The following is a 144179-nucleotide window of genomic DNA, read 5'->3' as shown; positions in this document are numbered from 1 at the left end:
ACACACACACAGACACACAGACAGACACACATACAGACCCACACGGCCACGTATAGGGAGCCTGTGCTTCACACAGCTCCAAAAAATCACACCCGTGTGAAGTGGAGCTGTGTGTGTGTGTGTGTGTGTGTGTGTGTGTGTGTGTGTGTGTGTGTGTGTGTGTGTGTGTGTGTGGATCATGTGTACCGATTTTTGTGACATTTGAAGAAAATATGTAGGAAAAGGAGCAAAAAGTGTGTTTTGGAGAAAATGCAAGATGGCGGAAAATCTATCATGGCGCAAATGGGCGTGGCCTATATGGGGAGATGCGTCATGACCCAAGGAATCCAGGGAAAAAATATTTTTAATTTTCCGACCTACGGTTCAAGAGTTACAGGCCAAAACGTAAAGTGGGGTGTTATAGCGCCACCATGAGGCCAAATGACACAATTATTTTTTATTTAATCCTTGAAATCATTATGAACCTCCTCTCCAAGTCTTGAAACTGTAGCCCCTGTGGTTTGCGAGAGACAAATAATTGAATGTGAGTTTTTGCGATTCCCATTCTAAGTCAATGGGGAAAATTAATTCACTAATAAATTAATATCAATTAAACTATAGAACCTTTCTCTTAGAAAAGTAATAGCCCACGATTCCCGAGTAAGCCGGTCGATTTGACATATGGCGCGAGTGTTTGGTGGCAAAACTGTGGGACTAGTGGCGTGCCGAAGTTTTTGGAAGTTCAGGCTACATACACACAGACACACACACACACAGACAGACAGACAGACCCACACAGCCACGTATAGGGAGCCTGTGCTTTACACAGCTCCAAAAATCACACCCGTGTGAAGTGGAGCTGTGTGTGTGTGTGTGTGTGTGTGTGTGTGTGTGTGTGTGTGTGTGTGTGTGTGTGTGTGTGTGTGTGTGTGTGTGTGTGTGTGTGTGTAGATCATGTGTACCGATTTTTGTGACATTTGAAGAAAATATGTAGGAAAAGGAGCAAAAAGTGTGTTTTGGAGAAAATTCAAGATGGCGGAAATGGGCGTGGCCTATATGGGGAGATGCGTCATGACCCAAGGAATCCAGGGAAAAAATATTTTTAATTTTCCGACCTACGGTTCAAGAGTTACAGGCCAAAACGTAAAGTGGGGTGTTATGGCGCCACCATGAGGCCAAATGACACAATTATTTTTTATTTAATCCTTGAAATCATTATGAACCTCCTCTCCAAGTCTTGAAACTCTAGCCCCTATGGTTTGCGAGAGACAAATAATTGAATGTGAGTTTTTGCGATTCCCATTATAAGTCAATGGGGAAAATTAATTCACTAATAAATTAATATCAATTAAACTATAGAACCTTTCTCTTAGAAAAGTAATAGCCCACGATTCCCGAGTAAGCCGGTCGATTTGACATATGGCGCGAGTGTGTGGTGGCAAAACTGTGGGACTAGTGGCGTGCCGAAGTTTAGGAAGTTCAGGCTACATACACACACACACACAGACACACAGACAGACACACATACAGACCCACACGGCCACGTATAGGGAGCCTGTGCTTCACACAGCTCCAAAAAATCACACCCGTGTGAAGTGGAGCTGTGTGTGTGTGTGTGTGTGTGTGTGTGTGTGTGTGTGTGTGTGTGTGTGTGTGTGTGTGTGTGGATCATGTGTACCGATTTTTGTGACATTTGAAGAAAATATGTAGGAAAAGGAGCAAAAAGTGTGTTTTGGAGAAAATGCAAGATGGCGGAAAATCTATCATGGCGCAAATGGGCGTGGCCTATATGGGGAGATGCGTCATGACCCAAGGAATCCAGGGAAAAAATATTTTTAATTTTCCGACCTACGGTTCAAGAGTTACAGGCCAAAACGTAAAGTGGGGTGTTATAGCGCCACCATGAGGCCAAATGACACAATTATTTTTTATTTAATCCTTGAAATCATTATGAACCTCCTCTCCAAGTCTTGAAACTGTAGCCCCTGTGGTTTGCGAGAGACAAATAATTGAATGTGAGTTTTTGCGATTCCCATTCTAAGTCAATGGGGAAAATTAATTCACTAATAAATTAATATCAATTAAACTATAGAACCTTTCTCTTAGAAAAGTAATAGCCCACGATTCCCGAGTAAGCCGGTCGATTTGACATATGGCGCGAGTGTTTGGTGGCAAAACTGTGGGACTAGTGGCGTGCCGAAGTTTAGGAAGTTCAGGCTACATACACACAGACACACACACACACAGACAGACAGACAGACCCACACAGCCACGTATAGGGAGCCTGTGCTTCACACAGCTCCAAAAATCACACCCGTGTGAAGTGGAGCTGTGTGTGTGTGTGTGTGTGTGTGTGTGTGTGTGTGTGTGTGTGTGTGTGTGTGTGTGTGTGTGTGTGTGTGTGTGTGTAGATCATGTGTACCGATTTTTGTGACATTTGAAGAAAATATGTAGGAAAAGGAGCAAAAAGTGTGTTTTGGAGAAAATTCAAGATGGCGGAAAATCTATCATGGCGCAAATGGGCGTGGCCTATATGGGGAGATGCGTCATGACCCAAGGAATCCAGGGAAAAAATATTTTTAATTTTCCGACCTACGGTTCAAGAGTTACAGGCCAAAACGTAAAGTGGGGTGTTATGGCGCCACCATGCGGCCAAATGACACAATTATTTTTTATTTAATCCTTGAAAGCATTATGAACCTCCTCTCCAAGTCTTGAAACTCTAGCCCCTATGGTTTGCGAGAGACAAATAATTGAATGTGAGTTTTTGCAATTCCCATTATAAGTCAATGGGGAAAATTAATTCACTAATAAATTAATATCAATTAAACTATAGAACCTTTCTCTTAGAAAAGTAATAGCCCACGATTCCTGAGTAAGCCGGTCGATTTGACATATGGCGCGAGTGTGTGGTGGCAAAACTGTGGGACTAGTGGCGTGCCGAAGTTTAGGAAGTTCAGGCTACATACACACAGACAGACACACACACACACACACACACACACAGACAGACCCACACGGCCACGTATAGGGAGCCTGTGTTTCACACAGCTCCAAAAAAAGAAGATCAGACCAAGTACAGAGTAAAAGGTCGACGATTTAAGTGGTTAAACATCTGAAAAAAAATCACACCCGTGTGAAGTGGAGCTGTGTGTGTGTGTGTGTGTGTGTGTGTGTGTGTGTGTGTGTGTGTGTGTGTGTGTGTGTGTGTGTGTGTAGATCATGTGTACCGATTTTTGTGACATTTGAAGAAAATATGTAGGAAAAGGAGCAAAAAGTGTGTTTTGGAGAAAATTCAAGATGGCGGAAAATCTATCCTGGCGCAAATGGGCGTGGCATATATGGGGAGATGCGTCTTGACCCAAGGAATCCAGGGAAAAAAGAATTTTAATTTTCCGATCTACGGTTCAAGAGTTACGGGGCAAAACGTAAAGTGGGCCGTTATAGCGCCACCATGAGGCCGAGTGATGTAATTATTTTTCGATTCATTCTTAAAATCATTATGAATCTCCTCTCCGAGGTTTGAAACTGTAGCTCCTATGGTTTACGAGAGAAAAATACTTGAAAGTGATTTCTTGCATTGTCCCATTATAAGTCAATGGGGACAATTAAGCGTCGTTTTTTGCCGATTACGTCGGCATGGTAAGGCGGATCGGAACGAAAGGTAATAGAACACCATTCCCGGCCGAGCCGCACATTTTGATGTATATATTGCGCGAGTGGCGTAAATGGTGCGGCACTAGTTACGCGCCGAAGTCAGGCTACATACACACAGACAGACAGACAGACAGACAGACACACACACACACAGACCCACACAGCCACGTATAGGGAGCTGCACACAGCTCCAAAAAAACACATTAACATGAATCCAACATATAGCCTACTGATGACAGTGCTGTCAAACAAGTCGATAAAAATCTGCAACACGATTTTATACAATATGTAATGGAGGTCCCTGCTTCATCTCTCTCTCAGCTAAGGGGTCCTTGACCTGGAAACGTTGAAGACCCCTGCTGTAACTCCTAGTTCTTGAATAGGCCATTTGTGTTTGTTGGACCACCCCGTCTGCCCGCCCAGCCGGAGGCACCGTGGAGAAATCGAACCGCAGTCTCCATAATGGGCAGGAACTTTAACCCTGTACACCCCGATGCCAACATTGATCCAACTTTACTAAAAGAATGAATGCAAATATTACATTCGACCAACTCCCGTGTTACCATGCAGTCTCTGCATATTTGCAATGGAAAATTTCAAAATAGCAAATAGGTAGTGGAATTGACAACCTGCAGAAGTGTGTCTACTTTTGATGCAGCGCAATATTTTTCTTTTTGGGCAGTTCGTAATGTTTTTGAGTAACCACATCGTGCTGATGATTAATTACACTGGTCAAAAGCATTAATTACATTGGTCAAGAAGCGTTGATTACATTGGTGGAAGCGATGTGAAAAAACACTAACGCTATCCTTTAAATGTCACAGGGAGAATCAATCAGGGAATTGGAGGGAGGCAACACCCCCATCCCTTCTGGTCACCACATGATACAGTGCCCAATATACGTTATATAATATGTGAGGGATAGTTTCCTAAGGCTATACTCTTCATGATACTTTAATCTTCCAAACCCTACTTTGACTTCAGGAGAGAAATATTGTTCCTTAGAAATGACATGACTGAACATCAGTTCAGCTTGCTCTTCTCTGACACATTTTCTCATTTCACTTCAACCAGTCAGAGCGATTGGCGGATTTGATCTGTAAATCTATGAATAATCCATGGGAAAGATTTGAGTCTCATGGGGTGAAATCTGATACATCCGGTAATCCTAATCATACAAAACTACACAAAGCTTCTTTTTGTTATACCATGCTAAGTTTTGTGTAATTCCCTGTGGCCTTTGGGTGGATTCTGGTTTATATCATTGAAGAGATCTTACAACCCACTTTTCATGCTGCTCAATCTTTCTTTTGGTATTTCTTGCAACTAATATGCATTGAATACTTACTGTGTGGACACATAGTAGCCTATTTATACTTGGACAATGTTATTTATGTCATTGCGAGATATATAACCTTAACTCAGCTCAACACACCCACTGTACAGTAACCGGTACATTCTAACACGTTTTATATCTTATTCATGTATTATTCATTAGTACTAATGGGGGTCAGTGGAGAGAAGTGATTTCCCCTCGGGGATCACTACGAATACCTTTTTTAACCCATTCAGAACCGGGTACACTATATTGTGTATTATTATTTTATGCTTTAACTATTGAAAAATAGCAGATCTACAAGCTCACAGCGCGGCACCGAGTGCCGCGCTGCGAGCTTGTAGATCTGCTATTTTTGAAAAATCATGAAAATTTGAATTTTGACCCGATTCTATAAGTGTCTAAGTGTCTATAAGTGATTTTTTGAAAAACCCTATGTTTCTATGTCAGCAATCTGGCCAGCCATCGTCAAAGAAAAGGTCCTTTTCACTTAACTGGAGCTCAGTTAGTCTGTTCTTGAGAGACTACTATTTCAGTGGTTCTCAAACCATGTGAAGGACCCCCAAAATGATATTTTTTGGCCACAGACCCCCATCTCAAAATATTTAGTTCCAGGGACCACCCAGAAGCAAAATCTGAGTTACAAACATTCGCTTTGAAAATACATATATTCAAAGATTTGCACACATTTTCACGACTTTTTCAAAAATAGCAGATCTACAAGCTCGCAGCGCGGCACTCGGTGCCGCGCTGTGAGCTTGTATATCTGCTATTTTTCACTGGTTAAAGCATTCAATAATTCTAGGCCTAAATGGGTTTTAATGTAACTGACTGGTTATGAAAGCATAGCCCTGGTCCAGAGCGTTGGCGAGTTTTCACTAATGCAAGAAAAGAAAAAAAGAAAAAGATTAGAGAGAACTTGCTAACTCTGCAGGGCTAATCAAAGACTTCCAGCAGGAGTGTCGCACCAAATTCTGGGCCCTGGGTACAATGATTCACTGCGGGCCCCCCATGAATGTTCTTCATAGGGGAAACTGGGAATGCATTATTTTGTGCTTTAACTATTGAAAAATTGTAGATCTGCTAATTTTCAATAGCTAAAGTATAAAATCATTAAGGCCCCATCACCTTGGGCCCTGGTAACTCAGTCCCACTTTCCCCCCCTTAAGTTGTGACGCCCCTGGCTTCCAGACACAGCCTGAACTCCTGTCTCCTCTGGCTTTTAAACAACATTAAAAGATACACTGCTCTCCTACACACCTCACATCACAACTACTGTAGACGCCACATTGTTCCCCGTAAAACTTTAATGACTGTCTGTGAATAACTTATCCTCTGAATTACAGAGCGAAAGAGAGAAAGACCTGCTTCTTTGTGATGCATCTCACTGTAACAGTGTGGAATTGTAAAATAATTAGGGGGGGAAAAAACTGTGTTGAAACAGGTCATGTTTACTTGACAGCATGGTTGACTCCAATTTACAAATGTGTTAATGTAATTACACAGAGAATTACACATGCAACTAGAAGGAGAAATGCTCTTCCGAGCGCAGGTCTCCACCAGGCCAGGCGTCCTGGTGACGCTATAATAGGCCAATGTAAAAAGTGTGGCATGTGTTCTTCGCCAATCTTAGACCTTTCATGGTTACTTGCATGATTTGAGGCATTGTGTTCCAAAAATGTGTTTTTCTAAAGTCTACCTGGCCAATGTGAAAAGAGTAGCATTTGTTCCTCGACCTAGTGGGAATATGTGTGACAAATTTCACTGTAATCGCAAGCTGTGTTGATGATTTGAGGCATTTTGTTCAAAAACAGAGCAATGCTGCAAACTTATGAAGCCAATATTAGCCAATTAGAATGGAATATGAAATATGAGATGGATCGGTCTTGATCACGACTATAGAGATACTGTGTACTGATTTGCGTGATTGTTGGAGAAAATCTGATGGATTAATAGCAAAGAATGTGTTTTACATAAGTTGTCCTCCGGGTGATGCTATAAAAGGCAAATGTGAAAAATGCAGGGCAAAGGTTTATCCTTAGCTGCATACAAAGTTTTCCACTTATCAGTGGAGTTAAAGGTAAAAACCAAAATTGGCCTGTTATAGCGCCACCATGAGGCTGATTTGAGAAATTTGAAGTGGCATTTCTTCCTCTGCCCATTGGGATCGTGCGTGCCCAATTTCACCAAGATTGCACGCTGTGTTCATGATTTGAGTCATTTTGTTCAAAACGGAGCAATCTTGCAATCTTTGGGAGCCAATTGTAGCCAATTGGGATGGAATATGGAAAATCGGACAGATCCATGTTGATCACATGGCTGTAGAGATACTGTCTACCAATTTGCATGATTTGTGGACAAAATCTCTAGGGAGTAGTGTACAGAAATGTGTTTTGCAAACATCGGCCTCATGGTGGCGCTAGAACAAGGCCATGTGAAAAATGTGGGGCAGAGGTTCTGAATTGGCAGGAGTGTGTGTGCTCAGTTTGGCAGCGACCGGGCCAACGGCGCCGGAGATTAGCTGGTAACAGACGGATGGACGCACGGACGGACAGGGGCGAAAACATACTCTCCCCCATGCCTTCGGCTGGTGGAGACAATAATACTACATAATGCTTATGATAGAATCAAGAGGGATTTATTACAGACAGATACACACAATGGTGGTGAGACATGTTCCCCAGAGACTGACAACACAACACAACAGAACTAGAAGCAGCAAGTGCTCTTCCGAGCACAGGTCTCCGCCAGGTAAGGTATGTTATTGTGGCCTCCTGGTGGTGCTTTAATAGTCCAATGTGAAAAGGGTGCCATGTCTTCTTCGGACTTTCACAGCAATCTGTCGACGCATTCATGATTTGAGGCATTTTGTTGTGCGTTGCAAAAGTCAACCTGCTGGCCTGGCGCTATAGCAGGCCAATGTGAAAAACAGAGCAATCCTGCAAACTTTGGAAGCCAATGTTAGCCAATTAGGATGGAATATGAAATATCGACAGATCTATCTTGATCACATGACTATAGAGATACTGTGTACCGATTTGTGTGATTTTTGGATAAAATCTGAAGGAGAAATAATATCCAAAAGTGTGTTTAACATAAGTCGGCCTCCTGGTGGCGCTATAAAAGTCAGATGTGAAAAGTGCAGGGCAATGGTTTTTCCTTGGCTTCTATGGAGTGCGCATACAACATTTTACACTGATCGTTGGAGTTATAGGTAAAAATACAAATCGGCCTGTTATAGCGCCACCATGAGGCTGATTTGAAAAATCTTCCGTAGCCTTGTGGGAATTTGTGTGCAACATTTCACGGTAATCGCACTCTGTGTTCATGATTTGAGGCATTTTGTTCAAAAGGGAGCAATCTTGCAAACTTTGGAAGACAATCTTAGCCAATCAAGATGGAATCCAAAAATGTGTTATGCACAAACCCGCCTCCTGGTGACGCTGTAACATGCCCATGTGAAAAATTGGGGGCAGAGGTTCTGCTCTGGCAACCAGGGAGAAGGACACACAGACACACAGACGGACAGACGGACAGGGGTGAAAACATGCCTTTCGGCCTGGAGGAACTTGAAAAGTGTGTAGTACCACCATAAGGCTGATTTCTACCTCGGCCTAGTATTTGCCTCCAAAGTTGTGTTCCGCCGTGGTCTGCAGACTCGCCTCTTCAGACTCCACCATAGCCCATAGCACTTACTGTAGCACTTGCCTCTCTCTCGGTCGTCCTCAGACGAGCTTCCATCGGAGTCTCCAGTCGTTCCGGTTCTCCATACACCCGGCCAGCTCCGAAGACCTTTCAGCCTACCCTCAATGATTGCTCTGGATTAAATGCCTAAAGTGTAAATTGTGAATTGTGCCACAAGATTTGTGGCATTTTTTGCAAAACAGGTCACTCCCGCCAATTGGAATGGAATCAGAAGATTCGGACAGATATATTTTGATCTACAAGTCTACAGAGATGAGTTGAGTTTGCAGACCAAATCTATAAGAGTAGTCACAAAAGTGTTTTTCCCAAAAAGCAAAATGGTGAAAAATATTGTCAGACAGAAATGGGCGTTGGGAGTTGCATGTTACGTGGTTCAGGAGTTATAGGCCAAACCCGGGAAGCAGCCTTGTAGCACCACCTTAAAGCTGAACGTGAACGGTCCTCATAAAGCGTTACTACAGGGGGTCCTCCAAATCTTTGAGTGATAGAACATTTTCTCCTTTTTTATATCAACCACTTGAACCCTAGCGTAGTAGCATCCATATTTTGAGAACTTTAGCCAAAATTGCTGGATTAACGTTTTCCACATGCCACAGGGCTGAAGGGCATGTAGGCCTTAATCAAAGGATTACATGGCAGTTTATGTCTTTGGGAGGCCAGAAAAGGTCATTATGCAAAATATAAACAAGGATGACCTATTGCAGTTCATGCTGAAACTAGAAAAAGTGCTCCTTGGAGCACAGGTCTCAGACAGGTCAGATATTAGTTATTCTGGGCCAATGTTCGGAATTCAGTCATTATAGAAGTGAGTGGAATCTGTTAGAAGTTTAGAGATCGATGTTGATTACGTTTGCACAGACACAATATGTTACAGTGCTTGTCAGGGTGGGGGGTCCTCAGTTCAAATTTGAGGGGGTATGATTCTGCTTTGACCTTTATCATGAAAAGGTTGTAAAAATATTTATTTTCCCTCCGGAGAACTACATTGAAGATTAATTGACTGTAAAATCCTAATCATCTCGTCTGTTTGTTAATGTGTTGTTTAGTAGCTGCAAGAAAAGGTTGAGTTTGCTGAACAAAAAGGCTTCTCAAATCTCTCTTGATTACCACGTACGTAGCCTAATTCAAAACACAGCTTTCACATAATCAGGACTGTTGTAATTATCACTCCTCAAATCAAGAGCTCTGTCTGAGCTGAACTTAATGAAAATCTGATTTGTGGTAGGTTATAAGGCCTGGTCCTCTATGTACTGAGTAATTATTCTTGTCAGTAAACAGCTAATCATTAAAACAGATTTAATCCATTCAACATTTGAAGAGGGATGCTGGTACTGTTGAAAATGCAGTGTTCATTATTGGCACAAGATTACTGACAAGTAGGTGAGGTAAATAATTGATGTCAAATCTTTCTTCACTAACTGTAGGATTCGTTTTTTATGCAAAACCCTAATAAATGATGCCTGTGAACTGTAACACACTTTCAAATGATACACACTGCCATCTGCAGTCTAAAACGACCTCCTACATATCTACAGTAGTACAGTATATTTTGCAGAACGATTTTAGCCGTATTCATTAATTAGACATAATGTTTTCATACAGGATCAGATTTAATTACTCTTTATCTCTGAGGCCAGCCAGGTAGAGGAACACTGTAATCTTCCAATAGAATGTGTCTCTTTCAGAACGAAATATGATAATGTAACACCGTAAGGTATTAGCCTCACTCTATCAGTCATTTTCACACTATTAGATTCCCATTGCTATTGTTTGCCTGAAAAAGCATTCCCGTTGTGCCAATGACCAATCTTTGGCATCCTTGCGTGACTATAAGATTACTTCTCTAATCCACAGCAAATGTTCATATAATTGGCTTGCATCAGTACGTATCAAATAAAAATGGAAAAAGAAATGTTGAATGCTGATTTGTAATCTCCCTGATTTTACAGTAGGCCTACTTAATTCAGGGGTTTTCAACAGCGGGTCCGGGACCCCTAGGGGGTCCTCAGAGTTACTGCAGGGGGTCCTCCAAATCTTTGTGTGATAGATACCCTTTTTAATTATATTAACCACTTGAACCCTAGTGTCCAAATTCTGATAACTTTAGCCAAAAGCAGATCTACAAGCTCACAAGGCCTCACGCTGCAAGGCGTTGTGAGCTAGTAGATCTACTATTTTTGGCAAAGAGGTTTGGTGTAGAGGGGAAAAAGAGCACACTAAGTACAGAGTGAAAGTTCAGGTTTATTAAGTATTGACAGTTGACACAAATTGACATGAATCCAAAATACACTGATGATGCTGTCAAGAGATGAAAAATATGGAATCTATGTAAAGGTTGTGGGGATCCCTGCTTCATCTCTCTCTCAAATAAGGGGTCCTTGGCCTGGAAACGTTGAAGACCCCTGACTTAATTATTGAAATAACATCTTATTGTCAAGTAATATAGTAGCCTACATTTCTCTTTGCATACACAAGGGGTTGCTGTTACCATTCAGGACATTTCAATACAACTCCAACACAACAGTCAGAGTCAGAGTCAGGTTCTTCACTCCGGAGTACTGTTAATGTTCAATGTTCTCCTGACTGTTAATGTTCAATGTGACAAATGACCATTTACAGCTGGGGTCTTCAACGTTTTCAGGCCAAGGACCCCTTAGTTGAGAGAGAGAGACGAAGCAGGGACCCCCACAACCTTTTCATAGATTCCATATAGTTTCATCGGTTTGACAGCACAATCATCAGTGTATTTTGGATTCATGTCAATTTATATTTTTCAGATATTTAACCACTTGAGCCGTCATTACCTAATAAACTTGACCTTTTACTCTGTACTTAGTCTGTTCTTTTTTCCCCTCTACACCAAAGGTCTTTGCCCGAAAATAGCCGATCTACAAGCTCACAATGTAGATCTCACAACCTTGTAGATCTACTAATTTTTGGCTACAGTTCTCAGAATATGGACACTATAGGGTTCAAGTTGTTAATATAAAAAGGATTGGAAGATTTGGAGGACCCCCTAGGGGTCCCGGACCCCCTGTTGAAGACCCCTGATTTACAATAAGTGAAGTGTGAAAAATTACTATTAAATTGCCATGGAATTATAGAGTTACACTGAATCTCCCTTGCTTCAAGCTTAGTGTACAGTATACTGTATGTTCTTTATTTTCTTTTTGTCATCTGTGGAGTGTCTATTACTTTCAACCATATCTTCACCCACTGGAAGGTGATAACTGCTTATCGCTTATTTACACCAAGATATGTGCCAAAATTGTGCCTTTAAATCATGTTAATTAACAACTGACATCAGAAATGTTGCAATTAATTATTGAAAAAATGAACTGATTAAAGAAAAAATGTTTTAGGAACTATTCTTAACTAATCAAAACCCACAGATGACTAATCGTATGAATGAATGACAAATTAAGAGAGTTTTGATTAGAGTTTCCTCGGTACTTAGTTTTTTGATTACTGTAAATATGGCCTCTTAGGACTTTATCATTGCAGTGAGAAGAATACTAGTTAGGAAGGGGAGCATGTTTTTTTACAGGTCTTTCAGTTCGAGTGTATCAAAAAAGAAACTGGGTTAAGCACCGTTGGTCCGACCAGTATAACATTCACCAGGTTAGCATTCACCAACGTCGGCAGGTTAGCATTTCACCAGGTTAGCATTCATCAGCGTCGGCAGGTTAGCATTTCACCAGGTTAGCATTCACAAGCGTTAGATTTACTGAGGTTAGGGTTAAGGTGTATCTAGGTGTATCTCCATCCCCCCCGACTTTCGGCACCTCTGCGCAGCCAATCACAAGCTTACGCTGCCTTGACCCAGTTGCTTTTTTGATAAACTCGGACTGAAAGACCTGCAAAAAACATTCTCCGAATTAGGAAGGGCTATATACCTTGATTTGATGGAGTTTTAAGGAAACATGAAGTTGTTCCTTGGCTGTGTGGGGTCCCTCAAGGCCGTGGGGTGAAGCCAACAACTTGTATCACACGTTATTTAATGGTCTGCCAGGACAGAGATTATATTTTCGCTCCTGTCAATCTGTCCGTCCGTCTAGTCGTCCGTCTGTCAGTATACGTACGTCAATGTGTAATGTGTAATCATTGGGCCGATCGGTGTGAAACCTTGCTTGCACACTCCCAATAGGCCAAGGAAGAACCTCTGCCCCACATTTTTCAAATTGGCGTCATGGTGGCGCTATAACAGGCCGCTTCATGTTTTCCTATAAGTCTTGAACCGTAGGTCCTACAATGAAGCACGACGCAACTCATATGGCCTGCTGTAGGCCATGCCATTTCGGCCAGACAATATTTTGATAATTTTGCGTTTTCTTCAAAACACACTTTTTGCTACTGCTCCTATACTTCTGATTTACTAGATTTTTTGATTTTGTTCCAAACTCCCACAAATAGATTCCGTTCCAGTTGGCTACTATTGTCTTTCAAAGTTTGCGTTAGGTGCCCGTTTCGCACAAATACCACAAATCATGAACAATTGCAGAGAAACATTGCACGCACACTCCCAGTAGGCCAAAGGAAGAACCCCAATGTAACCATTTTCAAATTGGCCTAATGGTGGCACTGTTACAACCTGATTCACATTTTGGCCTATGCTGTAACTCTTGTCTTTTTCCCTGGGTTTCTTGGATCATGATGCAACTCTATATACTGTAGGCCACACCTGTTTGTGACAGACTAGATTTTCCATCATTTCTTCAAAACACACTTTTTGCCAATTACAAACTTTGCTCAGAACTCTCACAAATCGACATATCTGTCCAATTTTTCATATTCCATTCCAATTAGCTATAACTGCCTTCACAATTTTGCGGGCCCTGGGCATGCAACCCAGCCTTGCGGATCTGCACTCAGAAGGGAGGAGAGCTTTTTTTTTGTTTAATTAACGAGAAGAGTTCATTTAAGTATATTGGGCCTCAGCTTTAGCTTCTCCTTCCAAATAAAATAAAATAGAATAACAAACGAAGACATGGCTTGAAAAAAGTTATACTTTTTGGTCAGTTCATCTGTTGCACAAGAGGTTTGATTGTTGCGAGTTGTGTGAGAGGCTTGATTACCCTGTATACCAGAGGCCAAAGCTGGTTGAATTGAAATTACATGATGCTATCTTTCTAGGTTGTCTCAATTCATCTAACCTTTGACAAAACATGTTGTCCTATACATGCCTAAAAGTAGGTACCAGGTAATAAGGCAAATGAGACAACCTCACACTCCACCAAAAATAACCATCTTAAAACTAACCTTATAATGATACACTTGTGAATTAGTCTATATCATGTTTTTTTAAACTAGCTCAAGTGATGTGATGGACCCATTACACTCCATGTAATAGTCCAAAACAACCATTGTCAATCATTTGACCATAGCAGACTTGATAACTCCAAGAGTTAGACTATACATTTTCAAGAAGGTTCAGATGAATATGAATAGGTTTACTGGTAACTACTGTAGATGTGTATTAGGGGTTCTACACAGGGGAAAAGAAACCACTATACTGTGTAGTATTTTTAAATGTGACGTTTAATTTCTCAAACTAATTTAATCAGTCCAATTAGACCAATTAGAGTCAACATTTTGGACAAAGAAAAACTGAATGTAGACCTACTCAAGTTTCAGAGGGTAACACCAAGTCTGTTTCTACACACCGCATCCTGTATGGAAAGAAACTTATGGAGATAAAGAAGCAACGGGAGTATTGTATACAAATAAATATAATAATAATAATAATAATTTAAAGAAATGTATGTATATTTTTCTTCTTCTGAAACCCACAAAGCCAAACACAGCTTCATTCTCTGAATGGTAGAAATGCACAGGATTATAGCCATACAAGTAAAATAACATAAGCTATACAAATTGGATTCGCTCCCAAACATGGACAAGTGCCAGAGAAGATCAAGCATGAACGGTACAGTATGTCTCCGTTATGAATAATAGTCTTTTTCACCCTTTATGTGCACTGCAGCATCTGAGGTTTAACATTAACAACAACTGACATTACAATCATCCATTACGGACTGTTAAACGTGCAACACTTAGTGCATCAGCTAAAACTGATGGAAAGTGTGTGTGTGTGTGTGTGTGTGTGTGTGTGTGTGTGTGTGTGTGTGTGTGTGTGTGTGTGTGTGTGTGTGTGCGCGCGCGTGTGTGCGTGTGTGCGTGTGTGTGTGTGTGTGTGTGTGTGTGTGTGTGTGTGTGTGTGTGTGTGTGTGTGTGTGTGTAAGAGAGAGAGAGAGAGAGAGAGAGAGAGAGAGAGAGAGAGAGAGAGTGGTGAGGCAGAAGGGGAACCAGACAGGATGAGAGAGAGAGAGAGTATGAGAGAGAGACAGACAGAGGGAGAGCATGAAGAGTGGGGCGGTCTATTCGCGCTCAAACGGATTATTGCGCATGCAGCAGGCTGAACTATCAGTGGCTCCAAGTAAGAAGCAAGTGTGCAGCGTGGCATCGCTTTAGAGATCAAGAGCCTTTATGAACTCCAAGCTGTATTTCATAAACTTGAAACATTGTCTTTTTGGCTAATTGAGGGATAGTGATGCTTACTGTTATGGGAAAAAAGGATGTTTAACCTGCAATTCACTCTCCTGGAAGGAGTTTAATGTTCTTCATATCTATTTCAGTGAACTGATGGTGACGATGGGTAAGCCAATATATGCTATCTAATAGATTAATCAGCAATTTATGTTATGCCAAGGTTACATGCTCTTATTAATTGTATGAGTCTATTGTATTTGTATTTATTTATTTACCTTTTTCACCCAGACCTAAGTCTAGAGGACTATTAAGAATATTAACCTACAGCTTATTTCAAGTTATGATTGCTAACTGCTAAACGAGGGATCACAAAGTGTGAATGGACGTCTTTCAAATGGTTTTGACAAATTATTGCACCAAGAACTTCACTCTCCATGATCAATTCTTACGTGCATTCTTCATGCACTGGGACTAGGAGCTGGTTCTCAAACATAAAATTGAAGAGAATCCCATCACTGAAAAACCAAAAAAGAATATATACCAAATTCACTATAACAAGGGTCTTCAACAGGGAGTCCGGGACGCCTAGGGGGTCCTCCAAATCTTTGTGTGATAGAAACTTTTTTCTCCTTTTTTTATAGTAACCACTTTGAACCCTACTGTCTTTATTCTGAGAACTTTAGCCAAAAATAGCAGATCTACAAGCTCACAACGCCTCACAGCGTGAGGCGTTGTGAACTTGTGAGCTTGTAGATCGGTTATTTTTGGCAAAGAGGTTTGTTGTAGATGGGAAAAAAGAGCACACTAAGTACAGAGTGAAAGGTCAAGTTTATTAAGTATTTACGGTTCAAGTGGTTACATATCTGATAACACAACTTGACATGAATCCAAAATACACTGATGATTGTGCTGTCAAACAATGAAACTATATGGAATCTGGGGGTCCCTGCTTCATCTCTCTCTCTCAGATAAGGGGTCCTTGGCCTGAAAACGTTGAAGACCCCTGGACTACAGTGAAACACTGTATACCTTTTTCTTTTCTTCTTTAAGGCTCTGCCTTTTCACTGCCTCTCTCTCTCTCACTCTGCCCCACAGGTTCTCTGATCTGGGACTGGAGGTTATCGTGTCTTCTCCTGCAGACATGTGCTCTGCTGCTGCTCAGCAGGGGGGAGAGGATGTGCCCTGCAAGTTGCCGCTGTGAAAGCAAGATTGTTTATTGCGAGTCGGGCATCTTCCAAGGCATACCGGAAAACATCTCCACTGGCTGTCAGGGTCTGTCGCTGCGCTACAACAACCTGCTGGTCTTGCTGCCGTACCAGTTCGCCCACCTCAACCAGCTCATTTGGCTCTACCTGGATCACAACTCCGTCACTATCATTGACGCATTAGCGTTCCATGGTGTGCGAAGGCTCAAGGAGCTCATCCTGAGCTCTAACAAGATCACACATCTGCACAATAACACTTTCAGTGCCATTCCCAACCTCCGCAATCTTGACCTGTCATATAATCAGCTACAGCTCTTGCATCCGGGTCATTTCTATGGCCTGCGCAAGCTCCAAAACCTCCACCTTCGCTCGAATGGTCTCAAGCAGATCCTTGTCCGTACGTTTCTGGAGTGTCGCAGCCTGGAGTTCTTAGACTTGGGCTATAACCGTTTGAAGAGTCTCACCCGCACCACCTTCTTGGGGCTGTACAAGTTGAAAGAGCTGCATCTGGAGCACAATCAATTTTCCAGGATTAATTTCTTTCTTTTTCCACGCCTTACCAGCCTTCAGGCCCTTTACTTGCAGTGGAACCGCATACGAGCCATCAATCAGGGCCTGCCTTGGACCTGGCAGAAGCTACAGAAATTAGATCTTTCAGGGAATGAAATCCAGATCTTGGATCCTGCCATTTTCCAGTGTATGCCAAGCTTACAAATACTCAATCTTGAATCTAACAAGCTCAGCAATGTGCCTATGGAAGCTGTCACGGCATGGACCTCATTGACAACTATCAGCTTGGCAGGTAATGCCTGGGATTGCAGCCCTGGCATATGTCCACTCATGGCCTGGCTGAAAACCTTCAAAGACTCTAAGGACATCAGCATGATATGTAGCAGCCCCAAGTCGGTTCAGGGAGACAGGGTGTTGGATGTGGTGAGGAACTACTCAACATGCGTGGAAGTATCCAGTGGGATACCAAACATTACGCTGACTACGCAGACGTCAGCGCCAGTGGCAAATATTACAGCTACCCCACCTCCCCCAGACGCTGTAAGCCAAGGCTCTCCTGCTGAGACACCAACGCATAGATTCACCCCTCCACCGTCACTCTCTCCAAGCGTAACGGGCAAGAAGGCAATCAGGTCCACAGTCGTGATCCCTACAGTGCCCTATATCTTTCCAGAAACACCAACGCCATTTATCCCAGAGATCTTTGAGCACATGGCCTTCCATAAAATCATTGCAGGCTGCGTAGCCCTGTTTCTGTCACTCTCATTGATCCTGCTTGTTATTTATGCTTCGTGGAGGCGCTACCCCAATGCCATGAGGCAGCTGCAACAGCACTCGGTCAACCATAAGCGCAGGAAAAAGACCCGGAAGGAACTTGATCTCAACTCTCAGTTGCAAGAGTACTACCTGAGTTACCATTCAAACTCTGACACTTTGGATTCTCTAGTGACTGAGGCAAGGCCATGCACGTGTACTATATCAGGATCCATAGAGTGTGAGGTCTGAGCTGTCAACTCCATCTTAAAAGACAAAAAGTGCAATTGCAAGCCAGAGGTAAATGTTCTTTCATTTCAATGTTTTTGTAAACAGTAATTCATGTATCTGACTACGAAATGAGTGTGATGTTAATTATTCCCCTGCAATTTGACATTTTACATTAGTTTGGCTATATAATAGGCCTACAGCATGAACTAACCAGTAAGACGCCAAGCGACCTCACCCTAAAGGGCCATGTCTTGGCCATCTGGCCAGTGATGTATATCGTACCAGTTACCCATATATGGAGACCACTTGTACCCAAATATGGAGATCCATGTACTGTATATGGAGATATGCTGTGAGAGCCCAAACATGCTTATACTCAATTATTCGTTATGGGAACGTCCTATGACGTCTATGACATCTGACATCATACTTTACATTCAATCCCTATTATACCCATACATGGAGATCCCTGTCTGTAGAACCAGCCACACATGTATGGGCTGTCTTGGCCATATATGGATTCTGTTAATGTGGTATGTGGCCGATGTGACCTCCATATATGGGCATTCCCATATGAAGTCTTGTTAGATATGGGCTTAATATTGATGATGACATCTCCATATATGGGCATAAAAGGGATTCTGTTAGTGTGGTTCCCCTGACATCAAAGTGATGTCGGAGTGTGATGTCAGAGTGGCAAACCCATAGACCGTAAAGAAGCGCACACGGACAGACGTCCGGATGGAGACATGATGTGCCGTTTCTCATACTAAACTGCATTGTCCAGAACCGCCTATCCGAACGATATTCCCCTATAGAGGGTATGTGTGTGACATCATCATCATACCTGGAGGTTATGCAGGAATGTCTACTGAGTGGAAAGAAATTACTTTCATACATCCAAACAGAAAGTCCTATCTGATTGCATTAAATGACGTTAAACAAAGTTAAACTCACTTAGCCACCCACTTTGCCACTCACTTTATGCATGCACATACCCTCTACAGTATAGGCTATAGGCATATATGGATATCTGGTTGTCCAGAAGTGCCAATCTGATCGCTATGGGACTGAACAACTTAAAACTCAGCATTCCTATCAACAAGGACCCGAGGGTGTGATGAGCTGAGTGGGAAGTCGGTTGAAACAGCGGATCCCAAAACATAAAACATAAAATACCCATAATTCATGGAGTATGCTGATGTCGCCAACATGACATCATAGACTGGCCTAGACTCCAAATATGGGCCTGCCTGACATAGAACTCCATATTTAGGCATAAAGGGGACACAGACAGACAGATACAAATCTCCATGTGAGCATAAAAGGGACACAGACTGACAGATGGGTACAACGGGTACTCTGACCACGGGTACAATGAGTATTGCATAGTTGGGTGAGGCATGCATTTACTTGCATAGAGTAGGCCGGTGACCAGTCTAGAGTGAGTTGAAGAGAAACAATCATGTTTTTACAAATCTCTGTTTTATGCAGACAGGAGAGAGAGCAAATTATATACAAAAAAAGTACAACAAAGAGGTCTGCAATTTTCTGACAACATGAATAACAAACAGACAAACAAGAACAAAAAGAGCAACAAAGGGCTTTTAATACCTTTAAGTTGTCATATCATGTCATATTGTGTAGCTGCCTTAACATTTCAGAGTTGATGTGTTTACAGTGGAAGTGGGTGGAAATCAATGGCAGATGGGTTTCGTGGGTTCTGCTTCAGATATCTCATTTGTACCTATCCTTTATGTCCACAAATACGTTTTCATTATCATTTTGCTGATGCATAAAAACAAACACACACACACACACACACACAGACACACACACACACACACACACACACACACACACACACACACACACACACACACACACACACACACACACACACTGGCAACTGGCAACTGGCAGCAACAGGAGAATGAACACAAAAGCCCCGAGGTACTTCCACGGTTTATTTTCCTCAAATGAGACACTCTTCACTTTTCAATCTGCTACAATCCATTTTGGGGTCCATTCAGAGCTGCATCTCAGTTCCATTTATGAGCTATAAAGAGATATTATGTTGTGTGTGAATCTAATCTCAGGAATGACATTTTGATTCTATTGAATACCTCTATTAAGGTCAAATGTGTCCAATTAATGGATCATTTTTGAAATTATAATTCTGTTTCATTATTCCTATATGAATATTGATTGTACAGACATAAAATCATTGATTATGGCAGTGTAGCCTACATGTAAATGAGTAATAATTTAAAGCAATTAGTGACATTGGGTATTTCCACAGGGGGTGCAGGGGCATTTTATATTTGGAAAATGGTCAAGAGAAATAGGATATAGATGATTTGAACATGCATCATTATCAGCCAGGCAGGAATTTACCCATCGACTTCTTGCTTACACCTATAATACTGGCTAGCCACAGGTTTTGTTGCAATTGTAGAAATATTAGGCCTGAAACATCTAACGTTCAAACATTCTCAAAATGATTATTATTTAAAGAAATGTACAGTAGGTGTCCAGTCCACAATGTTATGTGCTCACTCTTCCGCCTGTCCCCCCTAGCCTATCCCCCTTCCCTAAAGTAAGTATCACAAGGTTAGAACTATCATAAGGTTACTAAAGCAATAACAAAGGGAGGCGGATAAAACACTGGGTCGGGACCCATTTGTGGGTCGAAGAATTTATTTTATGGGTCCCTTGATTTTTTATTTTGTTTCCTACATAATTATTATTATTTAAAAACATTTCCAAAAAAGCAAAAATTTCATGAATAAATAAAAGAAAAACATTTAAGAAATTCCAAAAATTAGAACACAAATGTCTAAGAAGTAGTGAAAATAGCAGATCTCCAAGCTCACAACTGGACCACTGGTTCCAAACACTGGGTCGGGACCCATTTGTGGGTCGCAGAACTTATTTTATGGGTCCCTTGATATTTTTTTCCTACATAATTACTATTATTTCAAAGCATTTCCAAAAATGTAATGAATAAATAAAAGAAAAATGTCTAAGAAATTCCATAAATTAGAAAACAAAAACGTAATGTCTAAGAAGTAGTGAAATAGCAGATCTCCAAGCTCACAACGCGAAGCAAGCAATGCTTTGTGAGCTTGTAGATTTGCTGTTTTCGCTAGTTTTGGTCCCGGGCAAACCTCTAATTTCTCTTTTGGGTCTTGAGCTAAAAAATGTTTGGGAACCACTGGACTAGACTACTAGGGGGAAAAAACGTCTGAATTTCCTATATACTTTAGGCAGCATTCAATAATTTCCATTCCAGCAGAAGGGTAAGGCCTCTATACATGTTCCTTCCAATGTCGGGAAAAAAACATCAATTTGAGACAGGCTTGGGAGTTCTGAGAAAAAGTTCTGAGACCGCTGATCAGAAGTTCTGAATGATGTCTAGTTATATTACCTGCCTTTCCGAACAAAATGCTCAGACATCGAAAGGAGCATGAGTTAAGGAGTTTTGAAAACATTTTAGTTGGCTTTGATCATCAGGATAAAATCCTGCAGTGCCATCAACAAACAGATGGCATTGGAAAGGAAAGGAAATGCTATTAAGATTAAGTATGGATGGGACGATGTCACGATTATTGTGGAAAAGATTATTGCGATTAACGATGTTATCGCGATTATCAAAATATGCTTAAAACTCTTGTTAACCACTTGAACCACTGGCATCCCTATTCTGGGGGGAACGTGAAATAAGAGTGTACTGTACAAAATGCGCTCTTTACAGGTCTGTCTTCTCAAGTATAGAGGGTTTGAAGCGGTATTGAAGCTCAACAAAAGCTAATTGATTCTAATGTATGAGATGTATGTCAGAGGACAATTTAATGATAAATTAAAATCTCTGAGATAGGCTACGATTATTGTTAGTGTTTTTTAATCACAATAAGCGATCATAACGATTATCCTCCCATCCCTATTGGGACCCCTAACATAAAGGACAATACATGCTATCAAGAAGTTCTGAATGATGCAAATGTCAGAAGGAGCATGTATTATTGTGCTTAAAACTAAGCCACAACCATGCCCAAATTTAACCATACATCTAACCCCTCTTGTGCCCCAATGGCCCCACCCAAGGTCTGCCTTTGACAACTAGTCCTATAATAGATGAGTTAGGATGATTAAACAAATGTGAGGTGTTGTGTTTTTGTTGATGTTATATGCCTGTATTCTACCAAAACTGAGGAAAACAACATGTTCACATTATGTTTGTTTATTGTGTTTCTCAAACTCAATGTCTGGTCCGAGTGATGCAGCCTACTGAGTAGTGTTCGTGTCTACTGAAATGGACGTACATAACAGCAGGTGTCTGGTTTGGGACACAAATTGCCAACATATTTATTTGCCGGCCCCACTACAAAAACGAAGCCATGCTGTATGTTGGACTCTGAATCAGCACAAAATATGTTAAGAATCTGCTCTATACAATGTGTGTATAATGCTTAGGGGTGTAACGATATAGTAACTGAATTGAAAAATCGGTTTTAATTTGCCATGATCTAATATATCGTTATGGAAAAGCAAAATATCGTACCGTTTGGCTTTGTATTGTATCGTATCGTTTTATAATCCAAATAATCGGTATTGAATCATTTTGCAATGCAAATTACGTTTCCATTTGCTACTCTTGGTCTATCGTTACAGTAAATGTGTGTAATCTCTCTGTTCATGTTCAAGGTGCGGGTTTGTCCATATGTGTTGAAATATAATGTCCATGTATTTGCTAGAGAATCACAGTGTTTACTTAGAATATTTATATCCATAATAATACATTTTCCATTAAAAAACCTGCACTATTGACACGTTTCACACAGATTTAATTTCTTTGCTAAATAGTTACTATGGCGATTTTAAATCTTTGAATCGAAACGTATCATATCGCCATGAATGAACCAATATCGTCCATGTATCGTAACGTCAACCATGTATCGTGATACGTATCGTATCGCTATGAAATGTATCGTTACACCACTAATACTGCTGCTATGGGACTATAATTGTAGGCCTACTCTTGAAAGGCAAGAAAGAAAATTCTACAGGTTGAGATACCCGTGTAAAGGGTTCAAGGTTCTTGCTATTAGGGAAATATCACCTACACTGTTCTCACTTCACCTCCCCCTCCCTCCACTCAGTTTGCTCACAGGGAGGCAAGAAAATTAAAATAATCCATGGGGGGTGTGCAAACTGTGCATGTGTTATACACCAGACAGAACAAGGGAGCTCACTGCCAGCAGAGATGCATCTACCTTTTATTATCCAACTGATCCAAAAAGCAAGGATTTATTAATCTGATGCTTGAGAAAAATAATCAACACAATCCTTCCACCCCCTTAGAGCAGTGGTCCGAGGACCACCAGTGGTCCTTGGGGGGTTCCAGATGGTCCCCAGCTAAATTATGGAGAGTTGGTAACCAAATTGACCCTCCCATACTGTAGATCTTTAACTGTGTAAAATGAAACCAAATGGACCCGTTTTAATTTTACACTCTCAAGAGTTGTACTTAATTAACAATTAGAGAATGAGGAAGAATTGATATGTTGATCAACGTTTGCCTGTTATCTCTATGGTACCACATCAATACAGCATGAAATTGTAGACAAAATCTTATCTTACGATAACAAAATATATCATTCTAAGTTTTGGGTGTGAGAGGCTAAATCACATCAAATGGTGGTCCTTGGCTCAAATGCAGAATAACCCATAAGACCTGGAATTATTTTATAGCTATTGAAAATTAGCAGATATACAAGCTCACAGCGAGCTTGTAGATCTGCTATTTTTGATTTGTACAAATCTTTGCGGATACTGTATGTATTTTTAAAGCGGACATAACTCAAATTTTGTTTCTGGGGGTCCCTGGAACTAAATATTTTGAGATGTCAGAAACCTGTTTAGGATACATTTATAGAATCGGGTCAACATATTCAAAGACTTTGTCATGATTTTTCAAAAATAGCAGATATACAAGCTCGCTGCGCAGCACTTCTCAGTGACGCATATCTGCTATTTTGTCGTTAAAGCATAAAATAATGGTTAAAGTGGTTAAAATCTAGAGCAGGGGTCAGCAACCTTTTTTAAATGAAGTACCATGTTTTTATTTTCTAGAGCGTCAAGTTAACATGAATTTTAATTACAAATATTTTGACATATTTTGATTGGCAGGACATTGTTATTACGATCATTAGACCCAGAGCAAGAATCCCCGACTCCCTCCCCAGTCAAAGTTCAGAGTTTTAATGAATGTGGAATTTTGTGCAAGATGTAATTTGCCATAAATCAGCTAACTTCATTTAATTGACCACGTTTAAAAAAAAAATTGTTTTTAAAATAAAATAAAATCCTCTCTCTCACACTTCTGCCAGTGTGCCGGCCGGTGATCACCCTCCCCTGTGCCAATGTTGGCACCCGTGCCTATAAGGTTGCCTACCCCTGATCTAGAGTTACACAATTGCCTTCCAGGCCTAAATGGGGTAAATAATGGACCTTGATATGAAAAGGGTTGCTTTAGAGGGCTCATCAGTAGATCAAAACTGTCAGACTGCTGAAATACCATACTGGTCAATAAGGACTTGTGCATCTTGTGCTAACTAATTTATATGCATAAAATAACAGACATGGCTGCAGTTTGTTGTGAAGTATAGATGTATGCGCTGCATATTTCACTTTCTAAACATGAGTCATGATTATTTTCGCCTTCAGGCTGATGTAGGAGTTCGCTGCCAGAAGGATTTATACCCATGTATTCTGTTTCCAGTATTCGCGTTCATGATGAATTTCTCTGAAAGACCAATGGAATCATCTGTGGGTCTATATAGCAAAGCAAATATGACTATGACAAATGATTGGTTGGTTTTATTTTGACAGATATTGTAATTAGTGTTTGATTTGTCGTGCCTTGAATGATGAAATTATATTTTCTGTGTTGTTTTGGGGGGGAAAACCCCATTATGCATTATTAGTCTGTAAGCGTTCAGCAGCTGAGGAGAGGGATACTGTCTAGAGAACAGCAACTAATGATTATTGACAAAACCTGGATGAAAAATGGTTGGAAAGGCCAACTATTGAGTTAGTATATAAAACACGAATACAAGCACATTCCACAGCCTAGCTTGGAGAGTATGGGCCCTATTTTCTATGCTAAACCCTAAACCCCTAAACTTCTTTGCCTTTTTTTTTTTTTTTTTTTTTTTTTTTTTTTTTACTATTTACTCATTTTTAAAGACTTCAAATAGGACACGTTGTGAGCTTGTAGATCAGCTATTTGAACTATTTGAAAATGTTTTTCCAAATATTAAAAAAAGTAAAGAAGTTTAGGGGTTCAGGGTTTAGCATGGACAAAAATAGGGCCCTATATATCCTTACCTCTTACTCTTACCTTTGTTAAAAGCATCGTGGTACCCGGCATTGAGGTGCAAATAGGATTCATCCTCCTGCTGTAGGATGCAAACCCACAAGACAACCCGCGAACAAAATAAGGCCTGTAAAATAATGGCCCTTTAAACATCTCAAAATAATTGTCTCCTGTCTGTCCTGTAAACACTGTGTGAAGGTCAGGTCAATCTGCACTATGAGGAGTAACACTTTGATTGGTATCCCTCAGCGACTTTGAGGTGATGCACTGGTGGCTCTTTTCCAAGGCAACATCCATACAAAGGTCCATTAGTTTGCTGTCAGCATTATTTAGATTACTTTAGTAGCAATTTGATAAAAAGGTACAATAAATATAGCTCCATCCACCTTTCACCACTGTTGTTTTATTATACCTACTCCTCAAATACTGTGCCGTTATTGTCACCGGTTCAGTGGGCCTATTATTCAACAATAGTGTAACTTGTGCTCATAGCTAGCCAAATGCCATCAACTGAACTGAACTCTGCAGCAAAATAATCATGGGGTCTCTTAAAACGTGGGTTTAACCACTTAAACCCCATATGGTTGAGTGGAGTCCCTCAGGGTTCTATACTCAGTTTTCTGTTATTGTGGGGAAAGCCTTCACTGAAAATAGTGATCTTCACACACTCACAAGCTCGCTACGTGTTGCAACGCAACGCGTTGTGAACTTGTCGATCATCTATTTTCTGTGAAAGCATCTCTGCAATACGGATGTTGGGGTTTAAATGGTTAAAATCATTGTTGAAATAATCATTGTTCAAATTAACTGTGATAATGTCCCTCTTTCCAAGTCTAGCACTGGAAATGACAGATGAATTATTACTTTTTTATTAACTACAGAAAATAAGTAATTTAGCTCCACCTTTTTGCAGACTGAATGCCACGTGTAAAATTAACTTGAATTCCAATGGTTTTAATCCATGCTACTGCACTGCTCCAATAGTCCCCCTACAATATTACCCATGAGAACGATGAGTAATTTGCCTCCCAATTGTTCTGACAACAGTGAACTTTACCTGCCAGAACTACTCAACCTAAGAATCTCTGATTTTACCATCCCTTGCCCACTATTAAGTTCAATAGCTTTTTATTGTGCATATCAATAACTTGTGAGCCTTTCATACTGTGCATAACGAGTGTTCAGAAACACTTAATGTTTCTGAACAATAATTGCAACAATGTGTGTTGAATTCCGCTGAAATTCGAATAAAGACAAGATGTAAATATATATCGTAAATACAATTTTACAATATAATCACCACAAATCATACATTTCAATTAGGAAAACTCTATGTTTTGTATGTCTATATTCAGGAACATGGAACGTGGAAAGTGCACATTTTTGTTTGTTAACGGAAAAAGAGGGAATTTGATGAATAGGAGAAAGTTCACACAGCAGAATGTGTTCAGGTTCAGCTTGTTATTGCAGTGCTTTCTTTCTCTCAGCTTGTTATGTCCCAGTTGGTGGTCTAGGCAGGGAGGAGGGTCAGTAACATACAGTATATAGGCTACCCAAATTACACAGGTGTATGTGTGAACTGTTATTCAAAAGTACATTGTTCGAAGTAGAAGCTAACAAATACGGTACTTATTTGTTAGAGCATTTTGTTATTGTAAGTCCAATAACGAAAAAGCACAGGGAAAGGGACTGGTGGTGCCAAAAGGGGAAAGTACAATCTAAACCATTGTCTAAATTAAATAAAGAACTTACCTAGCAAAAGAGAAACAAAAAACTTCCTACACCAACTACTAAGTAACTACAAACTGTGTGACACTCACCTCTATCTTATCTAGTGTACTGAAACTAACATAACAATCACCTAAAATGTAAAGGGTATCCGGAGCTAAAGCTAATCTACCCTAACCCTTCCCTGTAATGGATGGCTAATGCTTATCAAGCAATGTTACAAAACGAAACTGAAGTATTAGGACTGGATCAAATTAGGGAATAACACAAAAATGTCTTAGAGAATGGTAGAAGCAAGGAGGGAAGATGGCAGGCACTCAGGTGATTTATAGGGTCATGGCTGGAGAGGATTGGTGGACCGATGAGTGGAGAGCCAGAGGCGAAGTTGAATGATTATTGACTGATTGAATGAGCTGAACCTGTAAGGTGAGGGACAGTCTGGACAGACAGAAGGAAAAAAACAGAGGGGAGGATAAAGGAACAGACAGACACACGTACATGCCCCACAGCAATACACGTACCGTAACACAGCTTCAGAAGTAAAAGGTCATTTGATTCTAGAGAAAGCATTTCCATTGTTGCTAGATTGACAGAGGAACCTCATTTGCACCTGAAATGTTATCTCAAAAGTCACACTGAACAGAGAAAAACTACTTCTGAGCATCAGATAACTCAGACGCAACCTTTGTTGCATCATTGTATTCATTTAATTGAAGAAAAAAATAAGTGCTACTTCCAATTGTATTATAAGGCCAGCTGATTTTTGAGAGAACTGTTGTTATGAATATTTTAATGCATAAGTCATTGCATTGAGGTATAGGTTTATATTCCTTATATGGAATATGGAGTTAGTACTTAACCACTTAAACGGTATTTATGCTTATTTCACCAGAGTCCCCCAGGGGTCTGTTCATGGCCCCTTCCTTTTATCCCCCTATACGAAAAAAATCTCTTTTCAGAAAAAAGCCAATTTACAAGCTCACAATGCTAACGCGACATATCAGTTGTGCAATTATAGATCTGCTATCTTTGCCTATCATAACATGGCCAGAATAGGGACACTACGGTTCAAGTGGTTAACAAGCAAGGATCTGAATGGCAAATTACTTCATCACAATCTCTGTTTGTTCAGCAACACTGGTACCCATTGCCATTAAATGCTTAACATCACTACCATAATTGCCTCTAATTTATTGTCATTATATTCTCCACAGAACAACCATAAGTACACGTCAGGGCTTCGCTGTGGGCTACTCTAAACTGCATGAAGGATGATAACGTTTGTGCAGCAGCAGGGGCTTTCACCCTGGAACCATCCTACTCAAGATGAAGAACACCTATTCCGTCTTTATTAGCATCAAGGACAAAATGGTGGTATTAGAGGTCAGGAAAGCAGTAGACACGATGAAAAGAGGAATAGATGAGGAACAGTGGCTAGAGAGCGGATCCCTGGGGTTAGATTGCCTTTCAGGAACTGCAACCTCATGACACTGGGAAGTACTTTGCACTAAGTGCTGTCTCTCTTTTACCTTTACAGCTTTCTCCGGGGGATCCGTAATGAGCATTAATGTGTACTGTACTTTAGTTACATATCTGAAGCCCTGGGGTGTGAAATAGTGATGTTTTCTCTAGCACAACTAGTGGTGGAGTAATCATCTTTCAACCACATCACACTGTCAGTTATTGTTATGTTCCTTGTGATGGAAGATTGTCTTTGATATTATTTTCACTGTTCCCTGTTTTATACTTAGCCCACTCACGAATCAGTGTTGCAAGAAAATAGGGGGAAAAGCCAATCTACAAGCTCACAAAGCTCTGTGATGTGACGTAATGAGAGCTTGTAGATTGGCTAGTTTTCGCCTATAAAAGATCCCAAGACCGTTTTCACTTTTGCCTACACCCAGCATTGGGACACCAGGGTTAAAGTGGTTACACAATAAACACATCTTATTAGCAAGCCATTCAACATGTGGACTATCTTGTTTACTTTGACAGTAACAATTATTACTCTGCCCCTTATCCGTTTCAATTATCAAGCTAGTTCCACATCGGAAAACAGGTCGTTGCTCTTATCAGTGACATAATAATAATACAAATAATTTGTAATATGATTTATCTTTTTTTACCATCCACTGGAGTAGCACACCAATTAAACTAAGCAATGATACCGGTACATTTTGTATATACTCAAGGTATGACACATAACCAATCAAACTGAAATGACCTTTTAGACACCTCAAGGGTGTAATTGAAAACGTATTTTATTTCATTTCCCCGTGGCAACATGAACAGACTACCTTTACAGCATAGCGTGTAGTAATGAGGACCTGCAGATGATCACATCCTTTTTATTGAGTTGAGGTTGACATTATTGCTTCGAAGATATTTCACGAGTGTGTACTTAGTAGAATATTGAATATTGTAATATCTCACACAGTGTGCAAACATTTTTATGAAAATATCCGGTGATATTTTTAATGTACTCATCTCTGTCATGTGTGTGGTCATATGCAAATTACATTCCCAGGCTAAATGCCAGAGACAGACATTTTCTGATATAAATGTGTCAGGTCAAAAGTAAAAAAGAAATATATATTTTATTTTGCAATGGAATGTTGCTGAAACCACTAATTGTGCATAGTGAAGTACAATAATTATTACCTCTTTCTTCTTCTTTTTTTCAGAGAATTGCAGATGAATGTAATTACATTAAGTTTCCCAATATGGCACTGTAGTATTGCAGTGATGATCTTTCCCTGTCTACCTATTACATTATATAAAATGTTATGACATTTGATATTTGTTTGTCTTTAATACACACAAACAGTACATGCATGCTTCTCCAGCTGGAGTTAGGCTACTTAATCTGACAATCTCTCCATCCCTTCACGGTAGTGACGTTTGACATCAGAACTACTTACGTAATGTAGCAGTAGGTAAACTGTCCAGTCTACCTACTACTATATTATACAGTAGGGATGGGACGATATGAACATTTAATATCACAATTATTGTGACAAAAGAAATTACGATTTACGATATTATCGCAATAATCAAAATCCATTATCCTGGGGCGGGATTTGCCAAAAAATATAAGATCTACAAGCTCACAACAACGTCGCAGCGCGACGCGTTGTGAGCTTGTAGATCAGCTATTTCTTGGCAAAGACATTTGATAGAGAGTGAAAAAAAGACTGTATCAAGTACGTATATTATAAGTACCTTTTATCAATAGAGGGTTTAAGTGGTACCGGATATATGCAGCTCGGCAAATAAAAGGTGAATTGATCCCAGTGCATGACAGAGGACAATATCACGATAAATTAAATCTCCACGATACGATTATCGTGAGTGTTTTTTATCACGATAAACGATAATAACTTATTATCCCATCCCTATTATACAGTAGTAGTTTATAAATATTATAGTAGGCTATACCAAGTCATAGACATGCCCAGCCCATTACTCTCATGAGGCAATGCCATGCATCACAGGGTCGGTGTCACAGAACAAGCAACAGACAAGAGGAATTTGATGAATAACTTCACACCGCGAAAATGTGATTATCCTCTCCAGGAGATCATGCGCTTTGCACTCTGTGTGTGTGTGTGTGTGTGTGTGTGTGTGTGTGTGTGTGTGTGTGTGTGTGTGTGTGTGTGTGTGTGTGTGTTGGAGGCCAGGATGGCCCCCGAGGGAGACGAAACGCCCTCCGGCCGCCAGGGCAAAGCACATCTTCTGGCCCCGGGCGGCAATTAGTGGCAATCGGACGATAAAATATCTGAGATCCCATTCAGCAGTGTTTCAACTTACAGACTTTCCTCTTCATATGATATATGAAATACAATAAAAAAATAAATGCATTAAAATGAAACACTTTACATCACCTGTGTTTCCATTACCTTTTCGAATTGAATGGTCTGACTGGGAAATGTAATTTATCTCATTTTCTTTTACATTTCCTCCCACCAGAACTATGAGACTGAGATGAATGAAATAGAATGTGTGTGGGAGAGAGACAGAGAAGATTTGTTGCGTGTGTGTGTGTGTGTGTGTGTGTGTGTGTGTGTGTGTGTGTGTGTGTGTGTGTGTGTGTGTGAGACAGACAGAGAGAGAGAGAGAGAGAAGTTATTTATCATAAAGTATCAGTTTCCATCTAACTCAGTGCAAATCTTGAGGGACCACGCTCTCCATGGACCCTCTGATCCAGTCTGCACAGGGTTTTGCACATGAAGCACAACCTACAGTAGTGTTATGGGGTCTCCGCTCAAATTACTGGAGGCTGTATGTGTGTGTAGGTGCGTGTGTGTAGGTGCGTGCAATCGTGCATGTGTGCATGCGTGCATGTGCATGTGTACATCCATGCATGCGTGAATGTGTGCTTTTTTTGTGTTGTGAATACAGCACGTGAGTGCATTTGCATTCCTGTTTGTGTGTGTGTGTGTGTGTGTGCGTGCGTGCGTGCGTGCGTGCGTGTGTGTGTGTGTGTGTGTGTGTGTGTGCGTGCACGCGCTCATGATTGCGTATGCATGTGTGTGGGCAGTCTGTGCAGAGGGATTGCATAAGGGAGAACATACGGTACACGATGAATTCCCTTTTAGCTTCCTATTCCACACAGTATTTCTCATACGGTATTGGCCTTTCACGTTCATCAGGTAGATCCAATAATCAGACCGGCCCAGCATCTCTGTGTCTGAGCAGTAGCATAACTTTTGCATGCCCTTTAAAAATGTGTGAAAATCACTTAGATTTTTTCTTGTTCCAAATGACCTCACCTACCTTTCAGTCTTGTGTGATTGAGCAGGAAATGTTTTGTCTGCATTTAGGAGGCAGGCGGATGAAGTTTGGCACTCAACCCCGGCTAGATGGACTCTCCACTGACGAAATGACACTCAATCATTGTCCGATCCCTGGTGTACCGGTACATTCAAGGAGAAAGCCATTTACTGGCACAAAAGACATTACTTGTGTCCTCTGTCATTATTTCATTTAGAAAACCAAGCGCATTCTGCAAAGACAACAGCAGTGGTGGAGTTGACTGTTAATAATGCTTTTGTTTCCGTAGAATTCAAGTTGTTTTATGAGACACTTTGTTTGTCATTGTAGGCATACAACAATATTACGTATGGTGCCTAGTGGAAAGAATAAATCCACTACGCATGTACATAGATAAAAGAGTACAGAATGTATAACATACTTCTTATCATAAGGGTCTGTGTTAATAAGCCGTGAATGTAAATCTATCAAGGATATTATGTTGGACTTAATAGGTCATACTGTATTTGTCTTCCTCTCCCTGTGGAGGGGATAAAAACTGGAGGAGAGTTGCCTTCATTGCCACAGACAGCCCTTTGAACTGTTAATGTTAAATGTGCCTGCTTGTAATTATGAATTAAACTAAGAACGACATCTTCTCTCTTTTAAGTCTCTTTAATGTAGAATTTCCACCAAAAGTTAGCGTTGTCGGCTGATTGCTCAACATGCACCACGAACACAGCTGGATTCTCAGCACTGACGGAAGAAAAGCTGTACACACTCCACAGTCATGGGCCTTTGAACTCCCTGATACCTCGCCTACAAACACAGGACAAGACGGCTGAGAACGCCACTTACTAAGCCGTAGCATTAGAACTGTGTAAGTCTATCAAGGACATGGGCTCAGGTCAGGAGGTAAAGCGGCCTCTTAGTTAGTGTCCTTGGGCAAGACACTGAACCCCCTTATTGCTCCGGATGAGCAGGTGATGCCTCTCATGGTCCCTCACCACCATCGGTGTGTCAATATGTATGTGAATGGGTGAATGTAATGCACATTGTCAAGCGCTTTGGATAAAGGTGCTATACTAGTAAGACGCCTGCAGGGCGACAAGCGAGGTCACGCCATGTGTTGGCCATCTGGCCAGTGATACTGTATATCGGACCGGTAACCCATGTATGGAGATCCCTGGTACCCATATATGGAGATCCATGTAGCCTACTGTATATGGAGATATGCTGTGAGAGCCCACACACGCTTACTGTGTTAAGATAGAAATGTACTCACATGGGCACCATGGTGCAATCGGTAGCACTGTCGCCTCAGGGCTAGAAGGTCCTGGGTTTGATTCCCGTTGGGGACGCTGGGGGCATGTTCTCTCCTCTGTGTCATCAGCGCCCACACCCTAGGTGGGGTTGGCATAAGGGCCTTTCTGTGTGGTGTCTGCATGTTCTCCCCGTGTATGGTTGATATACCCTCACAAAAAACGTGCAGTAATCCTATACTACCTCCTCCTGGCCAGCTGAGGTGCATTAATGGAGGGGAAAGGAACTGGTTGGAATTACTTGTTCCTTCCACGCTACGTCCAACCGGAGAATCTTCCCCATCAGGTGAACAGAAGCGGCTTAGATTCCTCATGCACTGAAGGAAGCATGAGGTCAGTCCGTTGCTCTCCCCAGTTTGGCAGATGGAGTGAAGCGTCCAGGATTACATTAGACAATTGACACCGGGTGGAAAAAATGGGTCACAAAAATTGTGGGGTACAAAATTTAACAGAAAAAGAAATGCATGACGCAAATGACATAGAAATTTACCACACTCACAACACAAGGCATAGTCTTTAGTAGTCTTTTCATCATGACGCAACTGTGTTTTCTATACTCCTACAGATATTGTCCAAAACTCACACAAATCGGTACACCTTATCTCTTAAATCGTGTAATCGAAGTGTATGTCAGATTTTTCCTATTACATTCTGATTCGATGTGATTGGCTGCCAAGTGTATGGGAGGGGCCTGTTTTGCAAAAGAATGACACAAATCATGAACGCAGCGACTGATCCACCCCAAATTTGATGAATCCACACAGGGGGCACCTAAACAATGCAGAGCCAAAAGCGATTTCAGTTCCACCCATAGGGGGTGCCAGAAATGCTACAAATGTCACTGTTGTTTGGAACTAGATTTATTATACTACAACAGGCACAAATGGTGTTGTGAGTCTTGTGACAATGACTGTAAAACAGTTTTTTTACTACATACCATTTGCTTGTAATTGATGCCACAAATTTGACAGATATTTTTATTCGAATAAAGCAATTTTAAAACAAATAATATAGCTGCAAGCAGCGATAAAGTGGCCAAGCCATAAAAAGCAGGAAAGCAAAAAAGCATCAAGAGAAAGCAAAGAAGAAATCAAAGAAAAACTAGAAGCAGTGTTCTTCCGAACAGGTCTCCGGCAGGTCAGGTGGTTTTTTTGGCCTACTGGTGACTCTATAATAGGCCAAAGTGAAAAGGGTGCGATGGGTTCTTGGGCCTTTCACGGCAATCGAACGCTGCATGATTTGAGGCATTTTGTTCCAAAAATGTGTTTTGCAAAGGTTGACCCGCTGGTGGCGCTATAACAGGCCAATGTGAGAAAGGTGGCATCTGTTTCTTGGCCTAGTGGGAATGTGTGTGCAAAATCTCACACACATAGCAGGCTGCGTTCATGATTTGAGTCATTTTCTTCAAAAAGGAGCAATCCTGCAAACCTTGGAATTCAATGTTGGCAATTAGATAGAATATGATATCGGACAAATCTGTCATGATTACATCACTGTAGAGATACTGTGACTGACTGATTCGTGTGATTTTCGGATAAAATCTGAAGGAGTAATATCGAAGAATGTGTTTTACATACTGTAAGTCGGTGGCGCTATAAATGGCAGATGTGAAAAATGCAGGGCACAGGTTTTTCCTTGGCCTCTGGGAAGTGTGCATACAAAGTTTTACACTAATCGGTGGAGTTATAGGTAAAAGCACAAATTGGCCTCTACACAACATGTATGCAAAAGACATGATACTGACATGATACTGACTATGATACTGACCATGATACTGACATGATACTTACTGACCATTGATACTGTGCAAGAACATTGAATATTTTGCTTTTGCCAGTTCAAAAAAAGTCTGAAGATAAGCTGACAACAACAAAGGTTCAGTTCACATGTTTCATTGTTGAACATCTTCCCTTCCAAGTCCGCAAACAGGCTGGAAAGCTATTTAACCTTCCAGATTCAGGAATAGCAAAACACTATTCTTTATAAAAACAAATTAACCAAATTTTTATTTTGTCACATGCACACATATTTACAGGGTCAACATTTTACATAATTTCATCATCATATTACAGCCCATTTCAATCCTCTGTGGTGTCATTCTTCCGTGTCGTGTGTTCAGTCCATTTTTCAAGAAACAACTCCTCCTGTATCCTGAGTCTATGTGTAAATCTCTCCATGACATCAATTTCCTCCACAATGCACAGCCACTGCTCACAAGTTTGGGAGTCACTTCTATACCACAGTCTCGTTATTGCTTTTTTGCTGGCTGCTATAGCACCTTGACCAGATATACATGTCAACAGTCAACACTATTCTTTCTTATCAAATAAAACAGCAATGGAGCCTGAATCCTCATGTGATCTTTGCAGATATTGTTATTCACCTCCAGCCAACTGTCTGCATTGCCTCCAGCTACAGCCCATCCAATGCCCCAGGTCCAAGCTACTGTCCCTCAGTGACTGTCCATAGTGAGTAAATGTTCAGAAATAAATAAATACATACTACTACTACTGCTACTGCTGCTACTACTACATGTAGTACTACTACTACTACTACTACTTATAATAAGGGTAATAATAATAATAATAATAATAGTAATATTGTTGTTGTTATTATTATATTCGTGAGACTATTGTAGTATATGCCAGCATAGTTGGGAGAGTGTGGTCATTATTTACTTTTCAGGTCATGACAAGGCATCCCAGGTTTCTACAAGAGGAAACAGAGCTGAGTCAGCTTCCTAATGTCAGACGCTCAACCTCCGTGAAATCAGCTGCTCAACCTCCCGATACTGTACAGCTGAGTTGTCTGCATACTTGCAAGTGTGAATTAAACAAAGAAAGACATATTCTCTTGTGTAAGCCTCTTATAGATATACCTCACAGTAACAGAGACTAGCAGCAATAGAGAACAAGAGAATTAAATTATAATAATACAAACAAGACAAATACCATGATATTTGTCTTGTTTTAGGCACTTGAAGGACCAGCTTATTGTCTGAACACCACTCAACCAGATGTTGAACCTCCTTTCTGTAATGTGTCTCCTCATTGTCAGATATAATTCCCACTATTGTTGTTGTCAGTAAACTTCATCTAATGTTAGAGGAGTGATAGTCTCTAGTTTAGTGTTTCTTCTCCATTTCCTCTTAAATCCTTGCCAACCCTGTACTAGACTACATAGCATTGGGAAAAATAGCAATACTGTATACAGGAAATGGTATTATACAGCTGATGATCTCATTCAATCTGGGGTCCCTAGACTCCCTACCTTTCCCCATGTTTAATAAGACTGGCATTAGGAAATGAAAGGCTTATGGATGACCAAATGGATTTCTCCTGCTGTGCACCGCAGCATCGCAGCAAGGTGCTGTGCTCTGCTTGTGTGGGGTTGACTGTTAGATGTGGCCTTTCTGAGGGACGGTCCTTTACTGAGATGAGGAATCATGAAAATGGGAGAGAATCCTTGCATTTACCTAATCATAATGTATTCTGTCGCACGGCACTCAAATAGCATGCCGTGTGCGGAGGATAAAAAAGTGACATATTCATATCTGCTTCATTGTTCAGTGAAATAACAGAAGGTGATTGACAGGCGACAATCCAACACAATGCCGCAGTCATTACAGGAGTTTATAACGCCCCCAGTGCTATTCATGTATGACACCTAAGTGATCTGTGAATAATGACCAATTGATTTAAAGGGGGACAAAATCAATTTACTGTCAGTGTGGCCATTTAACTGTAAAGATTCAATGAGGTGTGTATATACTGTACCGCAGGAGTGGCTGTGCTGCATTCTGCTCACGTAACTCTCTCCAGAGGAGGTAGAGCCTCTCTTTGCCAGGAGCTCCTTCCTTGTCCCAGTGGCGCTCCGCCTTAAAAAGACAAATATACGTGCCTAACTGGCTCCCTGACATTGACACACCGTGACTCACTCTGCCATGCTATTTCAGTATGGCTGTTGGCAAGCCCAATGCCTCTCCATAGCCTCTCCCTTTCTCTGCTCTGGGTCATTTGTTCGCCTCCCCTGCTAGGCTGTTTACTTGTAATTTGGACATCTGTCAAGGTGGTTTGTTTGCTACCCTGTGGTGTGATTAGGGCCAACTTTGCCAAATCTAGGAAGATGGATGGGGGTTATCACAAACCTTGGCCGTGAGACAGGGCCAGATTTGGCTTCTTGTCATCTACAAGCTTACTGTAGGACGATTAGTGGAAAAAGTAGGTGGGTGTCCAAATGGAGGATATTGAAATTAAGGCTTGCCATGACGCCAGATTTATTTCAATGGCAACATTTGTTTTTCTTTACCATGCTTTTTACCACTTTTTCAGAGCGGTCGTCTGATATGGTGATCCAGTCACGAACATCTTGTTGCCAGAAGCTCAGCTTTACATCAGTGGGGGACACTGGGGGTGAGAGGGGCAATTAACCACATGCTGGTATAGCAAGATGCTGTACTGTCTCCCAGTCTATTCTTCTGGAATGTTATACTGTACTGAGCCATGCAGTCATCCAGGCAGGCTATATTCATAAGGAACAGGAATGGTTGTTTTACAAGGAGGGTGAGAGAATGCACATGCAGGGAAGGGTTGTGGTGGTAATATCAAATCTGCATTCTTATCATGATTCATCTTGGGTGGTCCTAATTTGTTCATCTCCTCGCCTTAATGAATGTTATCGGCAGGACTGCATTAACCCAGCACTACAGGCTGCTAATGTCAATGTCATGTATCATGTGACCAGGTGCATATACACTCACCGTGACGATCAATACCAAATTAGGGCTATATCGTGGTGGATTCAGCCCTGTCCAACTTTTGCTAATTCGTAGATAAATCTCGTTAGATTTTGCAACACTGAGCCACTATGAAGCTTTATTATCTCCGCCAGACTGGAGGTAATGTTTGCACCCCTGTCCGTCCATGTGTCCATTTGTCTGTCTGTCTGTCTGTCTGTCTGTCTGTCTGTCTGTCTGTCTGTCTCTCTACACTACAGCTATCAGTGCTACTTTGCAGGCACACTGATGGCGCCAACAGCTAGGCTGCTTCATGCTTTGGTCTATAACTCTTAATCATAGAACATACAGCTCATGACACAACTCCCCATATAGGCCCGGCTATTTCTTCCTGACAATATGTTCTGCCATTGTGTTTTCTTTTTGCTACTACTACTACTACGGATCTAGTCAAGAATTCACACAAATCGGTACATCTGTGGAGGCAAGTGATCAAGATGTGTCAGTCACATTTCCATATTCCATTACGAGTGGCTGACTTCCAAAGATTAATGCAGGGCTTGGGTAGCCAACCCGGCCTGGCAGAGAGCTGCACTTTGAGAAGCGCACATATTCGTTTTTTTATTTAGGAGGACAAACAAATAATCGTTCTGGAATTGAAATCTAATCTTTCCATTTTGGTCAATGATTCAAAGCTGATAAGAAACGGTGGACTTTGGTTCAAACTGCACTAGCACAAGCAACACCACTATAGTAGCTTTCCTATTCTGCCTAATGATCCAGTAAATGGTTATTGTGTTTTCTGTTCAGTTTCCTCTATCCATTGTCGTGGTCACAGTGCTACTGTGTTTTGTCAGGTAAGTTCAAAAGTGACATATGTTTTATTGTTCAACTCTACAGTGCATTCATGAGGAAAGTGGTGTATTGTCATGGGACTGCCAAAGGGCGTTGGCAGGCTCCCAGTGCTAGGGGAAATGTAGTAAGAAACCCATTGTCCTTTTCACCCTGAGAGAAGTAAATAAGTTCAAAAATGTAGTTTGTCAAACTATGACAGTTTTGAGGAATCAGATTTTAACAACATCCAGGGGCCAGGGCACAGAACAACAAGCTGACATCAAACATTGTGCAGAGTTGATACTAGACTAAAAGTGAAAAACACAGCTTTTGTTCTTGTTCTGTAAATGACTTGTTTTTGTCAGTTTCGGGTAGGTTTCTTTTTTGCCAACACTTGATGCCAATATATTGTTGGTGTTCTACTAAATACATGTCAGTATATTAACATGAATTCTATGTATGTAAACAAATGTACCATGTGGTTGGAGTTTGCAGGTAATCATTAATTTCAGAATCAACTACTGTATTTACTGTGGGAGGGAAGACTAAAGACTGTAAACACACTACAGAAGAACACATTATTTCTAAACATGGATTATTCAGTAACAGCAAAATACCTACATTATACACCTATACAATGTAACATACAGTAAACAAATATATCCGTATAGAACTCATCACTAAAATAGACAGTTGGACAAGTAAATAGTTATACCCAGACTGTTTGAAATACACCCAGCTCAGGCCGTAGCCAATAGGCTACCACCATGGACAGACAGGGTGTGGCTGACACTTATCCACCTGCTGGGTTTCAGCTGAGAGCAAAAATAGGAAGGGAAGTTAGAGGACCTAAACTGTGAAGAAACACTTCTCTGTGCCTTCATTCGGGTTGGATTATTTTTCCACTGAAAGGTATGTTTGAGTCATTATTCATTTGATTTTTAATCCATAATTCACTGCTGCTGAACAGAACTCCATTTAGTGTTCTTGGTGATATACTGTACTGCTGTCTAGCTATTGGATTTATGTAAAAGTCTTACCCCACTTCATCTATAGCTTGAATGTGCTGATTAGTTGGCAGAGAAAATGTCTTAAAATTTAAGATGGAATAGATTCCATTGCTTTGAGTAGCTGAATAGGCTAGACTGCAACCTGAGCTGGCCTGCTGTAATCATTATGTACAGGAAGTTTAATATACAAAAGAGAAGTAAAAAAACAATAAGACTAATTTGTTTTGGTTATAATCCCCTAAACAGTCTTGTTCTTACTATTTTTTTGTGAAATAAATAGTTAAATGTTTTGAAATGATGTGTTACAGCTGGAGTTGAGCTTTCAATTTGAGCCTCAAATATAAAATAACCAAATAGAAAGCAATACATTATCTCAAGAGGAATCAAATACAATGTAGACTAGAGATCACATATATTTGAGATTTATGTTTTAAATGTACCAGTCATTTGCTTACATTCTTCTACATTTGTTATCACAATTTACTCCCAGGGTTACAATGGAAAATGGTTTCAGAAACTTGAGATTGCTGGCTATTCTGCTTCTGCTAACACTTCAGCTGAACACAGGTGAGTCTGGTTTTGATACAAACTGGTATGTTATGTGGTATGTTTCTCTCTCTCTATGGTATGTTTGTTAAGTCTACTCTACTATTTACAGTGCATGTCTTTGTACAGGCAGGGGCGTCATGGGGGGGGGGGGGGGGGGGTTGTGGGACTGAGTTACTAGGTGGAGGGGCCTTAATTATTTTATACTTTATGTTGAAAAATAGCTGATATACAAGCTCACAGCGTGGCACCGAGTTTGTAGGTCTGCTATTTTTGAAAAATCGTGAAAATTTGTGCAAATCTTTGAATATATATTTTTTTAAGCGAACATTTGTAATTCAAATTTTGCTTCTGGGGGGTCCCTGGAACTAAATATTTTGAGATGGGGGTCCGTCAATCGAAAAAGTTTGAGCACCACTGATTTCACGATTAAAAAAAAATAGCAGATCTACAAGCTCGCAGCGCGCGCTGTGAGCTTGTATATCTGCTATTTTTCAATAGTTAAAGCACAAAACAATGCATAATAATGCGTTCCCAGTCTAAACGGGTTAAACCCCCTCCCCCTATGAAGAACATTAATGGGGGGCCCGCAGTGAATCCTTGTACCCAGGGCCCAGAATTTGGTGCGACACCCCTGTGTACAGTAGGCCTACTGTCTTCAGGCCTAAATGGTTAGATTGGCAGTATGACTTATCCATATATTAAACACAACAGGTATTTGCTGTGAATGTTATCAGGACGGTGCCAAGACTCTTTGTTCAAGTCAGATTTGTGATGCACACAGTAGATTAACATGTCCAGCATATTATGAATTATTTACGTGACTGCCTTGGCAACAAAGTGTAACATATTTTCAACCGGAAAATTATGTGACGTGTCAACGCTTTTATCTAGCGATATGTCGTACGTCACAAAGCATAAATAAGACTTGTGCACCTGCCTGAAGCAGTGCCATGAACTACTGTACATCACAGAAGTCTAATAGACAATGTGCACGATCTGACGGATTGAATATGGACCATTTTTCATTTCCATTGCTTGTTGCAAAGGGTGGAAATGTCAGGTGCACCTGCATATTCTGGACACTGAATAGCTTCAGAGCATTTTCACTGAACCATCAGTTCACGATTATATTCTGACAAGCACATCTTGGGAATAGTTTTTTTCCCCATTACGTAAAAATGTACTGTACATCTGTCTTTAATGACAACTCACGGCAGCCTTTCAGCTTAAGTGTGACTGACAGTAATCTACCCTTTCCTCTTTGTCATATCTGCCATAATCATCTTTTCTTGGATTGCCTTTCACAGTTTTCAATCTATTCTAAGTGCGCTTTTATTTATTCTCAAGAGAAGCATTGTATTGAATTTGCAAACACATTCCAACCGTACTTAACGAAAAGTGGTTCAAATGGTCAAACTGGCAGCAGAGCAGACTGCCAGTTTGAATCACCAGATATGCTGTGAAAATTGGGACAAAATGTGTGTAATGCTCCCCCTAACTGCTGAGATGCCCTTGAGATCCCACAGGCAGTTGAGCAACTGCTCCATTGCCGGTCCTCAGAGTCCAGTTGAAGTTTGTGGCGGTTGTCCTAGAATCATACATTTATATTTTGTGAGAATGAAATGGACTTGTTTGGATTCTGAAGCTTTTCAGTTTAATTACATGTGCATGGCAGAAGCACACCGCAGATGCGGTTCCGTCCCTGTCAGTGTGCAGGCAGGCAGAATATAAACCGAGATACAGTAGTAAGCCCAATTTATACTCCATATGACTGTGTTGCTCAACGAAAATAACAAGTTTGCTGAGGAACATAAAGCATGTCACATTTTTCAGCTGAACAGCTGTACAACGAAGAACCATGCTGAGGTCAAGACACTCTCTCCTTTACATATAAAATAAGGATTCATAACCACACTATTTTTCATCCTTGGCCTCTTACACTGGAAAAGATTTAATAAGTGTGATGATGATGATTATTATTATTACAAGGATTCTTCTGAATCTCTACGCTATGGGGCTGTTAAGTCTGACATCATTTTGTAGGCAGAGGAGAACTTTTGCCCCCCAAAAAAGCGAATCTTTTTACTATTTTTACTATTTACAAATTTCTCTTCTCTTTGTTGTTGAAAGGAAAGTGGTAGGATTATACCTTAGTCGTTATTTTTGTCTCGGATCTGTTGAAATAGCGAGGGACAGATATTGACAATAAATCTGCTTGGAGGTCTGACTACAAAATGATGTCACGGCTTAAAAGCCCCATAGTATAAGTAATGCTGTATTTGGATGAGAATTATATACTGTACCACAGATCTGTTACCATAACAGACGGAGATGTGTGCACAGTTTAGAACCAAAAAGAACCCATATCATTCATTCTCATCAAAAGTTGGTTTAAATTATTGTTGATCTCGTTCTTCAACTTTGGTTATAATTTTACAAAAATACTTGTAACTGATGAACCTCATGAAGAGCCTGACTGTACACATATTTTCAGGCAGTATCTTCAGGCTCTACCCTCCAGCATAAAACTCCATTTTGACTTAAGGGTCTAATTAGTTTGCACATCAGTGCTTACACCCTCTCTTAAATACATTTATGACTACCACCCCAGAGCATGAATTTAGTTGAAGGGGAAAACATGCCACACTGTAAAAGAATCAAATGACAGAACATTTATATGTACTATATTTCTCTCATCCCTAAGATGTAACAAGGGCAATGCAGGTGACATCCACAGGCCCCCAGACCATCCAAAATGCCCTGGGAGATAAGGTCACTCTGGGATGCACCTACACCTCTGCTTCTTCAGACACTGGAGAGCTTGACATCGAATGGTCCAATGTTAGCCCGGACATGACACAGAAAGACCAACTGGTGAGTATCACACTGAAGATCAGATCAGTATGCTCTCAAGAGAAACTGGCCTGGGAGGTTTGGGACTAGAGACTGTAGAGAGTATAATTAACATCATACTTTGCATTTCAAACATTCTAGACTAAGGTAAATGATCCCTTTCAGCTAGAGGGTATGTTCATATTCTAGTGGAAAAACCTGCTCCCAACGAAGTATTTTGTGTTGGTTTGTCACTGAACTGGATCTCCCCATCTCAGATCTTATCGTATACGGGGGGCAAGACGCTGCACTATGGTGACTCCGGCCTGTCAAAAAGGCTCAGCTTTGCCGGAGACCCTAAGCTGGGAGATGCCTCCATCATCATCACTGGTTTGCAGGTCTCGGACACAGGCACTTACCAATGCAAAGTCAAGAAAGCGCCGGGTGTCGACATGCGAAAAGTCACTCTCGTAGTGATGGGTGAGGATGAATTCATTCTGACACTCCTCCCAGACTGGTTTCTGTTTTGCCTGTTCTGTCCCTCCCTAGTGTTCTATTTGTCAGAGCTGTTGTCATTCACAAGGAATGCTAATGCCCCGGCAGTTTTGCTTCCACTTCTAATAAACATGCCTTGTCCCCGGTAGTGTTTCCTCTTCTTTTATCAACCACACCCTACTCTCACACATATAAACATCCCAAGATAGGGCCAAGTATCCCTCTAAAAACTCTGTTTGATCTCTGTTGTCATTGTTCATCTTGTCTTGCATTAGTTCCCCCATCAAAGCCAAAGTGCTCGGTTGAAGGTCGTGAGGAGAAGGGAGGCACTGTGTCCCTCCGCTGTAAGTCTGCTCAGGGATCCACTCCGCTCAGCTATGTGTGGACGAGAGACAGTGGAGGTGCCATCCCACCAACTGCCACTCAAGGTACTGTACAACTCAAGGCCAACTGATAATACAGAAAAAGAAGGCATAGACTATACCAGTGGTCTTCAACGTTTTCAGGCCAGGGACCCCTTAGTTGAGAGAGAGATGAAACAGGGACCCCCATAACCTTTTCATAGATTCCATAGTTTTATTGTTTGACAGCACAATAATCATTGTATTTTTTTATTCATGTCAATTTGTGTTTTCAGATATTTAACCACTTGAACCGTCAATACTTATAAAACTTGACCTTTCATTCTGTACTTAGTCTGCTCTTTTCCCAACTACACCAAACCTCTTTGCCAAAAATAGCCGATCTACAAGCTCTTGTGAGCTATTTTTGGCTAAAGTTCTCAGAATATGGACTCTAAGGTTCAAGTGGTTAATGTATAAAAATTGAGAAAAAAAAACTTATATCACAAAAAGATTTGGAGGACCCCCTAGGGGTCCTGGACTATACTGTAGCCTACATCGATAACACATTATACGTATATATTCCAGTATGTGAAGTGTGACGGTACTGAATGTTCTCTCTTTCATTTAGACCCACAGACCGGCCTGCTGATGATAAGGAATCACTCAGAGAGCTATATGGGGAATTATCTGTGCCAGGTGACAAATGCTGTTGGCAAACAGAAGTGCAAATACACGCTGTATGCATACAACCGTAAGTCAATCCGCCATCTGTGATGTCACTTTTTTTCTAATTTTACCTCCAAATTCTAAAACTTTTTGAACGCCATAGGATATCCTCATTAGGATTGGGACTGTCAAACACATGGGCCACAGTGATGTGTTTTAGAAAAGTAGAGCATGTACTGTATATCCACTCTGGTAATCAGGTGCAGGACAAACATAGGATCAGCATCAAAAATAATACTATTTACGTTTATTGCACAATGGCAAGACCAACATTTCTATCACCAAAGGATCACCAGGTCTGAAATGAACATTCATACAGTAGGTGATAAAACGTTGATCTTGCAATGACCCCAGTCGGCGCAAATGCCTCAGTGCTGTATTGCCATCCATCCACTGTGATATACGACATGACGAAGTAAAAATATCGGTTGACATTTAAAAGCCAATGCAGGGATCTACAGTAAATGAGGACAGTGTCTGAGTGTCATTTCTCCTCTGCTCTAGCTACCAACAAAGAGGGTGTCATAGCAGGAGCGGTGATAGGAGCTATCTTGTTGTTGTTGCTGCTGCTGCTACTCATCTGGCTCCTGGTTTGCTGCTGTCGGAAGAAACGTTATGTAAAGGAGGTTCACAATGAAATCAGGTACATTGTGAAACATACACAAGCACGCACGCATACACACGTACACACACACACAACATAGCAGATTGTAGATCTGCTATTTTCTCTAGTTTGGGTCCCGGGCAAACGTCTAATCTCTCTTTTGGGTCTCAACCCTAAAAGTTTGGGAACCACTGGTATATTCTGCATATTATATATAAAGTTCTATAAATGTATTCAATATATGAGAGAGAGCAGTTCTGAGTCCTGTGTGGTGCTCTTTCCTCATGCAGGGAAGACGTCCCAGCCCCAGAGAGTCGGCCCACCAGCAGAAACTCTAGTTTCCGTTCGGTGTTGGGGTACCGTGCCCACCCCGGGGTGGTCTACAGCTCGGCCAGGAGAGCAGAGCCCAGCAGGACCGAATCCGGCCGAAGCGCCAGCCACACGGATAGGGGCAGCGGAACGCCACAGCTAACCAATGGTGACCAAAAACCTCCTCCCCAGAAATACGAATATGACAGTAAATACGGATACCCTGTGTGAGGAGTGAGGACACGGTCTATGTGGATGTGGATGTATCGAATGTGAAACTGTGTTGGACTGAGAGACTTTTTTTATAGCTTTTAAGTGCACAAATACATCTTGGAAGGGACATGTGATGAATGGTGCAATGGATTAACTGCTGAGAAAGGGTACAGGCTCACTGGATGCTGACTGGCAGGCTATTAGCTGCCATATCATCCTTACATTAGGAACAAAAAGTGGATCCACTTTGCTATTCTCAAAATAATGTCTTATTTTGTAAATCCTTTATGTAAAATGTGTATATAATTATCAGGATCTGTTTTATACAAGGCATAAGCTGAAAGATGTGTATATTAACCTTTTTATCTTTGTACAATAAAATCCTTTTACACTATTTTGAAAGATTTCCATCTAGCTCAAGGTACATAATGTTTTTGGTGTGCATTAATGCGTGTCTCCTTGAATGTTTTATTTAATATAATCTGGGTGGATGTAACAAACTAGTCAAGATATGCCATTTACACATGAAATATGTGATTATTTAATTTGGACCTTGCCTTTGATTGTGACCTTGTACATTCCCACATAGATTCATAATCTGCCCATCCGTTCCTGAGGCGTAATGTAATAATTTCTGGTAATGATAAAATGGCCTACATTAACGTTTTATTTTGTCAATAAATTACCAAATTAAATCTAGAAATGTCTACAGCACAAATGTACCATTACAATTATTTGGAAACTTTATTTGTAGGCTTTATTGTTCTTTTACAAAACATCCATTAACCACTGAAGCCTGAAATATATTATTTACTTAAAGGGGCACTCCACCACTTTTCAACCTATGTTCATAATTGATCCTCACTCAAAAATAGCTTTTTTTTTTTTTTTTCTCAGAGGAGGGCTGTGGGCAGGTCAGAAACCCATCGTCTTGTGACATCATCGATTGCCAATCCAGTTTATAGAAACTGCAGGCTTTCTATTCCTGAAAAGTTGCAATTTTAAAGTGGAAGCCATTGTTCTCGCGATAATACAAATCTAAATATTTTTTTCAAAAATATTACATTTTTTTTTGGGGAAAATGATGTCACAAGACGATGGATTCTGAACTTCCCACAGCTCTCCTAGGAGACTTGGACTGAAAAAAATGTGATATTTTATCATGAACATTAGTGAGGACCTATTATATGAAGACAGGTTGAAAAGTGGTGAACTACTCCTTTAAGAAATGGCCATACCAAAGAGGTACTCGATCTACAAGGGTTGCAATGCAACGGGTTGTAAGCTTGTAGATCGGCTATTTTTGAAAGATTTTTTAAACAATTGAGTACTTTAAAGCTATACTGTGTAAGTTGCTCAACTAGTGGTCAGTAGCGTCCGCGTCTTTCGGCCGTTTTTCGCCTCACACCCCCGCGTCACCCCCGCGTCTGCCTCCACCTCGCCGAGATCTATCTTTAGAGGGGTCCCTGGTTCCTGTGCGTTCAGGCATTCCGGAGAAACGGAGTGTTTCACCCGAGTATAGATAGAGACACACGGGCGCCTACAAATATGGCCGCCCTATTGTGATAGCTAGCGACCCCACTTCAAGATGCGCTGTGATTGGCCGGCAGTGTATAACCCTCGCTGTGATTGGCCGGTAGTGTATGATGACGTAATTTTTTTAAATTTGAGTACTTCTTCCACCACTGAAAAGAGCATGAACTTTATTTGTTGCCTGGTTGCCTGTTGGGGGGAAAAAATGTAAGGGACAAATTGCAGGAAATGGATTTAAAGTGGCTTCAAATGACCAGACATTTTTTAAGAAAAGGCTAGAACAAACCACCTCTAAATTGTTTTCTTCAGAGCAGTCTTGTCTACATCTAAAATACAAATGGGGTCTACTGTGTTTATTAGAGGGCTGCATGAAAAATGACTAAGTAGCTTACATTTTATATTCCACCTTGCCTATTAATTAAAAAAAAAAGTAGTTGACTAGCAACCATATATAGTAGGCCAGTGTTTCTCAACCACTGTGCCTGGGGACCTATGGTGTGCCCCTGAGAAGGGTCAAGTGTGCCCTTGAAACTGCTTGAAAGCCAGTATTGTACTTATCATTTTAAAAATGATTTAAACTAGTGAAAACAGCCGATCTACGTGCGACAGCCTTGTATGATGAAGCAGGGCTTTACTTTGCGAAGAAACATACAAATTTGAAACTTGGAGATACAAGGTTTCTTCCCGACAGTGACGATATTTACACCCCCTTATTATGTTGGTGTGCCCATGGATTCTTGGGACATGAAAAGTGTTCCCATGCAGAAAAAAGGTTGAGAACCACTGCAGTAGGCTACAGTCATCAGTTTTTAAAGCCTAATACAGATAAGAGAGCATGTTCAGTGGAGATGTTGACATATTCAAAATGATATACGATAAACCTTTATTAATCCCCGAAGGGAAAGTCAGGTGTCACAGCAGTGAGAATGAAACACAGGGAAGGTACTGGTGATAAAAATGAATATAATTTAAAGATTAAAGGTAGGGTAAGTGAATTCATTTAATTCAAATAATATCAAAATGGGTCTATGTTCTGATAGTATTTACTATAGAGTGACTATAGGGCGGACTATAGACTCCCGCCCTATCCCCTGTGAGGAGAAAAAAAGCAGTTTCAGTTTTCCATGTAGGTGACGGCCTTCCTCCAATCAGGATAGAGTGGGGGCCTTCCTCCAATCATGATCAAGTGCCTTACGCACACCAAGGCCCGCCCCAACCCGAAGTACAGTACAGCATCTGTAGCCTTCTTAGATTAAGACCGCATTTGTAACGTTTACAACATTAAAAGAAATATATATATCAAAAAAGTGCACTAGGAGTGTCTTAATCTAAGGCTACAGCATCTGTACTGGATCTCAAATGAGTGAACATAATACAGTCAATCAATAAATATAAATGTACAATGAATCCATCGCTACACATTGATACTATCACGACTGAAAATCTTTAGAATCTATTTATTTTTTACTAATCACATTCAAGGCCATTGTTTTCATGGATACTTTGAAGTGGGATAACATTTAACAAAATCCTTATCAATCCACAGGCATTGAGCTCAGGCTTGTGTGAGCACCGCACACTCCTACACACACACACACACACACAGACTTGCAAAGGCTACATTCTGGGGACTCATGAGTTTACATTACCGTGTGGGAACTCCCCTTTCTAGACATGGTACGCCTCTGAGAAAAATCATGCATGCTCAGAAAAACATCAGGAATCAGAATATCACATTAATTCAGAAATATTCAATACTTTCCCCCCCAGACCTGACTGAATCCTCCCATTTGGGAACCCACATGTTACATTACACCTTTCTGGGGACACCATAGCACACTTCAGATGCCAGACTTCCTGGGGACTCCAATCACATAGTCCATTCTTTCTGGGGACAACACTCCATAACAGTTCCAGATGTTCGAGTTCCAGTTCCCTTTCTGACTTTATGACTACAATATGTCCATATATGGGCATTCCCAGATATGGGCTTAATATTGATGACATCAGGGATCTCCATATATGGTATGAGCATAAAGGGGAGTCCTACATCTTGGTCAGTGAGGACATCAGGGATCTCCATATGGTATGAGCATAAAGGGGAGTCCTATACTTGGTCATTGAGGACATCAGGGATCTCCAGATATGGGCATACCTATCTGGAGATCCCCTACATCTTTAAGAGTCAGAGTGATTTCAGAACATTGATCTGACAGTGATGACCTATCTGGAGATCCCCTACATCTTTAAGAGTCAGAGTGATTTCACAACATTGATCTGACAATGATGTCTTAACAGTCCTACATCTAGGTCAGTGATGTCAGGGTTATGTAAGAACAGTGATGTCAGAGTGACATCACAAGTGTGATGGGGACATACACGCACAGACAAGATCTGGAGGTTTTTACATCAAACCGCAAACTTTGGTCGCAATAACACTCAGATAATCTATTCTTTCTGGGGACAACACTCCATAACAGTTTCATATGTTACTCTCTGTCTGGGGACTTCATGTCATGACACTCCATCATATAGTCCATTCTTTCTGGGGACAACACTCCATAACAGTTTCAGATGTTACTCTCTGTCTGGGGACTCCATGTCATGACACTCCATCATATAGTCCATTCTTTCTGGGGACAACACTCCATAACAGTTTCATATGTTACTCTCTGTCTGGGGACTTCATGTCATGACACTCCATGATATAGTCCATTCTTTCTGGGGACAACACTCCATAACAGTTTCAGATGTTACTCTCTGTCTGGGGACTCCATGTCATGACACTCCATCATATAGTCCATTCTTTCTGGGGACAACACTCCATAACAGTTTCATATGTTACTCTCTGTCTGGGGACTTCATGTCATGACACTCCATCATATAGTCCATTCTTTCTGGGGACAACACTCCATAACAGTTTCAGATGTTACTCTCTGTCTGGGGACTCCATGTCATGACACTCCATCATATAGTCCATTCTTTCTGGGGACAACACTCCATAACAGTTTCAGATGTTACTCTGTCTGGGGACTTCATGTCATGAAACTTGATCTGATATAAAGTGATTGCAGTCTGGGCCCTCACCCTATGACGAACATTCATGGGTGGGTGATTTGAACACTATATGTGGAGACAAGGTGAAATAGCCGCTTGAAGGTAGCAATGGCATGTACTATAATCATATGTCAAGATGCCACTGCTAGATGATCCTATCACAATGCTAGAGGTCCAACATGTGATTGACCACCAGCTAAAGGCTGGAAAAGAAACAGAACCTGATGGACCTATTCAAGAAGCGTAACCAACTTGATTGTGACAACTACCGGGGCACAAGCATGCAAATAGTGCAGCTAAAGTGTAGGATCAGCGCTGCTGCCGTGATCATAGGGGCAATTTGACAGACTGTACGTGTGGTTTTGGGGACAACTGCTTTGAATCGCTATTATTGGTATTAAAACAGAAACCAAGCAAACAGGGAGAAATACAAATACATTTAATGGGAAGCATTCGGTTTTACATTCATGTCATGTCATGAGTTAGTTATGTAAACTTACAAATGTAAATGTTCATGTGGACATGAACCCCAGTGATAATGCGGTGAGCCTCACTGAGCCTTCCGCTACCCCACAATCATACACAGCATCTGAGAGCCAACCAACCTCCACAGCGAGAGAAAGAACAACCCCCTCCGCAGGTGAGCACAGATGGCCAACTTAAGACACAGGGAAGCATAACTGGCACACAGGTGGGAATTGGGGACATTGAAGGGTTTATTTGATGGGTGTCATTAAATGACTGACATGGCACACTGACTATCTAAAACAGAAAAACGTGGCACATCATTTCAAAAAGGTTGCTGGCCCGTGTTCGTACATTGTAGCCTTTGTGTTAGTAAGAACTGCCTTTGGAGCTTGTATAGTAGTAAGTAGTCTCGGAAGATACGACACAGAAGAGGCATGAATATCCCGGTAGAGAAGAAGCAACCATCGGTAGTGACCAAAAACCCTCCGTGTCCGTTCCAGCTGTGGAAAAGAAAGTGGATGGATCTTGTCTGTACAACAAGAAACAATACTGTTGGTTTTGTGTTGTACATCAAAATGGCAAGGCACTTGGAGCAGGTTCACATAAAGGAGAAAGAAGTAGCATTAGCAATGAGTTTTCCTAAGGGCTCTAAAGAAAGGCGTAATCATTTGCAATTACTCCGTAATCAAGGAAACTTTGCATATAATTGCAAAGTTTTGGAAGAGGGTCGCGGTAGTTTGGTTGTGCAGAAGCAGCCACAAAAATAAGAACAAGGGAACGTCTACTTGCCCTGTGCGTACTGCCAAGGACTACACCCTAAGCATGCAATGTGGAGACACTTTCGCACTTGCATTGCTAGATCAGCCCATGAGAAAGCCCTACCAGGTAGAACTCCAGTTCAAGACCTCTGTGCTGCTGCCTTACCCCACTCTAGCACGGTTAGCAAAGAACTCTGGGCATTGGTATGTAAGATGAAAAAGGATGACATTGCTTGTACAGTTAAATCAGACCCTTGGATTTTGAAATTTGGAGAGTATCGGTTCAATAAGCATGGATATGATCCCTCAAAACACGAATATGTAAGACAAGGCATGAGGTCTCTTGGTCGACTCGTTTTCTATGGCAAGGATGTAACACCTTTTAAAAGTATCGCGGAATATGTCATGCCAAAAAACTTTTATGAGCTGGTGAAGGCAGTGTTACACACATCGGTAACAAACACAAGGAGCGAAGAGGCCCTCTCACTTCCATTAAAGCTTGGACAAAGCCTGAAAAGAATCGCTATGATCATGCAGGGTAACGCACTTATCACTGGGGACAAAGCACTTGCGGAAAAGGCAAAAAACTTCCAAGAAGTCTATGATGCAAAGTGGAATGAGTTGGTAGCAGGGAACTGTCACAGGAAACTCGATGAGGCAAACTATAATACCCCTTTGCTACTGCCCCTTACAGAGGATGTGAAACGACTACATGATTTCCTGAATAAGCAGCAGCAGCAGGATTTTGAGGCCTTGAAGTGTGCAGAGACGTTGGAGAACTACAGGAAGCTGACCTTGGTAACTCTTACTCAGGTTCTCCTGTTCAACAGGAGAAGACAAGGGGAGTTGTCCAAAATGAAGCTATCTGCATTCCTGTCAAGGGTTCAAAAGGAAAGTCACGAAGACATACATTATGCTCTCTCTGACCTTGAACAAAGTCTGTGCAAATACTTCTCCAGAGTTGAAGTCAGAGGAAAAAATACCAAGAAGGTGACCATCCTCCTAAGTCCACCGATGGTATCATCACTCGAGCTTCTCTGTGCAAGTAGATGCAATTGTGGTGTCCATGAGGATAATCCATATATGTTTGCTGGAGCAGGGGGGGAGGCAGAGAGTTGTCACGTGAGCGCCTGGATCTGAGCTGGAGATGACCATCTGAAGGCTCATTCCTTCCCCGAGCTGTAGGAATCAGAAAGAGCATCAGATATGTACATTTGAGTTACTATAGGAGCCCCAAAGGCAGTTCTTTCTAACACAAAGGCTACAATGTACTAACACAGGCCAGCAACCTTTTTGAAATGATGTGCCACGTTTTTCTGTTTTAGATAGTCAGTGTCCCCTGTGTGCCAGTTATGCTTCCCTGTGTCTTAGGTTTGCCATCTGTGCTCACCTGCGGAGAGGGTCTTTTTTTCTCTCGCTGTGGAGGTTGGCTGGTTCTCAGGTGCTGTGTAGAATTGTGGGGCAGAGGAAGGCTTGGTCAGGGTAACTGCGTCATCACTGGGGCGTTTGACGCCACAGAGAGCACGTTGTGAAGACTCTGGCTTTCCCTGAGCTGTAGGAATGAGAAGAAGCATCAAAAAATATCATTTTGGGGGTCCTTCACATGAAAAGGTTTGAGAACCACTGACATAGTAGTCTCTCAAGAACAGACTAACTGAGCTCCAGTTAAATGATAAGGACCTTTTCTTTGACGATGGCTGGCCAGATTGTTGACATACAAACATCGGTTTTTCAAAAAAATCTTAGAAGGATTCAAAAGACACTTATGTAATCGGGTCAAAAATCTAATTTTCACGATTTTTCAAAAATAGCAGATCTACAAGCTCGCAGCGCGGCACTCGGTGCCGCGCTGTGAGCTTGTATATCTGCTATTTTTCAATAGTTAAAGCATAAAATATTGCGTCATAATGTGTTCAGGCCTAAATGGGTTAAGTTTGCCATCTGTGCTTACCTGCGGAGAGGGTCTTTCTTTCTCTCGCTGTGGAGGTTGGCTGTTTCTCAGGTGCTGTGTAGAATTGTGGGGCAGAGGAAGGCTTGGTCAGGGTAACTGCGTCATCACTGGGGCGTTTGACGCCACAGAGAGCACGTTGTGAAGACTCTGGCCTTCCGGTGAGGGTCACGGCATCATCACTGGGGCGTTTGACGACACAGAGAGCATGTTGTGAAGACTCTGGCCTTCCCTGAGCTGTAAGAATTACATGCAAGTCACAAAAGAACAATTGAGTTGCTATACGTGTGCCAACACAAGGACTACAACGCACTGATATAGCAAACTATGTGACTCACTCGATAAGGGGTCTGGCTCTTCATGTGCTGTGAGGGCAGGTGGGGTCACAGATGGAGCTTTCACCACTTTCTTTCTGCAGAGGCAGGACAATAAAGTCATCTCCCCATTCACTTAATCGCTTTCCTAAGTATTACTTATTATTCTTGAAAATCCTCTAAAACCAGAGAGCAGAACGGGTTAGAGCAGTGATTTGCAATTCTAGGTTAAACCCCTTTACGGATATCATAATCTAGCAACAACCACTACAAAATATCGTGTTTAATTCTTACGCAGAGCATGATTCTCTTTTTTTGGACATAGTTTGGAGGGGCTGCAAATAAAATTAAGGCAGGGTGAATACATTTGCTGGTGCATCTTTTCTTTTTTTTAAAGGCTTAAAATCCCTAATTGAACAGTACTAATTGGATTTTGTCTTTGTTCAACATGTCTCAGTGGCGTTTGTCTTGAGTCTCGGTGACCTACCTTGACTTCTTGGTCTTGTTTTTTGGCAGCTTTCTTTTAATGTTCACATTCTTGACAGAACACACCGCCCCATCATAGTATTTCACAGTGCATGTCCTTGCTGTCAACACACAGAGAAACATGGACATATTTATCACTAAAACTATGTCTACTTTATGCCATCATGCAGTGGTGATAAGTACCCAGATGTAATAGAGCATCTGCAAGCTCAATGTTAGCTTAATGTGAGCTTGTAGATCGGCTTCTTTCAAATAGCCTATGTCTAAAGTAGCGGTTAATGTGTGTTTTGCCATTTACAACACTGTCTTTGTGACATGCGTTTCAGTGATTCAAACCTCTCTCGTTGACTTTGGTTACTTTTGCTGAATAGTAGCGAGAGTCTGTCCACTGGGCCAAGACACGCTCTCCTACACAAAAGTCCTGGAAAGCAAAAAAGCAGGTTTAGTACACCTTTTAAGACCCTTTTACGTAACAAACCAATCAGTCAACACATAAATACAGGTATGGTATATCGCAAGAACCTCTTATGCTAATATTTGCTAATGCCTCTCACCATTTTGCCGGGTCATCCAGCTTCCTGACCATCGTCTTGATCCTGTTTCTGTAGACTCAAACTATAAATACAAAAGGGGAGGGGGTGTCAAACTCCTGGGATGGGTCCATCAGGGCTCAATGCTAGTGTCTGTTATGCTTAAGTCAATCAATGCCCTACCAGTGTGCTCTAACACAGTGGTTCCCAAACTTGTTAGCCAGTGACCCAAAATATAAATTAGACATTCTTGGAATGAATACTTTAATTTGTTTGAAAATCATGACATTGATTGCTATTTTGATCTATTTAGGAACAATATGTAGGAGGGGAACTCAGATGGGTCCCGACCCATTGTTTGGGAACCAAGGCCCTACTTGGCATTACTTACGTACGTTTTATGCCCATATATGGAGATTCCTATGTTGTCAATATTAAGGACATTATTAAGGATATTGTAATCAATATTAAGGATATATATGGGAATGCCCATATACCTCCCAACCTCTCCGCCTCAACCTCCGACCAGTATCACAGCCACCTCTAATGGGCCCATTCACTTTAATGTAAATACAGCGGATTTTTACACATTAAATATTAATTCTGTGTTGGACCCAGAGCTTCGAAATCTCTTCCAATCCGTCAAAAAGGCCTGGATATGCATTGGAAGAATGTGTAGACCTTTAAACTTTTAAAACAATACAACAGAGGAATATATAAGGATGCAGCAGAGAAGTCGCCTGTCTGCTGGACCTACAGAGAGCCGTTTACACTGATTAATTTAGACCAGGGCTACTCAACTTAAGATGCCTCAGGGGCCACTCAGCAAAATACAAAGGGCCGCAAGCAAAAAATTACGGTCCCATTTTGGATGTTTACAATGATTTTGTAACATACTTCATGACAAGTCTAATAATTAAGTAAACACAAAGAAAACAGACACATTTTTGGGTCTAACAACCCAACTTATTGTATTCTGGGAGAACATTATTGTTGGGTGGGACAATAGGTACTTATCTACACCCCTAAATCAAGTCAAACCACCCCCACAATAGTTGTCAACTTTAAAATACTTTTACTCCACTACAAATATTTAAAACTACTAGTTATTTAGTAGATTTAGATTATTATTGCAAAACATACATTTCCCACTTAAAATAACACATGCACATACCCATAAGGGTCCATTTGGTTACTATCATTTAGCTGAGGACCCACTAGAACTCCCTCAAGGACCCCTGGGGGTCCTCAGACCCCACTTAGAGAACCAATGCTCTAAGCTAATGTAGTCCTTTGCAATAAAAACGGATGTCCCGCGATTATTATATTTTATCATGATCTGCTATTTTCAACACGCAACAACCCCGCAGTACGGTGCTATGGCGAAGCACAAATCAATCAAAACAATCATCTCATCTGCGCTGCTGTGCGACTTTAAATCGTCACAGATGACAAGGGCTATAGGACAATGCATCTGATGACCAATAGAAACTGCAATTGTAAATAGCTACAGTACACAATGCCATTATTATGCAGGCCTATACATTAAGCAATCAACGTCAGACAATGAACTCGATAGTCTTTTTTTATTTGTGAATGTACAATAATGTCAACGAATAAAGCTTAATTTTATGGGGGAATAACTTCACGGCTAGTTATTTGAACAATCATTTGTTTGCGCGAGTGTTTGTTTCTTTTAGCAAACTGGGATAATCTTTGAATGGTTTATGCTTGTGTCGCAACGTGAATATCGATCCGAAAACAAGGTGCCGCGCGTCGGAGAGAGCCTCCCCGCTCCGAGTATGCGTGTGGCTCGCCTCGCAGCTGGATTTGGCCCAGGGGCGTCAATTGGGTATGGCAGGGGTATGCATCTGCCATACCTTGGCTACAGGGGGAAATAATAAAATGTACTTTTCATTGTGCCTGTTGCTAAGGTATGGCAACATGACTGGTGTCTTGCACGTGCGCGAAGGCGCGCGTGCAAGACACCAGTCATGTTGCCATACCTTACCTTTTTCTGAACTGACGCCACTGATTTGCTCGGCTCGCTGCATATCCATGGAGAAAGAGAGAGGCACCTCGCGAAAACTCTCTGGAGAGAAGATTATATTCCTCATCCAGCAAAAGTATTCACGTTGATGTTGTGCTTGTGCGCGAATGAAACCCACTGATTTATAACTAGTTTACAGCCTGCAACTAATCGCTGCTGCTGCCTTTGCTGCTGCGTGATGCCTGCTTCGAAAGAAAGGCTGGTAGGCGAGGTTAGCTTCGAAAGCACTCAGTCTACCCAGTGTGTGAAATGAACAGAGGCGGTGGTAACAGCCTATCAGCGTCAGCCTATCAGTCGTTGTCATAGAGATGACAACCCATACCCCGGCATCAGCCAATCAGCGTGCCGTTCTCTCTCTCTCTCGCACACAGATTTCAGAGCGCATGCAATGAAGTGGAATACAAAGAAAAGTGGAAAAAAAACGTGTATTTTTTTTTTTTTTAATAATTCGTCCTGGGTCCGGTCGGCGGTGCCTCGCGGTCCGGACGTGGACCGCGGTCCGCCTATTGAGGACCCCTAATTAGGCTATTATAATAATATAACCCAAGATTATGCCATTTTATAAAAAAAAATAAAAAAAGATTTTTTTAAAAACAGACCTACAAGCTCCCAGCACGACGCATCCACAACGCGTTGTGAGCTTGTAGGTCTGCTATTTTATTTGCGACACCCTTGTACTGCGAAGTATAAATTAGGCTTCTTTCCCAGAACAGAACGGCGGATTTAGACTCAGGTTTATACTCTCCAATACTAACCAAAGTGAATGGGCCCATTAGAAAAGAAGTCAATCCAGAAAAATCAGTAAAATAAATAAAAAAGACATTGAAAATACTGTTGAGAACACAGTAGCAAATGCTGATGATTCAGCATGTTTAAATATTGTTAACGTTACATTCATGCCAAATAATTACCTGTGCTACCATGACAAGAGGGAGAAGTACGGAGACGTCTGCAGTGCCTTGCACAAACTTGTTAATTCAACACACCAGGCAGTGATTAGCACTGGCTGTGGTCGGTGGGGGAGGGGAGGAGAACTTGTCTGTGACCGAACTGAAACTGCTGCATGCCCCCCCTCCCTCTCTCTCTATCGTCTCCCTGCCACAGTATTTCTACTAAAATATAAAAAAAAACATCTCATCTGCGCTGCTGTGCGACTTTAAATCGTCTGTCCACGCAAATAATGTCGAGAAACATGATCGACAGTATTGCATTACAACATGCAGATCATCACAGTGACTTTGTCACCAGCTAAAAAACGTTTAGTTTTTAGTCCTTAAGTTAAAAGTCTCATTCTTGATAAGATATGTGCAGTGGATCTGTTTAAACACAAGATGCAGGGTCACCCTACTATAAAATATATACAGAATCACTTGTAAACTTACCTTATCGTTTATAATGATGTGACTTGCATGTAATGTTGAAAATTTCCCGGTAAGTTCTCCAGACTCCAGTAATGTAGTGACGTATTGTATGCATGAATGGCCTACGGCCTCAAATCCAATGAAATTGTCGTCTAAGAGACACGTGTCTGGCACGTCACTGGCCTGTCGCTTCTCATTGGCTAAATGTGTGTAACATTAGCACACCATAGCAGTACCATTTGCGGTCGCTGGGGGGAGCACTTGTAACACACTAGTAGCACACTACTCAGAGATTAAAGACCTTGTGTGCCATTTGAAAAAAAAGCTCTGGGCATAGTAATTCATTGTTCTGGATTGATTTAACGCTCTTCTCATGTGGGGACTAATACTTAGGTGCCCACATGGTTTTTTAGTCCCCATGTCGTGACTGTGCTATCATGTGGAAGTCCCCTCGTGGTAGCAATTGCAAACCCACACACACACACACACACACACACACACACACACACACACACACACACACACACACACACACACACACACACACACACACACACACACACACACACACACACACACACACACACTCCCAAATAAGGAGTTCCACACTGATGTCATCAATGTGGCACTCAATCTACACCACATCTGCAGTGACATCACCAAGCCGTCAACATGGCCTAAATCCAGTAAAGTAACTACTATGTACATTTTCTCAAGTACTGTACCTAAGTACATTTTTTTGTTACTTTTACTTTACTGGAGTATTTCCAATTTTCTGTACTTTAATTATACTCCACTACATCTCAGAGGCAAATATTGTACTTTTACTCCAGTACAATTATTTTAAAACTTTTGTTATTGATTAATTTGAATGTCCAGCAGGCACGCACACACATAGGCATCAAAGGAGGCTTGAGCCCCTGCCCTTTTATCCGTCTGTAAAAAGTGCCCTCTCCATACCATGAATGCACTTTTTACTATGGTGAAATAAATGCAAATGCCCTCTTTCCATGCCATAGCCGAAGGCAGCATTCAAGAGAATTGCCTTGAACAAACTTTCCAGAACTTGAATGCAGCATCTTATGTTGACAGAATTGCCCTCTCTGTGTAGAAATCCATGCTGTTACGCCACATCTCCAGTATTGACTTTATTATACTAACTTCAGAGTGGTATCAAGCACCGAAAATAGCCGACCTCCAAGCTCAGGTCTGCTCGATATTTCCACCAAAAGGGCCTTTTTAGAAATTTCAGCCCCTGCCTCTAACATTCTCTGCACGTCCCTGATGTCCAGTCCATATGGCGCTGATCAGAGCAGTGGTCACCGATTCACATCCGTCCGTCCGTCCGTCCATCCATCCATTCACATGCACACAATTTACTGTACTGTAATGTTGTTATAGTCAGCAGACACACTATTATATAGCAGGGCAGGCTATTGTATTTAATCTGGATAATACTCAATGATGACTAATAAGAAGAAAAGAGTTTGCGGTGAACTCTGGAGTAAAAAACTCTTATACTGGTCAGCAATCTAGCTAATCTTGTAGTTGTTGAGTAGCTATAACTTGGATCTTTATATAATTTGCAAACTACTGTATTCTTGGCTTTTAAATCTTTACATCTCTACATTTCGTTCTCTTTTCTAATGCCTGTTATATTCTGCTCAAGGCTCTCAGGGTGCCCTTTGTGTGTGTGTGTGTGTGTGTGTGTGTGTGTGTGTTTAGATTTGCTCAGTTCATCTTGTAAATGTCCAGTTCATCATTTTAAGGGAGGATAAGAACAAGATAATATTTTTGATTGATGCACAAATCAATTGCCTAAATCATTTAATCCACACGAATGCAGTAAATATACCAGTAATTCAAGCAACTTGCCTCATAAATACACATTTATTTGACATTTGACTAAAAACACTTCAGCATAAAGCTTTAAAGTGTTATTGCCAGTGTCTAAATATGATCTTAATTGCATTTCAAGAAGCAAACATGGGGGTAAAACACTATCAAAACAGGCCTATTACTATTAGTTCCCCTTTTACACTGTAAAATCCTGAGTGTTAATTTATCTCAAGTCAGAGTGAACAAAAGCAACCAATGTCTGTATTAAATAGTATTTTACTGTGTACACAGTAAAATAATCATAAGTAACCTCAGGTTTCGATTGTGTTACATCAATACCCTATAATAAACTTCATAACACTTTCATTTTAAAGAACTAAGGCCTCATTAGCTAGTGTCAGAGCATAGTTTATGACATTGTAAAATAACGTCATGCTTGAATAAACAGGGTTGTTATTATAATTCTGCCAGGTACAGAATGTAAAACAAACAAGGTCTGCAAAATGAGTTGTCAACTAATGTTGTATGGCAAACATAGCTCCTGAAGGTGACTCAAAGGTGATGCCCCCTCCTTTATTCATGTAAAAATGGCTCTGTTTTCTGGTGTTTTGTAAATGTGTGGTCATGCTCCAGGAATAGTAATTTGCATTGGGTATAAGCCCTATATACGTATAGTGTAATCTGTGACTTGGCTGAGTTGTTATGGTTAATGGTGCTCTCACAGTGGTGGAAAAAGTACTGTTTTACGGGTACACATTATAGTGTATTATTATTTTATGCTTTAACTATTGAAAAATAGCAGATATACAAGCTCACCCGAGTGCCGCGCTGTGAGCTTGTATATCTGCTATTTTTGAAAAATCGTGTCTTTTGAATCCTTCTAAGATCTTTTGAAAAAACCCATGTTTCTATGTCAGCAATCTGGCCAGCCATCGTCAAAGAAAAGGTCCTTTTCACTTAACTGGAGCTCAGTTAGTCTGTTCTTGAGAGACTACTATGTCAGTGGTTCTCAAACCACGTGAAGGACCCCCAAAATGATATTTATTACCCCCATCAAGGACCCCCATCTCAAAATATTTAGTTCCAGGGACCACCCAGAAGCAAAATCTGAGACATTTTCAAGACTTTTTCAAAAATAGCAGATCTACAAGCTCGCAGCGCGGCACTCGGTGCCGTGCTGTGAGCTTGTATATCTGCTATTTTTCACTGGTTAAAGAATTCAATAATTCTAGGCCTAAATGGGTTAAGTAAAAGTAGAAAGAAATACTACAATGCCACAATGCAGAAATACTATGTTACAAATAAAAGTCCTGCATTAAAAGTACTCAAAGAAAACAGCAGATCTACAAGCCCACAACGCATGCAAAGGAAATATCTGTACATCCACTTGACTCAGATTCACGTGCGTTGGACAGTAACACATGACCATTCATGAAGAAATATTAATGAAGAAAAATCCTGCACAGTGCTCTTGCTAAGCAGCAGCATTGTTATTCAAGCATTGACGTTTTGGTCCCTCTGGACCTTCATCAAGAGTGTCTATAATCTATATACCGTAGAGCGAATAGAATAGAATATGACATGGTCGATGTATGTTTTGTAATACTAATCTAAATCTACAAATAATTGCAGTGGAGTAAAAAGGTGAAGTTTACCAGAAGAGGTGGAGTGTAAGTATAAAGTATTGAAAAATGTCAATACTCAAGTAAAGTATAAGTACCTCAAAATTGCACTTAAGTACAGTACTTGAGTAAATGTAGGCCTACTTAGTTACTTTCCATCACTGCATTACAGTATGTTGTCCGGATATGCATAATAAACACTGCATCTTCCACATCCTGTGACCTCGCCCTATCACCAGGCAAATACTTTGCCACAATTCCCTACTGTCAACACAGATGCAAATCACGGTTAAAGCTTGCATATAAAGGCTCATGGCAGTTGTGTTTACCTTGCAGTGCCACAGCTAATAAATGTCCTTAGGTGACTGGTTAAATAAACAAACAAAGAATCTGAGTCAGACAGCCAATCCTATTAGGAATGAGAAAGGTGAACGAAGAGAGAGGACTTTTTAATGAGGTCTGAGACGATGAAATTCCTGATCCAACCCAAAGGCACCTGTATATAGGAGGTAAAGTTGTGGTTTTCTTTTTCAAATCACAGTTCTATGGTTGCTTGATATATTTTTCAAACGCACACTTGACATGCTTTTATGTTATTTCAGTATAATTAAAAACATCAAACGATTATTTGGAATGGATTTATATACAAAGCTAAAAGTGTCAATCTTTTCCCCAGGCAAAGTGACAAAACCCTGCTGAATCCATTGAAATGAAGAATTTTCTCCTGAACACCTCTAAAGAAACCACTGAATTCTTTACATCAGATGATCTTTGAAAACTGATCTTTGAACTCTTCTTCAGTCCCTCTTTTTTGTCGTTCCCCCCCGCCCCCTCCCAACTACATGTAAAGCAGCCTCAGAAACATCTTGCTGGTGATACCTCAAGTGGTACAAAGGTTGGAGCCGATCTGAAAAAAGAGAGTTCAGATATCTCCTCTGCATTAATTGTTTAGGGATTAAGCAAAGAGAGCAGCATCATGCTGGGTGCTAATAAGTTAGCCATCTGGGCAATGACAGGCCTGTTGGCTGTGACAACCGTGTTCTTTAATCTATACATCTTCCTGATGAGCCTGTTGCATTACAAGCAAAACAAGCGGTGGACAGCAAGCGAAACCATCATCACAGCGCTGTCTCTGGCCAACGGTGCCCATCAGCTCCTCAGCTACTTCTGGATGACTATGGACGAGGTGGACGGAGAGTGTCGCCTCTCCCAGATGGCCTACTCCGTCATGCTCCTGCTAACGTTCAGCCTCAAGTTCACCATCATGTGGACCTCGGGCTTCCTGACATTCTACTACAGCACGAAGCTGGTGGCGACGCCCAACCAGTGCTATACCAAGATTCGAGCCGCCATCCTGAAGCACGTGACCATGATCATTTTCCTCATTCCCGCGTGTGGCCTCGCCACGTGCATGCCCATGCTGGTGGTGCTCCACCATGAGAACGACGATGGGCACGTCGCGGGCAAGGACTGCGGGGTCATGATACCCGACACCACCCCAGGTAAGTAGGGATGCACCAAATATTCGGCCACCGAAAATATTCAGCCGAATAGTGCCAAAAACGCATAATATCGGTTTCGGTTCGGTCGAATTTTACGGACGAATAAATATTACCGAATATTACTGAATACCAAATACCGAATATTAACGAATACTGAATACTACCGGTTACCATTGATATTTCTTTATTATGCAATAATTCAACTATATGGCATGTTAATATTTTGAGACATATGGTCTTTTATTACAAATGTACTACACAAAAGTAAATAAATAATTCTACACAATAAATAAATATATGTTTGAAATAACTGATCTCAATATGGAGTATGGACCCTTATACTTTTTGCCATAATCATGTAGCTCTACAACAGAGGCACAGCCATGAGAGCAATGGTACAAAAAATATATTAAGAATTCGGCTATTCGCTCAAGTCGGCCAAGTGTTTCCTATATTCGGTATTCGGTTTTCGGCCAAGAATGTTCCTTTCGGTTCATCCCTACAGGTAAGGTCTACGAAGCCCTGTATCTGGTCATAGCCGACGTACTGCCGGGGATGCTGATGATGAAATGCTGTCTCTCCATCTCTGTCCACCTGGCCATCCACCTACGCAACATGAAGGCCAGTACCAACGGCGCACATGGACCAAAGCTGGGCTCTCAGATGAGGGTGATCCGCATGACTCTGACGCTGGTGTTTGCCTTCCTGTGCTTCGTGGTGGTCGACCTGTATGTGCATTATGAGATCGCGGTCAATCACGAGAACGCCATTGTTCTCACCTTCTTCTTCACGTCCATCTACACCACCGTCAGTGCCATGGTGCTCATTTATGGGAAGAAGAGCCTCTGGAAATCTCTGACTGAGGGTTATAATGTCTGCCTCGATGACTATCCATGTTTGTCTTGTCTAAAAGTGAAAATAGCCCAACCCCCACAGAAAATTTAAAGTTAACAGTTAGGTTTGTCGTGTTGAAATACGGCAAATTAATCCTTATCCTTGAAGATTAGCGGGATTTTGTTGTGAAGCAATGCAGCCATGAATATTTTCTGTGTGATTATTAAAAGTACAGTATCATCATTTGCATAATTTTAAATAAAGTGTGTACTTAACATAGTTCAGTAACTGAACTATGTTAAACCTTTTCTTCTGGACTATCTTGATTTGATTAGGAAGAGGATTTTTAGCCATGCTAGCAGGTCAGTAGGTTAGTCAGTCCATCCATCTGTCTGTGTAAAAACTAGTGTTTGGATTGCCAATGTGCTGTGCACCATCATACCCTGGAGGATGAACACTAATGATTTTGGTGATCCCGTGGCCTTTCCTCTAGTAGCACAATTTGACCGTGATTAACATTTGCACACAAGATATCTCAATCTAATAGGCAGATTGCAGGATGAACACGTTTGGCTCAAAAACAGTCAAAACATGAATTAATGTGTGGATTTGTGGATGTTATCTTGTTGAGCAAACCAGAATATCATGAGCCAAACATATTTTCTTAATATATCCTTGTAGATCTGCTATTTTTGAAAAATCGTGAAAATGTCTTGAATATTGTCTTCAAGAAATTGTCGTTGAATATTTCAAATCCTTCTAATATTTCTATGTCAGTGGTGCTCAAACTTTTCCATGTGAAGGACCCCGAAAATTATATGTATTTGGCCACGGATCCCCATTTCAAAATATTTAGTTCCAGGGACCCCCCAGAAGCAAAATTTGAGTTACAAATGCTTAAAAATACATAGGCTATATTTGAAGATTTGCACACATTTTCACGTCTTTTCAAAAATAGCAGCTCTACGAGCTCGCTGCGCGGCACTCGCTGCGCGGCACTCGGTGCTGCGCTGCGAGCTTGTATATCTGCTAATTCTCAATAGCTAAATAATTACAGGCCCCTCCACCTTGGGCCCTAGTAACTCAGTCCCACTTTTCCACCCCTTGTGATGCTCCTGTTTGCAGTATGATCCTCAACAGCCAAATAAATAATGCAGCCATTATACTGTATAGTATATCCACAATGACATGGTTGCATGGTGATGATGCAACACAGTGCCCATCTGAAATGTTGAAAAATACACAGAAGTGTGGTGAGAGCACAGACTTTGATACTATAGCAATACATTACATTCTGAGTGCAATACAGCACTCAGAATGTAAATTCTGGTTTGTTCGGTGTTTTCATCCAAGGCTTCTCCGTCATAGCTGCAAATGGGGCGACAGTAGCCTGGAGTTAAAAGAGAAAGCAGCTTGTGACTGGAGGATTGCCCGTTCAAATTCATGCACCAGCTGTGAAAATATGTAGGCAAAAATAACATAACCTGTTTTTATATATATATAAATATATATATATATATATATATAATCTATAGAGACACAGAAGATATATACAGTATAATGCAATATACAGAATAATCTTTGCAGGGCTCCATTAGTTCATACCCTCTGGCACCACCTAGTGAAGTTCAAAGTGAAGATACAATGGAGTTTCTAATCCCACAGAGGCAGTGGAGCTCCAGCAGCTAAATGGACAAAAAGGGAAAAGGCCATCGTTTCCTTTGATGCAGGGTAACTCGGGCCTGCTTCTATCTCTCCCCACATATCTATCTCTCTCTCTCTCTCTCTATCTCAAGAGAAAGTAACGTGTGTAATGTGTTTAGCTCGGCAGGACCTAGTCTGTCAAAATGACAGGCCGCATAAAAAGGTCAATATTGAATATATCAACTCTAATATCGTCGTTGTGGGGTAAAAACCCTGTATGTCCAAAACCGTTCGTTTTGCATTTATCATTTTAAAAATGATTTAAACTAGTGAAAACAGCCGATCTACAAGCACACAACGCCTCACACCACGAGGCGTTGTGTGCTTGTAGATCTGCTGTTTTCACTACTTTTGTGCGACCGCCTTGTATGATGAAGCAGGGTTTTACTTTGCGAAAGAACGTACACATTTGAAACTTGGAGAGATACAAGGTTTCCACCCGACAGCGACGATATCAACTCTAATATACCTTACTTCTTGAGGATTAAGCCATGTGTGTTTTTTTTTACTTATTTATAGATATATCTAATGTTGGAACGAAACCAAAGTATTTCTCATTAATTGATTTTTCTTCTCCCTTCCTCTTGTAATGCAGACCTACCAACCCCGAGTCACACGCAGATACTCTTACAGTCACTTTTCAAGAAGTGCCAGAGTGCCCTTTGCACTCTTAAATGAAGCAATTAGCTGCACGTAGGGCATTTCATATCGCACACGGTTGTAAACACTTCAATCCCAACCACAGAGAGTAGAAAAAGAGTGGAGGTGTGGTTGCCATGGAGATATAGATCAAGATTGGCTTTGGCACTTTACAGAACTGCTCCCACAAGCATGGGCAAACATCACAGTGCAGATCATGCTGACTAGACCTTCTACTGTAGTTTGTGCTCCTGTAACTGTACGGAAGGAGAGTGATATGCCGCTCCCTGGTATCTGACGGGAAGGAACAGGCCATTAGCAGTCCAGATTAGCATAACCGGCGCGCATCACATGACTGATGTGAACATTTTATACCACGCGCCCCCACCCCGCTCCCAAATATCGTCGTTGTCGGGTGGAAACCTTCTATGTCCAAAACCGTTCGTTTTGCGTTTATCATTTTAAAAATGATTTAAACTAGTGAAAACAGCCAATCTAAGCACACAGCGCCTCGCGGCGCGAGGCGTTGTGTGCTTGTAGATCTGCTGTTTTCACTACTTTCGTGCGACGGCCTTGTATGATGAAGCAGGGCTTTGCTTTGCGAAAGAACGTACACATTTGAAACTTGGGAGATACGAGGTTTCCGCCCGACAACGACGATATACAGTAGCAGTCTAAAAAGCAGGTCGGAGGCACCGTTTTGTTTACAGCGAACACTATTGACCTTTAATTAACATTTACACATGGTTTGTTGTATGCTTCAAGAGAAGTGGCGCTCGCTCTCCAAATGCGCCACCCATCTGCTGCCAGATTGCCAACTGCAGCTTGTTTTCAAAAAACATGCAAATGGATAAATCTCTATTGCCTGTTGTGAATGTTTGAGAATTAATGGAACTGTTTTTAACACAAGTGGAACTGTAATGGGTACATTATACATTATATACATTATTGGCATCGAAAGGTTTCGTACGAAACCATGGTTTTCTTAGTTTAGGAGAAATGCACTCCTCTTGGGTTATCGCGCCTCCTAGCGTGCGATACAGAGCTACACATATGCTCCCGAATGACAAAGTCGGAGGGTATGCCAGTCAAAACGCCCCGCCCCAACCGTGGGCATAAGGCGCGAGACTGGCATGTGTACTTCCTCTTAACAACACCGTTCCTCTGCACGCAAAATGCGCGCGAAGGGGCGTTTGAGGAGTGCATTTCTCCTAAACTAAGAAAACCATGGTTTCGTACGAAACCTTTCGTTTTCTGTCATTTACTCGAAATGCACTCCTCTTGGGTCACATAAACCCCCGGAAGCGCACACCCTCAAATTCCGCCCGCTCCGCCTGACAGGAGACCACACCCCCGGCGTGGCCCCTCCCCCACGGAGCCCCGAGCCCACCGGACTCGAGAGCGGAAGAAAGTAGAAAGACCCTGACAGACCGAAATCCGCCTCATGAACTAATAGGCCGACCAGGTCCGCCTCATAAAACCCTGACAGGCTGGAGCCCGCCTACTCACTAATAGGCCCACTAGCAGCCGTTTTATAAGGAAACAGGGTCCCCCCCTTTTACCGAGAGCAAAGGGACTTGGTCTCAGCTATAAAAAAGGGGGGAAAAAGTCTTTAACTAGAGGAGGCGGCAACACCCAGGACCGAATGCGCCAATGAAGATGGAGCCACGTCCAAATGGTAAAAAACCACAAAAGTCGACGGAGTCGACCAGTTAGCCGCCGAACAGATCTCTTGGATCGATACACCCCTGGCTAGAGCCCAGGAGGTCGACATTCCCCTAGTGTCATGAGCCCTTAGGCCCTCAGGAACCGGGACTTTAGCACAAGTGTAGGCCATCTTTATGGCCTGCACAATCCACCTTGAAAGTGAAGCTTTAGCCACCGCTTTCCGTCTAGGACCACTTTTAAAAGTGACAAACAGTTGGTTTGACGCTCTAATAGCCCTCGTCTTCTCACAGTAAATCCTCAAGGATCTTACCGGGCAAAGACAATGTAGACGCCTATCCTCCTCCGAAGAAAACGGAGGAGGATGAAAAGCCACCAACTCGGTTGGCTCATGTATAATCACACGGTTCTTTGGGACAAACGCCAAATGGGGTTTTAGCAGAACCTTCTTGCCATCCTCACAGAATCTCATGCACACCGGGTCCACCGATAACGCATGTAGATCACTGACTCTCTTGGCTGTAGACAAAGCCAACAAAAGACTAGTCTTAAAACTCAAAAGCTTTAAGCTCGCCGCCTCCAGAGGCTCAAACGGTGGACGGCACAGCCCGTCCAACACCACACCCAAATCCCACGATGGGAAAAGGGACCTAGTAACCGGTTTAAGCTGGTGCACACCCGCTAAAAACCGAGCCACCAGACGGTGCCTACCCACCGTCTTACCCTCAAAGCCCACATGGCACGCTGACAGCGCCGCCAAGTAACCTTTAATGGTAGAAAAGGCAAGACCACTTTCTAGCTTTTCCTGAAGGAAATTCACAACAAGCTGGACCGGAGCCTCAAACGCCACCACCGGCGACGTACGCTCCGCACACCAGTCTTCAAAGATCCTCCACCTCTTATCATAAGCCGACCGCGTGGACGAAGCCCTAGCACTTTGAATAGTCTGAACCGCCCCTGGCGTCAGACCCAAAGCGCTCAAAGACTCCCCTTCACGGGCCAAACCTGAAGGTCTAGCTTCGCCGGGTCGGGATGGAAGATCTCCTGCCCTGCCTGCCGTAGCAGATCTCTGATTGGCGGCAGAGGCAACGGGTTGTCGTAAAGGAGGGGAGATATCTCCGACCTCCACACGCCCCACCCCGGAGCCACCAACAATAGTTTGAGGCCGAACCGCCTGACCCTCTCCAAAGTCTGGGGGATCAGTTCCAACGGAGGAAACGCGTACAGCAGTTCCCTCGGCCAGTCGTGAGCCAGAGCATCCAGCCCCAGTGGGGCTGGCCCCGTCGCAGAGAAGAAAAGTGTACACTTCGCGTTCTCTGCTGACGCGAACAAGTCGACTTGAGGCTGACCGAACCTGCTCCAAATCTGTCTCACCACTCCCGGGTGGAGGGACCAATTCGCATAAAGGGGCTCCCCCCTGGACAGCAGATCTGCTCCGCTGTTCAGAAGCCCCGGAATGTGCGACGCCTTGATCGACGCCAAACGTGGTTCCCACCACAGCGTCAGATCCCGCGCCAGCTGATTGAGAGCCGGGGAGGAGAGGCCCCCCTGCTTGTTGATATAGCACATGGTCGTCGTGTTGTCTGTCCTGATCAACACGTGACACCCTTCCACGAAAGGCAAAAAATGTTTCAACGCCAGAAACACTGCCTTTAACTCCAGAAAATTGATGTGCCGCTTCTGTAGAGCGGAGTCCCAAACTCCCCTCACCGAACGGCCCTCGTGCGTTGCGCCCCAACCACTGAGGCTGGCGTCCGTTGTGATCACTTTCCGTGACACCACCACGCCCATACTGACCCCCTGGGACAGAAGAGTCACGTCCACCCACGGTCTCAGTGCGTACACACACCCCGGGGACACCTTGACCTTGCGGCGACCTTGTGTCGAGTGGATCTTGAGTGCCAACATCCACTTTTGAAAAGGCCTCATATACAGCCTGCCCAGCCTGAGTAGATGGATAGTTGAGGCCATCAGCCCTGACATAATCATGCAGCGCTTGTACGTGACCACTCTGCCCACGCGAAAAGATTTCGCGCAGGCCACGATCTTGACTAATCGCTCCTGTGAGAGTCGAGCCGTCATATTTATTGAGTCCAGCGAGATCCCCAAAAAGGTGGTCTGCTGAGCTGGTGTTAACATACTCTTTTTGAAGTTTATGTTGAACCCCAGAGAGGTTAACTGCGACATCACCACATTGGTGAGACGTGTCACCTCCTCTCTCGAACTTGCGCTTATTAACCAATCGTCCAGGTACGTCGCAAGTCTGATTCCCTGCTGCCGCAGGGGAGCTATAGCCGCTTGTGTCACTTTGACAAACACGCGGGGAGACAGAGAGAGGCCGAACGGGAGAACAGTGTATTCGTACACTTTCCCCTCGAAACCGAACCTCAGGAATTTTCTGTGTGGGGGGTAAATTCCCACATGCTGGTACGCGTCCTTCAAATCGAGGGACGTCCAATAATCGTTGATTCTGATCGAGCGCAATAGCGCTACGTTCGTCAACATTTTGAAACTGTATTTTACCAGAAAATTGTTGAGGGCTTTTAGGTCCAGAATGGGCCTCAGCCCCCCCCCTTTCTTTGGCACAACGAAATAATGAGAATAAAACCCCAGACCGAGCTGATCTGTGGAAACTTCCCTGATCGCTCCTTTCCCCAATAAAGAGTGAATCTCCTCTCTCAGAATCAAAGCGGCCTGCCCCTTTGCATGCGTGAATATCACTCTGTCTGACAAGGGAGGCTGGGTTGAGAATTGTAGCCTGTATCCCTGCCTCACGGTGCGAAGCACCCAGGGACACGGCTTGCATGCTTTCCATTGAGTTAAATGCTTTGACAAAGGATTCTGAATGGGAGCTGACGTCAGACCTAACGGAATGTGATTGATAGGAATGCACGGTATGTGCACCCCCGGACACGACTCTGACGTCACCGGTAACGCGGAAGTCAAAGGGACTCGAGACTGAGACACGTGACTTACTACTGAGCGTGACACCGTCTTGCTGTGAAGCGAGGGCCTTACGTTTAATGCCTTTATCACCGGCGACAACACTTTGTTGCACGGTGGGACAGGAGGCAGAGGAGGAGTGTAAAAAGGAACGCATTCTTGTAAACACGTCCTGTCTAAAACCCTGTTTAATACTGCTGTCGCAGCTCGGGCTGGGATAGCTAAACAAGAAAGACCTCTCTGCAACCTTCTTACCTTGACTGGCGCTTTGGCGCCCTCTCGTGTCGGAAGGGAGGAACACTTGTTGTTCCGGCCCTTGAGTTGAGGCTGTGGAACAATTAAACCTTTTATATTGGAAATGCCCCTTAAGGGGGTTTCCTTGAAGGCTGTTTGTGTTTGTGATTGTGGTACTGGGCATGCATATTTTATATATGGATGTCCCCACTGGGGATTCTCCATTGTGTGTGCATTGTGAAAGAAGAGACCTTGTTTCGCAGACACATTCTTTACTTGGGAGAAAACATTTGGCACAGTAACAAAATTCACATTTACATTGGATTCCTCCACTCTGGGTGGCAGGATCAAAAGTGCACTGTGCTTGCGCGCTGGAGAGCCGTCCATGACCCTGTCTCCGTGCGCTGAGGGTGAGAAGGCCCTCTTTCTCAAAGTGTCATTTTCTCGCCCCTCTCCCACGTCCCCTCACTGCTGCACTGTAGGAAGGGCGAGCTGGTGGGCGCATCTCCTGGTGCTGGGAGCCCTGATTGCTCTGGCTTCTGTTCCTGCTCGTGCCCGAGGAGGAAGACGGAGCTCTAGGAGAACGATGGGGTTTCCCGCCCTGTCGGGGGGGTCCCTGATATCTCTCCCTATTACGGGAAGAGCGTCCTGAGTAGCCTGACTGTTCTTTCCCTTTATCAGGTTTACCCAAAACAGCATCCACCACTTCTTTTTGGGCTTTATTGGTGTCGGTGATGACACGGAGGAAGGGTAACGCTCCCTCGAAGAGACTGTTGGGGGCTGTGTCCAGGCCCCTCAGCTCCTCTCGCCTCTCGCTGGCCTTTGGTTCGTCGCCTTGGAAGGGGACTTTCTGCAGCCACCTGAACCTCTCCATGCTGACAGCGACGTCCATCCCCCTGCCAGCCCATTGGATGGCATGGACGTTGCTCACTATTGCCAGCTGTAGCATGGCATCCCATTCAGCATAGGCTTCAGGAGGGAGGCGGTCCTTGTTTTGGAGCAGCATCTCTGCCATGGCTCCATTCATCAGCCCCACCACGTTTAAACTTTTCACAGAGAGCCCTGCAGCTTTATAAACATTTTTTACCATGTTGGAGACCTTGTTCTCGTCCTTGTTCTTGAACTTGGGCACAGGCTCCTGAGTGAAGGGGCATTCCGTGGGTTTAAACTGGGCACAGAAGAACTGATTAGTGGCGACATCCACAGGGGGAAGGCCGCCCACGCCAAACTTGTCCTCATCCGCCAGTGAGGTTGACAGAGCCATCTTCCCGGGCTCTCTGTGTTCTTTCCATGTGGAATGGAGAGCTTCTTTGAGCCCCGGGGTAGCGGGTAGCTTCTGAGAGCGAGGGACTGGTGTCTGTACCTCTCTCTTGCCCGCAAACTTGATCTCCGTTGAGCTCGCAGGGCGAGGCTCCACTGGCATAGTGAGGCCCATCTTGGCCACCGCCAGCTCAACCACTGCCAGCAGGTCCAGTTCTTGTGGGGTGGATTCTGCTGTGGCGCCCACCTTCTCCTTCTCCACCGCTGCCTTCTTGGCAGGGGCGATGGGGGGGGCTTGGGGTGAGGTGCGAGGGGTGCCGCCATGACGGGGGCTTAGCATCACAATGTCCTCACTTGTCTCCTCTTGAACCAAACCGTCCTCCTCCTCCTCCTCTTCATCTTCCTCCTCTTCTCCTTCCATGGCATCTTCCTCCTCCTCGGAGGTGCCAAACTCGTCCGAGCCGCGAGGCACTTTACGTGGCACGTTCTGTTGGGACGTTAAGAGAGGGGGGAAAGAGGGGGGGGCGGTGACCGTTGGAGTCATCAGGAACGGGTTGGTGGGGTGAGGAGTCCCACTGGTGGCCGCCTCGGCGGCGACCGGAGACAATGGCCCCGCCTGGAGTGGTCCCTGGAGGCTAGCCTGCAGGGCGGCGGAGGCCTGGAGAGGCCCGGTGCTGGTCAAACCAGGACCGGGCGTGAAGGAGAAGCGCGGGGTGGAGCCGAACATGCCGGGTCCACCACTGTGCGCTGTGGTAGAAATAGTGTACATCGGAGCGAAGCTACTGCGGATAGGTTCGCAAACACTAGGAGCCGCCTGGACAAACCTTGCTGCGGTGCTGGAAACAGGCCCGCTTCTTTGTCCTGGCGTGGCGGGGATCTGAGCGCCGTGTTCCATCTGAGCTCCCCGAGCGACGTGGCTTTGTTTGGGCCTTGTAGCGTCCATGTTCATGACCACCAGCAGACGCTGGTGAAGAACGGCCGCGTCCATCGTCGCGCAGAACACGCAGCTGTTTGGGAAGTAGAAACCTTGCCAAGCGTGTTGTAGCTCCAGACAGCCCAGGCAGATGGAATGCGGGTCCTCAGCGGCAATGAAGCGGCTGCACTCCGGATCCCCGCAGCGTCGAGGGAGGGGTGGTGAAAACAGACCCTCGCTAGACATGACGACGGTAAGCTAAGCTAACCTAGGCTAGCCGCTTGTTATCGTTAGCAGCAACAGCGAAGAACAAAACAGAGAAGAACAGACCAAGTTGAACGAAACCCGTGGGTGATGGTCCTACTCACCGCTAAGGCTAAAGTTGAATTCGAACTGATCTTAGACTGAGTAACTTGAAGAATCAATTATTTGTCGTAGAGTAACATGTGTAGACGTCCGTATCTCATGCGTGCAGAGGAACGGAAGAGGAAGTACACATGCCAGTCTCGCGCCTTATGCCCACGGTTGGGGCGGGGCGTTTTGACTGGCATACCCTCCGACTTTGTCATTCGGGAGCATATGTGTAGCTCTGTATCGCACGCTAGGAGGCGCGATAACCCAAGAGGAGTGCATTTCGAGTAAATGACAGAAAACCAAGTGTTTGGCGGTGTGTGTGTGGATATGGAGTTATCCCTGTGAGCAGTGACTTTAGCCTTTATCTATAACATTTTAAATCAATTTGTCATTATTTTCGTTTGGTCAACTTTATTGTCTTGTTCATATAAACATCTCATTTGATCTCGTCATGCCAACAGAATAAATTGTATCATCAGAAAATCTCTCTGATCTTCATTATGAAATGCCTGGTGTACAAACAGTTAGTCCCTTGTAAATCATCTTTACAATATCTAGCAACCCTAAAATACTGGCAATTTAAAATGAACGATTCAAATTGATCACAAGGAGGATTTGAAAGACTCTTGCATGCATAGATTTAGCATTATGAAGGCACACAATAAACTATTGCTATAAAAACAACATCACAAGATGATAATACATGGTTAGTTTAAAATGTATCAGCTTAAAAATAAACTCTGTATTCCTTGAGTGTGCAAAACCATAAAAATCTTGAATGAGATCTTCAATAAAAAATAATTTAAAGTATTTGATAATTAATCCACGAGAGAATGAAAATAAAATCAAAAATAAAACAGGAAATGTTGTACCAACACCTGAAAAGCAGAGTCAAAGTCAAATCATGTACCATACAGTGTTCAAGGTTAACCGAGACGCAACATAGGCTTAATTTACACTTTGTCGATCTGTCTACAAAAATGACGCAGCTTAAGAATAAAAGCGACAACACAGATTGCGCTAGCAGTTTCTTCCGTTGAAAATACGTAATTTGTTGTTGAGTGACACTACCGTGGTACAAAGTATAAGCCCTATTCTGTCATAGGACGTGTCCTGCTCCGTAAATAGCAACATGCAGAACAGAACGCCTATTTGTGGCACAGGACACCGCCGTATGATCAAGTATAAATCAGTCTTACACATCATCGTGATGCCGGTGGGAGGTAAAACCCATTAAGGCCCTGACACACTGAAAGCATCAATCAAGACGCTTGCGTCATCAAATGCACCCTTTGTTTACAATGGCTGTAGCCACGCTGGAGGCTTCAAGTGGTCCAAACCTGTTGAACATGTCTTTCAGAGCTCGCGCAATTTTGGAGAGTCGGCGTGCGGCACAGACAGGACAATTTAAAATTAGCTGGGAAAGGTAACCCATTTTTTACTTTTCTTTTTACTTTAAACTTGTGGGGTTCTTTTCTCCACTTGTTTGACTGTTCTAGAAACCTGAGAAAAGTCAATCTTTTTAAAACGAAAGCGACCATGTGAACAGGGGGACTCCCATGGCGTGCACCATTGATGCTTTGAGTAAGCCAGGGCCTTGAGTTGAGGCTGAGTATTTTGTAATGTAAAACAGCAAAACAAATATTTATAACATTCATGAATTCCATCCAGTGTCTCCAAAACGTTGTGGCTTAAAAAAAAAAAAAAACGTTCTCATCACGATAAAGTCCTAACTGCTAACATTTCCAAAGACCAGCATTGCTATGGATATAATCATTCAGTCACTACCACAAACAGGTACACTATGATAAAAAATAAAATACAAAAATCGTACACTATTTTATTCCCTGCCCTTTGATCAACGTAAATAAAGATTTGATCATACTAGTTACGTTATGCAGCACTTTCCTGTTCCGATATCATGGAATGCCAGTGAACAGGTAGGGGAAAATGAAGGTGATCCAGTGTCAATCCAACACATATACAAAAAAATATTACAAAATTGCAGCTTTGGTCATTCCCTTTTTCATTAAAGTGATCTTTTCTGTATATTACTTCTCTTCAGAGGAGCATTGTGGAACCACAGTTTTGTCGATTCGTAAGAATATACTGACATGAAAGTATGCATTGGGGGGTGCCTTAGCGTATTCGTTCTCTGACTGTAGCATCCTTTGTACAGTATAACAATAGCCCCACACATACAGTATTATGCTTCCTTGGGGGCTTACAACCATATAGGATCCCAAGAGCAGAGGATGACACAGAATTATTAGTGGCTTTCATCAGAAAATATGACCACCCTAAATCTAGCTTACACGCCACGTACTATACTACACGGTCCTGCTACAGTGCTGGCTGCACTGCGAATTAGAACCGTGCGTTTAATCACAGGAGGGTGATGAGCCAGTTGACAGAACAGTGAGGAGTGACTGCGTGTGGAGGAGTGGAGTGTGTGTGTGCAGGGGTGTCACAAGGGGGGGAAAAGTGGGACTGAGTTACTAGGGCCCAAGGTTGGAGGGGCCTTAATCATTTTATACTTTAGCTATTGAAAAATAGCAGATCTATAAGCTCGCAGCGCGGCACTCGTTGCCGTGCTGTGAGCTTGTATATCTGCTATTTTTCAATAGTTAAAGCACAAAATAATGCGTTCCCAGTCTAAATGGGGGGCCCGGAGTGAATCCTTGTACCCAGGGCCCAGAATTTGGTGCGACACCCGTGTGTGTGCGCTCGCGTGTGTGTGTGTGTGTGTGTGTGTGTGTGTGTGTGTGTGTGTGTGCGCGTGCGTGTGTGTGTGCGTGTGTGTGTGTGTGGGTGGTAGCCTCACTGCGGACTGTACTCGTTTGAGGGGAACATTGACTTGCGTGCTTTGGGAGGGGGCGGAGGAGGCTTGCTATCGTGTTTCACAGGTAGCGGAGGAGTGAACTGTGGGGAGAGAAAGAGAGGATGTAGTTAAGCTTTAAAATATTCAGCGTTTGCATTGTTGTGTCGTTTTACTTTATATACCACTGGTATGCACTGGCGGGGGAGAGGGGGGGGGGGAGGGGGGGGGAGTGGCAGAAAATATCTCCTCTACACATGTAGGTACCTCAGAAGGGAAATGGGAGCCGTCAATCTCATGTGGGTGTTTCTTTGGAGGCATGGGTGGGGGGGGCCCCAGTGTGTCACCGGAGTTTGCATCATTGTCGCTGAGAAGAGATGAATAGCCTGCAGGAGAGAAAATAAAAACACTTTCAAACACGTATATACAGTGTGTGTGTGTGTGTGTGTGTGTGTGTGTGTGTGTGTGTGTGTGTGTGTGTGTGTGTGTGTGTGTGCGTGCGTGTGCCCGTGCGTGCATGTACAGGTATGACCCGATTAGGACTACACATAGCAGGTTATGCTTACACAGGTTTTGTATGCAGGCTATTTCTCCATTTCTGTGTGCAAGGCAGATTTTTTTTTATAAAAGAAAATAAAATGATGACATGCAGTGTGGCTTGTGTGTACTGGGTCGGCGCGGCTGTGCTACATACTGGAGCTGCGTGCTGTCTGCTGTGGAGACGCAGGTAAGGGACTCTGAGGGCTGGAGAGGTTGAGCTGGGAGGACGCACCGGGGAACAGGGAGAGAGTCAGCCGTCGATCCCCTAACTGCAAGCTCTTAGGTCTCTGCTGCCTCTCTGGGGTCTGTGATGAACACACATGGGTCCCTTAATTCATGTTTTGGTTTCGTACATTTTGGTCTGAATTATTATTATTTCAAAACATTTTCAAAAAACATTCAAAAAAGAAAAGGCTAACATTTTCATGAATGAGAAATAAATTTAATTATTTCCCCCCCCCCAGTAATTTCATGAAGAAATCAAAGAAAAATCGAAGAAATGATATAAGTTAGAAAACAAATGTTTAAGAAAATAGCCGATCTACAAGCTCTTGTAGATCTGCTGTTTTCAATAGCTTGGGTCCCGGGCAAATGTAAAAAGTTTGGGTACCACCGAATTAGAGTTCAACAATGAGAAATTAACTGCAAAGTGCTGAAAATAACTCACATATTATCTAATATCATTACGATCTGGCATCATGGAAAAACAGAAGTAGTACACCGTCTTCACTTATATAGCAATTTATTGAAGTACAATAATACCATTAACATCCAAAGAGGATTCTACATTATGAGTGTCCAAGTATCTTTAAATAGGTGAAAAAGCAGCAGGGATAACATTGTAGCAGATGCAGGCAGGGTCAGGCTTGAGTAAGGAAAGCGAGCCAAAGACGACCCATCAAGCCGACAAGCCGCACCTGTTCACAGTTACCCGCCCACAATTCTGTCCTGCTTCGTGGGAGGGAATGAGCCCATAAGCCATACATGGGCAACTGGCGGCCCGGGGGCCACATGCGGCCCCCACCTTCACTTAACTCATTGAGTGCCAATCCCGAACTAGTTCGGCTTTATTATCGTATCGCAGAGTGCCGATCCCGAACTAGTTCGGCTTTAAAAAAAAAAAAAAAAAAAAGAAATTGAAAAAAAAAAAATTGAAATTTTTTTTTTGGACCCCATCAAATCTGGTGAACATGATTTCAATCGCGATTTTGCATGTTCCACCCCCATACAACCCCATCTAACATACAGGGCAGCCATTTTTGTTTACATAACATGTAAAACATAATGGCTATTATCTCAAGAATGCCTGAACGGATTTCCAATCGGATTTTTTTGTTTGAAAGCTGTGAACAAACTGCACAAATCCACTCCAATGCAATCCAGGATTGCATTGGATTTTTTAGAGCTCATTCTTCTCTGTTTTTTTCCCATGCATGAGGTGTGCAAGGTTTAATCGTGGCTAAATTGCAGAAAATAGATCTTCTAAAATGCTTGGTAGCCAATAGCTAACTTCAAGCTAACTTCATCCTCTTCCTGTACATGCACAAAGGAAAGTGTTCAGGCATGTCATGGCTGCAGGGCTTGTGCATATACCAGCACTGTCTAAGTAGAATTCTCTGGTCATTGGGGCCCTCTAGTGGTGAAAAAGGGGGCACTCAAAGAGTTAATGCGGCCCGCAGGTTAATATCGGAATACTGAATATATTATTGATTTCAGCTGTTCCAATTCCAAACATGAACTGCTTTAATCCTGTCAGTCTATATTAGTAGCTTAATGACTAGTATAATAGTATTAAAATGTATTTTGTTATGTCCAATGTATTTGTAATTAAGTTCATAAAGTTAACATGAGTATATAATTAAATGTGTTTGAAATTAAATCAAAATGTTACATTTCAGGATTCCAATTCAAATTAACAAGAAAATTATTCAGGATTCCAATTCAAAAGAAGCAAAAAATAGCCGATCTACAAGCTCAAAACGCATCGCAGCGCGATGCGTTTTGAGCTTGTAGATCTGCTATTTTTTTCTTGTTTTGTATGAGATACTAGAATGACAAAGTAGGACGTAGCAATATGCATTGTGGCCATCTGGAGTGAAGGTGGAAATATAGTGGCCCTCGCCATCCTCAAAGTTGCCCATCCCTGCCATAAGCTAAGGATGCGTTTGTAAATTCACACTGATGCTCTGCTATGATATCAGAGCGCTCTCATCAAAGCACAGAATTATTTTGTGAACAACAAGATTATCCAGAAAATCTAAATGGCAAACATTATAGAACAACAATATACTGTATATACTCACAATTCTCGTAGGGGTCTTGAGACGTGCACGAGTGTTCCATTATAAATCAAAATATAACATACATGTACTTGTTAGCCTGCCAGCAAAATGACCTAGTGACACTTTGGGTATGGTTGTTATTCAAACAAGTCACAACCATGGCATTTCGTCTTCAGCCATGCCACTCTGACAAACCTCTCTTCAGAAAAAAACCTCTGAACCGGTATGCACTCTGAGCACTCAAGAGTGGAGCGCTCTGAATTACCAAACAGGAATGCACTGAACACTCTGAGGGCTTGTTTTGAAATTCAGAGTGTGCACCGATGCCCTAAGAATGCATTTACAAACACACACTAAGACACGTTCATAAAGGAATGTTGAAGATGGTTTGCTTGTTTGCTGTTTGAGGGAAGTTACATGCTATATTTGAAATGGAGTTCGCATAAGAGACAGACAAATAAGACACGGGGGTATGGTTTGGTATTTTTGACCATAGTTCGGATGGAGCCCAGGTTACGTTAGTCTGCTTTGTGGCAATGGAGTTAAAGGTCTTCGTTACACATGTGTTCCCCGGGTCTTACCTCATCAATGTCTGGCTGTCTCTCCAGCAGAACTTGCGACTTGCTCATGCTCCACTCCTTCCGGTTCTTCCGGCTTATCCTGTTGTCGTCCTCTGAGCGGGACAGAACGGAGGCCCTGCGATCGCTGGGACGTGACAACAAGGAACTGCTGGTCAATATCGGCCCAGAGGAAGAGATGTGTACAAAAAGATACAATGAGGACAATGCACAGTATGTCACGATCTGCCATGACTCACAAGGCGTAGGACAGAAAGTACACAAAGTGAGGAAAAGCAAACAGAAAGGCCAAATGGACACTGGGAGAGGAATACACTATTAAAAGTATAATAGAAGTATACACTATTAAACCAGGTACACTTTTAGTATGCAATAGAGTACACTTAGAGTAAAGGGCTTTGCACACAGACGAGTTTTTTTCGCACAGAAAAAACTAATGATTTAATTTTTTTAAAGAAAGCAATGATTCTCTATGACCTCATGCACACCGGCTCCGAATTTGCCATGCGGCAGGTGGCTGCGGCAGTGTGTTTTTTCCAGATCGAACCCAGTTCGATTTGTGCGTCTTGTCGCATGCTGTAAAAACTCATCACTCCTTTTATGACTCCTTTTTGGATTCCGCACAGCATTGCACACCAAATCCAATGCGTTTTAATCATGCAGCAAACGGGAAAAACGCAACGGTCCTGTGTGCAAAGCCCTTTAGTGTACATAAACAAACCTACAAGTGCATTTTAATTACACAAAACAAACAAATAACCATTTTATTCTTTACAAGAGGTACAATTTAGTTCCAACAAGTATCAAAAATCCACACTTAAAAGTAATTAGTAGCAAAAGTGTACTTTTGCTACTTTCTTGAGGCAAAGTTGGGGAGTCAAGCCTAATCTATGCTTTGTCATACAGCCATGTCACTCGCTGACAAAAATGTACTTCCACCTAAAAACACATGTTATTTTCGGTACGTGGCTTTACGACAAAGAATACATTATCTAGAAGAAGAGAAGGGCAGGGGAACTGACTCTTGAGAGGAGATGTGGGAGTGACCATCGGAGGACACAGAGCCACTGGAGATGCCCGAGGAGGAGGCATTGGAGACGGTGGAGATGGTGGACATGCGACGCAGAGTAGAGGACATGATGTAGGGCATCACCACAGAGCCCACGCGACTCTTCTTTTTCTCTGCGAGCGAGCAGGGCTGGGGGTGGGACACACAAATAGGATTAAACGTCGTGAGGGAACTTGGCAGGAGAGGAGCACAAAGTGACGGGCAAAACACTGGTCACAACGGACTGCCTAGAGGGAGATTTATGGCCCTGCACCAATATAATGTACACTCCGCTTTGAATGAGAGGAGTTTGATAGGGAGGCAAGGGAGCCAATAGCTTGAGTTGGCACCCTTGTACATTAAATTGAGTTTGCGGCTGGCAACTGACCAAGGTTATGACGCCGTAATGCTTCTCAACCTTCTCCCGCAGGTCCGCAAAGCAAGTCACCATTCGGGTGTGTAAGGGCTTCAGTTCCTCTGTTGACTTCTCCCCATGGATGCGAATCCCATCTGCCAAGACAGGAATCTAAGGGGAGAGGGGGCGTAATTTATCAGATCTACAAGCTCTCAACGCTTGTACAGTGTCCTGTAAAGTCCAAGACATTGTAGTACAAAAGAGTATAATATATGATATCCAATAGTAAACATGTTCTAGTGCTCAAGGCCAGCACCGATTAAAGTCAGCGGTTTTACCTGCAGGGCAATAAGCTGTTTGAGGACCTCGATTCGTTCAAGGTCTTCCGGGTGCTCCTGCATGTAGGTGTCTGTGAAAAATGCCTTTAGAGATGGGAAATTGTGAAAATTGAGTCGCATTTTAAGATAATGTAAATACAAAAAAATACAGCTATGGGCAGCAGTTCCCGGCTACCAGAGCGTGACTACAAGGACACTCACTGTCTACCCTTATGAATTACATTATTTACTGCACAAAGCAAGCCAGAGCAATCACACCTACTGTAAGGTTCATGAAAACCAGGAATGTGTCGTTATCCTTAGCATTTACATGACTAATTAATAGTGATTCTTTAACAAAAGGTTGATATGTCTGACGACTCCGACCTACTGAACAATCTTTTAACAAAGTTTTATTCAGGCCTGCTAAGAAACATACACAATGTATTTTTTTAAAGGACCATACTAGTGTCAATACAGTACATGTCATTGTCATTTCACAGCTTTGGCCACATATGATAAACCAGTAAGACTCCCTAATCGGGAGATAAGCGACCGTAGGTGGCTTATCTCCACAAATAGGGCAAAAATTTGTTTTTCCAAAATCTTCCTGATCCATGTTGATGACATGAGTGTAGACATGCTGTGTAGTGATATTCGTGATTTTAGGGCAACAACTGTAGGAGCAGTGTCCAAAAATGTGTTTTAAAAATCGGCCTGAAGGTGGCGCTAGAATAGGGCCATGTGAGAAATGAGGGGTGGGGTCTCCGCGTTGCCTTGGCGGACGAATAGGTACCGGCCCCGGCTCTCCCGGACGCTCCTAGCCCGAGTTACGGCATTTTATGTGCGCTGCAGTGGCAGGGGGTCCTCCACTGGGGGCGCCACCACTTTTGCCAGGAGTCGGTGGTCCCCGGGAATTCCCCGCGAGCAGCCCCGTTGGGGTGGTCATTTGGTCATTTTTGCACATTTGGTCATTTTTTACATCTGGGGGTCCCCCAGGGACCTGGGGGTCCCTGGGGCTCCGGGGGTCCTTGGAGGTTGTAGTTTGGCAGGCAAGGAGTGTGTGTGTAAAATCTGGCATGGATCGGGTCAACGGGTGCGGAGATATAAGCAGGGAAAAAGTGTGACGTGTGACGTGTTAGCACATTTGGTCATTTTTTACATCTGGGGGTCCCCCAGGGACCTGGGGGTCCCTGGGGCTCCGGGGGTCCTTGGAGGTTGTAGTTTGGCAGTCAAGGAGTGTGTGTGCAAAATTTGGCATGGATGGGGGCAACGGTTGTGGAGATATGAGCAGGGCAAAAGTGTGACGGACTCACTGACTCACTGACTCACTGACACACAGACAGCCGGTGGAGGTTTTGGTAGTAAATGCGACCTACGGTCGCAATAACAAAACTTTTGCAGTTAATGGCATCATTTATTTTTATTTTGCATTTGTTATTGCATAGTCGTTGAAATGTTACAGAGCTTGGCTCAATAAACTATATTAACTAAACATCATTATGTGGTTAATATGTAATTTTGAATCTTTTCTCTAGCTACTATTTTCAGCTAGCCTTTATAACCACATAATACTATTTAGTGTTGGATTATGTATCTCAAACAAATGTCTCTAGACTGTATGTTCCAAGATCTTTGGAACACATTTGTGTTTATTACAGAGCCAATTATGGGGCAATTTGGCTCCATTCACTGTGAGGAGTTTACTTGTTTCGTGTATTATATTTTGACACTTGCTTTGGCAATGTAAACATGTGTTTTCTCATTCCAATAAAGCTCCTTTGAATCAGCTTATTTGATCATAACACTTACTGCCATTATCAAAATGATAATTCCCTTTAAACAAGGTACCTTAATGACTTAGACACTGCACTCAAAAACACACTTAAATAAGTGGTTCTCATAGTGGGGTCTGGGAACCCCAAGGGTTGCAGGGGGTCCCCAGCAAAATCAGGAACAGTTTAAAGATTTAAGCCCTATTATCACAACGTATCGCGATGCGACACTTTGCTATAGATCTGCTATTATTTAACCCATTCAGAACGGGTATACAGCATATTTTATGCTTTAACTATTGAAAAATAGCAGATATACAAGCTCACAGCGCGGCACCGAGTGCCGCGCTGCAAGCTTGTAGATCTGCTATTTTTGAAAAATCGTGAAAATAAGAATTTTGATCCGATTTTATAAGTGTCTTTTGAATCCTTCTAAGGTTTTTTGAAAAGCCTATGTTTCTATGTCAGTAATCTGGCTAGCCATCGTCAAAGAAAAGGTCCTTTTCACTTAAATGGAGCTCAGTTAGTCTGTTCTTGAGAGACTACCATGTCAGTGGTTCTCAAACTTTTTCATGTGAAGGACCCCAAAATGATATGTATTTGGCCACGGACCCGCATCTTAAAATATCTAGTTCCAGGGACCCCCCAGAAGCAAAATTTGAGTTACAAACGTTCGCTTTAAAAATACATATATTCAAAGATTTGCACACATTTTCATGACTTTTTCAAAAATAGCAGATCTACAAGCTTGCAGCGCGGCACTCGGTGCCGCGCTGTGAGCTTGTAGATCTGCTATTTTTCAATAGCTAAGCATTCAATAATTCTAGGCCTAAATGGGTTAATTTAATTTTTTTATATTTTGAGAATCACTGACAAACAACCTCAGAAAACAAACCTTCTCGTAGTTGGAGAAGCCGCCCATGACGGCGGGGTCAACGATGCCGTTGAGCATCATGGACAGAGGATGGACGGGCAGAGAGTGATCACAGGCCTGCTGCTGCACCAAGTTGCTCAGCTTCTCGTTGGCCAACTCCATGGTTTCTACGGCGTTCGCCAAAGGACTGATTTCCTCCTGACAAGACATTGTGAGCAGTGGCGTCAGTTCAGAAAAAACTAAGGTATGGCAACATGACTGGTGTCTTGCACGTGCGCGAAACACCAGTCATGTTGCCATACCTTAGTAACAGGCATGATACATTTATTTTAAGAAGTACATTTTATTTTTTTCCCCAGTTTCTACGGTTTCTTGGGCTGGATATGGCAGCCTGGAACGGTTGTTCAAGTGCAGCTAAACTTGGCATGTTAGTAAACGTGCCACAATTAACAATAATGCATCGCACCTGTGCAGCTGACCTGCGGAACCTGGGAATATACACTTTTGTCAAGATGGGGAGAATAGCAATGTGGAGAATATAATTATAATACCTTGTTAACGTGACCATTTTGTAAAATTTGGAATATGTAGTTATTTTACTGTAATTTAACAACATAATAACCAGCACAGATAGACAAAGAGACATTCGTGGATTTATATTTAACTCTAAGGCCCACTGTTGTAATATTACAACGTTTGTATTTTATCCAAAAAAAGGTTTAAATCATTTTATTTTAGCTCCCCCTACCACCTAAACATCACCATTGGATTCTATTGTTTAGTATTACAATGCCATTGGCCACAATATTTGCATATAAATACCCCCCACTGGGGCTGACATTCACACCCGCCACACCCGCTGACATTCCAGAGTTTTGACGAACAACATCTCACTTTTTAATGGAAGCTATTCCTCACAAAAACATAAGTAAAATGCCTGTACTATTTTTTTTGGTGATCATTAGAATGTCTAGAACATGTACATATGTTATTATTGTGAAAAATATCCCCCATATGTAAATTAGAGCATGATTTATGATTTATGATTTATGGCTATAAAACCTTACAAAAACATTTTTTTGAAAAAAACATTACATTTTCCTCTTATTAGGACTCCTACAACACCATCTGATTTTTTTCAATTTTTTATTTCAAGTATTTCTATATTTGGGCCTTAGAGGGTTAAAAGTAACTTTTATTTACCCCCCTGAACCCAGGGTATGGCAGCTGCATACCCCTGCCATATACAATTGACACCCCTGATTGTGAGGAAGAAGTGTAAATGGAGCGAGATAACAGAGGAAGAGGAAGAAAGGGCGAGAGAATGGAGAAAATATGAGATGTGTATTATCCCATTTAGGCATAGGATTATTGAATGCTTTAACTATTGAAAAATAGCAGATATACAAGCTCGCAGTGCGGCACTGAGTGCCGCGCTGCAAGCTTGTAGATCTGCTATTTTTGAAAAAGTCGTGAAAATGTGTGCAAATCTTTGAATATTTGTAATTTTAAAGCGAACATTTGTAACTCAAATTTTGCTTCTGGGTGGTCCCTGGAACTAAATATTTTGAGATGGAGGTCCGTGGCCAAATACCTATCATTTTGGGGGTCCTTCACATGAAAAGGTTTGAGAACCACTGACATAGTAGTCCCTCAAGAATAGACTAACTGAGCTCCAGTTAAGTGAAAAGGATCTTTTCATTGACGACGTTTAGCCAGATTGCTGACATAGAAACACAGGTTTTTTTTCAAAAGACCTTAGAAGGATTCAAAAGACACTTATAGAATCGGGTCAAAATTCAAATGTTCACGATCTTTCAAAAATAGCAGATCTACAAGCTCGCAGCGCGGCACTCGGTGCTGCGCTTGTATATCTGCTATTTTTCAATAGTTAAAGCATAAAATAATAATACACCATAATGTGTACCCTTTCTGAAAAATGAGTAACAAGGATTTTGACATTGCTTTCTTACCACTGAGACAGATTTGACTTCGAACCACTTCAGGATTCCTGGGAAGCGATAGAGGGTAATGTAGGTAGTTCTCTCAATCCACATGGTCTGTGAGGCAGGACAGAATTATTCAACACATGAGGCTGTAATAATTTAACAACTTTAATATTCAATCTCCAGAGTTAGTCTGCGTTAAGACGGGAGTAGTCGTAATGGCAGATTTGATCTATTCTTCATCATGCACTCAGGCCGGCTTATTAAAAATAAATACATTACTCACTGCAAATTCATTGTCTGGGTCCTTTTCCCCTTTCCTGAAGGGTCTGGAATACTGGAACTGGTCCACTTCGTTGGATCTGTAATAGCTGTGAGAAAAGAGGGAAGGAAGAGGGGTCAATTAGATTCAACCAGGCATGATACCGCACCATATATCCAGGGATCTTTATGAGAAAATAAATCATCACATCAAGTAATCTATTCCGTACTTTAATATCTGCTCTGGAACCCCCTTGTCCTTGAACTGGTGTGGCAGAGTGAGAACCGGCTTGACGGTGAAGCACTGGATGTCTGGATGGTTCAGTTAAGGATACAAGCCAGAGTCATCCTGGGGCGTCTTCATCTTTATCAGCACAGTTATCAGGGAGCAGTTGAATTTAATTGAGCCCACCCACCCACCCCCCCCACCACCCAATACAAGTAAACACATTAAAAGTTTTTGTGTGCTGCTACCAGGGGTGTCGCACCAAATTCTGGGCCCTGGGTACAAGGATTCACTGCGGGCCCCCCATGAATGTTCTTCATAGGGGGAGGGGGTTTAACCCATTTAGACTGGGAACTGGGAATTATCACAAATTATTTTGTGCTTTAACTATTGAATTAAAAATAGCAGATATACAAGCTCACCGAGTGCCGCGCTGCGAGCTTTTGAAAAATCGCGAAGATTTGTGCAATTCTTTTTCTCAAACTTTTTCATGTGAAGGACCCCAAAAATGATATTTTTCCAAGAACCCCCATCTCAAAATATTTAGGACCTCCCAGAAGCAAAATGAGTTACAAATGTTTGTTTAAAAAAAGACATATTCAAAAATAGCAGATCTACAAGCTCGCAGCGCGGCACTCGGTGCTGCGCTGTGAGCTTGTATATCTGCTATTTTTCAACAGCTATGCATAAAATAATTAAGGCCCCTCCACATTGGGCCCTAGTAACTCAGTCCCACTTTTCCCCCCCTTGTGACGCCCCTGACCCTAACAGAAGGATACGCTGTCCTGGGGAGTTGATGATGTTGTCCCCAGGGGGCGCTGTGCTGGTCATCCGGACAGCTTTGGTGAACTGAGAGAGCAGTTTGAGGCTGAAGTCCTCCAGCCACTCGTACTCTTTACCTCGGTAGATGAAGATCTTGTTCTGCAGCACAGAATTCATATTAGTGAAAACAACTCCCTTTTGAATATCGTCGTGTGGAAACCTTGTACAGTATGTCCAAAACTGTTTGTTTTGTATTCATCATTTTAAAAATGATTTAAAGTAGTGAAAATAGCTGATCTAGTCACCGGTTTTGAGCGACAGTCTTCTATGATGAAGCAGAGCTGGACACATTTGAAACTTGGAGATACAAGGTTTCTGCCCGACAGTGACAATGTATAAAATTGTATTATACAAAATATAAGTGTGTGGCAATCTCATACAATAGCCTGATTGACAGGATAATAAACCCGTACATCTGTGACTTGTATTGCACCTTGCCCCGAGTAACATTTGAAAAAGCCATCTCGCTGGAAAGAGCCTCAAAAGAGTTATTTCAACTAATTATTTTAATTGGAAAGGTAATAATTGCCTTACCCGGAGGAAAGAGGGGAAACCAAGGCCATAGTATCCAACAGCAAAGTACTCCGGCTGGGGCCGCATGGCGTGCATTATATTCTGATAGAACTGGGCTTGCTGTTTCTGTGCACGGCAGTAGAAAAATAGGATGGAATGGAAATGACATTGTTGAGATCATCAAAGTAACACAATTTTCAGAAATTCAGGCGAGGACGTGTGGATCAACTCAGGTTGAATCATTTACAGACAGAGGTTTATAAAGAGTGCAAATGGAATATCCGGTGTGAAACAACACAGCATAGACCACTGCCACAGCAGGCTCTCTGTCTGTCTGGAACTGTGTTGGTTAAAAGGGATTGCACACAATTCTGTTCTGACAGCAACTCTTATCTCTTTCCCATTTCCTGTAGTTGTTTTTACATTGGCCTTGACAAACTGACATGCCAGGGTAGTCTAAACTAGGCATGATGTTATGTGATCTTAGACAAATAGAGTTACTGGGTGCCATCATAGACAGCTCCTGTACAAGGATCTGTCTTTGCTGGCACACAGTAAAACCTAATAGGCTCTATGCATATACACCATTTTGTTCTACTTCCGGGTGTCTTTCGACTTCCTTCACAGGTGTTACTGATGATACTAATCAAGGCTCTGTTTGATTTATTGCACAGTGGGTCTTGTAGCAGAGTGTTTCCAGCTAACCAACATGCACAATATCAGCACCCTGACTCTGTTTGACCAGAATGGAACAGACCCTTCATTAGTATCATCGGTAACACCTGTGAAGGAAGTTGAAAGACACCCGGAAGTAGAACAAAATGGCGTATATGCATAGAGCCTATAGAAATACAGCCAGTGAGTTTTTTGGAGTTAATGTGATTAACTTCAGCTGTGTTTAGCTGTCCATGAAAAGGGTCCACTGAGACTGTCTACATGTTTAGGTATGTGCATCTATTTGTTTTTGTATATTTGTTTTTTTGTGACTGATCATGTTTACTGGATATCCCAAGGCAGCAGGCTAATTACTATGAAACGTCTTCTCATGAAGTTTGCACGAAAAATCTCTTGCTTGTATAAGAACTTTGGATTTGCACTAATGTCAAGTAACTTTTGCATGGATTCGAGTTATTGACTCCCTGTCTAGTCTCATCCACTGAGGTTTGTGTGTATGGCATATGATATGGTATTTCCTCAGGTCTATTTATTTATTGTAAACCCTGTCTGCATACAAAATTTCTCCTTACAGAGCAATACTATTATTGTAGCTTTCATTCAATCAAACTGAATTTAGATACTGTACAACTTCATGGTAGATTGTGCTGTGTCTTCGATTTAATATGGGCTGCTCGAAGGCCCAAGTCCAATGAACAATCAACCATTTTGTGAAAACGCTATACATTTTTATGTCGATGTAGAAAACTGCAAATGCTATGCAGTGTTTAAGTGTTATGAAGTCTGTGTTGTAAAAGTGAATATGTGATTATTGATGACTAATTACTGAATAGGTCTTCTTACCAGCAGCTGACTGAGCTCCATGTAGTCAAACATGTGGATCTCATGCATCTTGGCCAACTGTTTGCCCATCTCTATGGCCTTCTCCCACATCTGAAAAGACATGTGCGCTGCTCAATTACGGAATAAAAAAAACACATGAAACTTAAATGAGAAAAGAAAACAGCATAGTGTGATGCCCCATCTGTCAGTCTCTGAGGGCTGTCCTCAGTTAACACACACACGCACGCTGCCAGATTGTTAAGTGCAAACAAGAAAAAAAGCATCGACAAGAAGCTCTGTAGTCAACACGTGAAATGTGGTTGTAAAGCATGCAAAGAGCAACATAGTTAATTCTGACTAGCTCTTGTGACAATAAATCATAGGGGTGGCCTGGCCTCCTCCTTCTGCAAGAGGTTTGCAAGCTGGTAAGTTAAAAGGTCATGAAAACTCCCCGTCTCAAAACAACATCTAGATACAGGGTTCCCACACATTACCAATTCATTTCCAAAACTTTTCCAGAATATTTAACCCAATTTCCAGGACTATATAACAATAATTCAGCTCAATAACAGGTTGCTTACTCCTATGCGCAATGCCCAAAAAATCATATTTTAACTGGGGACCCCCCACCCTGACGAGCCCTAAGAGTTGAGGAATTTTGTATAACACTGTTCTATTGTGAAAATGCTCACAACGCCTCGCGTTGCGAGCATGTAGATCTGCTATTTTCACAATTTCTGCCTCTAATATTTGACAATTTGGCCCATGTTTAATTTCTCATTTCAGAGGTATTAACAAAATCAATAACAAAGACAATGCATAGCTATTTTTTCCAGGACCTTCCAGGACCCTTGATCAATTCCAAAACGTTTCCAGTACTGGAACAAAAAAAATCTAATTTCAAAATATTTCCAGGAATGTCATGACCGTGGGAACCCTGTAGATATCAGCTCGCACATCAAAAATGTGCTTTAGTGAACCCTAGAATCGCAATTCTGGCCATGTCATAAGAGGCAAACATTCTGCAAAAATAGGCGAACATTCTATGAAAATAGAGATTGCGGTGCAATGCAAGCTTTTAGATCTGCTCTTTTCGGTGAAGATATTTGGTGTAAAGAGAAAAAAAGACTAAGTATAGATAACCGGTCAAGGAAGTATAGGGTTTAAATGGCTAATGCTTACCTTGCCCTTGTCCAAGTAGCACATGATCTCCTGAAAGAGCCTCTCTTTCAGTTCCTGCTGGGTCCATACGTGTTGCCCGTCACGGGGTATCAGATGGGGCGCACATGGCTTGTCGGACCACTGACAGGGACAGGAAACACATTACTACACATTAAAGATTTAGACAAGCGGTTACTGCCATATTAATAACAGCAAAGATTATGCAGCTAAACTATCTCCCTGATCCCGGTGTGCTTCAGTCATGTGTATGAGACCTAGGGGTGGGCGATATGGAAAAATACGATATCACAATATTTTCCCAGGCTGTATCACAATACACGATATTATCGCAATTCTTTTTCACGTTGGTTTTTATGGTTATTTCTTAAGTTACTTAACTGTACAACCACCTACAGTACAAGGTAACAAAAACTAAAAGAAAAAGGAGTGACAGACCATTTTGACCAGTGGTCCTCAAAGTGGGGTCCAGGACTCTCTCAGTTCCTTTTGGGAGGTCTAAATTGAGCCTTACAAGTATGTAACTCTGACAGTATACAAATGAAACCAAATGGACCGTATTTGTATACTGTCAGAGTTAAGGGGGAGACTATGACATTTTAAAGTTTGAGAACTACTGATTTGGACCAAAATGCTTGTTTCTGCAATGAATCTCTGTATTGACAATTCAACATGACTTTTTACAAGGCTCCCTCATTGTATCACAACTAGAGGGTCGCGGCCCTTCGGGCCGCTCACATCTAGTTAAAAAAAAGAAAAAGAAAAAAAAAAGAAAAAAAAGGGGGAAAAAAAAGAAAAAAAAAGAAAAAAAAATTGGGGGGGGGGGAACTATTGTGGCGGAACTATTGTGGCGGAACTATTGTGCCGCAGCGCACGTTTCCGGTCGGACATATTTGACCGGCGGACTATTTTATACAGAGGCAAAATATGAGGGTAATTACGAATACAACTGTATACAGAGGTTTGGAAACGACATCTTGCAAAGGTGACATGGGTGTTTGAATTTTTAAGCTATATTTAGTACATATGTAGTACATCTTGGCCAAGTGGTTTGGTATTTAAGTTAGCGATACATGACCCGGAAGTAGATCACTTACTCTTTTGTAATATAAAGATATATACGATATCTCTGAAAAGGCATATCGTGGTGGCATTGTATCGTCTCAACGATATGTATCACCATATCGCCCACCCCTAATGAGACCTCACCTCCAGGAGCTCGGCATGCAGCAGCAGAGTGTAGGCTGCCTCTGTGTAGTTCTCACAGTCCAGGTGCAAGTCTCGCAGCTTGTAAAGGTACCTGGTTGCGAGGACAGTATACTGTTCAGCAGGGGTGGAAAGAGTACTAGAAAATCCTAAGTTGAAGTACTGTTACTCTGTGAGTCGAAACCAATCCTTCTCCAAATTAGTGATACTGTCCAAAGTGGTGAGCGTCTTTCCTTTAACAGAAACGTTTCTCAAAAGACTGCACTATGAGGGAAGAGGTTCAAAGAACACTTCAATGGAATCGCCTCCATAATAGCATAACTGGAAGTCGCTCTGTATTTCTTCTAAAATATATAATCAAAGACCGACTTATGCGAAAGTAAAATGACTGATTTCAGAATTCAATCAAAACGTACATGAAAAAGCAACTTGATTATATAACGAGAGTTTATATTATATAACTTTTCCAACCCACTGTGGGCCAACCAGTGTGCTTTCATATGACTCACCGGATGTAAATGTCCTCCCTCTTCTTTTCTTTGTAGAAGTTCTATTCAAAATGGAATAATAATAATAAAAATTACACTTCAACATTATTAATTGCTCACAGTGAAAGCAGGCCAATACATGCACAGTATGTGTACACCTCTGGTAACTGGTAGCCCCCACCCCCAGCCAGTCAGCCCGTGGACCGTACCAGGACGTTAACGGTGCAGCTCATGCGGTGCTCTGGGCTCTCATCCTGTGTGATGGTCCGGTACGCCAGCAGTTTCTCCAGCAGGCTGCTGAGCAGCAGAGCCAGCTCCTCTCCGGACTGTGACAGGTATCTGTGGCGCCTGCAGTGCTCCAGTAATCTGCGCATAAGAAAACCCCAACACGTCGCCCAAATCGTTTTGTCCTCAAAATGGATCATTCAGAGCGCTCAACATGGAGGGAAGTGCATCTCTTCTACTGTAACGACCACATTAGATTCGTGTGGAGAATCCTGTGGCGTTCTTTTGAAATGGCATGCAACACTGATGGGCTTATTGATTATAGGTAGAGGTCTGGCACTTAACAAGCTGCACCAATGGGCTCCTCCTAGAAGCCTAGGTTTCAGAAAATGATTCAATTTATATTTTGGAAGCTGTTTATTTATTTATTTGTTTTGCCTAGTCAAATGAATTCTCATTACTACAATGTATTTCATAGTAAAATGGTTTGATCTTTCTTACATTTTCTCCAGCAGAAGTTTGTACTGTTCATCGCCGCGTCCGCCTTCCACCGCCTGATCCAACTTTGTGATCAGTTCGTTCTCAAACTGGAGGGGGGGAAAGAGGGTAGGTTAAAGCTAACCAACAGCTTTAATAACCAACCAACACTTTTAATAATCAACACCAAATGAGTAAGAGTAGTCAATTTTCTTGTTCGCTTTTTTACCGTCTCAAATGTGCGCGCTGGGCTGAAATTGTGTTCACACTGCATCATATCAAAGAAGATGGGGATGGTGGCCTTTCTCAGTTCAGGCTCTGGTACTAACGTGGCCTCTAGAATGGGCCCCACCATGGCGGGGATGAACTTCATTTTGTGAGGCCCTGGGAGAAATGCACAGAATAATGATCCAGGGATATTACGCAGTGTAATTTCAGAAGGCAATAAGCTGCATCTTCACTTTTCAATAAATACGAGACAAAACTAATAAAGCAGTAAACAAAAACAACAAGGCACTGTGAAACTGGACAGTAAAACAATATTGTCTTGTTATTATTCTTATTACCGCTGGCCAGTGAATAAACCAAATCTCTCTTGTGTGGGATATTTTTAATGTTCAGATGCAAAATACTCACCTAGATTGTACCACATATCTCCCATCTTAAATCCAGTGACTTTCCTCATGTCTCCATACCTGTAGTCGATAAAATAAAAATGTTAGTTAACAGTCAAACAGAGAACTAATTAACATACACATTATCGACCCCTGAGGGTAAATTTTGACGTTACATTAGCATGACGACTATCAAACAGGAAACCAATAATAAAAACGGAGGAAAAAGGAAAGGGAATTCTAGAGCAGTAAATTATAACCCCTCAAAATTGTTCTATTATTATTTATTTAGTAATGCATATATACTGTGTGTGTGTGTGTGTGTGTGTGTGTGTGTGTGTGTGTGTGTGTGTGTGTGTGTGTGTGTGCGCGCACACACGTACGTGTGTGCGCATGTGTGCGTGTGTGTATATATACATATATATATTCTTTATTTTTATTTTTTTATCATACTTGTTCAGTATCTTATTCCGTTTCTCCTGAGAGAAGGATTCCAACTGCAGTGACTTGTGGGTGAGGAACGCCACGGTCAGATGAAAGAAGTGATTCCACAGCTGCAAGGAAAAGCCAGATTCTCAAATATTAATGACACATAATTACCTTGTCATAGCATTGCCTTTCTCAATTTCTAATTAATCAGGACCGCTGAAGCCCAAGAAGGAGAAATGCTAAATAATCCATACACACACACCTGCAGTTCAAAGTAAGCCTGGTCGAGGAAGTACATGTTGAGAACCTCAGAGTACTGGTTGATGGCCCTCCGGAGAACCTGCATCTGCAGCAGGTTCATGGTCATCCAGTCAGCGGGGAAGACATTCCCCATCAGGTCCTTAAACATGATGAATGTCTCCATGAGAAAGTCCTGAAGGCAATGGGGGAGAGCGGTTAGTTTAAAACCCATTTAGGCCTAGGGATTATTGAATGCTTTAACTATTGAAAAACAGCAGATATACAAGCTCACAGCGCGGCACCGAGTGCCGCGCTGCGAGCTTGTAGATCTGCTATTTTTGAAAAATCATGAAGATTTGAATTTTGACCCGATTCTATAAGTGTCTTTTGAATACTTCTAAGATTTTTTTGTAAAACCTATGTTTCTATATGTCAGCAATCTGGCCAGCCATCGTCAAAGAGAAAGGTCCTTTTCACTCAACTGGAGCTCAGTTAGTCTGTTCTTGAGAGACTACTATGTCAGTGGTTCTCAAACCTTTTCATGTGAAGGACCCCCACAATGATATGCATTTGGTCACGGACCCCCATCTCAAAATATCTAGTTCCAGGGACCGCCCCAGAAGCAAAATTTGAGTTACAAACGTTCGCTTTGAAAATACATATATTCAAAGATTCGCACACATTTTCACGACTTTTTCAAAAATAATAGTTAAAGCAGTCAATAATTCTAGGCCTAAATGGGTTAACATACATCTTGTGTTTCAGGCATTTAGCTGGCACTCTCATCCAGACCATCCAACGTTGAACAGGTGTAACTGCAAAATGAGCCTGAATAAATTCCCAGACTGCAAACATTACAAGAAACCAATAGCAAGGAGTTCCACAATCAGGCCCTTAAACATGATGAATGTCTCTATCAGGAAGTCCCAAGGGCGGAGAAAGAGCAATCAGCTTAACACATGGGTATGTTTAAGGGCTTTTAGCTGACACTCTTATACAGTGTGGCTTTGAACAAGCACAACTGTAACATAAACTTCATGTCCTAGCTCATTAACACTACAAGCAACTAATATAACCAGTAAGACTCCCTAATCGTAAGATAAGCGACCGTCAGGTCGCAGCGTGATTTTAGGGCAAAATGTGTAGGAGCAGTGTCCAAAAATGTGTTTGAAAAAATCGGCCTGATGGTGGCGCTATGTGGGACAGATCCATGTTGATGAGATGAGTGTAGACATACTGTGTACCGATTTGTGTGATTTTAGGGCAAAATCTGTAGGAGCAGTGTCGAAGATAATAAGAAATACAAAGGTCAGTCCAAAACAGATGGGGCATAGATAGTTCCTATGATCTTAAAATGATCATGTGCGGCAGATTATGCTAGGATAAGAAAAAAGAGACAAGAACTGAGAAGTGGGATAGAGTGATTATTTGTCAAATAAAGACAAGCGCAAAATGAGAAGAGGAAGATAAGATGAAATCAGATTAAGTTGGAGGGTGAAATGCTGTTTCTGTTTGTCTACACAGTGTATACATATTACGTATTATTATACACACTGTATAGTGTATAATATACAATACTACACTATTGGATTCTGTGAAAAAAATATTTTGAATATTTTATTATATGATGATATACTATATTTAATAGATACCCTTCGTTTTGCGGTTTTAAATTATACTTTTTCTCCCACAGAATCAAATATTCTATGGTCATGATTCACCAAGAGCCTGGATGGCTTAAAATAATTTATATAAATATTTTTTGGAAATCTCTATGGGAAAAAATGAATGGGCTTTGGATTGGCGGAACCACAAAATGGCCACGGCCACTGCTATGCCCTATATGGGCGGCAAGGATTTATTATTTTCTTAGCGATTAGTCTACCGTTTAGTTTGTCTCAAGAACTACGTTTTTATCTTCAATGGCTCAAGGGCAGGAATTATGTTTGTATATCCGTGTGTCTGTGAGTGGCTGTGAGCAGCTCATTTTGAGCTCCACTAGACTGTTCAGCATGAAGCTTTGCACACATTCCCAGTAGGCAAAGGAAGAAACTCCATGACAAACATTTCAATCAATGATCATGGTGGTGTCACTTCATGTTTTGGCTGAGAAACTCATCAAACATAATTCTCCGAATATCTGTCTGTCTGTCTGTCTGTCTGTCTGTCTGTCTGTCTGAGTGTCTGTCCGACTGTATCTCCACGGTGGCTGGAGCAATTGATCTGAATCCGCATGACTATTATCATATGAATAGACCTGACATCACTGCGAAGCCCGTTTGTAACTTTCACAAATCGTATGCTGTATATTAGAATTTGTATGGTGTATCTATTCTGCATCTAGCATGAGGCATATCTATTATGCATCCAGCATGGGCCAAATTTTGTATCCAAAATGTCTGTGTGCGGGCGGGCGGGTGGAGGTTAAACAGCTTTGGGGCTCTATTATGATCCAGGTCTTATGCCTTATGCCTTAACTTCTTTGCCTTTAGTATATATACATATTTTTTTTAATATTTCAAATAGCTGATCTGCAAGCTCACAACATGCAGATGTAGATCACCATTTGAAGTATTTAAAAATGTTTTTCAAAATAGTAAAAAAAAGGCAAAGAAGTTAAGGCATAAGGCACAAGACCTGGATCATAATAGAGCCCATGGTGTCTGTCTGTCTGTCTGTCTGAGTGTCTGGGCCTGTTACAGCGCCACCAGGAGGTGGGTTTGAGTAAAACACATTTTTGGACAGATTTTGTCCAAAAATCGCGCAGATGGGTACACAGTAACTCTATAGCCATAAAACGAAACAGGTATTTCTTACATTGATGCTCCTACATATTATCATGCAAGCACCGGTTAAAGTTACTTTCCATCCCTCATATACTGTGCGCACAGTGCACACCCCATAATCCACACACTGCACATAATTTCGGAGCTCATATCTTCGAACGGGTAAGGGCTAGTATATATAATCCAAAGACTAAAATGTAATTTAGATAGCATGTTATGTAGACAGATAACAGGTCATTGTTGACCTGGCATCCTATAGTGTGTTTTTCAATGTACAGATTATCCATTTTTGGGGATAATCTACTGTTAGACTGATGATAGGTTCTTGGTTTAACCATGATCCTAGATTACTATTTCTATGCATTTGATGCATTACCTTGAGTTGTAAATGCATATTGAGCGTCTGCTAAATGCATAAATGCCTACATTGTAGGTCGTGCAATCAAAAAGAAAATATTTTTCCCTGAATTCCTTGGATCGTGGAACTCCCCATATACCCATTTCCACCTGACAAGACTTTCTGCCATTTCATGTTTTCTACTACTTCTACAGAGCCAGTCCAAGGGTACCAACAGGTAAGGAACAGATAACAGTAACAGCAGGTCAATGCGAGTCCAGTGACATCCTTATCATGTCAGCCTGATTCTTTGTGTGAAATGTCTATAATCAATATTCACTTAAGAAACGGTAACTAGCCCAGCTGGTTCGATGCCATCCATTGACGAGATGCCTCCGGAACAGATGTAGCCAAGAGAGGGGATGAGGAGGGGTTTTGGGGGGGCGAGGCACACTTACAATGATATCCTGTCTGGTCTTGAAGGTGCTGATGTAGTGGGCGTAGTGCAGGTCATCCATCTGTCTCAAGATGGCTGTCATGCAGGCAAGGTAGTGGCCCTGCCAAATAACAGAGCATCCATATCATAGTCTGATTTATGCGTCTGCAACATTGTCTCTCAACCAAACAAAAGTTGTCGAACAACATGCCGCGTGTCACTGTGTCGTTCAGCATTAAAGTGTGTTTTGATCAATTTAATTAAATTGTCCAAACAATCACAGTGCCTTACAATAAGATGTGAAGATCTGCTCATGCTGATGACGGTGCGATTGACTCTGCGAAGCAACCGTTCCATTATCATCTGGACGTGGATCCTGGTGGGACCCTGCAGCAACAAAACAACAGGTTTATGTGATCATTCATGTCAAATGAACAGAAATGTTCTAACAAGAGTGTGTGTGTGTGTGTGTGTGTGTGTGTGTGTGTGTGTGTGTGTGTGTGTGTGTGTGTGTGTGTGTGTGTGTGTGTGTGTGTGTGTGAGGGTCAAACGTCCCCCAAAAATATAGTACATTTTTAAAAATAGAACTTGTGAGGATTAGGGTTGGAGTTATGCCAGAGTTTTAGGCTCACTTCACACTGGGTGCGATTGTTATAGTTACTTGCTGTGTCACGCATGGAAAATAGATGATCTATAAGCCGATCTACAAGCTCACAATAGCCGATCAAATGCTCACAATGCATATGTTTGGCGTGTGACACCTCAACTAAACAAAGTATAACTAGGCTTTAGGTTGCTGTTAAAAAAATCAAAAAAATGAAGGCCAGAACTGAGCTTCCAGGTGTGAGTGTGAAAGTAGTTTCATTTGTAATTTGTACAGTATATACCAATATATCTTGTGAAATAAACAGCGTTTTATTTACATATTTCACAGATAGTAATACTATGTATTGAAAATGCATCTATTTGATTATTACTGTGGACTTGGACCTTTCTGCCCTATAAACATGTACACCACCAATGTATAGTAATTGCGACCGTAGGTCGCAGTTTACTGTCAGAACCGGCACAGATTGTCCGTATGTATACGTGTAACGCCTGACACTGTGGTTCCCCTGACACATCACAGTGATGTCAGATACTCAGAGCAGATACTCTATGCCCATATATGGAGATCCCAGATGTCATCAATATTTAGCCCATATCTAACAGGACTTCATATCTTATATGGGGAACTGGTCCGATATACATCACTGGCCAGACAGCCAAGACATGGTTGCATGTCTCCCTGAGGTGTCTTACTAGTACTATGTATTGACAATGTATCTATTTAATTATTACTGTGGACTTGGACCTTTCTGCCCTATCAAAATGTACATGTGTACAATGTATTGTAATATATGGTAAGATATACAGTGTGTTTGTGTCTGTGTGTGTGTGTGTGTGTGTGTGTGTGTGTGTGTGTCAAGTCCAACATCTCACCACGTCTTTGCGATCCAGGATGTCCAGTACAGTGCTGAGTAGCTGGACACAGGCCTCGTGGTCGGGCTTGTTGGAGTGGTCATCCAGTTGCCCACTCAGCTGGTCAGTGACGAGTGGTAAAAGAACATCTCGACAGTCTACCAGGGCAAAGCAGAGAAATGTGCCTCATGGAGAGCTGTAGCAAGCTGGAGAAACTTTTAATTTAAGCCATTTAGACCGGGTACCGGGTATTATTATTTTATGCTTTAACTATTGAAAAATCACACTTGTGTGAACTGAGCGGTGGAGGCTGTGTGTGTGTGTGTGCGCGTGCGTGCGTGCGTGCGTGCGTGCGTGCGTGCGTGTGTGTGTGTGAATGTGAGTCTGAACAACAGCGCCCCTCCCTTAACATGTGTGGTCAGAAAAGGTTACTGCAGGCTACAGACACGCATACCCACACACACTGCAGGCTACAGACACGCATACCCACACACACGGCCACGTATAGGAGCGTTGTGACCACCGCTCAAAAATAGCAGATATACAAGCTCACAGCGCGGCACCGAGTGCCGCGCTGCGAGCTTGTAGATCTGCTATTTTTGAAAAACACATGTTTCTACGTCAGTGGTTCTCAAACCTTTCATGTCAAGGACCCCTAGAATTATATGTATTTGGCCGCCGACCCCCGTCTCAAAATATTTTGTATCAGGGACCCCCCAGAAGAAAATATTTGATGTTCACTTTAAAAATGAGATATTCAAAGATTTGCACACATTTTCATGTTTTTTGAAAAATAGCAGATCTACAAGCTCGCAGTGCGGCACTCGGTGCCACGCTGTGAGCTTGTATATCTGCTATTTTTCAATAGTTAAAGCATTAAATAATTCTAGGCCATTTCCTTTTCATTTCAAGAGAAATGTCATTAGTCTCAAAACATGTTTGAGCCTGCTCCTACCTGGCTGTCTGAAAAGGTCACTCTCCACCATTTTACACATGCAGCCCAGCTTCTGCCGCACGAGCTGAGAGTCAGGAATACTCTCAATGAACTTGGTCAGGAGGACGCTAGAGAGAAAGACCAGCGTTATGGTAAAGCAGTAGCAATGCATTGATATTAGTAGCAGATATGAGTCATAAATTATGACTGGCAGAGAATTAGGTTTAAGTTGATATGTATTGAAAAAAGCTGCATCTAACTGGCTGATTTGATGCACGTTGTATTTTGAAGTGCATGTGGGGACGGTTGATTTATCACAGCAGGTACTATATTTGTCTTTGATGATGATGAACAGACACTGTGGATGACAAGTAATTTTACAGCAGACAATATAAATTGAGGTTCCCTATTGCGTAACCCCAGTTCTCTGCTAACATGAGTGAGGGGTTTCATATGGGGAATGCTCTCTGCATTTTCTTCAGGAGCTGCTATATCATTATTCTAGACAGTATTGGCACCTATAATAGGGCCTGTTGCCCTCATTCAAAATAAGTACACCTCTTCCTCGCTTCATGCTTGTCAGCTCTGCATTTCGCAATGTCAAGCATTCCATGCTACTGTATGAGCTTGCGGGCTTGCTCTGTTATTTCCTTCAGCCTCACGTGTTCCCAGTTGGGAAACTTGGCCAGAAGGAATAAAGAGGGCATCTTCTTCATCCTTCAAGAGATGCTTTGATACACGCATGTTGGAATTAAGAGTTGATATTCTCAGAATATCTCAACAGCATCCAGAATATCTGCCTCGCTAGCCACAGCTGTTGCCAGTATACAGCAATGGGAGAACGGTGTCTAGCTGCTCATCCTCCCTCATCAATCATCGGGTCATTGCTTGACACGGTAGCCTGCAACGGAGGCTCTTTGAGGTAAAACAGGCGGAGTGTTCACATGAGCACAGAGAGGCCAGTGCTGCCTGGGCATGATGTTGCAGCCTGAGGCATGAAACCCACGCTGTATGAGTGTCTATCCCTGAGATTTTGCAACCACAAGAGCACAGTATAGGGTCTAACTCACATAAACACTTGGTAGCTAAGCAAGAGGCTATTAGTGTGTAACAAAACTAACACTGTGTCAGTTGTGCGATGGCAGCCGGCACGCTCTTTCAAACCCTAAACACAGTAAAGAGAGTAGAAAGGTTGATCAACCAATACGGTAGCGCCCAGTGACCAAGGGATTAGCTCCCTCCATTAGGCTGTTAAGCAACTGTGGGCATGCAAGTTGGCCGTTGGGAAAGAGTGGTCACTTTCTGAGTAAAACAAGAAGAGATATTTGAATGACCAGCAACACTGCGTCAGGCGCTTTTGGCTGACTGCCAGTCATTTCTTTCTGGGATCATGATTGTTCCCGAACTGTTTCAGATCGGAAGCCAAGATTAAAATAATTTGCTGGGTTCGATCCCCAGCTCCTCCTGGCTGTGTATCTCCAGATGAGTGGGTTGGTGCCTTTACATGGTTTCCTCTGCTTTAGGTGTGTGAATGTCACGTGTGTGTATGTGAAATAAAGTGCTTTGGAGAAAGGCGCTATATAAATGCAGTCCATTTATCCTAAGACGTTTCTCTATCGTCATGCTTGCATTGTTTTGAGTGACTTGTGGTCATAAATGTACAGGCATAGCATTAACTCAGTTAACCCTAATGCAGTTAATTCAGTTCAGTTTCCTTCAACTGAACTTAATTGAGTAGTGGTCTGTTTGGCCAGTCCTTATGGAAAGCATTGCTATTAGCCAGACACAAAGTGGGTCCCTGTGTTTGGGAAACATCAATAAACAGGCTTCTAAGGTTGACATAAAGAGCATTCCCCATAGCGAGACCCTGAAACAAATGTTTGAAAGTGAACACATACTTTGCTGTAGAAGAGTAAACATTGCAATTTGCATTGAGCCGTGACGGCCAATTATCATAATTTTCCATTTCTGAAAAACCTGGAGGGAGTTACCTGAGCTCAATGGGGTCAAAGACACTCTGGATGTCATTAATGATGCTTGGGAGGTACTTCAATATTGCCCCCTAAAAAGACAATCAACAGTTCCCGTGAGGACAACAAAGTGGAAAATATTGCTGGCATCGATTTAGTCAAAAGATTTTTCAGATAAAGCACAGCCAGGAATTAAACAACAAAGCTTTCTTGGCCTTATATGCAGTAAAGTACCAATTTACTGTGTAAACAATGTAATCAATTAAACTTCTACAAGACCTACCTTTATCTTCACTCCCTCATCTAGTGGTCTGTCCATGAGTGTGTTGAAGGAGAGGAAGAGTGTGCGAATAGAGTTGAAGAATGCATCCCCATCCTCACTGTGCCCATAGAACCTAGCAAAGCACAAGGTCAGACATTATCTATCTATAAATGCGAGAAGTCTCTGCGTGTGTGTCTGTCTGTCTGTCTGTCTGTCTGTCTGTCTGTCTGTCTGTGTGTCTGTAGATGCATTCAAAAGATGCTTGCTGATTAGTAATAACGGGATACTGTGTCAAGTCTTGAGGTATCCAGGGATTGAGTTTGCTACCTTTCTTGTTTACTTCTTAGTATGTATCTTAGTTAATGCAACGTACTGTATTGGTAACTAAATCGAAAAATCGATTTTGCAATGATCTACTACAGTATATCGATATGCAAAAGCAAAATATCGTACCGTTTGGCTTTGTATCGTATCGTTTTAAAATGCAGATAATCGTTATCCAATCGTTTTGCAATGCAAATAATCGATTGTATGGAAACTAAGTATTGTGCCTTGTATTTAGCAATTTTAAGAGGGAAAATAAAAAAAGTAGGGTCTAATTACTTTTCCATTCCATATAACTACTCTTGGTCTATTGATACATGTGTGAAATCTCTGGGTTCATGTCAAGGTGCGGGTTTGTCCATACGTGTTGAAATATAATATCCATGTATTTGTTATAGAATCACAGTGTTTACTTATTTATTTATTTATTTATTATACAGATTTTCCCTTAAAATACCTGCACTATTGACACTTTCACACAGATTTTATTTCTTTGCTAAATAGTTACTATATAAATTTTAAATCATTGAATCGAATCGTATCATATCGCCATGAATGAACCAATATCGTCCTTGTATCCTATCGTCAACCATCTATTGTGATGCGTATCATATCGCTATTAAACGTATCGTTACATCCCTAGTAAATACTACACAAGTATCGGTAACTAATCCCAAATATCATAGTCTTTCTTATATCAAATGGTTGTACAGCAATGATCCAGATACCTTAGGTACAGAACCCGGGACTGGACAATGAACCTGAACAGGTACTTGAGGGCCTTGAGTGCTGCATAGAGTCTCTCTGTGAGGGCAGGCTCCTCAGCATGGCCAACATAGTAGTTCAGCACCTTGGTCAGCTTCCTGAGAAAGTAGAGACATCAAGGTTTGCCGGTAATTGTGTGTGGGTGGAGGAGATGGGAAACATAAGTGATAAAAATATAACCGCATGCGGGGGTGTGTGCCACAGCAGAGAGAGATAGAACACTCACATGTAGGCCAAAGTGGCACTGAAGTGCTTGTTAATGTACGTTTCGAGGACCGGATTAAAGTGCTGGAACTTGATGTCGCCAATCAACGTGATTATGAACACCTGTACAGAAAATAGAGCGATATGTCAGAATCTCACCCGAGACAAACCTCTTGAAATGATAGATGAATCAGCGATGAACCACAGCAACATAAGAGTTGAACACAGGAACAGGCAAGAGTAAGTAAAGTACCAATAAACAGAAGAGGTAGGCTTAGATCTTGACACAAGGCATCTGCCCCTGAATACCAGTCTATCAATACAATTAAGTAAGATATTAAGTAAGTATTGTCAGAGGAGTCAGTGAGAAACTCACCAATGCATTGAACACAAGGGTATCATAGGTGTCTTTTTCCGACGTCTCCATCATGATGTTGAAAAGCGCATCTAGAGTGTCCTGAAGAAACTGAGTATAAAATACACAGGCATTTTAAACCTTCTATGGGGCGGCATAGCTCAGGGGTAGAGAAACCGTTATTAGAGCACGAAGGGTTCCCAGTTTGAATCTGGGCTCCCCCTGAGTTAATGTCGAAGAGTCCTTGAGCAAGACTCTGAACCCCTAATTGCTCCCGGTGAACAGGTTGGTGCCTTGCATGGTTTCCTCCGCCACCGGTGCGTGAATGGGTGAATGTAATGCACAATCTATGTAAAGCGCCTTGGATAAAAGCGTTATATAAATGCACCATTTACCATTTACCATTTCTATAAAACATAAAGTAACATATTTGCTGTGCAGTCTGCAAAGCAGAGGTTTCACCTTGACAATCTCGGCTCCCTCAACCTCCATTAGGCGCTTAAGATTCTGCTCCAGGTTCTCAGGGTTAGATCTCCAGTTTAACAGGCCAAGTAGATCCACTGGAATGCATCAACACATCAGGAAAGATGGGTGTTAATACTTCTCCTCATTAAACTCTAATTTACTGCATGAGAATCAAGGGTCGGGGATGCAGCTCATTAAAACCTAATCAGATCTGCATCAATCAACATTAACACATCAGCAAATTATTAATAACATCGATAAGCAAAGTGAATTGCAAACCAATCTTGGAGCGGAGAGGGGGTCCTACAGTATATCAATCCTAGAACCTGCTGCGTTGCATAATAACATGAACCCTAGCATCCCATTTCTGTGCCAGAAAATAGCAGACCTACAAGTTCAAAACAGGTTGCAACACATTGATAAAGAATTGCCCTCTTCTTTTGTGTATCATTGTGTATCATCAAGGAGGCCTATGCCTACAGTATATACGCCCCTGGGGGTCTCCGGTCAACAAAGGAACAGAGAAAATTGTTAAGCTGATGCTTTAATTAATGAATTGACGCTGTCACGCTGAGCCACCCCACAATAGTAATTGTCAGGTGCCATCTTAGCAACCGTTGCTAACCACCATTGACAAGGACACTGCCATTCATACCATACAAGTCAATGTCAGTCATCTACTTGATAATCAACATTTCTTTTACCCCTTTCCCCAAGCTCAAACTGCACTGAAAAATGCTGTCTGTGACTGAGTTGGCATATACACACACAAGCAGCTGTAAAATGTTTAGAGTGGTTTTCAAGAAACACATTTATGTGTTATAGTCGCTGTTGTGCAAAAATATAGCCTACCGGTTAAAGATTATTTAATTGAAAATTATATGTACAGTAACTACCTAGCCTGATTTCAGACTCTACGCTGGAGCTTGAGTCTGAAGTTGTCCCCATTCTATTTGATTGAAAAGGGGAGGGGATTTAAAATTTGAAATTCCCAATCACAAGAGATCTGGTGGGAGGGGTTGTGTTTGACTTTTGTACACAAAACATTCCCTCCTCCCCCTCCCCTCAATGACATGCACCAAACAGGTCATTGTCTTTGATGTTTCATTGATTAGAGAGAATCACTAACAAGCTATCGACACTTGTAATTGTAGCTCTTTTGAAGTTCAATTAAGAACTCTGGTGAGCCACCCCTCCCTCCACTGTTTCTGTTGATTTTCAAAAGTTAGACGCACCCCTCCTCCGTATTGCATTGATTTCATTGGTCGGTTTCGGTAGAAAGAGACGCGTCATATGACAAATCCAGACCAAGAGAAGCAGTTCACTCAGAGAGTGGGCGGGTCTATTGGCTGGAGCCAGGCTAGTAACTACCTCCCCCTTTGGCTTCCCGAAAGGTGAATTTTCAGGGCAGTTTTAAAGGAAGCAAGTGAACTACATTTTTAAGGGATGGGTTCAGGGAATTCCACATTTGAGTGGCAGTGCAACATAATAGAAATAATACAATTAAGGTTGTGTGCACATCTACAACACGTCACAGCACACCAATACCAAAGTTTTAGTTCTTACAAGCTTTATTGTTGTTCATGTTGTTCATTATGCTTTATTGTGTGCTGTGTGACTAAATATCTGTCTTCCCACACTCAACAACATGGCATACATGCACTGATGCTCCGAGTTCAGAAAGCATAAAAATGGGACCCTACGTTACCATTCTGAGTGAGTTTGGTGGAGCAGGTGAGTGTGGAGATCTGGAAGCTGTCTTTAGTCACAGGAATCACTCCCGAGTGGTGATACTGCTTCCCTGTCTGTTTCTCCCTCTCCTCCACCTCAGCCCAGGTCCCTGGCAGGGTGAGGTACGCCTTTGCGTCCTCCGCTTTTTTCACGTCAACCTGAGAAAAAGTCATAAAATAGGAAATTCATCTTGAAACACACATTGATCGTTGGAGATCTAATTTGATATGTATTGATCGAGTGGGAGATTCATGCATAATCCATGTACACACTGTCAGCTAGTCAAACGTGCCATTTTGTGTGCTGTACTGAACCGTATATAAAGCCAATAAACTATCCACTGTGTATTTCAAAGAGCTCAGCCTATTAAAATGTATTCAGTACACAAATATAATTAGATAATCCTGCAGGCGCAACTACCTTGTAGACGATGAGGTCATGCCTTCCATCTCTCAGTGTGGTCCCATCTCCCTTCATGAGGCGGACAAAGGCCATCCCAAAGGGCTTCTCAGATTTGTCCCTGGCTAAAGGGAATACAGGAACATCAGAGGGGAACACGCCCACCAACAGGTTTCTGTCATAGCCAAGAACCACATTAACCATGCTGCAAGCATTATACTGTGCTGATAAATCTCTCGGATGAATAGGAAACTCACAGTCCTGGGATGATCGGTGCCGAAACATCACCCTCAGGTGACAGCGGCACACATCCTCAATGGGTATTGTCACCTTGCAGGGGCAGGAAAGTAAGTGGGATTGAGAAAAACATGAATGCCTTTGTTTTGTTTTTTTGTTATTATGAGAAGCACGTTCTGTGCCAATAACTTCCACAGACGATAATTACATTACACTCAGCCAAATCCATTTGGGGAAGTAATTGGTAAGCTTGAGACATTCTGTGGGGTGCTGCTTGTACTGTATGAAAACACACACACGTCAGTCCTGGACATTGGCTTACCTTCACCGTTTCATTCCAACATGGCTGCTTCACCTGGTAGTAAATGACAGACTTGTACTCTGAGATCCCATCATACCCAGCCCCAGGAAATACTGCTTTCTACAAGAGAAGGGAAGGAGAACATATTTGCACAATATCAAGAATACCAATTTAACCCATTCTGGACGGGTACACATTAAAGTTTATTACCCACTCAGGCCAGGAACACAGTATGTACAGTATGTAGTACAGTCATTTTTGAAAAAATATTTTAAGTTTTCTTTTTTTCTATGAAAGCCAAAGGTGTAAGCTATCAAATCGTTTGGGAATTTTGTTTCTAGTTGCTACAGAGGCTGAGTAATACGTTTTCCAGAAAAACAGTTGGTCATTTTCAAATCGGAACTTAGGTCTTTATTAAGGCTTTTCTCAAATCGGACTTAGGCCTAAATGGGTTAAAGCAGGTTTCTTATTTTTTAACAAAGCACAACAAATCCAGCGTCATATCAAAGTATCACAGTAAGTATGACCTACTGGGTGTACTGTCGGACAACATGTCACATAGATAGTTGAACGAACAAAATGTGCATGCTGATAAAATAAAAAGCAGCCTATACAGTATAGTGTTTCACTGTCCATCAACAGAGGCTCTGGCATCTCACCTCCATAGGATTGCCTTCTTCGTCATGCACGCTCACTATGACTTCAACATTTTTGGGTGTTTTCTTTTTTCCACGGTCAAACTCTCCTTGCAGCAAAGTCACATAGATATCATTCCTCACAATTCCTGAAGGAGGAGAAACAGACACTTATGGCTGATGTAATTATTTATAAAATACGTCCAAAACCCTGCATTGCAATGTGCTGTGAGCGCTGCTAGAATGTAGATCTGCTATTTTCGTTGCATGACTCTGGCACGCAACCAAGTATAACTCACCGATGCATGCAGAGGTTTTCTTTCAAGGTTACGAGAGTCCCCTTAAGATTTACAAACCCTTATTTATATACACACATAACTGCAATTCTCATCTCCCTGGTCTCTGCAGCAACAAAGACGCACACACACCTGGAAGGATGATTTCAGGGAATCCCATTTTTCTGACGATGGCCGTGGTGCGATCCACAAAGTGAGGGTAGTCCTTCCTGACCTGGACAAGATCACCAGGGAGGAGTTTCAAGGTCACAAACAACCCTGTCAGGGACACACAACGAAATTCAATGAGCCAGGAAGGATATATACTATATGCAGTCCCATGTACAGCCATTTATCTTCCCCAAACAAGACACTTCAGTTAGCGAGGCCTCCTGTATTCAGCGGGGACACGGTGTGAACGCCTGTCCTTTACCCTGGCCTTTGTGATTGACCTCCCGAGTGGCAATCACTTTGTTGAAGACGGCAGCAAGAGGCTCGTTCTCTCCAATGACTCGGGATGGGATGAGCGGAGACATGATGAGCTGCCTCTGACGGATGTAGGTTTCCATCGCGATCCTGGGGAGAGGATGGAACGAGAGAGACAGAGAAATCAGCTGTCAACTTGCCTGACGGGTGACAAACAAATGAACGGTTACAGCTGCATTTTGCAAGGCAACTGCTGGGAAATGTAGGTCTCCTTGACAAGCTGTGACATTGCTCCCCGGGCCCAACACTGTTGTCACTTTAAGTGAGGACTGTAGAACCTTGTTTCCACCGCCACAGTGGGAGAGGACCACGTCTGGAGAAGTCAAATGTTGGGAGAGCTTATAAACTCAGAAGTACTGTGCATACTTGCTCAAAATACAAACTGTGGTAGGGTGCGCTGATAGCTGATCGGATGAGTGTTCCCCCCCCTCTCAACCCTCAGCTTCTGCTCTCTCTACACTGCCCTATCAAAAATAAGTGGAGACATTTTTAATCTCACAGGTTCGATTCCCGAGCCTGACGAACGATTGCTGCGTGCCTCTCCCCAACTCTTTCCTCCGTTTCCTGTCATTACTCCACTGTACGATCGATAAAAAGGCAGAAAATCCCCCCAAATATCTTAAAAAACGAATACAAATAAATGTTCTTCCGCCTCGCCAATTTCTTTCATCACACTACCTTAAAACTTAAACTTAAATTCCCTCTTCACAGTTTTGTTTTAGTTTAAAATGTGAAAGTTGATTTCACTTCTTCAAAAATAATGTAATATATCTGAATACGGTATGCAGTCTATCTGCTAGCAAGTCTCAGGACAATAAATTTGGCACAGACAGAAACATAAGATCTGAAAGGTTGAAGAGGTTGCCAGTATGTTCCTGTGTTGCCTCATCTCAGTTCTTCTGTCCTCATTACAGAAGAAATAGGATACTCTCACCACTATCAATGATGTTATATAAGAGAAATTAGATGCCCCAGGGCAGGACATTTTGACTGTTGACTAGAATGAATTGCTGCAAAATTATTGTATTCATATTTTTAAATCACTTCATCGTATAAAATGTCAGAAAATCTGAAAATATTTTTTCAAATTATCAAGACTGAGTTATGCATGGTTTATGATGGTAATTAAGCAAACTTTAGACTAAATCAAAATCTTTTGGAGCATTTTCAAGCTTGTGATCCTGTGATAAAAAAAAATCACACCCATGTGAAGTGGAGCTGTGTGTGTGTGTGTGTGTGTGTGTGTGTGTGTGTGTGTGTGTGTGTGTGTGTGTGTGTGTGTGTGGATCATGTGTACCGATTTTTGTGACATTTGAAGAAAATATGTAGGAAAAGGAGGAAAAAGGGTGTTTTGGAGAAAATTCAAGATGGCGGAAAATCTATCATGGCGCAAATGGGCGTGGCCTATATGGGGAGATGCGTCATGACCCAAGGAATCCAGGGAAAAAATATTTTTAATTTTCCGACCTACGGTTCAAGAGTTACAGGCCAAAACGTAAAGTGGGGTGTTATGGCGCCACCATGCGGCCAAATGACACAATTATTTTTTATTTAATCCTTGAAATCATTATGAACCTCCTCTCCAAGTCTTGAAACTCTAGCCCCTATGGTTTGCGAGAGACAAATAATTGAATGTGAGTTTTTGCGATTCCCATTATAAGTCAATGGGGAAAATTAATTCACTAATAAATTAATATCAATTAAACTATTGAACCTTTCTCTTAGCAAGTTACTAGCCCACGATTCCCGAGTAAGCCGGTCGATTTGACATATGGCGCGAGTGTGTGGTGGCAAAACTGTGGGACTAGTAGCGTGCCGAAGTTTAGGAAGTTCAGGCTACATACACACAGACACACACACAGACACACAGACAGACAGACAGACAGACCCACACAGCCACGTATAGGGAGCCTGTGCTTCACACAGCTCCAACAAACAAGCAGCTGCTAGGAGGGGAGATAGCTCTGAAGCTTGCACAACTACTATATACTTTAGTATTCTTGAAATAAGATACAAGCAACTTGCATAGCATAGCATATTTAAAATCTCATAAAAACTACAGCCATATACAGAGCTCAGATCACTGGGTCCTTTGTTTTCTTCCTATACTACAGCCACTACACATAGCAAAGTAATATTCCTGCTGTTGACATAATCGAGAGAAAGTGACAATATTGAAGGACTCACTGCTGAAATGGGATGAAATGCTGCTTGTCCTCATCATCTGTTTTCCCATGGGCGATATCTGTTATGTCCATCACTGTGAGGGGAAAAACAATACATTTAAAGCATCATGGTACCTTCGGCTTTTGTCAGTTGACGGCTGTCAAGGATGAGCTAAATTGCCTGCTTCAATACAATTCAGCCGCTATGTCCTACCGATATTGCTGCAACTACCGCTGATACAAAAGCTTTGACTTTGACCACTTTATTGATAATAAACATAAAATACATATATTTGTCACACCATTATAAAAAGGATAAAACGCAAAACAAAACAAAAAGCAGCTTATTTTCATTGCGGTCCTTTCACATGCAAATTACTGTATGCAGTGATGCACAATGGAATATTTCATACATTTGCTTTTCCAACTGCAACTTTAGAGACGTAGTTTCTGTTCCCCTGTTCCCCTGTCGGTACCCAAATCAGATTTAGGATCTCACTCACCTGTTGCCTAACACCAGGGGGTGCACACAGCCGAGAAACAGACAGGAGGTACAGTGACATAGACTGAAAGACCTTGATCCTCTGCTGCTATGGGTAATGCCTCTGAATTGTTGATTAAAGCCAGGATTCTTTCTGGCATATTTCTTTCCTGGCTAAGAATAATGCGAGTTGCTCATTTCTTACTGGCCCTGGTCTCAATTTATTTCAAGAGACAGCAAAGGAAATTATTTTCTCATCCAGTCCATTAATCTTCTACCCCAAAATATAAAGAAGGGCTGCTAAACACATTTCCACTGATTCTCTTGCCAAAGCAGAGTTAAGGCATTACGTCAGAAAATTAAGCAGGTGTGCCAATATTAACCAGCACACTGATTCTTTGTCTTTTTGTAGAGTATAATTTCAACCATCCATGTGAGTAACAATATAAAAATCACACCCGTGTGAAGTGGAGCTGTGTGTGTGTGTGTGTGTGTGTGTGTGTGTGTGTGTGTGTGTGTGTGTGTGTGTGTGTGTGTGTGTGTGTGTGTGGATCATGTGTACCGATTTTTGTGACATTTGAGGAAAATATGTAGGAAAAGGAGAAAAAAGTGTGTTTTGGAGAAAATTCAAGATGGCGGAAAATCTATCATGGCGCAAATGGGCGTGGCCTATATGGGGAGATGCGTCATGACCCAAGGAATCCAGGGAAAAAATATTTTTAATTTTCCGACCTACGGTTCAAGAGTTACAGGCCAAAACGTAAAGTGGGGTGTTATGGCGCCACCATGCGGCCAAATGACACAATTATTTTTTATTTAATCCTTGAAATCATTATGAACCTCCTCTCCAAGTCTTGAAACTCTAGCCCCTATGGTTTGCGAGAGACAAATAATTGAATGTGAGTTTTTGCGATTCCCATTATAAGTCAATGGGGAAAATTAATTCACTAATAAATTAATATCAATTAAACTATAGAACCTTTCTCTTAGAAAAGTAATAGCCCACGATTCCCGAGTAAGCCGGTCGATTTGACATATGGCGCGAGTGTGTGGTGGCAAAACTGTGGGACTAGTGGCGTGCCGAAGTTTAGGAAGTTCAGGCTACATACACACAGACAGACAGACACACAGACAGACACACACACACACACAGACCCACACAGCCACGTATAGGGAGCCTGTGCTTCACACAGCTCCAAAAAGTATAGACGTTGCAGACACCTTTGCAGACACCTTCGGTCTGATAGCTTGTCACAGCTTAAACAGCTGCTTGTTTGTTTTGTGCTTTATAAAAACAAAACACATCATGTCTATCTTCTGTGACGTCTGTCACATGGGAATAATGTGGATAACACACTGTACTTCATGAGGTCTTCCAAAATACTGCAAGTATAAAATGTATGTGAACAAAAAAAAGAGTGAATGTACTACTGTGGCCTGCTGGCAGCATACACAAAATATTTGTCACAGATTGGTCCAGTGGTTTGCGAGATTAGATCCGGACACACAGACAGACCGACCGTCTTATAGAAGGCTAGACTCTAGCAGAACCATGTCGTAAAAAACCACAAAATCTCACCAGCAACACCAAATGGTCTTCTTAGGCCTCCAGTGCATTTTTTGCCCTCTTTGAGCTCCATGCAGCCCACTCTGATGATCTGACACACTAGGAACAGGCGCTGTCTGATGAGGTCACTGCTGCTCAGGTCCTGGATAAAGTGAACAACAACAGATGTGGTGATTTATTGAATAGGTTCATGGTCTAGTTACGTTTTTTGGATTACTATTTCTATGCATTTGATGTATTAATGTTGACGTATTGATGTATTACCATGTGCTGTACTTATTGTAAATCGCTCTAGATTAAGAACATCTGCTAAATGCCTAAATTGTAAATTGATTTGGGGACCCTCAGCACATTCAAGGATGAAATGCAAGGTATTCAACCAACGGTTGCTTATACATACTAGACCTTACCCGTTCGAAGATATGTGCTCCAAAATATGTGCAGAGTGTGGGTTGTGGGGAAAGTTACTGTAACTGGTGCGTGCGTGAGAATATGTGGGAGCATATGTGGGAGCATCATAATGTAAGGCATAATGTATGCGCTTGCTCCACATAGTTTTTTCATACCCGTTGGAAGATGAGAGAGAGAGAGAGAGAGAGAGAGTTTCATACCCGTTGGAAGATGAGAGAGAGAGAGAGAGAGAGAGAGAGAGAGAGTTTCATACCCGTTGGAAGATGAGAGAGAGAGAGAGAGAGAGAGAGAGAGAGAGAGAGAGAGAGAGAGAGAGAGAACACATTCCTAACTGTGAGAGAGAGGGGTGTGTGTGTGGGGCTACAGATCCCATGGCCTGGAGGAACGGACCGTAACCCTGACAACAGACTAAGAAAACGCTAATTAACAGCTTTAATTTGGGAGAAATGAAATTCGGGCTTCGTCAGCGTTGGTATAATGCTAATGGCCAATACCATGTGAACTTTGGGATCAGTTGCTGAAGCGAGTGAATAGATAAACGTAGATAAGCGTGAGCGTTAGAGCGTTAGAGCGTGAGTGTGTGAGTGAGTGAGTGAGTGAGTGAGTTGTTTGGTGCTTTATTAGATAGATTGCCCAATATGTAGAGTATTCAATCATTATTATGCTTTCAGGCAGTGTGACTGTGAACAGTGTTGGGGGCAAGTTACAGTACAGGCCAATGAGGTATCTAGGTTTCTTTATGGTCACTACAGTAGGCTGCACTCTTGATTTTATGTTTAACAAACTTCCTCACAGAGGGGTTTAATCATCGTTAACGAGTTACTGGCAGTTAATGTCAATACTCCTGTAAAGTAAGGAGTTACTTTTAAGAGTAACATTACCCAACACTGAGTGTGACATACTGTATAGTTTAGTTGCAGCTGCAGCGAGAAGTGGCACCCTGGGACCCCAGAAGTACTTTGGACCAGTGTACGGTGACATTATATTGAAAATGATTAAATGTATGAAAAACTCGGCAAAGTGTCTGGCAAACTGTTTTATGTATTAACAGGTTTTGGGTATTAGTAAATGTCTTGACCTATGAACAATTTAGAGATCAATTCAAATAAACAATTTGATCATTTTTGTCTAAATGAATTTGGTTTAACAGCAATCACATTTTATGATTGACCATTTCCAGCAGTAAATGTGGGGCTTTATCCATTTATCATTCTTGAGTAATTGGATGTGCCGTGCATACAAAAAGCAGAGAAAGAGCAGAAACCTGTTTGGCAGCATACCGATTCAAATATCAAAGAAGTGCCATGAATGTTAGAATTTCAGTGACAAAATGTAATAACAATTGCCACAATCTGGAGCAAATTGCCCTTTGTAATGGATTCTGTCTCTCCAGCTATTGTGTTGCAGCAGATCAGTGCAGACTACTACTACTACAGTCAGGAGTGTGAGATTTAGTTACCGTAAATAGTGCAGGCAGGTTGTTGAGTTTCTCAATTTCTTTAGGCATGCCCATACTGTCCCAGCGCACCAGGAAGTTCTCACTGCATGAATTTCAATCACAAGCACAGTTAGACATCTGCTTCTTTTCTAATACATTATTTTAACCTTAATAAGAGGAAATGCATGTTGTGAATAGAAAACAGATTTTTGAAGAATATTTCAAAATCAAAAGCAACTAAAACTGTAACTAACATAATCTCAGCTTGATTGTGGAATGGAACAGTAAGGATGGACCAGTGGTGGAAAGTAACTAAGTACATTTACTTAAGTACTGTACTTAAGTACAATCTTGAGGTATTTGTACTTTACTTGAGTATTTCCAATTTCCAATACTTTTACTTCTACTCCACTACATCTGGGATCCAAATATTGTAGTTTTACTCCACTACATTTATTAGAAAATTTTAGTTACAAGTTACTTTGCAGATATAAATGATTATATTATTAAAACATACATAAACCTCTTTAGCCCTATTGTATACCTACGCTATTTGAAAATAGCCGATCTACAAGCTCACAACGCGTCGCCAAGCGACGCATTGTGAGCTTGTAGATCTGCTATTTTCAAACATTGTTGTACTTTTACTTTTGGCACTTTAAGGACATTTTGATGCCAATACTTTCATATTTTACTCAAGTACCGGTACATTATGAATTCCAGAGAACTTGTAACAGAGAACTTCTACATGCAGTATTGATACTTGTACTTAAGTAAAACATTTGAGTACTTTTTCCACCACTGGGATGGACACAACCTGACCTGATGAACTCAGACTGGTCAGGGTCATAGAGAGACATGAGCAGCTCTGCATCCTCTCCGATGTTGCACACAAAGTTCTTCAAGTTCATCAGCAGACTGTAGGTGTGCACAGTGCTGAAGAGGGACTGACGTCTCATCTCCAGGTTCTGCAGTCGTGTCTGCAAAAGACCAAAGACACACAGGTGTATTGGTATCAATGTTCACGTGGATAGAAAGACCAATGTGATGGGAGCGAAGTGACGTTATCACAGAAGAAAACAATCATGCCTTCTCCTCTTGTATCCTGTCTTCAATACTGCGGGATGCGGTCTCATGGGCCCGGAACAGGCTGACTGTGCTGGTGCTGTCTTGATCCATTGTGTTCCCCGATTCATCTCGTACAACCAGGTCCAGTCCCAGAATCCTGAGCATCAAAACACAGGCTTATCCGGAGCACCGTGATTCATGTTGTTCATTACCACATATGTCAAAATGCATTTCTTACTCAGCACAAGAAGAAAGCAATGGGCTTCATACCTGTTTCCATAATCAATCTTTGCGGTGACTTTCTTCTTTAGCTCTACAAGGTCATCCTTGGGGAGTGTGCCTGACACTATCTGAGATCGATACTCAATGAGACTATAGGCCATCTGCTGAACACTCCTGAACAGCGTAGTCTTGTTGGTCTGTCAGATAAACAGGCCACAAGCTATGCATTAACAAACCGACATCACAGAGAAAAGCCTGGGTATCAAAGTAGAAAACATCAAGGGTGTGCATGATGAAAGTAGCAGAGAATTTGGGGTGGTGGGGAAATGAGAGGTAATCTGCACATACCACATAGAGTTTGTGCCATATCTGTGCCCATTCCCTCAGAGTGGCCCCCAGCTCCTGCACCAGGGGTAAATCTGCCGGGATAATTATTTCCTGCTGGCTACCAGCCAGAAAGAGAATAATACGATATTGGAAAAGCGGTCCATCATTCACAAATCACGTCATATCATTTGTATAGACTCTGGTCACATTTCTATACATGATAAATAGTTGATCGTTTTCCCTGCTAAACGCCAACAAAGGCATTACTGAGGCCTTGCTGATTATAATTACAAGTGCAGCATAATGTTATTGCCAAAGTGACGAGGTGTAGCGGAGCAAACGCAAAGTGGATTATCATCTCAGTGTCGCGTTATTTAGTGATTGGTGAGCTCACCCGATTCCCTCAACTCTTGCCTCTTTCAGGTGGATGTAGGAACCTGGGAAAATACCCTGAGGACAAATGTACATTATTTAGTAAAAAGAAAGTTGCAAAACACAGTAAATCCTGTGTTCATTTGGTTAAATGAACACCTTGATAACACTGTTACACTGATAATGGCCATACCTTCAGCGATTTGTCCCGTAGCGTGTAGCCTCTGTACCACCCTGAGGAAAAATGGGAATGTTGATAAGTTGACAGCGATATAGCCTAAGGGCATCTAACATCTGTCTTGGCCATATATGGATTCTGTTAGTGTGGTTCTCCCGTTAGTGTGGTTCTCCTAACAGGGTACCAGTAAGACTCCCTAATCGGGAGATAAGCGACCGTTGGTCGCTTATCTCCACAAATAGGCCAAAAGTTTGTTTTACCAATTATCAAGACATACGGGCAGTTGACAGTTTGCCATGGTTACTCATTGAAGTTGAATCTCCATATATGGAGATAACCTACGCATCACACTAAGTCTGACCTCACCAGCCCATATTTGGGCATGAGCAACTTATGTCTCCATATATGGAGATATGATGACAACACACAGTCCTCAGCCGATGATGTGGCGTGATGTCATACAATACACAAACGAGCCCTACAGTATAAAGGGGCAATTCTTGCCAGGAAAGAAGCATTTCTTCGACTCAGACCTTATCGCCAGGGTTGGCTTATAGCAGCTGTCGGTAGGACCATATATGGATTCTGTTAGTGTGGATCTCCTAACAGGGCATCATCTGGGATACAATCCCTTTTATGCCCATATATGGAGATCCCTAACAGAATCCCTTTCATGCCCATATATGGAGATCCTTAACAGAATCCCTTTTATGCCCATATATGGAGATCCCTAACAGCATCCCTTTTATGCCCATATATGGAGATCGCTAACAGCTAACAGAATCCCTTTTATGCCCATATATGGAGATCCCTAACAGAATCCCTTTTATGCCCATATATGGAGATCCCTAACAGAATCCCTTTTATGCCCATATATGGAGATCCCTAACAGAATCCCTTTATGCCCATATATGGAGATCCCTAACAGAATCCCTTGTATGCCCATATATGGAGATCCCTAACAGAATCCCTTTTATGCCCATATATGGAGATCCCTAACAGAATCCCTTTTATGCCCATATATTATGGAGAAATCCCTGCTCTGAGTATCTGACATCAGTGTGATGTCACCTGTTTATGCCCATATATGGAGATCCCTGCTCTGCGTATCTGGTTGCTATGGTAAACAGTTGGTTGCTAGGGTAAAAAAACATGGTTGCTATGGTAAACAGTTGGTTGCTAGGGTAAACAGTTGGTTGCTAGGGTAAAACCATGGTTGCTAAGGTGGTTGCTAATGTACACTAACAGACCAGCAACAACAGACTGTTGCCACAGCAACGTACACAAAGGTTTGTGTACACATGTGGTGTGATGTCATACTGAAGATATATGACATCACACCGTACACAAACAAAGGTGTGACGTGTGACGGACGGACGGACGGACGGACGGACGGCCGGTGGAGGTTTTCATAGTAAACTGCTCCCTGACGGTCGCAATCATCTGGGATACAAACCCTATTATGCTCATATATGGAGATCCCTAACAGAATCCCTTTTATGCCCATATATGGAGATTTCTGCTCTGAGTATCTGACATCACTGTGATGTCACCTGTGATGTTAGGGGAACCACAGTGTCAGGCGTTACCCGGACGAATGTCTATGGACAAGCTGTGACGGTTATGATAGTAAACTGCGACCTACGGTCGCAATTACAGCAGGGATGGCAAATAAAAAACATATGTTATGCTTAAAGTAGTAGTAGTTCACCCAAAATAATAATTATTATTTATTTCTACCACTGTTTGTGATCGCATGTTCAGATACTGGATTCTGATTGGCTTAAACAGTGGTAAATCAGTCAACAACCTTGAGTTGGCTCATGGACCCCGCCCACTGTTATGTTGCAGTTTAAATGTGCAAGTTACAACTGTGTTTTCTTTCATTTATATGGTAGAAGTGGTAGAAAAGCAATTTACCATTCAAGGATCGTGGGTTGTTGGGCACTCGGCTTCACCTCATGCCACAACCCTGAAACAGTGGTAAATCAGCCAACAACCCACTCCCTCATGGTAAATGGCTTACTTATGTTCTATCAATTACACACCCCACAAAGCCTTGAATTCATGGAATTTAATTAATTCAAGGCTTCATGGGCTCTGTAATTAATAGAAAATAAGTAATGTTTTGGGTGAACTACTCCTTTAATAGATTCCTCACCCTGCTGGTTGGCTCGCTGTCTTTATTTTTAGTTTTCTGTGTCAGTTCGCTGGTGTAAGGAACGAAGGGATATGTTGGGGCCTGTTGACGGTACATGCTTGCTCACCTTCAAATGTCTCAAGTATGTGCACCGTGTCTCCCACTTGTAGACACAGCTCCTGCTGGCCCCTGGGATCATAATTGTAGATTGCTATGGGACAAAGACAGAATGACCGTCTCATTATGCAAACAAAATACAATAGTGACATGATTGCTAACAAAGATAGGCGGTGGATGACAGATTTGACAGACATGTTTTGTTCAAGCAAATGCACCAATGAATGGCTTTAGAATTCCTATACTCAAGAGTAAGAGAAGTGGGGATTTGCTTATACCCATAGCAATTAGGCTAGATTGCTTCATATCATTTGTGCATGAGATGATGCAGAGTCTTCTGACGGTACTTTGTATTTTGCATGCTGCTTTCTCCCACAATATTTCAATGCTATCGACTCCCTGTCTGGTCTTATAATCAACCAGTGTTTTTATGCCTCCGCTGGCGAAAGCCGTGGCCCAAGGCATTATTTTTTCAGGCTGTCTGTCTGCCCCAGCCTCGAGAACGTGATATATCAGGATCACTTTTAGGGGCTTTAACAACTTGCAGAAACATCCACTTGGACTCGAGGATAAACGTATAAGTACAGCGAGGGGTTCACTAAATAATATTATACCTGAGGCTGTTATCAGAGTACTTTGAGGCCCGACTGAAGCGATGTGACGCGCTGTGAGCTGTAGATCGGCTATTTCCACTATCAATGTTCTTTTTAAAGCGTAAAGTTGTCAAATATGTACTTCATTTCTTTGTATATTTAGGTTATGTGTCATATCTGCCATGTGCAACTTTAAAGCCTACAAGCCAAACAGAAATGTAATTCTCAACGACAAAAACACAATTAAATCGTTAATCGCAATTATTTGAGTGACAATTAATCGTCATATAAAATGTCATTATCGTGACAGCCCTACATGTAGGTGAAATAAGCTCTCTCGCGCTGATCAAGCTCTGGTCCGACCTTATCACATGGGCGAATGGGCACTCTCTGACCCGCTTTCTCTCCGCCCCCTCGCCCCCTCTCCTCTCTCGCTGATCATGCTCTAGTCTGACGACGGCACACACAACAGAAACCATGGCCTAACAATGCTGATTTGCGCTGATATGGGGATAATCCATCTGCATGCCCGCCTGCCTCAGACAGACACACAAGGGGCGGCCGTAGCTGGGTGGTTAGGGAGCCTGCCTGGGGAGCCTGGGGAGCCAGAGCTCCTGGTTGTCGCAGGTACGAAATCCGGTCAGTGTCGATGTGTCCCTGAGCAAGACTCTTAACCCCTAATTGCATTTGCTCCTAGTCGTTATAGGATGGGTAAAATGCAGAGAATACATTTCACGTATGTGCAAATGTACTGTGACAAACAACTCCCCAAGGCGTGGGGCCTATATTATTATTTTATTTATTAGTTAGAGACAGTTAGAGACATATAACCACGAATATCAGGATACCTCAGATGCCCTAGGTATTACCATTTTATCTATGTTGTGATTTCTTATCCGTTTTTATAGTGAACTCTTTGAAAATGAAAACTTGCTTACAGCTCAATAGTGCTGAACACCAATTAAGACTGCGTTGCGATCCCTTTTGAATAAGTAGTGAGGATAGAAAAAGATGGGCCTAGTGACATTAGAAGAGGACAGCATAAATAAACCTTGGATCAGATGATCAGACTTTGAATCGAAAGAAATATATAATAAATCACCATGCCTTTATCGCAGAGGCCTGCATTTGCAATTGTAAAGGCCCTTGACATCAGTTGATTTATGCCTTTGTTTTATTCCACTTAATTAGCAGCAGGTTCTGTGTGCACTGTGCAGGCCTGTGAGTAAAGCTTGAAGCTTCTACGTTTTTCTTTTTTTCTTTTTTTAATGACTGTCGATTGGAATTACTGATGCCCTGGGGCTGTTCCTCTGCAGTATAGTGAATGGACAGTGTTGAAGCTGGTAGTTCCCAAGCCTTTTTACAACATAAACAAAACCAGAAGTACAGCTTCAAGAACAGCTGACATCATATCCTTTTTTTTTATTATATTTGATATCAACAGGGCCCACCGACGATGACAACAGGGTGATCCCTAAGACTGCCCTCCTCTACACTTGCCCTCAGTTTACAAACTTCCTGGAGGCAGCTCTGGCTCAGCTTTTCTAAGTTTCCAGAGGACATGTGTGGGAGGAATCATGCAGGAGGAGCACATAATATGTCTACTGCTCAGTGTCACGCCCTCCTCCATGTCCTGCAACTTCTTTCTGCCTGTTCAGCGTGCTGGGCTGGCATAGGCCTATGCATGCACAACATGCATATCCTCTGCGTCGCTGTCGGGTGGAAACCTTGTATGTCCAAAACTGTTACTTTTCAGTAAAGGATCCAGTTAGTCTCAAGCTCTTGTTAATACTTTTCATTGGTTCAATATTTATAAAACCCACAGACATGCACAACTTCCACAGTACTTAAAAAGAAAAGTATATATACACAGTGAAAATAGTAGATCTACAAGCTCACAACGAGTCAAATCATGACGCCTTATGCGCTTATAGATTGGCTGTGTGGTAACCAAAGTAAGAAATTAATTCATGATTTTTCTAGGACATTAATTTATTAAAAAAAACAAGAACCATGGAGATACAAGGTTTCTGCCCAAAAGCGACAATACACACAGCATGTACACATAAAGTACATATTTGCAATGTGCATGTGTGTGTGCACACACACACACCAAAGGCATTGCAACACGAGAAACCTTTTGCAAACACGGTATCTGAGTTCTTTGTCATGACAGAGAGACTACAGACACATACTCATAGCCAGATACAGCCAACTATGAGCAGGAGCTGTGCCCTGACTTGCATGGTGATAATCCTTGTTGCTAGAGGCTAGGGCTTTCAAAGCACGCTTCAACTGGCTCAGCTCATCACACCTCTCAGTCTGAATACCAAAACGCCACAAATAATGAATGTGACCACTACTTCTGTCCCCATCATTTATCCCCCATTGATGCCATGTCTTGCCCTATTAAACTCACATGAATGAATAGACAAATATAATAATGCCAAACAACTCTATTAAAATGTCTTACACGTTAATGTAAAATGGTTTTAGTTGGGGACTTATAATTCATCGTTTGTGTCTGTGTTGAACCCTAGAGCATCCCTATTCTGGAGGGAACATTTGCTGAAAATAGCTGATCTACAATTCTAAACGCCTCATAATGCGAAGAGTTGTGAGCTTGTAGATCTGCTATTTTAGGCAAAGAGATTTTTTTTGGTATAGAGGGAAAAAGAGTGAGTGCATCTAGTACAGCGTCAATTCAGGGGAAATTTACTGAGTATTGATGGTTCAAGTGGTAAAAATGCACTGGGAGCCCATGTCTTCTATATGGGTGTTAAGCATATCCTCTGTGCTGGTTCATCCGAGTAATCCTTGCTGTGAGAACCCTCATGACCATAACAACCACGTTAACAAAGATAAGAAATGCAGATGAAGGATTTTAGAAATGCCTCATACCAACCACCAGGTGTTGTTTTGCTTAATTTTAAGTTGTTCATGCCAATTGTGCCCTAACTCTAACTGGGCAAGGAGCAAGTGCTGGCCATTAAAAACAAACAATGACATGAAATAAATTATTTTTGAAAAGAGGTTTGTGGCACACCATAACCTCCTTAAAAACAACATTCAACATTTTAATTTTTAAAACTCTCTTATGATGCCTCACACAAAGCTCCTAAGAAAAGCTTACTAAAGAAATGGCATCTGCCTTTCTGGTCATGCCGAGAGTGACAATGGTCCATTCACCAACTTGACACAGTGTCCAGGCCAGGCAACCGCAGGGCGATATGCCAGTCTACCCATTCAAGCATGTTGTGATGCCCCACTGTCTCCACTAAGGACAACAGTCTCTGGACTCTAGCAGCAGCACAGCTCACTGCTCAGTGGTGCAACAGCAAATCTATGACACACCATTTCCAACATTAACTTGTTGAACACCAGAGAAATGTTATGCCCAGAGCCTCTCTTACAGGAATCCAATAAAACTTTTCTCTTAGCAGGTCCAAGTGCAGCGTCATCACTAAATGTTGGTACGGTCAGACTCAGCAGGATTGAGAATGTGCTATCACTGAACTTAACTGGATGAATAATAACAGACATGGACACTACAGAAATCCAGAATGGGAACATTGCACCCATCACCCTGTATAGAACACAAAAGACTAGACATAAGCCACGGTGTTTTCTTTTTCTTTCTTTCTGACTAGGGTAACCTGTCCTACATTTGGCCGGCAAAAAGGGGCATTTCTCCACGAAAAAACAGTGTTTCTTCAAAATGTAGGCATTTCACCTTTTTGATGATGATTGGTTCGATATCACTTCCAAAGTTTCCATGCTCTGGAGGGGTGTTCAGAGATTTCAATGAGTGCCATAAAGTAAGAAGTTTCACTGAACAGGATAAATAACAGCAACAATGTCATGAGATGTGGGAAGATCATTTGTAGACCTTAAAAAACGTTGTATATCTCAGGTGTGTGTGAATATCTCAGGTATGTGTGCTTGTATAGGTTTAGCATATAGACGTTAGCTGATGCAACGCTAGTGTCCAACACATAATCTGGTGCACAGCGTCCGGACACAGTGCTCCTCAGAGTGGACACAGGTGGCTTTCACTGGCCTGTGCTTGCAGATCTACGCTTTTCAGCTTAAAACAGCAAAAACGCCCACCCCGAAAGGTGGGTCGGGTCGTACAGGGAGGGAGACGGCTCGGACTAGGTGCGAAAAACCGGGTCATAATTTACATTTTATGTCATTTGTTCTTGTTTCTTTTTTGGAGCTGTTTGCAGCTCCCTATACTTGGCTGTGTGGGTCTGTGTGTCTGTGTGTGTGTGTGTGTGCCTGTCTGTGTGTCTGTATGTAGCCTGACTTCGGCGCGTAACTAGTGCCGCACCATTTACGCCACTCGCGCAATATATACATCAAAATGTGCGGCTCGGCCGGGAATGGTGTTCTATTACCTTTCGTTCCGATCCGCCTTACCATGCCGACGTAATCGGCAAAAAACGACGCTTAATTGTCCCCATTGACTTATAATGGGACAATGCAAGAAATCACTTTCAAGTATTTTTTCTCGTAAACCATAGGAGCTACAGTTTCAAACCTCGGAGAGGAGATTCATAATGATTTTAAGAATGAATCGAAAAATAATTACATCACTCGGCCTCATGGTGGCGCTATAACGGCCCACTTTACGTTTTGCCCCGTAACTCTTGAACCGTAGATCGGAAAATTAAAATTATTTTTTCCCTGGATTCCTTGGGTCAAGACGCATCTCCCCATATAGGCCACGCCCATTTGCGCCAGGATAGATTTTCCGCCATCTTGAATTTTCTCCAAAACACACTTTGCTCCTTTTCCTACATATTTTCTTCAAATGTCACAAAAATCGGTACACATGATCTACACACACACACACACACACACACACACACACACACACACACACACACACACACACACACACACACACACACACACACACACACACACACACACACACACACACACACACACACACACACACACACACACACACAGCTCCACTTCACACGGGTGTGATTTTTCCTTAAGCAACAATTCCGAAATACAAATTTAAGCCAAATGATTAAATTCCCTAATGAACAAACTAGAGTGGAGCTGTTTTCATGATATGAAAATCAATCAATCGAATGAACTGATAAAACAAAATAGTACTGGTAGGGCAATAGTGGTTCTTGCTTTGTCTGTCTGTCTGTCTGTCTGTCTGTCTGTCTGTCTGTCTGTCTGTCTGTCTGTCTGTCTGTCTGTCTGTCTGTCTGTCTGTCTGTCTGTCTGTCTGTCTGTATGTATGTCCTTCCCACACTTGGCTCATTGGCCAAGCTTCGTGGGATGCTTTAAGCCTGGTTCGCGTGTCTGCCCCCTTCCTCCGCCTCCCCGTTCGTCCTCTCCAGTCAGTCTGACTCTGTTAGCCTGGCTTGGCCAGACTATATACTAATTAAAGGTGGACTAGACTGCTGTCAGCTCAGACACACTCTGATACTGATACTCTATCAGAGTGAGAATGGATATTGTGTTGAGACCAGCAGGAATGTGAAACCATTTACACTAAACCAAGTTGACAAAACAAGTGTACTAGCTTAAAATAAACTTCAGATAGTCTACAATACCCTTTCCTTTAAGTAAAATACTATAACATTTCTAATAACACATAAACTCACTCCATACTGTATTTCCAAGACTTAGGCTTTATACCTCACTATGTCTATAAATTAGAAAACAAAGACATTACTGTGTACAGAAGAGATACAGTAGGTCTTTTAAGTATTTTCCAAGATGGATTACGTAGATTTTCATCACAATACAAGTAAAATATCATCAATGAAATTATACTCTGATATAATACTGTATTGGCCTATTGTGAATACACAGTGTGCAAATCCTCTGTTAATAATGTCCAAAGACTGCATTGCTATTGGCTACAAGTTATTATAATCTCTTCCTCTATAAGAGGCATTTCATTCAATGTGCTCAGACATGATGGGGTCAAAGATCAACAGCATTAGGCCATACTATGAACCCACTCCTTCCAGTGTATGGATATGCTAATGCCACGGGCAGTATTTCAGTTACATGTATTTGAAATATTCCATTACTTTTGAGTATTTTGTCATTTGTATCACTGGCCTGAAGAAATGCCCATGTAATTTGTTATAGGAAGTATTAAAATGTACTTGCCATTCCAGCCAGTTAAGGAAAATGTTTTGCCTGTCAAATACTGCCACTGACTAACTGTGAAAATGCAGTGGCGTGAAATTGGTCATTTCAATGGGAGAACCAGCAGGTTCACAAAACTAAATAGGAAGTCTGTGTTGCACGTCATGCATGTTCCCCCAGGAAGTTATGTGCTTCTTATGAAATGTACCCAGTTCACTTCGCCTGACAAGAGTTTGCCATCCAGCTGAGTACATGAGCACACGCATCAGTTGTGTGAATCTAGGGCCAGTGCAGAGGATGACTGCACCTGAAGGGGACCCGCAGGAGGAGGCCCCTGCTTATCACACCAGTTGCAGCGTTTTATTTCACAACATACATTATCATTATATTATTATTAACCTTCACTTTCATCATTATAAAAGTGGACATGTCAAAATCAAATCTTAGTGGCTCTTTCTAGCCACAGTTCATGAACATAATATACAATCTTACATAGTCCGACAGAAACCACAAAACAAAAAGTAAAACAATTTCCAGTAACTGTTTAAAGCCTGGGTTCATTTACTTCCCATTAGCTTGAGGAATATGTTGCGCATATTCTTTTATCTGCCGATTCCAGTTGTTCACTTGAGCTACTGGTACTTAATTTGTCCCTGTGAAGAGAATCCAGGGAAGCCACTCAGTTATATGACAGTGTCACCATTAGAACTGGGTTTATTATCGCCGTTCCCATATTAACGAGGCGGAGCATGTGTATTCATGGATATGATCAGAAACCTTGTCGCCCCGAGTGATGTCTCATTTATAGTTATGCTCTGAGCCTTGTTGTGCTAATCCCAAATGAAAGCATCACACACAGCGTCTTCTGCGGTTTAAAGTATTGAGGGTTGTGTGTTAGTAACACTAAAACTAATAAAAAAGCACAAGGTGATTGGCTCTACAAGGATTAAGACAGAAAGAATTCCTCAACATCAGCTTCATGCTATAACCAAGAGGGGGGGGGGGGTCTTTGTGCAGAGTAGTTCTCCTCTAAACCTGACTGGAATTTCTGCAAAGAAATGTGTGTTTTACTAGACTAGTGGGCAACTGAATACTTCCCTTATAAAAATAAAAGCAGTAATGTGATCCAGGACAGGTTGGCAGCCAGGCAAGATTGATTGATTGATTGATTGAAGAATTTATTAGAAGTTTGCAATAGAAAAAAAGTACAGTTTCATGACAGTACAAATCACTGGTACAAGGTCAACTAAAAGGAGATCCTAGAAAGCCGAGGCTTATTTCCACAGGAACCACACTTTAAGTATCTCATATAACATTGAAAGACAGACGGATAGAACATAGTACTTTATCTAGGATAATATCAGTTTCAAAAGCATAACATCAAATACAAAAGGCAGAATACAGAGAAAAAGGGGGGGGGGAGCATGGGGGCTTAGTCTATTTACAAGTCACGGGTAGCTGCTGTCTGAAGGTGACTTTTCATACCAATTTTGAAGGAGGCTAGGGATTTGCTCTCCTTTAGGGCTTGTGGAAGGGCGTTCCACATGTTGATGGTATAGCAGGAGAACGAGTTAGCGCCTTGTTTAGTGTTAAATCTACGCTGATGATGATTAGTGGAGCTGCCTCTGGTGTTATGATCGTGAACATCCTTGACCTTTAAGAAGTAGTTTGTCAGGTACATGGGAATCTTGGAGGTGTAGTGTATCTTGTACACCAGGCCCATTGCAAGATGCTGTACTCTGTCAGCTACTTTGAGCCACCCCACGCTTTCGTGGTGATGCTCGGTAAGGTGGGTCAGAGGAGGGAGACCAAGCACAACCCTAATTAGTTTGTTTTGGGCTGTTTGGAGCTTTAGCTTTAAGGCAGCTGGGGCGTCGCGATACCAGACAAGGACTCCGTAATCAATGAGGGGCCCAATAAGAGCACCTCCTAGTGTCTTTCGGGATTTAATATTGATCAGTGGGGCAACTCTTTGCAAGAAGCGAATTCGTTGATTGACTTTATTGATTACCTTGGTGGTCATTTTTTCACTGGATAGGTTAGCCTCCAGGATGCAACCCAGGTAGCAGATGTGGTTTTTTCTTTCTATCACAGTGTCACCTACTTTAATTGTGAAGTTCTCAACTAGGCTAAGTTTCTGACTAGATCCAAAGAGGATACATTCAGTTTTGCCTAGGTGAATTGAGAGTCTGTTGTCATTGAGCCAGGTGCAGATCTTGTTAAGTTCACAGTTAAGGGCCTTTTCAACCTGCAAAATGTCTCTGCCTGAGACTAGGAGAGCCGAGTCATCCGCGAACAGAAACAGATTGCAGTCACAAGCAGATGACATGTCGTTTACGTATATTAAGAACAACAGTGGTCCTAGTATACTCCCTTGAGGTACTCCACAGTTTACTGGGAGGGGGGGGGACAGGGTTCCGTTGACTTCCACCATCTGTTCCCTCCCCACCAAGTAAGAGTGCATCCATCTCACTGCTGTGCTATCAAGACCAATAGCTTTGAGTTTTTCGATCAGAATAGAATGATCGACGGTGTCAAATGCCTTCTGGAGGTCCAGCATGACCATGCCACAATATTTGCCATCGTGAATTTCACGTTTGATGTAATCATTCAAATAGATGAGGCATGTATCTGTGGAATGGGACTCTCTGAAGCCAGACTGGAACTCGTAGATCAGTTTATTCTCTTCAAGATATCTAGCCACCTGTTCATAGACGATTTTTTCCATTACCTTAGAGATGGAACTAAGGATTGAGATTGGCCTGTAGTTGCCAGGGTCAAGTTTACTGCCTTTTTTGTGCAGGGGGGTTACCTTGGCTAATTTGAAGTCCTGGGGGACATAACCCTGCTTGATAGATAGATTAATAATATGGGTAATGATTGGGGCAATGGTGGCAGCTGAGTCTATGAGAAATTTGGGGGCAATTTTATCATGGCCAGCGGCCTTGAATTGAGGTAGGGTGCGCAGTTTTTTAAACACTTCATCAGTTGACACCGTGGCAAGTTTAAAGTTGTCTTTGCATACCCCAAGGTTCCTGTAGAATTTCGAGATGTGCCTAACACCAAACAGCCCAGATGGAGCGGGCAGTTTATTGACCAGATTTTTGGCCATGGAGGTGAAGTAGATGTTGAGATTTTTGGCTACATCAAGACTATCCGTGAGGAGGGTTATGGGAGTTTGGATGGATATGTTGCTGGCTATGGATCTGAGTTTAGCACCACAGCCTAGCTGGGTTTTAAATAGCTTCCATAGGTCTCGTGGTTTGTGGATGTTTTCCTCAACTTTCTCATCCAAGTAGTTTTTTTTGGCAGAAAGGATTAAGGAGGTTGTCCGATTTCTCAGTTTATTAGCCTCTAAACTGACTATTTCTAATTTCTAAGATAATATTTATTAAGGGTGATAGATAGGTGTGTGCCCAATTTAGGGCTTTCTTTGTGTGACCCACATTTGTTTGTTTCTAAAAATGCAAATAAGTTAATATAGGCCTATCAACGTTTCAACTGGCACTGACTAACGTTGGCGTCATCATAAGTTCCCCACTTCCTGTAACACTGATTTACCTTGAGGGCGTGGAGGCATACCTGATAGCACACGCGCGCGCGTGCACACACACACACACACACACACGCACGCACGCACGCACGCGCGCACGCACACACACACAGAAGAAGGGACCACCCTTACAACTACAAAGTAGTACCATGTAATTAAACAACCATGATGTTGTAATGAACTATCTGTTAGTTACGGTGTAACGATAGCCAAAGCTTCCATGCAATCAACAGCTAACTTTATACATTTCGTAACAGTCTTGAACTGGCAAGTGGCAACAGCCATTGAGAGCGCCAGTGTGCCCAAACGCTTCATATTATTGCATTCGTCGCATAAATGTTTGCTAAGTTTCTTTCATCCCTAAATAGCAACAAAATGAAAACAAGCCGCCGCGTCTCCAGAGGTTCCAGAGCCGCTTTCAAGTTCCACAGGACTGGAAGCAACAGCAACAGCTACTAAGCCAAGTTATGCAGCACAGCAAAGGAAAACAAACCCACGTCGAAGTTTTCATTAACATCCAAAGTAGCTTAGCAACTCACCAACGCCATATTTCTCTTTTTTAGTAGGGATCCAACGGGTCATTACGGGGAAGAGTAAATGCGAATAAATAAATAAATAAATAAAAAACTAGCTGAACTGGGAGAGTGGCACACTTTTCTCGCCCCGAATCCTAGAGTTCCGCCATCATGACTTCAAAGGGGGAGGGGAGAGAGGGGGGAGACTGTGGATTGGCGTAGAACATTGGTTCTCTAACTTTTTCATGTCAAGGACCCCCAAATTGACACCTGTTAGCCTGCGGACCCCCATTTGAAAGCTGGGGGTCCTTGACATTATAATTTTTAATTTCAAGGACCCCCAGTTTGAAATGCATTAGGCTACGGAGTACAGACCCCCATTTATGGTATTTATCTCTCAGACCCCAATTAATATTGTAAAATCAACGTTAATTTAACTGAGAGTCTACAAATGGAACAAAATGGACATAACGGGTCCATTTGGTTCCATTTACACTCTCAGAGTGCCTATATCTACCCACATGGGTACTAACAATTAGGCCTATTTAGGGGGGGACCCCCTGGAACTCCCCCAATGACCCCTGGGGATCCCCAGACCCCACTTTGAGAACCAATGGCGTAAAAAGTAATGAATCGAAATGATTTATTAGGCTAACTTGTGTCATAAATAAATAATATTATGGTTATAATTTATATTCAACATTTATTTATCTATTTATTTATCTATCTATTTGATTCCACTGACTACTGATAATAATAACTGTCATCATACTGAGTGTATTACTAAGGATTGCATGAGCCTTGACGGTCATAAATATGACTGACAGTCTTGTATCAAAGCAACTAAGCAAGCTACTAAGGATTATGCCCTTGGCTGAAGTGAAAACATCAACAGTTTATATCGTTATTGCAATCCAATAGGCTACTTTATTGTCCATTTTCATGGAAATGTGTTTTGCAATCAGTGCCAAACGTGTGTGCAGCCTATCATCATATCACACACTATACAATAATGAACACACACACACACACACACACACACACACACACACACACACACACACACACACACACACACACACACACACACACACACAAAGAGGACAACACTGGTCTCTCCATCCAAATGCATAAGGTATTCTTCCACTGTACTAAAACAAAAACACCATCATCCTAGCAATTATGATGACATTCAGTTCTACATGCAAATTATGTGTAACATAATTGATTAAAATAGAGCCTGTAGATATGGTTGAAAGAAACTAAGTGACTGTTGTAATAATTTCTTCTGCACTGTAATTGTATTTTTAATTGCATTCAAAATTTCATTCTATAATGTGTTTATTTTGTGTAGTGTTCTATGTCTTAAAGGGGAATACCACTCATTTTGGTATGTGCCGCTTAGAACTTGAATTGATTGTTGGGGTCATGTGATCAGTGTACAGCCAAACAATATCACACTACTAAGATATATATGGAATGATGCAAACACAGTGGAATGTAACAGCAAAGGATGTCTCTCGAGGACAGACTTCTATATGAAAAAATGAAAAGGACCAGCCTTTTCTTTGACGATGGCTAGCAGGCCCCTGATTCAGCCCGGGAAAAAGAGTTGGAGAGGCCCTCATTGCGCGCTATAGAGAGAGATCTCTCTCTATAGTGCAGCTGCTACTCAAAGATTTGTGACAAAGTGACAAGCCAGTGGGCCAATTACATGAGTTATATTTTTGTTGTCGGGTGGAAACCTTGTATGTCCAAAACCGTTAAAAATGATTTAAACTAGTGAAAACAGCCGATCTACAAGCACACAACGCCTCGCACTGCGAGGCGTTGTGTGCTTGTAGATCTGCAGTTTTCACTACTTTTGTGCGACGGCCTTGCATGATGAAGCAGGGCTTTGCTTTGCGAAAAAATGTACAAATTTGAAACTTGGAAATACAAGGTTTCTGCCCGACAGTGACGATTTACTTTGTTGGCCGCCCAGCCCCCAAAATGGAACAAAGGCCGACATCTAATGGCCGGCCTGGACCGGCCGGGAATTAACCGGCCGTTCAGGAGTTGTCCCGCTTTTCCCAATGGCCAGCACGTCCCTGATGGCTAGCCAGATTGCAACAAAGGTGATACACCCTCCCCTACAACCAATCAGAGTAGCGCAAAGGTGATAGACCCGCCCTACATACTGCATACTGGTTGGTTCCCTCCGACTTGGGTGCTGAGAAAAAATTACATAGCTGAGCAAGGCTAGACCCTATCTGCTGCCTTGTGTAAGCAATATGGCAGATAGTCTAGCTGTGCTAGTCTAGATATCTCATTCGCCACTGCAGTTCAATGGAGCGACATGTATCGGAGGGCAATTTTAAAGGCTAGCTTCTGGAATTCAGAAGCACGCTCCTGTGTGTGTCACAGAAACTGAAGTTTGGTTGGCCAATCAGAGGCGGGACTTCCTTGCTTATTGCTTTGGCAATGTAAACATTTGTTTCCTCATGCCAATAAAGCTCCTTTGAATTGAATTGAATTGAATTGAATTGATAAGTCTCCAAAAAGACATGCTGTGATTGGCCAGTAGACACTTTGAGTGTCAGCGTGCCTTCTGCATTTCTGCCTTGCCTTTTTGTTAGTTTGTTAGTTATGTTACTATTTATGCGTGTATGTAGCCTGAGCATGAACTGCAATACCGCTGGTGACCAAGTGGCGTCATAGACACACGCACACACACACACACACACACACACACACACACACACACACACGTGCGCGCTCACACATCACACACAACCCTGAAATGAACTGCTACACACACGTGGCCACGCACACACACACACACACACACACACACACACACACACACACACACACACACACACACACACACACACACACGCGCGCGTGCGCGCGCGCACCACCGCTCACTTCAAACTTGGTTTGACTTTTATATCTATGGTCTGATTAACAGAATGAGGCAGCCTAGAGGGCGTAGCCAAAGAGTACACCTTCCGTATGTCACTGATCCCATGACCCCAACAATCAATTCCAGTCCTAGGCAACACAGAAGGGGGGGGGACTCATCAATCACAGTTTTTTCCTATCATTTAAACGGTCAGTGCAACTGAGGTTAATCAAAGGTTATCATTAACCTAAGGTATTATTCGGATCGTCAGTTCCATACATTTATGATGCCCACCAGCATCTTTCCCCACCCAATGAAGCAATTTACAGCTGGTGTTTAGGACCTGGTATCCCACATAGCCCTTTGTTTTCCCATCATGTTGCTGCTGGTGCCACTGGGCGGCCAAATGGTGTGCTGTCAGTAATGTTCTGTCATCCACTCCCTGTGTTACTCCCTGTAACAGTATCTGTTCTTTATTTGTGTTGCATCAATGGGGCTGCATGCTTGAAGGCAAAGCTGGTTTAGAATTCATAAAGGCACGAGCAGATTGTTAGCGATTTGTCACGTAGAAAGAGAAAGACACTGCTCAGTGTAATTATTTCTCAGAGGACAATGTATTTGCATGGACTCATGCACAACTCATCATGCAACCCATAGTGAACCAATATGCATGACCACCACAACCAAAGATTATGAACAATAAGCCAAACCAAAGGCTTCAATCTTTTATGCAATATAATAAGATGTTAGACACGATTTCTGTGAGCAAGTTTTGCAGTTAAAAGTGCTTCCTCAGGCTTTGGATTCCTTTTATGAGCTTTCATCAAGAGGTGTCACAGTCACTCAGGAGCCACGTATTTTACATGAGTGAGATGACTACAGTATGTTCTTTTAAGCCGTGAAAACACTGTGCCAGACACTTCACTACCTGTGGAAAGACCTTGTGGAAATCTACAGGGGTATATTATGCAGATGAAATCATCCTGCTGTGTAATCTCTTGAATTTATGTTTGTCATACATTTCAGTTTTTTTTATCAGTTGCTCTAAGGTGGTGTTGCACTGGGAGCTCATCAGGGCATTGATCATGAAGGAATACACAATATCCATCTGGAACCCCACCTCAACAACTCACAGTCCCTTTTTGGCTCTTCAAACATGAATGTCCACTCCTCTCAGTGCAGTCAGGTCAGACTCAGCAGGACACTAATTACAGGCATGTGGACTGTAAAAAAGGCTTGTAAATAGACCCCTAAGGCCTATGTGCTTTATTGTATTTGTATAGCAGTTGCAACATAATATGCAAGGATTGCATCCTGATGTGAATTAAGAATACAATATTGCCATCATCTGACAGTTTTGTGCTATTACATTTTAGGCTGTACATTTTCTTTTTCTTTCATGAATTTAAACATGTCCCCATGTCTACTTCAATCATGGAATATTCATGGCCGTGTGTGCGTGCGTGCGTGCGTGCGTGCGTGCGCACGTGTGTGTGTGTGTGTGTGTGTGTGTGTGTGTGTGTGTGTGTGTGCGTGTGCATGTGCGTGTGCGCGCACACTTAAGATGGAAGTCACATGTCTCAGGGCTTATTTTATTAAAGGCTCTCCACAAAGAATAAAGTGTGACTATGACTGGCTTATAACCAGCTCAGTGGCTTTGTGGTTAGAGTGTCCGTCCTGAGACTGCGAGGTCAGGGTTCAATCCCCGCCTGGGTCATACAAAAGTGGGACCCAGTGCCTCGCTGCTTGTCACTCAGCAGCATCAAGGGTTGGATTGGGGGTAAGACCCTGTGACATAGTAGTGTCATGTCCAGGGGGTGCACTTGTACATCAAGTTGCCTCATGCTACAGAAACAGCTAGGCTCCTGCCCTATTATGGGCCCCATGGCTCGGCAAGGAATATGGATGGCTTTCCCTAATTACCATCTAAAATGTTGAGGGGATCTACAGTGGGCATTGTTGGTTTGTCCCTGTGCATGTTCTACAGTAGTCACTGGATTGTCACTGCATGTGCATTCTACACATGGCCATTGGTTTGTCACTTTACAGGCATTCTAAGGTGTTTAGCAAAAGCATTCATTGTTGTTATCTTGTTTTCAGCAAGCGACAGCGTTGCGTGAAGAATAAATCAGGCTTAACAAACAGAGCCAGAATGTCCTTGCATAAAATTACTCTGGCTTGCATAAAGCAAAGAGTGTGCAAGTGTAGCTGTTAGCAACATGAGGTTTTACCTCATTCATCTCCAGATGAGATATGGTAAATTTATATTAGCATTATGGTAAATACAATACATGCTCATGCTAATATATATCTCAATTATCAAATTGTGATTTGCCTTATGGGGAAGGCAATGATAGCAGCAAAAGACAAGTAGGCTACATTTTAGCCCAGATGTATAATTTACAATTAGGGCATTTAGCAGACACTCATATCCAGAGTGACATGATCAGGTCAGAGTAAATGGCATGAACCTTAGTCAACAAATGACAGGGTAAATGGTCACATAAATAGAAGGGGGAAAAAGTGCTTCAATACCAGGTAAACAGAAATGTAGCATCTGTCTACATAGCATGCTATCTAAATAATTTCTTTAGCATTTATGGTCAAGCAAAAACTATTCTGAATAACAAAACATGATCTGCAGAGTATAACTAGAGGTCTTCAAGAAGGGGTCTTTTTTTTCCACATTTATGTTAAAAAATCTATCATGATTCTGAACATTTTATAGCTTGTATACATGATTATTACTGTGCAATTAACAGATTGTTAATAGCATTGACATTGCTTCTCAGTTATAAGTTATGTTTAGAAATGGCAGTGGTGCGGCCACCCTACTCACTGTACCTTGTACAAGTATGTTATGTTTAAAATAAAAGCATGCATAGCTTATGTTTATATGTATGAAACACAATTGTATACATAAATATACAATATATGTTGTAGCCCCCCACCCCCCTACGAGGTGGTAGGAGCAGGGGGTCCCTGCTCCATCTCCCCATCAGTTTGGGGGTCCCTGGCCTGAAAACTTTGAATACCCTGGCCTGAACTAGTGTCTATCAAACAAGGTACTGTATAACAAGAAGTGATACAAGGAAAGAGGAGTGATTGTAAGTGTTCAGGTGGAGTCTGAAGCGGTGGGTTTTCAGACTGTGGTGGAGAATTGGGAGTGAGTCTACACAGTTCTCACTCTCAGGATACAATGCTAGGACTGAATTATGTCAAACACAAACGAAGATGGCCCCTGCTAAATAAGGGCCTCAACAATTTTTTTTCTCACATTCTACATATCTACTCAAATATTATCCACAAATACTTGCCATACTCCCCATTGCTGCTAAGCGCTATCTGTCCTTATTAACTTCTTAATAATACCTTTTTATTGTATCCAGTATTATCCGTATTATTATGTTGTTGTTATATTGATGTTAGCACAGTTTCTTGAGCATGCCACTGTTGCCACACCAACATTTCACTGCGTGTGCTTGTGAGTTACACAATTACCCTCAGTGCATTCTATAAAACATGACCAGAAAAATCCTCAGCGTTAACTTTAACTCTGAGTGTAAACGTAACCCATTTGGTTACTTTTGTACACTCTCCGAACTCTCCATGTGTAACTATGCCAAACTGCAACTAAACACTGAGGATGTTGCTGTGCATATCCTTCTGCACTATACCATGGCCATGGGACCAATCCCACACATGTAAAGAACACACAATCAAGGTTATATATAATGGATATTTACTTTATTATACATGTACTGTATTATATCAATACTGGAATAAATGCATAAGACAGACAGAGGCTGTCTCATTTGTTTTCATCTGACTCAGTAATGCATCTTCTGTACCCATTGAGCAGATACTGTGCATCTTTATAGCACAAAACATTTGTAAATAGAAAATAATGTAATTAGAAAATGTCATTACATTAAATGGTTTGTACCAAGACTAACATTAGGGCTCAAACAATAGTCTGTGGTTGAAGATTCCCAGTGATCACCAGAGGGAGCCACAACTCTTATTTAACATCTTGTTTCTTTGTTGCAACAATAACTGGCTGTGTGACAACAGCAAATGCAGACTGCAGTGCTCTGTAGCAACACCATGGTCTGAGCAGAGAAGCAGATGGCCACCTGCAGTGCATGACTGAGTCAATATTTAGGGCTGTCTTGAACGTTGAAGGCATCACATTTCTAGGAAGATGGGAAGTATTAATCTCACACACACACGCGCACGCACGCACGCACCGACGCACGCACGCACGCACGCACGCACGCACGCACGCACACATGATGACCATAGTGTTTGTAAAAGGTGTTTCATACAATATGTGTATACTTTGCTAAATACAATGCAACCTGTTTGTTTTGCCTTGTTATTGGTTCTCAACTTGCAGTGCCTTCTTTTCCTCCTATCCTTCATGCTCTATTACATTGGGTACATGCTTCCACCTTGTCTTAAGCACCACCTGACACTCTCTTCCACGGCTGAAAATGTACCATAAATGTCACTGCTGTTCTAAGCCTACTCATCAATGACCCAGTCATTTTCATAAGGATGGACTACTGTATCTACATTCATATCTCTCTAGTTCCACTAAAACTACTGCAGGAATATCATGAAGGATTCTTCAGGCACAGACAGTATTACGGCAGTCTGCATTCCTGTCTGTCAATACGTCTGTCTTTGTTCAGTCAATCTGCCAATACTCAATATAAGTACTGCATTTAAGCATTAAAGAAAAACCTTTGAAAGGATGCTTTAATGCATGTAAACATTACACATGCATTCAGAATCATTTCATGTAAGAAACTAAGTAATATTGAAAGTGTCCCTGAACTAACTCAACCATTCTGTTCACAACTAAGTGACAGTTTCCTCAGCCCCATCAAGCTGCTGAATAGGTGTATCATATTATGTATAGTATTATGACTGTTAATACACTCCGATTGATATATATTTTATCTATATTTCACATCTGATACTATTTGCTAAGAGAGAAGAGGAAATCTGCTGAGATGAGGAAATCATTGTCTAAACGCTGATTTTTAGCTTGCGGCCCTTGGAATTTTGCTGAGTGCCCCCTGAGCAATATTAAGTCGAGTAGCTCTACATTAAAGGGTAGTTGAAGTTTCTCCTTCTCAGAAAGAGGATAATGGTAGATGCAGGAAAATCCTGCTTATGCATGGGGTAAACTGAGGACAAGGAGGCTAGAGAGAGACAGCGTTGCATTATTTTGGAGGGAGTTGCATCTCTTTGACGCATATGAGATACTGTAGGGCCACATTTATCATTGTGTGTGTGTGTGTGTGTGTGTGTGTGTGTGTGTGTGTGTGTGTGTGTGTGTGTGTGTGTGGGTGTGTGTGTGTATAAATATACTGCATAAATATACTGTATATACCGGTACACACACACACACACACACACACACACACACACACACACACACACACACACACACACACACACACACACACACAGTGTGTGTGTGTGTGTGTGTGTGTGTGTGTGTGTGTGTGTGTGTGTGTGTGTGTGTGAGCGCGTCCATGTGTGTGCGCGCGCGAGCGAGCGCGCGCGCGCGCATGTGTGTGTGTGTGTGAGTACACATGCATCTACTGTATGTGTGTCTATCTGTTGTGTTTATGAGCACAGTTTAATACTTACACATGTTCATTTAAGTCTGAGTATGAAGTATGAGTATATAGACAACGATGTCATTTGACAATGTACTGTAATGTCTCGGGTAGTGTCACGTTGGAACCTGGGGGAAGGTGGTTTTTCAGGGGGAGGGAAGAAGGAGAAAGTGGAGAGAAGGTGGCCCTGTACACACTCATAAGGCAAGAGATATAACAGGCAGGATGCAATCTGTGGACGTATTTTCTTTTGTTTTTTTAATTTTAACTTTATGCTCTGCATCTGTAACCTGCATCTGAAATGAAAATTGTATTACCGCCGAAAGATGATGTGAAAAAGGGGCTGCCCTTTTCAATGAAAAATGAAAATGAATAAACATTTGGTCACAAAAAAAAAAAAAATCTGAGTATGAAAATGGACCCGTGGGGTGTTGGGGAATGGATGGAATGCTCCAGCCTCTTACCTTTATGATTGCTAAAGAAACAGCCCGTCCTCTGTCAAGGTTTAGTACAGTGAGCTATTACTCAACTCCTGTCTGTCTGTTCTCTCTCTCTCTCTCTCTCTCTCTGTTTTGTTCATTCTCCCTCCGTTTCTCCACCTTTTTCCTCTCCTTCATTCTCCCTCTATGCCTTTCTGCTGTCTCTCTCTAATGAAATTGCCTTCCTGGGCTGTCCTCCATTAGCTGACACTTGGCCAGATCCTTTGGTGCAGCAGTCTAGCTGAGTCATAAAAGTTTCAGCAGGCCCTGATTTATGGCCCGTGATGTGGCGGAGGGTGAGGCAGCAGGAAAAACCCTGGTATCAGCTCACTGAACACACAGACAATGGGCATAACTGGATAGAGAAGACCCACTGACTTATGAGATAAGGACACAAGCACATCACAGTAATGCTGCCATCTATCCTCTAGATGTTTATGTCCTTTAGACTTGGTCAGTGCAGGGGGGATTAGATGAGGTGGTAATGGCAAATAATGAAGAATGTGAGGAATAGTATTCTCAAAGTTGTAAATCTTTCATACAAGAGCAGAAATTCCTCCTGCAGAGTAGTAATCAGGAGCACTTCTTTCCAGGACACTCTCTGGGCTGCTTTGTCAAATGGGGTGGAGCCTAAGGCAATTTGCCTGCTATCCAAATACTGTAGCCTCTCAATTAATCTCCATTAAGAGAGGTCCATTCTGCTCTAACCTAGACAGAAGGAATATGATCTACTGACTAATGAGTCAATAAAGTCTCTTTCCGTCCTGCCCAAAATTAAACAGAAAGAAACATTTTCTGATAATGAACATATTTACCGTATGCCTATTGCCTAATAGAAAATGATTTGACTGATATGTTCATTACAGCTACCAGTGTATACATATAGGGGAATAACACAATAAAAAGAAGTGAAAACAAGCCAGCAGTATTTTATATATTTTTCAAGGCTTTATTGGAGTTTAGTGCAGCACATCATGGATCTCCCTCTGAGGAGATTTAGTAAGGCATTTGATTGGGCATTGAACAAACCTGCCACCTTATAGACATATTGTGGTGACAATAAAGCACATGTTCAAAGAATTCCACAAAGAATGTGTACATCCCCTTTTGCAAATCAAGGTGTTAAATCGATTAGCTTTTGTTGTTGTTGTTGTTGTTGTTGTTATGGATTATTTTATTTGCTGGTATCTGTGCATACATGCGTACATGCTCTGGCTCACTAACAGCAGCTCGATCATACAGGCTTTCACCAGCACACTAGCCTCGGAAAACCAGGCTTTTATTTTGGCGATACCAGCACACTGGCCCTTGATTCATAGAGGATTTTCATTATGATTGTACTGGATCGGTATATACTGTAGGCTGTAGCACCAAGGGAGACATTCTATTCAGCATTTAAACCTTTGTTTGCTCATCTTTCTTGTCAGCTTCATCTGCAGAATCATCTTTGCTTTCTCCTTTCTCCTCTTCCTCATCTTCTGCATCACCCCCTTCCTTTTGATCGTCGGCCTCCTCTTCTGCAGGTTGCGCCTCATCACCTCCTTCCTCACCATCTGCTTTTGCATCCCCTTCCTCCGCATCCCCCTCTTCCTTTGAGTCAGCATCTGGACAAAGAAAGGCATAATAGGAGTATTAATCATACTGTACAAAACCCACATACAACGAAATAGCAACAAGACACAAGACTCAATTAAAACTCTAAACAAGCATTAACCTTCAGCTTCTCCCTCTGCTTCAACGTTTTCTTCTTCTGCCTCTCCCTCACCTTCTCCCTCTACTCCTTCTGCCTCACCTGCATCTTCACCCCCATCATCACCATCTCCTTCACCCTCTTCATCCCCCTCTTCCTCCCCCTCTCCTTCTCCCTCCTCGACCTCTTCGGCCTCGACCTCTTCGGTCTCCTCCTTCTTTCCCTCTTCCACCTCCTCTTCGTCCTCTTCTTGGGGAGGACTGGCCTCGGCGTGTTCTGCTTGGCTAGCAGATATCGTCTCCTCTACACAGTATGCTGAGACGGGCAAACGGGAGCTAATCAGAAACGGTGCTGCAGAGCTCAGCTGGGACTGCAGAGAGAATGGCCGTGTGTAAGATGGGTACATGCTCTGGGAGTAAAAAGACATAGATCCGGGTCCTCCCACGTTGAAACGGTTTTCCTCCCCTTCGAGCAGCTGCCTAAAATTGATAGAGAGAAGGGTTATAAGTGATGAGATGGCTACTTGGAGTTTTTACTAATAATGCATCCTCAAGATTTAAAAATAGAAACATAACATCCAATTATTGTTTTCATTATTAGAATTTCTCGTAGTAGCAGTAGTATTTGAGAAGCCTCTGACCTGTAAGCTGCAATCTCAATGTCCAAAGCCATCTTCACATTCAAAAGGTCCTGATATTCCTTCAAGTAGCGGGCCATATCATTCTTATTAGCCCTCAAGTCATCTTCCAATTCACTGATATTATCCTGTAAAGAAGGAATAAAGTGAAAACGTATGATGCTAAATGTGGAATACATCATCAGTATTTGATTTAGGAATCAAACTCCCATGGACACTCTTGTTTATATTTGAATTACTATTACTATTCTAAATGATTAAGAACTGAGGAAATTAACAAATATGTCACATACAGTAGCTAAATAGGTAAATAAAACCATGAGGTTTATTTCTGTTTAGGTTTTTACCTGTAGTGCTTGGATCTCATCACTCTGCTTCTCCTCTACTTCCTGCAGCTGGTTCTCCAGGGCCTGATTCATCCCACGACAGGCCTCGATCTCCAGGGTCTTGGCTTTGAGCAGCTGGCGATACTCAGCAGCCTCATCTTTAGTGTTACGTGCAGTGTTTGTTGTACGGGCAGTGTCTACTGTCATAACATTCATCTTGGTGGAGAACCATTCTTCGGCTGACTGGAGGTTGCGGTGAGCCAGCTTCTCATACTGGCCTCGGATATCGCGGAGAGCAGCGGACAGGTCAGGTTTAGCCACCTCCATCTCAACTGACACCTGGGTGCTGTACTGTATCTGGGCCTGCAGCTCGGCGATCTCACTCTCATGGAGCCGCTTCAGGAAGGCCAGCTCATCCAGTAGGCTTTCCACCCTTTTCTCAAGCTCAGCCTGGCCGAGGGCAGCCTCGTCCGCCTCCTTCCGGACATCCATGAGCCTGCCTTCCGCCTCCTCCCTGGAAAGCACTTGCTCCTCGTAACGCCCCTGCAGGTTCTGCAGCACGTTCTCCATCTGGTCCCTGTGGTTCTGGGCAGCCTGCTGCTCATGACGGGCCTCCTCCACAGCAGCACGGAGCTGGCGGATCTCTTGCTCATACAGGCCCCGGAGGTTAGACGGCTCTACGTGCCTCTGCCTGAGGACCAGGAGTTCAGTCTCCAGCAACTTATTCTGCTGCTCCAGTTCATGGACCCTGTCGATGAAGCTGGCAAAACGATCATTCAGGTCCTGCAGCTGGGCTTTCTCCTGGGTCCTTACAGTTCTGAACTCAGAACTGACGTGCGTTGCCTGGCTGAGGTCGAAGTCAGCAGCAGCGGAGGACAGTGGAGCAGCTCGGCTATAGGTTGGATAACTTCTGCGTGATGATCCGTAGGATGATAGCGGGGCAGAATGGCTGGAATATATGGACCTGGATCCTATTCCTCCACTGCCTCCATGTCCTCCGCTGCGCACCACCACTTTCCTCTTGTAAGAGGAAGGGAGGTAACGTTCAAAGCCAATGGAAGCCATGACTCAACAGATAAGACAGTTCTGTGCCCAAGAATGCAGCGAGGTTGACTGCACCGTGGAATCTGCATTACACTAGCTTTTATAGTGCCCATAATGACTGTGACGCTATTTTTTGGAGGCATGCTGACTGAAAGAATCAATAGTGGTGCCAGCCAGCCAGTCTGAGAGAGAGAGAAAATGGAAAGATGCTGGGGATGGGTGGGGCAGGGGAGGCTGAGTGAAAGAGGCGGGATAAGCGCTGTAGCAACAAGGAACTGCAAGGAGCAGGGTCAGTGAGGACAAAACCATTATATCTGTCCATATGCTTTTACATAGAAAAAGCATACATTTTGAAAGTTGTGAGCTTAATATTTAGGAATATCTCTACCATGTGCCTATGCAAAACATTTTGAATTGATCTGAGCAATGACTATGGTGATGACAAAAAGAAACAAAGCCCTGCACCATTTTATGTATGCAGAATAAGTAATTACACAGTTCCCAATCCCTACTTATAGTTATCATCATCATCAAAATATATGTGTCTGTATCAGTGTTTGTGCCATTGGAACACTCCCAAATGAATCCACAATGTAATCAAAATAACTGCACTGAGATCAGTAAAATAGTTTGCAGTGACCTGGACAAATACCCATTATTAGGCACACTTTGCCCCCTAGTGGTTGTCTGTGTACTGTGCAAGTCCTGCAGGAGGAAATCTTCCGCAGTGCACAAACCACAAATGGGCAACAATAATCGGATTATTGTAGTCTACCGTGATAGATTACAGATATATAGTATAGGCTATTACAAATTAAACTTTCTTTTCTTTCTTTTTTTTTTCCTTCTTTTTTTTTTTTACAAATGAAACGCTGCACGTCCTACTGGGAGGAGACCCCCTGGTAGGTATTATAATCGCAACCACTTTATCCATTTATACATTGGATACTCAAAAATTGTATCTATAAGCTCATTGTGAACTTGTAGTCTATCTATTTTTTTAATTCATTTGAAAAATATCAATGTTTGGAAACTTTGAATGATTATACAATTAAAGATCAATTTATAATCCATGATTAATGCACTTTCTCTGGTCGTGCCAGGTGACAGCATCCATCATGTCGCTGTCCAGCAGTGGTGGTGCTGAACATTTCGGGGGAGGGAGGGGGCGGTCTGCTAGTCCTTTGGGCCAACCAACCGCTCATTTGTTCACTATAAAGTACCTAAGGTTCACTAAACAGGTTGGTTCTCAGTATGGGTCTATAACTGAAATGAACACTAAGGATTTTACAGTGTAGTAGACTGAGTCCCAGACATATTTAAAACATTGTTTCAAATGGGTGCCTACCATCTATGGCGGCGTGGGCCGCGTGGCCTAGCCTAGTGGATATCAAACTGCAGGAGCAAGACAA

General features: G+C 42.2%; 5 protein-coding genes across 8 annotated transcripts; 2 read left to right on the top strand and 3 right to left on the bottom strand.

Moving 5' to 3' along the window:
* Window positions 1-14569: 14569 nt before the first annotated feature.
* Window positions 14570-17886, top strand: lrrtm4l2 (leucine rich repeat transmembrane neuronal 4 like 2; the record flags this gene model as incomplete). Its single annotated transcript, XM_080738550.1, has 2 exons — window positions 14570-14603; window positions 16262-17886. The coding sequence occupies 2 exons, from the start codon at window positions 14570-14572 to the stop codon at window positions 17884-17886; spliced, it is 1659 nt and encodes a 552-aa protein (XP_080594676.1).
* A 20652-nt stretch (window positions 17887-38538) lies between these two features.
* Window positions 38539-46093, top strand: vsig8b (V-set and immunoglobulin domain containing 8b). 2 transcript variants are annotated; one of them, XM_080738240.1, is made up of 8 exons: window positions 38539-38640; window positions 40118-40194; window positions 42881-43050; window positions 43287-43488; window positions 43779-43931; window positions 44476-44598; window positions 45078-45216; window positions 45468-46093. In XM_080738240.1, the coding sequence occupies exons 1-8, from the start codon at window positions 38570-38572 to the stop codon at window positions 45715-45717; spliced, it is 1185 nt and encodes a 394-aa protein (XP_080594366.1). In that variant the 5' UTR covers window positions 38539-38569; the 3' UTR covers window positions 45718-46093. The 2 variants fall into 2 exon arrangements, with proteins under 2 accessions (XP_080594366.1, XP_080594367.1); XM_080738241.1 differs by lacking the exon at window positions 38539-38640 and adding an exon at window positions 39239-39529.
* A 7350-nt stretch (window positions 46094-53443) lies between these two features.
* On the bottom strand, window positions 53444-54866 carry LOC308295498 (uncharacterized protein; the record flags this gene model as incomplete). The annotated part of the gene is made up of 5 exons (XM_080738549.1): window positions 54818-54866; window positions 54600-54684; window positions 54265-54364; window positions 53802-53875; window positions 53444-53700 (listed from the first exon to the last, which is right to left on the bottom strand). The coding sequence occupies exons 1-5, from the start codon at window positions 54818-54820 to the stop codon at window positions 53444-53446; spliced, it is 519 nt and encodes a 172-aa protein (XP_080594675.1). The 5' UTR covers window positions 54821-54866.
* A 19310-nt stretch (window positions 54867-74176) lies between these two features.
* On the bottom strand, window positions 74177-130219 carry dock5 (dedicator of cytokinesis 5). Of its 3 annotated transcripts, none has more exons than XM_080739646.1 (51): window positions 130093-130219; window positions 119283-119366; window positions 117031-117071; window positions 116860-116915; window positions 116487-116583; window positions 116187-116335; window positions 115938-116073; window positions 115671-115828; window positions 114870-114951; window positions 113012-113141; window positions 110974-111046; window positions 108734-108876; window positions 108454-108579; window positions 108050-108174; window positions 107412-107510; window positions 107110-107182; window positions 106874-106977; window positions 106431-106611; window positions 104720-104817; window positions 104279-104368; window positions 103925-104025; window positions 103662-103796; window positions 102631-102742; window positions 102369-102439; window positions 100399-100505; window positions 99465-99601; window positions 98274-98369; window positions 98005-98103; window positions 94446-94616; window positions 94208-94308; window positions 93777-93835; window positions 93370-93524; window positions 93165-93250; window positions 92648-92804; window positions 92460-92500; window positions 91954-92044; window positions 90748-90867; window positions 89587-89676; window positions 88090-88194; window positions 87513-87654; window positions 86738-86819; window positions 86533-86617; window positions 86274-86360; window positions 84322-84498; window positions 81673-81756; window positions 81368-81505; window positions 80954-81129; window positions 79935-80082; window positions 77226-77376; window positions 76799-76917; window positions 74177-76635 (listed from the first exon to the last, which is right to left on the bottom strand). In XM_080739646.1, exons 1-51 carry the CDS (start codon window positions 130133-130135, stop codon window positions 76534-76536), a joined length of 5613 nt encoding a protein of 1870 aa, XP_080595772.1. In that variant the 5' UTR covers window positions 130136-130219; the 3' UTR covers window positions 74177-76533. The 3 variants fall into 3 exon arrangements, with proteins under 3 accessions (XP_080595772.1, XP_080595773.1, XP_080595774.1); XM_080739647.1 differs by having other exon boundaries at window positions 79935-80079; XM_080739648.1 differs by having other exon boundaries at window positions 79935-80058.
* A 10246-nt stretch (window positions 130220-140465) lies between these two features.
* neflb (neurofilament light chain b) lies at window positions 140466-142788 on the bottom strand (the record flags this gene model as incomplete). The annotated part of the gene is made up of 4 exons (XM_080738548.1): window positions 140466-140674; window positions 140836-141239; window positions 141401-141525; window positions 141745-142788. The coding sequence occupies 4 exons, from the start codon at window positions 142786-142788 to the stop codon at window positions 140466-140468; spliced, it is 1782 nt and encodes a 593-aa protein (XP_080594674.1).
* Window positions 142789-144179: the final 1391 nt, after the last annotated feature.

Source organism: Nannobrachium achirus (assembly GCF_963921795.1).
Source record: "Nannobrachium achirus genome assembly, chromosome: 12".
In the NCBI taxonomy this organism is placed as follows: Eukaryota; Metazoa; Chordata; class Actinopteri; order Myctophiformes; family Myctophidae; genus Nannobrachium; species Nannobrachium achirus.
This window is presented reverse-complemented; position numbering and strand designations above follow the sequence as displayed.

What these genes read in the sequence shown, in the direction of transcription:
- vsig8b (XM_080738240.1), top strand. Translation starts at nt 38,570, where the DNA reads ATGGTTATTGTGTTTTCTGTTCAGTTTCCTCTATCCATTGTCGTGGTC. An exon ending in AACACTTCAGCTGAACACAG is followed by an intron (nt 40,195 to 42,880) that starts GTGAGTCTGGTT and finishes CTCATCCCTAAG; the next exon opens with ATGTAACAAGGGCAATGCAG. An exon ending in GAGGTTCACAATGAAATCAG is followed by an intron (nt 45,217 to 45,467) that starts GTACATTGTGAA and finishes TTCCTCATGCAG; the next exon opens with GGAAGACGTCCCAGCCCCAG.
- dock5 (XM_080739646.1), bottom strand. Translation starts at nt 130,135, where the DNA reads ATGACCCGTTGGATCCCTACTAAAAAAGAGAAATATGGCGTTG. An exon ending in AAGAAGGCAATCCTATGGAG is followed by an intron (nt 107,511 to 108,049) that starts GTGAGATGCCAG and finishes CTTCTCTTGTAG; the next exon opens with AAAGCAGTATTTCCTGGGGC. An exon ending in TTTGACCCCATTGAGCTCAG is followed by an intron (nt 100,506 to 102,368) that starts GTAACTCCCTCC and finishes CTTTCTCTCTAG; the next exon opens with CGTCCTCCTGACCAAGTTCA.